This window comes from Salvelinus namaycush, chromosome 35, assembly GCF_016432855.1.
Source record: "Salvelinus namaycush isolate Seneca chromosome 35, SaNama_1.0, whole genome shotgun sequence".
Classification (NCBI taxonomy): Eukaryota; Metazoa; Chordata; class Actinopteri; order Salmoniformes; family Salmonidae; genus Salvelinus; species Salvelinus namaycush.
Genome location: NC_052341.1, coordinates 9,636,990 through 9,781,168, shown reverse-complemented (window position 1 = coordinate 9,781,168; position 144,179 = coordinate 9,636,990). Strand labels below are relative to the sequence as shown.

The window sequence follows — 144,179 nt, the reverse complement described above, 5'->3', positions numbered from 1 at the left end:
AGTAGTGGTGGTGTTAGTGGTAGTAGTGGTGGTGTTAGTGGTAGTAGTGGTGGTGGTGGTAGAGGTAGTAGTGGTGGTGATAGTGGTAGTAGTGGTGGTGATGGTGATGGTGAAGATAGTAGTGGTGGTGGTGGAGGTAGTAGTGGTGGTGATGGTGGACATAGCAGTGGTGGTGATAGAGGTAGTAGTGGTGGTGATGGTAATGGTGGAGATAGCACTGGTGGTGGTGGTGATGGTGATGGTGGAGATAGTAGTGGTGGTGATGGTAGAGGTAGTAGTGATGGTGATGGTAGAGGTAGTAGTGATGGTGATGGTAGAGGTAGTAGTGGTGGTGATGGTAGAGATAGCAGTGGTGGAGATAGTAGTGGTGGTGATGGTAGAGGTAGTAGTGGTGGTGAAAGTGGTAGTAGTGTTGGTGATAGTGGTAGTGGTGGTGGTGGTGGTGATGGTAATGGTAGTAGTCGTGGTGGTGGTGGTGATGGTAATGGTGGAGATAGTAGTGGTGGTGATGGCAGAGGTAGTAGTGTTGGAGATCGTAGTGGTGGTGATGGTGGAGATAATAGTGGTGGTGATAGTGGTAGTAGTGGTGGTGATGGTGATGGTGGAGATAGTAGTGGTGGTGGTGGTGATGGTGGAGATAGTAGTGGTGGTGATGGTGATGGTGGAGATAGTAGTGGTGGTGGTGATGGTGGAGATAGTAGTGGTGGTGGTGGTGATGGTGGAGATAGTAGTGGTGGTGGTGGTGATGGTGGAGATAGTAGTGGTGGTGGTGGTGATGGTGGAGATAGTGGTGGTGATGGTGATGGTGGAGATAGTAGTGGTGGTGGTGGTGATGGTGGAGATAGTAGTGGTGGTGATGGTGGAGATAGTAGTGGTGGTGGTGGTGATGGTGGAGATAGTAGTGGTGGTGGTGGTGATGGTGGTGGTAGTAGTGGTGGTGATGGTGATGGTGGAGATAGTAGTGGTGGTGGTGGTGATGGTGAAGATAGTAGTGGTGGTGGTGGTGATGGTGGAGATAGTAGTGGTGGTGATGGTGATGGTGGAGATAGTAGTGGTGGTGATGGTAGAGGTATTGGTGGTGGTGGAGGGTGTAGTGGTGGTGGTGGAGGTAGTAGTGATGGTGTTGGTGCTGGTGGTAGGTGTAGTGGTAGTGATGGTGGTGGTGGTGGGGGTGGTTGTTTAAGAGACCTTTAGTCATTTCGTCGACGCTGCTCTAAATATCCTTTTTAGAGGTTGTGACGTGTCTCTCCCTGTAATGTGAAGTGACAGCATGTCTGCAGGTGGAGTTTACAGAAAGAGTAGTGAGTTAGGGATAGGAGTTCATCAGATGTGCAATAGTTTCATGTGTCTGCCAGGTTAATGAAGTAAAACCACACAGAATAATGACAAGTTTACATACAGCCCCAGGAAGTCCACATCCAATTTTACACCCAGCAGGGTTTTCACACAGCCCAGGCTAATTCTGTCCCAGGAAGGAGGACTTTGATGCTAAATGCAACTGTTATTTCATTTTGAAGACGACAAAAACATACGTTACTCTCCCGTAGAGATTATGCACATCGCCTAGTAGTGAAATTTGACCCAGCAACATGTAAATTAATATATTTATTTTAGGTGACGTACGTGAGAACCAATACAAGGTTAAAATGCTGATGAGAGCATGCTGTACATGATGTTTTTGCAATCAATCCAATACACAATTGAGAGCAGTAATAGGCATGGTCACCCAATTTCCATTCCATTGAAAAATGTCAAAGTAATCATCCTCAATGCACTCATGGGGCCTACTCAGAACCACACCAACCCTGTCTTTATATCACTGTTGTTACACTAATTAACAGACATGCTAATGTAATGTTAGTAGAGTTTGGAATTTTTCAGATGATATGCAGTGCCATACAATATATTTTGAAACGGCTCAATGGTCCAATTGACTCAACGTCAAGCCCTGTCACAGAATTATGAGCATTTTATTGACTTGCTGATGAGCCAATCGCAGGGCTCCAGTGGATAGCAACTGTAGCTAACCAAGCTCGAGTAACTGGCTGAGCATGGAACATGATATTCACCTGATGACAGCCACCAATGAACAGTTCTACAATACTGTATGACAACACTGCATGAAAAATTGACTGTAGAGTGGAGTGTCTGTATTTCATTGTTGGTGTGTTGCTGTGACTAACAGTACATACCAGGGGCCTCATTTTATCAAGGTGCGTTCACACAGAAAGTTCTCTAAACCATGCGTTTGCCAGTTTTCCCGCAAAGGTTGGTATTTATCCATTTTGAACTTAATGGGAAAGTGTGTGTATATCCACACAAATCTCAAACCATGCGTACACACAGCTTCACTTGGTTGTACTTTTATTATATAAGCCTAAATCATAAATCACATTGCACGACATCTCTCCTTTTCTGACATAACTGGTTGATTCCCGCTTCACAACAAATATTTAGCTACCATTTATCAATTGCTCATTCAATAGCCAAGCATACTCTAAAGTAAATAGACCAGTAGCCTATTTAAAATATTTGACAGTATGGGTAGGCTACACTATTGCTGTGTGACAGGAGCGTGACATCATAGCCTATTTAATCACAGACCCTATACCAAGGCAGGAGAAAGAAAACACAAATACGTAGCCTATTGATATACAAATTATTGAACACCAATTCGTCTTTTGGATAGAAATGTAGCATTTTCTTTCAAATTGTTTGAAATGACAATCAATCAAATTTGCCATTGTGCTTTCTTTTAGAAACTGTCATGGCCCAATTCCACATCACACAGCAAATGAGAGCGTTGTTGTTACCATAAAAGGTGAATGGAAGCCATTTCCCAGGCAGGGTTGTAGCACTTGTTCACAACAGCACAATAATAGTATGGCTCTGATTTATCAATGAAAACATGCATATATCTTGCAGGTGACAGTTTGATAATTCCAAATAATTTGTTAAACACGCAAATCCTAATATCTGCACGTACAGCGCCTTGCAAAAGTATTCATCCCCCTTGGCATTTTTCCTATTTTGTTAATATAAATGGATTTATATTTGGATTTCATGTAATGGACATACACAAAATAGTCCAAATTGGTGAAGTGAAATGAAAAAAATTACTTGTTTCAAAAAATTCAAAAATATCTAAAACTGAAGAGTGGTGCTCGCATATGTATTCACCCCCTTTGCTACAAAGCCCCTAAATAAGATCTGGTGCAACCAATTACCTTCAGAAGTCACATAATTAGTTAAATAAAATCCACCTGTGTGGAATCTAAGTGTCACATAATCTCAGTATATATACACCTGTTCTGGAAGGCCCCAGAGTCTGCAACACCACGAAGCAAGGGACACCACCAAGCAAGCAACACCATGAAGACCAAGGAGCTCTCCAAACAGGTCAGGGACAAAGTTGTGGTGAAGTACAGATCAGTGTTGGGTTATAAAAAAATATCAGAAACTTTGAACATCCCACAGAGCACCATTAAATCCATTATTATAAAATGGAAGTAATATGGCACCACAACAAATTTGCCAAGAGAGGGCCGCGCACCAAAACTCACAGACCAGGCAAGGAGGGAATTAATCAGAGAGGAAACAAAGAGACCAAAGATAACGCTGATGGAGCTGCCAAGCTCCACAGCAGAGATTGTAGTATCTGTCCATAGGACCACTTCAAGCCGTATACTCCACACTGCTGGGCTAACAGAAGAGTGGCTAGAAAAAGCCATTGCTTACAGAAAAAAATAAGCAAACATGTTTGGTGTTTGCCAAAAGGCATGTGGGAGACTCCCCAAACATATGGAAGAAGGTACTCTGGTCAGATGAGACTAAAATTGAGCTTTTTGGCCATCAAGGAAAACCCTATGTCTGGCGCAAACCCAACACCTCTCATCACCCTGAGAACACCATCCCCACAGTGAAGCATGGTGGTGGCAGCATCATGCTGTGGGGATGTTTTTCATCGGCAAGGACTGGGAAAATGGTCAGAATTGAAGGAATTATGGATGGTGCTAAATACAGGGAAATTCTTGATGGAAACCTGTTTCAGTCCTCCAGAGATTTGAGACTGGGATGGAGGTTCACCTTCCAGCAGGACAATGACCCTAAGCATACTGCTAAAGCAACACTTGAGTGGTTTAAGGGGAAACATTTAAATGTCGTGAAATGGCCTAGTCAAAGCCCAGACTTCAATCCAACTGAGAATCTGTGCTATGACTTAAAGATTGCAGTATACCAGCGGAACCCATCCAACTTGAAGGAGCTGGAGCAGTTTTGACTTGAAGAGCTTTCAAAAATCCCAGTGGCTAGATGTGCCAAGCTTATGGAGACATATCCCAAGAACCTTGCAGCTGTAATTGCTGCAAAAGATGGCTCTACAAAGTATTGACTTTGGGGGGTGAATAGTTATACACGCTCAAGTTTTCAGTTTTTTTGTATTATTTCTTGTTTGTTTCACAATAAACATATTTTGCATATTCAAAGTGGTAGGCATGTTGTGTAAATCAAATGATACAAACCCCCCAAAAATATATTTTAATTCCAGGTTGTAAGGCAACAAAATAGGAAAAATGCCAAGGGGGGTGAATACTTTCGCAATCCGCTGTAAGCTAGAATTTAGTAAGAAATGTACCGACGATTGATAAATGAGACTCTTTAGTTTAGCCTGCAAAAAAACTGAGACCCTGAAACTCCGAAACACTCAGAAACACTACAAGTACAGTACAGGTATTTCTAGTGAATAACAAGTAATGTCTTTATTGTCCCCCTTGAAGCTCAATACAATATTGAATATACTTTCACCGGCTTGGTTTTAAGGTCATTGTAGATATATCCCTTGGATGTTTTTCAGTTGTGATATTCAGAAAAGAAAATGTAAGGTTTGGAAAATTAGTGACTTTACAACATGCACAGTCACTCCTGTCACTACAAAGAATTGTAAAAAAAAAAAAAAATACATGAACTGGAACAGTTTTAAAGTAAACACAAATTGATGTAGTTCATATACTCCACTTTGTCCTGTTGTAGGTACAATAACACAATAACGTGTTTCAAAGTTTCCAGCTCTGTCTCCTTCATTGTACCGCATACTTTCTTTGTCTCTATTCTGAGTTCATGGTGTCAAACTCACTCCGAGGTCATAGTTCATGGTGTCAGACTCACTCACATTTTCCTGAGAATTTAATTGTCAAATGGAGCATCACTTACACAGAATAGAGAGACACACCTTTTTTTGCACAACTTTTTGACAGGTGTGCACCCAGCATACCTTTTTTTGTGCCAGTTAGGGAATAGAATGTGTTGGAAAAGTTAGGTTGAGTGCATTTTGATTATATTCTCTACAGTTTCAGTTCAAGTGTAAATACACCCCAGGTTCAGTGCATGGTCTTGATCTTACTCTGTAACCATCCTGAACAAATTAACACAGCATGAGAAGTGGAGTAATAAACAAAACAAAGTTCTGCATTATTTCAAGATATTTTTTGAAGGTAAAACAACTTGGGAGACTGACAACACTGATGACACCATTGTTTCATATTGATTCTTACCTCTACTGATATACAGTCAAAATGTCCTAAAGGCACCCCTACTTAGGAGACAGTTCAGGTTGCCACGCTCTCATGAAAATTGTATTATTGATGTTAAACTGATCCAAACATAGCCTCCAAGTTCTGTGTTGAGGGACAAGGAGAGATGCGTATCAGAAGACAATCATTCACAAATCAAACTCCACAAAGGAGTACATTTTTAATCATCAAATTGAGTGAGCAGAAAATTAACCTTGCCGTGAAGGCAGTAAGACTAGGTCAGCAATGTGATGATTGTTGAGAGGAGATGATTTTGAATCATGCTGCGGATGATTCTTCCTGCAGGTTACATTCCTATTTTTAAATCAGATTCCCAGTGCCCATCCATTTACACCATAAAGTCATACATACAGAAAGCAGTATGTCATGTAATAATAACACCACAGACTCCAATCACCTCAAACCAGAGTCCTTGTTATTCACTCTCTGGTGTAGATTGGCTGCAATCCCAGAGGTTGTACTTTCAGAGCTTAAAACGACAGGTAACTGCCATCATCAACATAAAGTGTCTTAACAGGGCATTGGGCCACCACGAACAGCAATAACAGCTTCATGCGCCTTGGAATAGATTCTACAAGTGTCTGGAACTCTATTGGAGGGATGTGACACCATTCTTCCATGAGAAATTCCATAATTTGGTGTTTTGTTAATGGTGGTGGGAAACACTGGCTCAGGCGCCGCTGCAGAATCTCCCATAAGTGTTCAATTGAGTTGAGATCTGGTGACTGACACACACACAAACACACACCCACACTTTAAACACCCTATGCTCCTTTGAGACCCCTTTTTCAAAGTCACTGATATCTCTTCTTCTAGCCATGGTAGCCAAAATAATGGGCAACTGGGCTTTTTATACACGACCCTAAGCATGATATGATGTAAACATTTTGATTTTATTTATTTTTATTTAACCTTTATTTAACAGCACAAACTGACTCTGTTTCTCAAACTAGACAATCTAATGTACTTGTCCTCTTACCCCGTTGTGCACCGGGGCCTCCTACTCTTTCTATTCTGGTTAGTGCCAGTTTGTGCTGTTCTGTGAAGGGAGTAGTACACCGCCTTGTACAAGATCTTTAGTTTCTTGGCAATTTCTCACATGGAATAGCCTTGATTTATCAGAACAAGAGTAGACTGACGAGTTTCAGGAGAAAGGTCTTCGTTTCTGGCCATTTTGAGCCTGTAATCAAACCCACAAACTGATGCTCCAGATACTCAACTAGTCTAAAGGAGGCCAGTTGTATTTCTTCTTTAAACAGCACAACAGTTTTCAGCTGTACTAACATAATTGCAAAAGGGTTTTCTAATGATCAATTAACCTTTTAAAATTATAAACTTGGATTAGCTAACACAACACTCCATTGGAACACAGGGGGGGGGGGTTGCTGATAATGGGCCTCTGTACGCCTATGTAGATATTATAGTCAAATGTAATAATGCTTTCTTGAGAGACATTCAAGGGTCAACTCATTTCCCTATAGTCATTTCAACATTAACAATGTTTACACTGTATTTCTGATCAATTTGATGTTATTTTAATGGACAAAAATGTGCTTTTCTTTCAAAAACAAGGACAAGTGACCCCAAACTTTTGAACGGTGGTGTATATATAGGAAAAACACATCACGACAAGAGAGACAACACTACATAAAGAGAGATAACAACATAGCAAGGCAGCAGCACATGACAACACAGCATGGTAGCAACACAACATGACAACAACATGGTAGCAACACAACATGCCAGCAGTACAACATGGTAGCAGCACAAAACATGGTACAAACATTAGTGGGCACAGACAACAGCACAAAGGGCAAGAAGGTACAAACAACAATACATCACGCAAAGCAGCCACAACTGTCAGTAAGAGTGTCTATGATCGAATCTTTGAATGAAGAGATTGAGATGAACTGTCCAGATTGAGTGTTTGTTGCAGCTCGTTCCAGTCACTAGCTGCAGCGAACTGAGAAGACAAGCGACCCAGGGATGTGTGTGCTTTGGGGACCTTTAACAGAATGTGACTGGCAGAATGGGTGCTTAATTAACTCAGGAACCACACCTGGTGGTTTCAATATACTTTGTATCCCTCATTTACTCATGTGTTTGATTTATTTTGGCAGATACCTGTATGTCTTCCTACTGTTCATTTTACCCTCCAAATAACCCTCCAAATAAGTATTCATTTTTCTTAGATGTGAGAGGGGGTTTGTGGGAGGTGGGGTTTACACCATGAGAAGAGGAGAGCCAAACAGGATGGGGGTTTGTCAGACAGGAGGGGGGGCCAGGCCTCGTGGGAGAGTGGAACGCTAGCTTCCCCGCTGATGAATGAGCAGAAAGGGAGCAGCTCATTTGTTTTCCTGCTGTGTTGCCACAGAAGGGACCCACTGGAGACCGACTGCAGGCTGCAACCACCTCCCTCCCAGTCAATCCTGTTATCCTGCTATCGCTTTACCCACTGACACCTCCAACACACAACTACACTAACTTATCACGGCTTATTTGTTCCAAATAATATAGTCCCAGTCTAAACAATTAGGCTGTGTTCACACAGGCAACCCAATTCTGATCTTTTGCCCAATTATTGACAAATGATCTGATCTAATTGGCCAAAAGAACAATTAGTGGCAAATGGTCAGAATTGGGCTTCCTTTGTAAATGCAGCCTTAGAGTAGTTTATTCTGAGTCAAAGAGTAAAGGTGGGTCTGCTGAGGGTATGCAAGACAGTGAAGAAGTGGTCTATTGAAATATCATAGGATACTGTAGGTGGTCAGCACCTGATATACTGGTTTCTTCTCTGTGGAGGAATGCACTACGGACCAAATCCTAACATGAAAAAAAGAGTGTGTCAAACTTCAGAGAAAGTCAAGTATTCAATATTTATACTCTGTTTACTGTGAAGTCTTTCGAATTAATGTTTATTTTTAAAAATTGTATGAATGAATGAAAAAAAAACATCGGGCCAAATCGTCAATTGGCAACCCATCCCTTATGTGATTTATTGACACAAACAAACATTATAATAATTCACTTTGTAATTCAGTGGTAACTCTTCTTCCAGTGTTCTCTGCAGTGTGCATCGCATGAAGAGTAAAACATGTAATTAAATAAAAATCAATACAAAATAAATAGTAAATTATAATTATAATAACAATAATTATTAATACAGAAAAATGTAACAGAAGGCATTTGAACCCAGTCTGGCACAAATAGAAGATCCATGTGGGAGACAGGCCTACACTTTCTGTGCCACAAACATTTTGTGTCAGATCACATCAGTAACTTCTGGTTCCTGAATTGTTCTCTTTCAGATGAGAGGTAATTTAAATGGGGGAGGGAGAGGTGGGGTCATACTGTAGATTTGATTGGAATCCCCTGAAGACCTGAATAATCTCTTCTTTCCTCCCATTGTAAGACACATTACTCTGTCATTACTGTAGCTTGGAATTTTAATTGAATTTCAATTGCTCATTAAGCTTCCTGCATGCGCACAATCAGTTATTCCATGGTGAAAAATAACCACAGGATTTATGTCTCTCATTTTTCACAAGCAACATTCAAACAAAAAAAACTGAAATGTGTCATCTCTGCCAGCCAATGACTTTCATAAATCGGATCTGAAATGAGGAAGGAGACTATTATCTGGTAAACTGAGGCCATTTTATTACACAAAAGAGAGTGATGACATGTCCTGTGGGATACTATGTGATCTTTACACAGAGCAATTGCATACAGATTTATGGGCTAACCAACTGCAGTGATTGCGGTGGAACATTTCTATAATTCACAAATTCCTTGTCATTATTGGGGAGGTCGTTTTTCTCAAATTCAGAACATGACCCAGCGACTATTTCACATTACTAGAAGAACATAGAAGACGCTCCTAACCACAACATGTGTTTCGGATTGACTGTTACAAATATGGAAAAGGGGATGGGTGGACTGGGTGATTCATACTGGAAATTGAAAAGTATGAAAGAAAAGAACCACCCTTAGAATGTGTGAATGTTGTTCAGGGTAGCACACAGCTCTGCTCTATGCTTGCCCTCACTCATTCGTCATTGTACAAATGTGTATTGCCACATTTTCTAAAACCCCAGCTATTCATCATGTACTTTCCAACACCTTTTAAAATATTCTCTTCATGTGTCACTAGGTTGCTGGATTTGTTTAAAATGTAAAATTATTACGAGAGATTGTTGTTTATTAAAATAAATATTGGTCCAATGGGACTAAACGTCCTGGGTCTGTGCAAACAAACCGTAGGTTTAAAAGAACAGTGTAACTTGGACTTCAAATCAGCGCTATGTTGTCTTGGGCCATTCATTTTAAGTGTTGAAAGTTAATGGAAAGAAGATGTGGTTTCAAGTAGCTTGAGATGAAATTTGGTATCAAGTAGCTAGCGATGCTTCTGTCAATGTTGAGGACTTGTACACTAGGGAACAAATTAGTATTTGTAATTTAACCAGCTTCAATAGGCTCACTCACATTCAAAATTATAACAGCACTTGTCATCTGTCCCTGAGGCAAGCTAAGACAGTGATTTGATTTTTATTTATAGCAAATGCAATTAAACTGTCAATTGTTTATATGCAGCACTTGTATAATATTGTTTGCTCAGGAAGTAGAGCAGGAGAAATAGCAAGTGAGAACAGAGTACTAGAATGTTGAACAATCAGTGAACATTTTTAACTAGACCCAGAGGATAAAAATGTAATAATGCTTTCTTGAGAGACATTCAAGGGTCAACTCATTTCCCTATTAACCATTGTAAGGAGTCATTTGATAATTACTCTGCTTTCAAACTGTACTCTTGTGGTGTTGTTAACAGAGCCTTGCAACAAACTTGCCATTTACTTCATCAGAAGATTTAGCACAAGATAACTTAATGGCATTTTGCCATCTGGGTATTGTGTAATTTAGTACATATTGTTTTGATGATAAAAACAGACAAAAAGTAACAACAGTTTTACACTCACTCTTGTTGAAGGGAGTGCAAAACAGTAGGGTATATGGTAAAAAAGCTCTCTCAAAGTTGGTTATAGGGGAAAAAGGTCCTCTCACAGTTGGGTGGCAGAGGGAAAGATCAGCCCGTTAATCAATTCCTTTCAACCTCAGAGAGTAGGCTAATTTGCATTTCTGGGACAGGTTATAAACTTCAAGAGATGCCAGCGATCCAAAGTATTATTAAGGCTCTCAACTCCCTCTGGCCTCCTTTTGTCACACAAATATGCTAACTGCCCTGATGGCCCACTTCCTGTGCTCTGAGCCTGCCATGAAGTCTACTGCCTTGAACAGGTGTGGGGTCAAGGGCTGAAGAATTCGCTTGTTTTTTCTCAGACACTTAGGGAAATGGCTGATTTGCAGAGAAACAGACATACTTTCATTCCTTCCATTCTGCTGTGCTGGGCACAGAAAAGGTTTAACACATAAAGGGACTGACAAAGATAACATTATTTTATCATGCATGAATCAACTCAATGTAATAACTGCTTCTTTACTCTCTTTTTGGAAGACTAGAAAATGTGTATAACCCATCATTATTGCGATATGCGTAAATGGTTCTACAATAGTTTAAAGGAGGCTACTCTTTGCCTTTCCAAACAAGCTTTCACCGTTCTGTCAGGAGTTTCTCAGTCTCTCCAGTGTCAGACTGTATGAAAAAGTCAAAACCAAATGTGTATTATCTTAGACTGTATGTTTGTAGTAAGCACTTTGGCAGTTGGAATAGTCCAAACATTTGTGCAATTAATAAATTGGGGCAGTTGAGTATTTGGACTGTTTATCCTCCATGGAGTTTTACCAGCTGATCACGAGGGAATTCGCTACTAAAGGTACGAGCCTCATGATTTATTGCAGGCTTATATTTCAGACAAAGCTACTTTGTGAGAAAAATAAAAAGCACATGAAACACAATGCTCTAACATGTTGTTCTACTTAGGCCTATGTGAAACATTAAAAGGGATCTTATTGGTCGCCTTATTGCTAGCACCACTATTCATTATTTTGGCATCTTCTCCTCCATACACTTGACAAAGTCAGTCTCTGAGACCTTTTAAGGGTCATTAAGAGTCATGTGAAACGACAGCAGGCCCCTTGCCTTCGATGGCCACTTGGTTAATGTGTGGCTTATCTTCAAAACAGAGAGCCCAGCAAACCGGGAACATTCTAATAACATTAGCTAAGATTCCCATTAAGTTTTATTTAGGTTTTTATGTAACATTAGGATGATAACATCCAAAAAACTTTCAGAGAATATTTTTGATCAAATCTATATATTTATCAAAAAATGTTTTAGATTAAATATAATTGGAGTGTTCTAACATTCACTCAAATGTTGAACACAACATATGTAACAACCACCATAGAACATTCCCCAAAAGGTTGTATGTTTATATAAAATATTTGCCTGATGTTGCAAGAACATTCCTATAACACATTTAATCTGTTCTTTAAAGGTTCCCAGAATGTTTCATTAGGTTACTTGCAGTTTGGGGTTTTAGTCTGGGTTTCTGTACAGCACTTTGTGACACTAGCTGGTGTAAAAAGGGCTTTATAAATACATTTGATTGATTAATGTTTTTCATCAAATTGTATGATATTTGGATGAAATCAGTTCATAGTAGTTTGACCCAAGTATGAAAAATTATTTTAGCTGGTACATTGACAAATTTGATCATAAAGTTACAGGTCCCCTCCCCCCATGTAAAACACCTGGATTTAGGATAAATTTTTTCCAACAATTGTTTACAGACAGATTATTTCAGTTATAACTCACTGTATCACAATTCCATTGGGTCAGAAGTTTACATACACTAAGTTAACTGTGCCTTTAAACAGCTTGGAAAATTCCAGTAAATGATGCCATGGCTTTAGAAGCTTTTGATAGTCTAATTGACATCATTTGAGTCAATTGGAGGTGTATCTGTGGATGTATTTCAAGGCCTAGAATCAAAATTGTACACCTCTACAAGTCTGGTTCATCCTTGGGAGCAATTTCCAAATGCCTGAAGGTACCACGTTCATCTGTACAAACAATAGTACGCAAGTATAAACACCATGGGACCACGCAGCCGTCATACCGCTCAGGAAGGAGACACGATCATCTCTAGGAGACAGAACGCTTTTTTCGCACCGAAAAAATCCCAGAACAACAGCAAAGGACCTTGTGAAGATGCTGGAGGAAACAGGTACAAAAGTATCTATATCCACTGTAAAACGAGTTGTATATTGACATAACCTGAAAGGCCGCTCAGCAAGGAAGAATGGAAGAAGAATCCACTGCTCCAAAACCGCCATAAAAAGCCAGACTACGGTTTGCAACTGCACATGGGGACAAAGATTGTACTTTTTGAAGAAATGTCCTCTGGTCTGATGAAACAAAAATAGAACTGTTTGGCCATAATGACCATTGTTATGTTTGGAGGAAAAAGGGGGATGCTTGCAAGCCGAAGAACACCCTCCCAACTGTGAAGTACGGGGGTGGCAGCATCATGTTGTGGGGGTGCTTTGTTGCAGGAGGGACTGGTGCACTTCACAAAATAGATGGCATCATGAGATAGGAAAATTATGTGGATATATTGAAGCAACATCTCAAGACATCAGTCAGGAAGTTAGCTTGGTCGCAACTGGGTCTTCCAAATGAACAATGACCCCAAGCATACTTCCAAAGTTGTGGCAAAATAGCTTAAGGACAACAAAGTCAAGGTATTGGAGTGGCCATCACAAAGCCCTCACCTCAATCCTATAGAAAATGTGTGGGCAGAACTGAAAAAGCATGTGCGAGCAAGGAGGCCTACAAACCTGACTCAGTTACACCAGCTCAGGAGGAATGGGCCAAAATTCCCCCAACTTATTGTGGGAATCTTGTGGAAGGCTACCCGAAGCGTTTGACCCATGTTAAGCAATTGAAAGGCAATGCTACCAAATACTAATTGAGTGTATGTAAACTTCTGACCCACTGGGAATGTGATTAAAGAAATAAAAAATGAAATAATTCATTCTCTCTATTATTCTGACATAACACATTCTTAAAATAAAGTGGTGATCCTAACTGACCTAAGACAATACATTTTTACTCTGAATAAATGTTAGGAATTGTGAAAAAACTGAGTTTAAATCTATTTGGCTAAGGTGTATGTAAACTTCCGACTTCAACTGTACATAATGCCGGACATTTTTTACAACAATGGTTGCATCTTATAATTTTAACACATTTAAACTGCTTGTACTGCTTAAAACTGTCATTGCGTGTGCATCAAATGGCTTTGTTTAAAAAAAATGAAGATAGAGCCTCCTGAGTGGTGCAGAGGTCTAAGACACTGCATTGCAGTGCTTGAGGCGTCAGTACAGACCCATGTTCGATCCCAGGCTGTGTCACAACCGACAGTGACCGGGAGTCCTATAGGGCGGCGCACAATTTGCCCAGTGTCGTCCGGTTTAAGGTGAGGGTTTGGCCGGGGAGGGGGACTTTACTTGTCTCATCACGCTCTAGCGACTCCTTGTGGCAGGCCGAGCACCTGCAGGTTGATTTCGGTCGTTGTTGAACGGCTTTTCCTCCGACACATTGCTGGTTTCCGCGTTATGCGGGCTGCTGTATCGTCATTAACAGTGGATCAGTGTAAATATCAGAGTTTGGTGAGTCTGACATGGTGGCTGTTGTTGTTCTTCCATCCCTAAGTTCCCTAACATTGAGTCTGAGAACTGCCAGCACACAGCTGACACAAAGCAATGTTGTCCACTATAGTATTTATAATGTTGTCCACTATAGTATTAACTATTACAAGCCTGAAAGAACGGGCTCAGTGGGCTGGGAGCTTATATCCATTCATGAGCTTGCCTTGACTGACAGGCGTTGCCAGGTAACAAGGTAAACAATGGACCACATCATTGATGACCAGGTAAACAATGAGCCACATGTCATTCCGAGCCTAAATACTGTACTATACCTCAACCCATTTTCTCTGCAAAATGCTCTCATGGTCAACAGAGCTGATCATGGACTGTTGGATATCAGACAAACAGCAGCAATACACATTTATATTGTTTTGTAACTAATTACAGAATACAGTTCACTGATACACTTCACAGGAATTAGTAAAGCCTGAGTCACTTTAGAAGCGTAGACATAAGGGAATGTACATGAAAAGCCAGATAATTAACTCTCTGCGCAAATTTCAACACGTGATGAGAAAAGACAATCGTAAAATACAGTTTTACAAGTACACAGCATATGAAGAGGATGGGAGCATTTGAATAACTTCTGTATTCTGTGTGCTGATTGACCATATGAAATTAAAATGCTATTTGTCTCTGTCACCTACAATACAGTCCTCAAATGTGAATTGCCATTACATCTGGAGAGAAACTTAATGGGGATTTTCATGCTGAGAATGTTGTGGTAAAAACATTTCAAGAACATTTCGAAAATGTTATTCGGTAAAACTTAAATATAACATTTTCTAAATGTTCTTGAAATGTTCTAAGGAATTCAAAGACGAGGTAAAATGTATAGTGTGAACAATGGAATATTATGTTAAGCCTAAAACAAATACGATATGAACATCATAAAAACTGACATTTAATTCTTACAACATTAAGGGAATATAATGTGCAACCTAACTTAAACATTGTATAAATGTCAACACAACTGAGCATATTTTGTGAACCCATCTCCTGTAATTTTACATTTGAGTCATTTAGCAGACGCTCTTATCCAAAGCGACTTACAGTACTGAGTGCATATATGTTCATTCTGGTCACCCCATGGGAATTGAACCCACAACCCTGGTGTTGAAATTGCCATGCTCTACCACGTGAGCCACTTGGGACAACCCAAACTGTTCCAACAACCAAATTAAACATTCTGGGAACCATTAAAGAACTCAGAAAGGCTGTCCTGTCAACATTCTTGTGTCATCAAAGCAATGTGTTGTGCACCCTGATACAATGTCAGCACAACTGGACAGTTTTAGTGTTTTGGGAACATATCTCTTGTCATATCCCCGACCTTGAATCACTGGTGGGTAGAGGCTCTTTGATGTATAATGTTGGGTGAGTAGCAATACAGTAGCATCCCTCAAAACTCCTCTCCTTTTGTTCAGCAGGGTGATTAGACCTCTGTGATCTTTCTATGCCTGTAAACATTACAAGTCCTTTGTTATTCTCCCTTGGTTCGAGGGTGAAGAGATCAGACATTCTTGGCTTCAAGAAACAAATTCATTTCCATGGGTAAGTTGTTTATTTGCTTGATACATCAGGGGAATAGGTCGCTGTTTACACTCGGATACTGACCTGACATCTTATCTCCAGGCACAAGAAGAAACCATTCTGAATCATCCTTCAATCATCCTATTCTCCCAATCACAAAACTTTCCAGCAGCATGTTAGATTACTCGGAAACCACCGGTTCTTATAGGGAGACAAAAACATATGTATGGTTCTACTCCCAAGCATCAGCAAGCCTCTTAGGACCATGTCGATCGTATGATAATGGAACACCGTCATGTTGAAATTAGCAATTCCACTGGCACATCTTCTGTCTGTGTGTGTCTGTCAGTCTATCCATTTCCTCTCCTCATCAGCTATGAGCACCCTGCAAGTGCAGCTTTCACTTTTACCAGTTCTGTGCTGCACAGTCTAATCTATTCCGACTTCCTCCTCCTCAGCAACCTCTAACTTCCCCTCCTCACGTCAACACACAACAAACAAAACTCACTAACAGAGACCCACACATTAGTTAACAACAACATTGATGCATTCATTACTTCTCCTCTCATTCCTCTGCAGGAAATCCGAGGTTGGGTGGGAAGGCGGTGAGAAGAAGAAAAGGAGAGGGGCAAGAGAAAAAAGGAGGAGGAAGGCAGCAGGAGATTAATTGAATCCTCAGCAGGCCAGCGTGTGCAATGGTAGCCCCTGTTAATTAGTCAACGTCAGGACACATTAAGAGAGGGAGCGGGTGTTGGGCTCTGGCTGGATGGGGTTCAATCACTATGACTTTCAGTGTCAGGTAAAAGGAGCAATTTCACAGCAATGTACAACATCACGATACGCTTTGTACTTTGCAGATACAAACATTTGATGCACAGGAAGGAAGAAGTCCTAAAATGGACACAACACGTGTTTCAGTGAGGAATACAGCCCCCTGTTCAACACTAAAGTGTTTCAAAGTGCAAAATTATTCCCTGTGGAACCAAAACAACTGACACTTCCAGTGTACTCTCTGCACGATTAGAGGAGGAATTATACCAAGAGTCGATAAAAGCATCCACAATATAATATTTTAATCAAGATAACGGAGTCTGGTACTGACATGGCTAAAGAGCAGAAAGCTCTCCCACCCACCCAGGATCTTTGAGGATTGGAATAGTATAGAAAAACTGATCCAACATCAGATCCAACATCACCCTTATGTTCATGCTTTAAAAGCCAAACCACAGTGTGTAACTATAGAAACAGAGGCCACCATTGCATAGAAGATAGACTAACATGTCCAGCGGTGTAAAGTAAAAATACTTTAAAGTACTACTTAAGTAGTTTTTTGTGGTATCTGTAATTCACTATTTATATTTTTTGACAACTTTTACTTGACTACATTCCTAAAAACAAGAATGTACTTTTTACTCCATACATTTTCCTTGACACTCAAAAGTACTCATTACATTTTGAATGCCTAGCAGAACAGGAAAATGGTCTAATTCACACACTTATCAAGAGAACAACCGTGGTCATCTCTACTGCCCCTGATCTGGCAGACTCACTAAACACAAATGCTTCGTTTGCTATCGATAAATAAATAAAAACAAGAAAATTGTGATGTCTGGTTTGCTTAATATAATTAGAAATAATTAATACTTTTGATACTTAAGTATATCTTAGCAATTACATTGATGTTAAGATACTTAAGTATATTTAAAACCAAATACTTTTACACTTTTTCCTCATTGAGTCATTTTCTGTTACAGTATCTTTACTTTGACAATTGGGTACTTTCTCTACCACTGAACATGGCAAGCAGAATCTATAACATTACTTAAAAATCCCATAAGCGTAAAGAATAATAGAACCAAACGCATACCAATTAATCTTCCAAACTCGTCCAACTCCATACAGTATTAACCTCATGAAAGACTGACAAATGGAACTCATTACCAACCATAAGCTTGAGACTTCACAGCGGACACAGAAACAGGACCTGCTTTCACAGGACATCCTTCCATGTAGCCTACTTAATTTCCTCCCACAAATGTTAATCCTTTGAAGCAAGGAGGACGTAAAACAAACTAAGAAGCCATGTTTTACAAATAGGCTAGTAATAAATCGAGGTAAACTTATAGTAAATCGATAGTGCGGGCCTTTACTGATGAATCAGGATATTTCATGTACTGTAGCTATACTACGCCAACTTCTTGTATCATTAAGTGAGGTCCAAGGGTACGTTCAGCAGCTCTAGCCTGTTAGAAGAGCACCCTTATACAAGGGAATGTGTGTACCGGCATATACTGTACATTGCAAATGGGTTTTGAATGGTGTACAACGTCAGCACTGGGATTTGCTGGGGAACCAGACAATATTAAAGCCTCAAATGAAACCCATTTTGGAAAATGTAATTTTGTACACCAAGACACGCAGCCCAGTATATACATGTAAGACATGGGGCCCCATTCATCTCACTCTCCCCAAGATAAATGGAATGAAATTATCCCTGTGTAGCTGGGTAAGGTGCCTCGGATTTCAGGAAACAGGGCCTTACTTTTACGGAATATATGATATATTTCCCATCAGCCTTTTGTAGTGAATGCACCCATTCAACCATCCCCACTAGGCTTCTAGTTCATGTATTGACTAATGGAAGTGAACTAATCACTCTGTGAACCAGTGAAGTTTATAATATGGCTAATGATTGTAAATCCATTTGTAGAGGGGAACGCTGCCCTGGTGAACTGATCCAAGCCGCTAGAGAAGGGGACAGCTTTGTCAAAAGCAGCAGTCAAGCTCCACCAAATATGCAACATCAAGGTCTTTTGCTGACAGTAGTCTGGCTGTGCACTGTTCATATCTGCTTGCCTTATTATTTGTGCTTAAATCCTCTCTGTCAAGCGCCATGCTCGGATTCCAAAAACTAATTTAATTCCAGCTATGTGGCAGGGTGCAGGCAGGCTCCTAGCAAACCAAACGTTAATGCTTCAGCATTAAACGTGAGACAGCGATGCACAGTAGCCTGATGAGACACAGCTCCCTTCAAGTATAGGTTCATAAAACAACCAGGGCCTGGTTTCCCAACAGCAATGGAACTTAGGCTTATGAGTGTTTTAACGATGCATCTTTCCCACAACGGCCCAAGATGTATCATGCATTTTCCAAAACACCACACAGAGCAGCCTGGTCTCAGACTAGACGTAACACAGTAAACTCACATCTGGGACACTCAAATTAGTACAATATGTTACGTTTGGTATGGTTATTTAAGACAGATGATTAATTAAGGCAAAAAAAGGAAAGTAGGGTGGTTGGTCAGGATGGATGGATGTGCGTTTAATGTGAACGTCTAGCAACCCAAAGGTTTGCGAGTTCGAATCTCATCCCAAACAGCTTTAGCATTTAGCTAATTAGAATTACTAGTAGCAAAATGGGACTACATTTATTGAACATGATATGTATTTCAATATGATTGAAATAGGCCTATAGCCTACTGTATCTCTATATTAATGCAGTCTTCCTGATTTTTCATTTTAACAATTTATTTATACATCGGTTGTTTGTATCAATTGCAAAGACATTGGCAACTTTATAGTCAACTTATCGTACGTCACAGAGTGACGGATAAACCATATGTGTCACGTCCTGACCATAGTTCTTATGTGTTTTGCTTGTTTAGTGTTGGTCAGGACGTGAGCTGGGTGGAAATTCTATGTTGTGTGTCTAGTTTGTCTGTTTCTGTGTCCAGCCTAATATGGTTCTCAATCAGAGACAGCTGTCAATCGTTGTCCCTGATTGAGAATCATATATAGGTGGCTTGTTTTGTGTTGGGGATTGTGGGTGGTTGTTTCCTGTCTCTGTGTTTGTGTTCTGCACCAGATAGGACTGTTTCGGTTTGCCACACTTTGTTATTTTTGTTCGTTGTAAGTGTTCACTGTTTTTTGTTTAATTAAACATGTTGAGCACTGGCTACGCTGCGTGTTGGTCCGATCCCTGTTTCACCCCCTCTTTTAGTGAAGAGAGGGAAGGCTGCCGTGACAGAACCACCCACCAAACCCGGACCAAGCAGCGTAGCAACGGGCAGCAACGGCAGCAGCAGCAGCGGGACCAGGAGAAATGGACTTGGGAGGACGTATTGGACGGAAAGGGTTGCTACACATGGGAGGAGATCCTGGCTGGTAAGGATCGCCTTCCATGGGAACAGGTGGAGGCAGCTAGGAGAGCGAAAGCAGCTGAGAAGGGGAACCGGTGTTATGAGGGAACACGGCTGGCCAGGAAGCCCGAGAAGAAATCCCAAAAATTTCTTGGGGGGGGCTAAAGGGTAGTGTGGCGAAGTCAGGTAGGAGACCTGCGCCCACTTCCCATGCTTACCGTGGAGAGCGGGAGTACGGGCAGACACCGTGTTATGCGGAAGAGCGCACGGTGTCTCCTGTACGTGTGCATAGCCCGGTGCGGGTTATTCCACCTCCCCGCACTGGCCGGGCTAAATTGAGCATTGAGCCAAGTGCCATGAAGCCGGCTCAACATATCTGGCCTCCAGTACGTCTCCTCGGGCCGGTGTACATGGCACCAGCCTTACGCATGGCGTCCCCGGTTCGCCTACACAGCCCAGTGCGGGTTATTCCACCTCCCCGCATTGGTCGGGATACGGGGAGCATTCAACCAGGTAAGGTTGGGCAGGCTCAGTGCTCAAGGGAGCCAGTACGCCTGCACGGTCCGGTATATCCGGCGGAGCCGCCAGCCAATCAGCAGCCGCCAGAGCCGCCAGCCAATCAGGAGCCGCCAGAGCCGCCAGCCAATCAGGAGCCGCCAGAGCCGCCAGCCAATCAGGAGCCGCCAGAGCCGCCAGCCAATCAGGAGCTGCCAGAGCCGCCAGCCAGTCAGGAGCTGCCAGAGCCGCCCTCCAGTCATGAGCCGCCCTCCAGTCATGAGCCGCCCTCCAGTCATGAGCCGCCCTCCAGTCGTGAGCCGCCCGCCAGTCATGAGCCGCCCGCCAGTCATGAGCCGCCTTCCAGTCAGGAGCCGCCTTCCAGCCAGGAGCCGCCTTCCAGTCAGGAGCCGCCTTCCAGTCAGGAGCCGCCTTCCAGTCAGGAGCCGCTTTCCAGTCATGAGCTGCCTTCCAGTCATGAGCTGCCCTCCAGTCATGAGCTGCCTTCCAGTCATGAGCTGCCTTCCAGTCATGAGCTGCATCTAGTCCGGAGCAACCATTCAGTCCAGAGCTGCCCCTCTGTCCTGAGCTGCCCCTCTGTCCTGAGCTGCCCCTCTGTCCTGAGCTGCCCCTCTGTCCTGAGCTGCCCCTCTGTCCTGAGCTACCTCTCTGTCCTGAGCTACTTCTCTATCCTGAGCTACCTCTCTGTCCTGAGCTACCTCTCTGTCCTGAGCTACCTCTCTGTCCTGAGCTACCTCTCTGTCCTGAGCTACCTCTCTGTCCTGAGCTACCTCTCAGTCCTGAGTTGTCTATATTTAGGAGGGGCCTTGGTGAAGGTTCCTGGACCATGGTCGGGGGCGAGGGTCGCCACTCAAAGGACGCTAAGGAGGGGGACAAAGACAGTGGTGGAGTGGTGTCCTCGTCCACCGCCGGAGCCGCCACCGCGGACAGATGCCCACCCAGACCCTCCCCTTGAGTTTTAGGGGTGCGTTCGGAGTCCGCACCTCAGGGGGGGGGGGTACTGTCACGTCCTGACCATAGTTCTTATGTGTTTTGCTTGTTTAGTGTTGGTCAGGACGTGAGCTGGGTGGAAATTCTATGTTGTGTGTCTAGTTTGTCTGTTTCTGTGTCCAGCCTAATATGGTTCTCAATCAGAGACAGCTGTCAATCGTTGTCCCTGATTGAGAATCATATATAGGTGGCTTGTTTTGTGTTGGGGATTGTGGGTGGTTGTTTCCTGTCTCTGTGTTTGTGTTCTGCACCAGATAGGACTGTTTCGGTTTGCCACACTTTGTTATTTTTGTTCGTTGTAAGTGTTCACTGTTTTTTGTTTAATTAAACATGTTGAGCACTGGCTACGCTGCGTGTTGGTCCGATCCCTGTTTCACCCCCTCTTTTGGTGAAGAGAGGGAAGGCTGCCGTGACAATATGATTCTATGTTTAACGGAGATAGTCTATAAAGTGACGTGGGAGGATGTAAAAGCGTCTAACGATGCACTTCTACGTGGCAGGTTTTAGATTACGAGTGTTTTCAAGTGCAACACTAATATCAATGGTTTTGGGAAACAGCTCTGAGATTTAACGATGCTCCTACGAAGGTTCTAATGAGGAATTTAGCCTTAAGATGCTTTTGGGAAACCGGGCCCAGGTAGACAAACACTTTTAAGTCCAAATTTAAGTGACACTTTGGTCACACTTTATTTGGATAGTCCGGAGTATGACAGATGGTCATACTATCAACAAACAATATGTTGATAGGCAGCTGCTTGTGAAGGTTAGGTTTAGAATAAGGGTTGGGGTAAGGGTAAAGGTTCGAGTTAAGTTTAGGGTTAGGATAAGGGTTAAGGTTAGGGATAGAGCAAGGGTTAGGGTTAGGAGATAGTTGAAATGTTACTGATAGTCTATCTGTAGATGCTCTACAGACTATCCAAATAAAGTGTTACTGGCGCTTTTATACACCATTATAATAACAATTGAAAAACTAAAATACATTAAGATGTTTGTGCATAGAGATACCAAAGTGAAAAGCAACATGTACCACAAAACATTGCACCTAACTCCAAACTGTATACCCAGAGGCACAGCATCTGCTATCAAAAATAAAAATCAAGTAAGTATGATCTCTTATGCCTCCCGGGTGGCGCAGTGGTCTAGGGCACTGCATCGCAGTGCTAGCTGCGCCACCAGAGTCTCTGGGTTCGCGCCCAGGCTGGGCTGGTTTCGCGCCCAGGCTCTGTCGCAGCCGGCCGCAACCGGGAGGTCCGTGGGGCGACGCACAATTGGCATAGCGTCGTCCGGGTTAGGGAGGGTTTGGCCGGTAGGGATATCCTTGTCTCAGTATGTAAAAAAATGTAAAATGTAATAAAATGTATGCACTCTACTGTAAGTCGCTCTGGATAAGAGCGTCTGCTAAATGACTAAAATGTAAAATCTCATTGTACTATTTACCATTAGTCCTTGAATGTTCCATGACTTCAACTGAATTGCATGAGTTCTTTAGACACAGCACACTGCTGCAAAACATGTTCAAAGAAGTATACATTTACACAAAGGTGTAAGCATTTACTAGCTCAATTTCTCCCTTAATGGCCCCATTACTTTCCTGGCCTACCAGGGGAACCATTTACATTCACAATGCAGGTCCCTCTCCTCTGGGTCTCTAAATTTAGCCAGCAGAGCTTGTTACAGAGCACAGAGGGAGGGGTGAGGAGCTTGTACAGGCCAGGGCAGAGTGAATGAGTGAGAGAGGAGAGCTTGTATAGGGCACAGTGAGAAGGATGGAGGAGAGCACAATGCCATTACTGAAGCGTCTAGGTAGTGTGGACATGCCGTGGGTAGAAGTAAATCCTAAAAGGAAGGAATCACAAGGAACCTACTGTAATTATAATTAATATTGTGCTGCATTTATATTTTAATGCATTACCATAAGATATTATCCAATTTGATCAAGCATTAAAGATGCACTGTGTAGAAATTGCTCCGGCATTTCCTGGTTGCTAAAATTCATTGTACCATTAAAACTGCTGTGAAATATATTTTCCATAATCAAAAATAGATTACATTTCTATGGGAAGTTGGTCAGATCACCCAAAAAGTTATATTGCAGCTTTAAATACAGGCCATCTTGACTAGTTTGTACATTAATTACCGACCAATCTATCCATATATACTTTATCTTTTTCAAATTAAACCATCTTACTGAGAGAAAAATAGTTTGGCCATTCATCTTAAGATAAATAGGTGAGACAACCACATATCACAATCATAGTAAATAGATTTTTCTCAACCAAGTAGTTATCAGCAAGAAACGTCTGACACGTTTTAAGAGGCAAAAAAAGCTTGACATTGTATAGCTAGCAGTGTGGGCTGTGGAAAACTTCCAGGACAGACCAAAATAAACTGCATGAACACTGACCCTGAACACGTCGACCTTGCTTACCCAAGCCTTCTTCACACACGGGTTTAAATAAATTACTCCACCATGGAAAGCATGTCAGAAAGGGTTTTGCCTAACAGTGCAACCCATAACTGGTAACGATCTCTGGGCTATTTTGAGTAGATAGTCACACCAGGTTTGTCTTGACTGCTACAAGGAATAGCCATAGCGTGTAAACTCAACATTAACTAAAATGTATTTAAATCTCTCAACAATGAGCACATTTTATTCCCTATACCCGATAATGTAACTTAATTGATCAAGTTTTACTAGTTACACTTTGCAGAATTCATTAATATTGTATGATTTTCTGGGGGCTGATGTGAATTGAATAACCAACGGAGTAAGTCTGTGAGAAACATTTTAAAATATTACAAGTTCACAACACCACTTGAGTTATTGGCACCCAATATGTAATTCGGCCAAGAGACCTTACAAGAATGCTAATATTTCCTGACAGGGTGGATTTTGGTTAAATTGCATCAACAAGAGTATTCCAAGCTATTGTAATACAACAGTGGGAAATGTATTTACTTTTATCCATCCCTTGTGAACAAAAAACAATGATTATGCTTCTGGGGCAGCTGGGATATTTTCTGGTCATAGCCCAATGAGCAGGCAAATCCTCGCCAGAGTGTGGAGTCTGGCGATAAGCCATCGTTTTTTAAACCTGGCTAGGCCACGAAGAAGAGAACAAACTGAGGCAATTCCATTCCCAAACAGATTATTTAAAAAAAAATGAATTGTACCAAAGTCAAGTTTTAACAAGGAGAGAAAATGAAGATCCATCACAGCAACGTGTTTCAGATTTGACGATTGTAGTTCTACTGTCGGTAAATCCAACCGCTCCAATGTGTTTTAGGTTTGAGGATTGTAGTTCTACTGTCGGTAAATCCAACCGCTCCAATGTGTTTTAGGTTTGAGGATTGTAGTTCAACTGTCGGTAAATCCCAAGATTTTGGTTGAGGTCGAGATTCAGCTTTTGATAGGTATTGTATTGCATTTGTCAACCAACAAATAACCACAAAAGAGAAGATCTTCATATTATCAAATTGTATGACTACAGTGGGCTCCAAAATTACTGGCACCCCTGACTGGCAATGCACAAACAATACTTAAAAAAATATAAACAATATAATTATAGAGACAAACTCAAAAGACCAACATGTTCGAAATACTGTACTTTATTATTGTTTCAATGGAACCCACCAAAATAATTTATTGATTTAATTAAAAATCAATGTCCTCCAAATCAAGGTTTCACAATTAATGGCACCCTTAAATATTATTGTAAATAACATCAACCAAAATTAAACCAGGAATTATATTCCACTTATTTAAGTTTATCTAAGTGTTAAGGAACTATATTGAGCCATTACATCACTTCCTTTTTCTCTAGGGTATAAAAATGAGGTAACATGCATGCAATATCCCTTTGTCATCCAACACCATGAAGAAAAGAAAAGAACTGGCAGTTCAAAAGGGACAGATGGTCGTAGACCTTCATAAATCTGGTAATGGCTACAAGAAGATCCACAAACGATTGAATATATGACTGAGCACTGTCAGGGCAATTATAAAAAAATTCAAAAGATATGGAACAGTTGAAAACCTCACGGGTAGAGGATGCAAATGCATTTTGCCCCCCCGGGATAGGGAGGAGGATCGTGAGAGAAGCAACAAAACCCCCAGAATCACTGTGAAAGAATTGCAGGCCTTGGTGTCGTCTTGGGGTCACCAGGTTTAAAAAAGCACCATCAGACGCCACCTCCACAACCACAGTCTCTTTGGAAGGGTTGCCAGAAAAAAAGCCCTTAATGACCCCAAGACACAGACGCAAGCGCTTGGAGCTCGCCAAACATCATTTAAATTATGATTGGAAGAAGGTGCTCTGGTCAGATGAGACCAAAATTGAACGTTTTGGTCAGATACAGCATCGGCATGTTTGGCGTCGAAACAGAGATGCATACAAGGAGAGGCACCTCATACCCACAGTGAAATATGGTGGTGGGTCAGTGATGCTTTGGGGCTGTTTTAATTCCAGAGGTCCAGGGGCACTGGTTAAGATTGATGGCATAATGAATTCCACCAAGTATCAGGCAATTTTGGCTGACAATTTGGTTGCCTCTGCCAGAAGGCTGGGACTTGGCCGTATGTGGACTTTCCAACAAGACAATGACCCAAAACAGACCTCAAGATCCACACAGAAATGGTTGTGGGAGCCTCCCGGGTGGCGCAGTGGTCTAAGGCACTGCATCGCAGTGCTAGCTGTGCCACCTGAGATTCTGGGTTCGAGCCCAGGCTCTGTCGCAGCCGGCCCACTGTACATACATGTGGAGGTAAAACGGAAGCTAAACAAAATGTTTTAGAGAAGTATAGAAAAGTATTACTCTTTGTAAAAAAATATATATTGGATTTAAAATTCATTTAAAATAATAGTGGGGAAATGTGATCAGGGATGAGTAAGACAATATCAGGCATCTTGGAAGAAAGAATCCAGGTCCTTTGTCATTTCTGCTGCCACCTCCTGAGACAGGTTCCCTGGTCCTGGTGTGTCCTGGGCGTGTTGGGGGGTTGGTGGCGGGGTTGTCCTCCCGCTTCACCTCCACCTTCACCCCAGCCACAGGACCACCTAACAGCTTCTGGCTCTCCATGAAGTATTGGCTGGGGTGATTGAGTGAGAGCCCAGAGTCCTCAATCTGACAACACAAAACAGAAAAAAGTTTTGTAAGTTGTCAGACGGTAAAAAGAATACCGGTTCAAATGTTAATGAGCTAGAAAGAGTAGCGATGGTCAGCTTTGACAGACATGTTAGAAAGAAAAAAACTCAGCTTCAGTTATTTTATAATTTTCATTGTACTGGTGTAGTGAAATGCTGCAATTCCTCCCTCATCTTTCAAGCCTGGCTGTGTGATTGGGATGGAACACACCGGCTTTGAAGTCTCCCTGATTAGTCTCTCTCCTGCCATCATCTTGATCATTGTCCAATTCCTTTGTCTAGCTAGGAAAATGCTAGCTAACTACTAGACTGTATTGGAAAAAGCACGGGGGGGGGGGGGGTAGGTACACCTACATATCTCAGCAGCCCTTCGATGGAAATAGACTTCTTACAAAAACAAGAATCAAATAAACAAGTTCAGTACTGATCTAAGAAAAAAACATTATCTCTCCTGCTTACTATCCTGTCTCTGTTCACGATCTGTCCAGCAAACTTTTTAAAAACTTATTTTTTTTAGGAATGGGGGAAAAATCTCAGAGCCACAGGTTGCTGAGTAGAGAGATTTCCATTACACCCTGATCTGTCTGTTTCACCACATTACAGCAAATGGCACTTGGCCTTCTGGCTGTGAAAAATGACAAAATGCATAAACATGCAACAATCAGAAACAGAGATCAGAAACAAATCAATCTTTGAATGATTTCGCTGCAGCCCCCGCCCCTTCCGCCCCCTCCCCCCCCCTAATCCGAGGTGAAGCATATCGGAGTGCTCCACTGGACACTATTTCATCACTCTTTCTATTGTTTGATTTATCACCAGTGTAAATATTTAATAATTTAAGTATTCTATTTTGACCTTTAATAAACGCTGCCAAGGACGGAGGAACGACTGCGATCTATCTGTACAAACCCACAGATCTGGAACCAGGTAGGACATTTGGCAGAGTTTGAATTCTCCCAGTCCCAGGTAAGGGGGAAATGAGTTGGTCGTCTTTGTGTCCCATGATGACTTAGAGATGAGTGGCTGTAGATTTGGGGGATGGCCCAGACCCCCAACACAAAACAGCTATGCTTTGCATATTCATGTCACAAACGTGCAGTTCGGACGACAGCACCAAAAAATGAGTCATAAATTTCATAAATTCACGAGTCAGTCAGAATTCACTGAAAAACACTTTAGAGGCATTGAAATCATTCTCCGTGACAATTTGAGTAAATTAGAACACTAAATGAGAGGAGAAACAATCACCACAAATATGACTCATAACCCTTAAGCTTAGTAGCAAAGTGATGAATTGCAATGGTGGACTAGTTTAGGGACATTTATGATACTATCTATTCTAGTTATATTGGTATTGTAAGTAAGACAACTTTTGTTGTAAAGAAGTTACATAGAGTAGGAGGCCAATAACAATAATTTAGGCTGGTAACCAGGAACAATGTGACCCCCCCACAGTTGTAGCTAGGTCACAACAGACAGTGTCCTTTGCCTGTCCTCTCTTCACGAAGTGAAGTGGCTTTCATCGGGACCGACTTTCATAGTGACTTACTCTCAAGTAACAAAAAAAGGCTAGCTAGTCTAAAACCTTATTGAATCAGATTGATCAGAAATCTGTCCCATTAAAACATATTGGGGATTAAGGTATGAAGTCTTATACATGTACTCTCTCTGGGTTATCAGATTGAAATGTGATTGAGGATATTAACTGCATCTGAATAAACTTTGCACCGGAGCGATGGCAAATACATCACATCAAAGACCGCTCCCTTCTCTCCTTCTCAGACTCAAATTAAACTGTCACATAGCAGATAGTCAACATTTCTATCTTGGTGCTATGTTCCCACATTCTCACCAGGATTCTGGCACTAAAACTGCGTTGAATGCTGAGGGACAGGGGCACGTGATAAAGAAATAATCCTGACTGACATCTCTAGATTATTGCCTTCACACCGAAACACTTAAAACACCAACTCTCTCGATTCTGTCAGTTTGTAGAGTGTCCAATTTGAATAGAATAAACAGAGCAGCACGGAAAATCTGACGAATATTGTCAACATGTATTGGATAGACCAACTTCCCAAACTGCCGCTTTTATGGCTTCCCGAAAATAGCACATTACCAAACCCCGTGATTTAGCGGTATGTCAGAGAAATCGCTATGATCAACGTACATAACAGCACAGACATAAAGAACAATGAAAACATGTTGCTCCACTTTGTTTTCACATCCTCCGTCTTAAATAGGGATATTAATAACCTTGAACGTGACTGAAACTGCTGATCCAAAGGTCCTCCACTAAAATACATTAGATCAAATAAATACTCATTAAGGCCTAAATTAATCTAAAATCTCATAATAAACCCATACAATTTAAACGGCTATGACGACTAATGATGGATGTGAGTTTGGTGCTCCTCCAGAGACTTCATGCATGAGATGCAGGGTCCTCCCCAAGGCCCTCACAAAGGCGGGCAGGCCGCCCCAATTACATCCGTCCCCGAATGAAAGGCGTCCTTACACTGTGTGACAGCTCAGAGTACTTCTGGCAGGTCAGTGAATTCCCTCGATCAACTCCAGGATCAGAAAACAAGAAAGGAAAGTAGAGCGAAAACAGAGATGAGAGGTGTTGGGAGTTAAAGAGATCTTCAATTATTATTTGTATAGAACAGGAATGTTGAGGATTTGACGTTAACCAATAGCATTGGCTAGACGCTATAAGCAGTTGCAGGAATAATTATAATCAAAATCAAATCAAATGTTATTTGTCACATGCGCCAAATACAAAATACAATTCACCTTGCTGTGAAATGCTTACTTTCTACAAGCCCTTTAAACCAACAATTTATTTATTTATTTCACCTTTATTTAACCAGGTAGGCAAATTGAGAACACGTTCTCATTTACAATTGCGACCTGGCCAAGATAAAGCAAAGCAGTTCGATACATACAACAACACATAGTTACACATGGAGTAGAACAAACATACAGTCAATAATACAGTGAAAAAATAAGTCTATATACAATGTGAGCAAGTGAGGTGAGATAAGGGAGGTGAAGGCAAACAAAATATATATAAAAATAAATAAAAATATAAAAAGGCCATGGTGGCGAAGTAAATACAATATAGCAAGTAAAAAAAACACTGGAATGGTTGGTTTGCAGTGGAAGAAAGTGCAAAGTAGAGATAGAAATAATGGGGTGCAAAGGAGCAAAAAAATAAATAAATGAATACAGTAGGTAAAGAGGTAGTTGTTTGGGCTAAATTATAGATGGGCTATGTACAGGTGCAGTAATCTATGAGCTGCTCTGACAGCTGGTGCTTAAAGCTAGTGAGGGAGATAAGTGTTTCCAATTTCAGAGATTTTTGTAGTTCGTTCCAGTCATTGGCAGCAGAGAACTGGAAGGAGAGGCGGCCAAAGGAAGAATTGGTTTTGGGGGTGACCAGAGAGATATACCTGCTGGAGCGCGTGCTACAGGTAGGTGCTGCTATGGTGACCAGCGAGCTGAGATAAGGGGGGACTTTACCTAGCAGGGTCTTGTAGATGACCTGGAGCCAGTGGGTTTGGCGACGAGTATGAAGCGAGGGCCAGCCAACGAGAGTGTACAGGTCGCAGTGGTGGGTAGTGTAAGGGGCTTTGGTGACAAAACGGATGGCACTGTGATAGACTGCATCCAATTTATTGAGTAGGGTATTGGAGGCTATTTTGTAAATGACATCACCGAAGTCGAGGATTGGTAGGATGGTCAGTTTTACAAGGGTATGTTTGGCAGCATGAGTGAAGGATGCTTTGTTGCGGAATAGGAAGCCAATTCTAGAGTTAACTTTGGATTGGAGATGTTTGATGTGAGTCTGGAAGGAGAGTTTACAGTCTAACCAGACACCTAGGTATTTGTAGTTGTCCACATATTCTAAGTCAAAGCCGTCTAGAGTAGTGATGTTGGACAGGCGGGCAGGTGCAGGCAGCGATCGGTTGAAGAGCATGCATTTAGTTTTACTTGTATTTAAGAGCAATTGGAGGCCACGGAAGGAGAGTTGTATGGCATTGAAGCTCGCCTGGAGGGTTGTTAACACAGTGTCAAAAGAAGGGCCAGAAGTATACAGAATAGTGTCGTCTGCGTAGAGGTGGATCAGAGACTCACCAGCAGCAAGAGCGACATCATTGATGTATACAGAGAAGAGAGTCGGTCCAAGAATTGAACCCTGTGGCACCCCCATAGAGACTGCCAGAGGCCCGGACAACAGACCCTCTGATTTGACACACTGAACTCGATCAGAGAAGTAGTTGGTGAACCAGGCGAGGCAATCATTAGAGAAACCAAGGCTGTCGAGTCTGCCGATGAGGATGTGGTGATTGACAGAGTCAAAAGCCTTGGCCAGGTCAATGAATACGGCTGCACAGTATTGTTTCCTATCGATGGCGGTTAAGATATCGTTTATGACCTTGAGCGTGGCTGAGGTGCACCCATGACCAGCTCTGAAACCAGATTGCATAGCGGAGAAGGTATGGTGGGATTCGAAATGGTCGGTAATCTGTTTGTTAACTTGGCTTTCGAAGACCTTAGAAAGGCAGGGTAGGATAGATATGGGTCTGTAGCTGTTTGGGTCAAGAGTGTCCCCCCCTTTGAAGAGGGGGACAACCGCAGCTGCTTTCCAATCTTTGGGAATCTCAGACGACACGAAAGAGAGGTTGAAAAGGCTAGTAATAGGGGTGGCAACAATTTCAGCAGATAGTTTTAGAAAGAAAGGGTCCAGATTATCTAGCCCGGCTGATTTGTAAGGGTCCAGATTTTGCAGCTCTTTCAGAACATCAGCTGACTGTATTTGGGAGAAAGAGAAATGGGGAAGGCTTGGGCGAGTTGCTGTGGGGGGTGCAGTGCTGTTGACCGGGGTAGGGGTAGCCAGGTGGAAAGCATGACCAGCCGTAGAAAAATGCTTATTGAAATTCCCAATTATAGTGGATTTGTCGGTGGTGACAGTGTTTCCTATCTTCAGTGCAGTTGGAAGCTGGGAGGAGGTGTTCTTATTCTCCATGGACTTTACAGTGTCCCAGAACTTTTTTGAGTTTGTGTTGCAGGAAGCAAATTTCTGCTTGAAAAAGCTAGCCTTGGCTTTTCTAACTGCCTGTGTATATTGGTTCCTAGCTTCCCTGAAAAGTTGCATATCACGGGGGCTGTTCGATGCTAATGCAGAACGCCATAGGATGTTTTTCTGTTGGTTAAGGGCAGTCAGGTCAGGAGAGAACCAAGGGCTATATCTGTTCCTGGTTCTAAATTTCTTGAATGGGGCATGCTTATTCAAGATGGTGAGGAAGGCATTTAAAAAAAATATCCAGGCATCCTCTACTGACGGGATAAGATCAATATCCTTCCAGGATACCTCGGCCAGGTCGATTAGAAAGGCCTGCTCGCTGAAGTGTTTCAGGGAGCGTTTGACAGTGATGAGTGGAGGTCGTTTGACCGCTGACCCATTACGGATGCAGGCAATGAGGCAGTGATCGCTGAGATCTTGGTTGAAAACAGCAGAGGTGTATTTGGAGGGCAAGTTGGTTAGGATGATATCTATGAGGGTACCCGTGTTTACGGAATTGGGGTGGTACCTGGTAGGTTCATTGATAATTTGTGTGAGATTGAGGGCATCAAGCTTCGATTGTAGGATGGCTGGGGTGTTAAGCATGTTCCAATTTAGGTCGCCTAGCAGCACGAGCTCTGAAGATAGATGGGGGGCAATCAGTTCACATATGGTGTCCAGAGCACAGCTGGGGGCAGAGGGTGGTCTATAGCAGGCGGCAACGGTGAGAGACTTGTTTTTAGAGAGGTGGATTTTTAAAAGTAGAAGTTCAAATTGTTTGGGAACAGACCTGGATAGTAAAACAGAACTCTGCAGGCAATCTTTGCAGTAGATTGCAACACCGCCCCCTTTGGCCGTTCTATCTTGTCTGAAAATGTTGTAATTAGGGATGAAAATGTCAGAATTTTTGGTGGTCTTCCTAAGCCAGGATTCAGACACGGCTAAAACATCCGGGTTGGCAGAGTGTGCTAAAGCAGTGAACAAAACAAACTTAGGGAGGAGGCTTCTAATGTTAACATGCATGAAACCAAGGCTATTACGGTTACAGAAGTCATCAAAAGAGAGCGCCTGGGGAATAGGAGTGGAGCTAGGTACTGCAGGGCCTGGGTTCACCTCTACATCACCAGAGGAACAGAGGAGGAGTAGGATAAGGGTACGGCTAAAAGCTATGAGAATTGGTCGTCTAGAACGTCTAGAACAGAGAGTAAAAGGACGTTTCTGGGGGCGATAAAATAGCTTCAAGGAATAATGTACAGACAAAGGTATGGCAGGATGTGAATACAGTGGAGGTAAACCTAGGTATTGAGTGATGATGAGAGAGATATTGTCTCTAGAAACATCATTGAAACCAGGTGATGTCATCGCATATGTGGGTGGTGGAACTGAAAGGTTGGATATGGTATAGTGAACAGGGCTAGAGGCTCTACAGTGAAATAAGCCAATAAACACTAAACAGAACAGCAATGGACAAGGCATATTTACATTAAGGAGAGGCATGCTTAATCGAGTGATCATAAGGGTCCAGTGAGTAGAGGTTGGTTGGGGTCACGGCGATCCAGACAGCTGGCCGGGTAGATGGCTATCGGTAGCAAGATAGCATAGGATGGAAGTCTATTTTTTTTTAGACACCTCGTGCGTTTCCGTCGGTAGATTAGTGGGGTTCCGTGTAGTAGAGGGGATCAATCCAATTGGCAAAAAAGATATAGTGACCCAAGAAAAATTGTCCGATATACTTATTCAGATAGCAGCCGATAAGACAGCTAACGATTAGCGAGCCCCAGATGAGCGTTCAGGTAACGTTGCGACGGAGGTGCCAGTTGGATAACTCCCTCGGGCAGATAATGTCGGCAGTCAGTCGTGAAGGCCCGATGGGGCTCCGCATCTGCAGCAACAACAAAACAAAACAAAAAACGGGTCCGGATAGGTGACTGTAGCCCAGGAATGGCTGATGGAACTCCTCAGCTGGCTAGCTTCGGAATAATTTAAGTTTGCTCCGGGATCGACGTAAGCCAATAGTCACACGGTTTGCAGCTAGCTAGCTGCGAAATCAAGGTGCAAACGTCCAGAGCCTGCGGCTGAAATCCGGGGACACTGAGAAAAATAGGCCCGGTATGCTCCGGTCCGAGTCGCGTTGCACAAAAGTGCCGATAGATTATCGAGCTAAAGGAATAGCTGAAGACCACAAAACGTGGGCAGCTGAAACTCCAACGCTAGCCAGCAAACCGGCTAACTTCTGGGCAGCTTCAGATCAGCTACTGGCTAGCTTCTAGTTAGCTTCCGGCTAGCTTCTGGCTAGTTTCGGCCGGCTTCTGGTTAGCCTCTGGCTAGCTACCACTGTGGATTTTCAGATTTGAGGTAAATAATACTTTTTTTTGTAATTGGTGAGGCGGGTTGCAGGAAAGCTTTTGTAGTTGAGTTCTTGGATAATAAAATATATAAAGATATGCGAAGAAAGGTGTAAATATATATGTATACAGGACACGACAATACGAGGACAAAAAAAGACGTCTGAACTGCTATGCCATCTTGGAACGTAGATTGCAGTTCAATGCAGTTCAAGAAATAGAGTTAAGAAAATATTTACCAAATAAACTAAAGAAAATAATAATAAAAATAATAAAAATTGCTATTATAGATGGAGCATTTGTGTTAAGGCTCTTATGTTTTGCGTTTGCTAATTATGGAGAAACGTCACAGCATGGCATTAACGTGAGGCTCAAAGTATTACTGGAAATAATACTTTCCATGACACTTAAATACAGCACAGATAAAAAGAGGGAGATAACTTGAAATTATCAAGGTTTGTGTTACAATAATGTGAAGCACAAAATCCCAACAATCTTTTTTTATTTTATTCCTTAACTTCCTCCCAATCCCGGCTCCGGGAGAGCCCCCATCAGTAAAAAAGCTGACTAGCATAGCCTAGCATAGCGTCACAAGTAAATACTAGCATCTAAATATCATTAAATCACAAGTCCAAGACACCAGATGAAAGATACACATCTTGTGAATCCAGCCATCATTTCTGATTTTTAAAATGTTTTACAGGGAAGACACAATATGTAAATCTATTAGCTAACCACGTTAGCAAAAGACACAACTTTTTTTACTCCACCATTTTTTTCCTGCATAGGTAGCTATCACAAATTCGACCAAATAAAGATATAAATAGCCACTAACCAAGAAACAACTTCATCAGATGACAGTCTGATAACATATTTATTGTATAGCTTATGTTTTGTTAGAAAAATTTGCATATTTCAGGTATAAATCATAGTTTACCATTGCAGCCACCATCACAACGCTCACCAAAGCGACTAGAATAACTACAGAGAGCAACATGAATTACCTAAATACTCATCATAAAACATTTCTGAAAAATACACAGCGTACAGCAAATGAAAGACAAAGAACTTGTGAATCCAGCCAATATTTCAGATTTTTTAAGTGTTTTACAGCGAAAACACAATATAGCATTATATTAGCTTACTACAATAGCCAACCACACAACAGCATTGATTCAAGCCAAAAATAGCGATAACGTATAAACCAGCAAAAGATATTAATTTTTTCACTAACCTTCTCAAACTTCTTCAGATGACAGTCCTATAACATCATATTACACAATACATATAGAGTTTGTTCGAAAATTTGCATATTTAGCGGCACAAATCGTGTTTATACAATATGAATAGTAGCCAAAATGCAAACAAAATGTCGGGAGAAATCTTGGGAGAGGCACCTATTCTAATCGATAACTAATCATAAACTTGACTAAAAAATACAGGTTGGACAGCAAATGAAAGATACATTAGTTCTTAATGCAATCGCTGTGTTAGATTTTTTAAATTAACGTTACTACAACATACAGCGTGCGTTAAAGCGAGACCGCACCTAGATTAATGGCAGAATATGAGTTCTACATTTTTCAAAAGAACAACGAATTAACATCATATATAGTTCTTACTTTTTGATGAACTCCCATCAGAATCTTGGGCATGGTGTCCTTAGTCCAAAAGAATCGTTGCTTGGTTGTAGATTGTCCTCTTCAACGTTCGAATTAGCAGTAAACATTAGCCATGTGGCAAAGACGTGTCCGACTCACTAAAACGCAGTACAAATAAATATCCGAAAATCGCAATATACCGATATAAACTGATATAACTCGGTTTAATATAACAACCTTATGATGTCTTTAACACCTATATGAAATAAAAACAGAGCCGGATATATCTAAGAGCTATAAAGGGAGCTTTCTATAACGATAGCCAGAGGTCCTTCCTGCGTCAGAGCGAAGTGAACAAAGGCCGGACCCCACGTTCCCAGGCCATTTATAACCTCTCAGATCTGCCTAGAAACACCATTTCAATTCTCACTATTCGCTGACATCCAGGGGAAGGCGTATGCAGTGCATCTCAACCAATAGAAGACAGGCAAATTAATAAACTGACCTGAGAACAGCTTGCAGAATTCAGCATTCTCACATCCTCATAGGAAAAATGCTCCAACTCGAGTTCTGTTTTACTCACAGATATAATTCAAACGGTTTTAGAAACTAGAGAGTGTTTTCTATCCAATAGTAATAATAATATATATTGTATATTGTACGAGCAAGAATTGAGTACAAGGCAGTTTAATTTGGGAACGAAATTATTACAAAGTGCAAACAGCACCCCCTATTGAGAAGAAGTTTTAAGCTATCGACCAGGGCCTAGTTTCTCAGAAACATCTTAAAATCCCCTAGTCTATGGACGCACCGGCGCATCAATCTAAGTAACATAAAAAAAACTTGCCATCAAAATTCCTCAGTTTAGCTAGGGAGATTTTTTTTTGGTCTTAATTAATGGAATTATGGAGGTAGTTTTGCCTATCTAAACAAAGGGGTTAAATATGTGTAAAATAAATATGAATATATACACACATACAGTACCAGTCAAAAGTCTGGACACACCTGCTCATAACCAGGTTTTTTTTTTATTTCTACTATTTTCTACATTGTAGAATAACAGTGAAGCCATCAAAACTAGGAAGTAACACATATGGAATCAAGTAGTAACCAAAAAAGTGTTCAACAGATTCTTCAAATAGCCACCCTTTGCCTTGATGACAGCTTTGCACACACTTGGCATTCTCTCAACCAGCTTCATGAGGTAGTCACCTGGAATGCATTTCAATTAACAGGTGTACCTTGTTAAAAGTTAATTTATGGAATTTCATTCCTTCTTAATGCGTTTGAGCCAATCAGTTGTGATGTGACACGGTAGGGGTGGTATACAGAAGACAGCCCTATTTGGTAAAAGACCAAGTCCATATTATGGGAAGAACAGCTCAAATAAGCAAAGAGAAACAACAGTCCATCATTACTTGAAGACATGAAGGTCAGTCAATGCGAAACATTTTAAGAACTTTGAAAGTTTCTTCAATTGCAGTCGCAAAAACCATCAAGCCCTGTGATGAAACTGGCTCTCATGAGGACTGTCACAGGAAAGGAAGACCCAGTGTTACCTCTGCTGCAGAGGATAAGTTCATTAGAGTTAACAGCCTCAGATTGCTGCCCAAATAAATGCTTCACAGAGTTCAAGTAACAGACACATCTCAATATCAACTGTTCAGAGAAGACCGTGTGAATCAGCGAATCATGGTTGAATTGTTGCAAAGAAACCACTACTAAAGGACACCAATAATAAGAAGAGACTTGCTTGGGCCAAGAAACATGAGCAATGGACAATAGACCAGTGAAAATCTGTCCTTTGGTCTGATGAGTCCAAATTAGAGATTTTTGGTTCAAACCGCCATGTCTTTGTGCGACGCAGAGTAGGTGAACGGATGATCTCTGCATGTGTGTCCCACCATGAAGAATGGAGGAGGACGTGTGAATGGTGTGGGGGTGCTTTGCTTGTGACACTGTCTGTGATTTATTTAGAATTCAAGGCAAACTTAACCAGCATGGCTACCACAGCATTCTGCAGCGATACGCCATCCCATCTGGTTTGCACTTAGTGGGACTATAATTTGTTTTCAACAGGACAATGACGCAACACACCTCCAGGCTGTGTAAGGCATATTTGTCCAAGAAGGAGAGTGATGGAGTTATGCATCAGATGACCTGGCCTCCACAATCACCCAACCTCAACCCAATTGAGATGGTTTGGGATGAGTTGGACCGCAGAGTGAAGGAAAAGCAGTCAACAAGTGCTCAGTATATGTGGAAACTCCTTCAAGACTGTTGGAAAAGCATTCCAGGTGAAGCTGGTTGAGAGAATGCCAAGAGTGTGCAAAGCAGTCATCAAAGCAAAGGGTGTCTTCTTTGAAGAATCTAAAATATATTTGGATTTGTTTCACACTTTTTTTGGTCACTACATGATTCCGTATGTGTTATTTCATAGTTGTAGAAAATAGTTTAAAAAAAGAAAAACCCTTGAATGGGTAGGTGTGTCCAAACTTTTGACTGGTACTGTATATACCGTGCCTTCAGACATCATTCAGAAACCCTTGACTTATTACACATTCTGTTACGTTACAGCCTTATTCTAAAATGGATTAAATACAAATAATTCCTCAGCAATCTACACAAAATACCCCATAATGAGAAAGTAAAAACAGGTTTTTTATTTTTTTTGCAAATTTATAACAAATAGAAAACAGAAATACCTTATTGACGTAAGTATTCAGACCCTTTGCTATGAGACTCAAAATTGAGCTCAGGTGCATCCTGTTTCCATTGAGCATCGTTGAGATGTTTCTGCAACTTAAATGGAGTCCACCTGTGGTACATAATTTGGAAAGGCACAGACTTGTCTATTTAATGTCCCACAGTTGACAGTGCATGTCAAAGCAAAAACTAAGCCATGAGGTTGAAGGAATTGTCCGTAGAGCTCCGAGACAGGATTGTGTTGAGGAACAGATCTGGAGAAGGGTAAAAAAAAAAATCTCAGTCAATTTACACAGTAAAAAAAATTCAAACATTGAAGGTCCCCAAGAACACAGTGGCCACCATCATTCTTAAGTGGAAGAAGTTTGGAACCACCAAGACTCTTCCTAAAGCTGGCAGCCCGGCCAAACTGAGCAATCAGGGGAGAAGGGGCTTGGTCAGGGAGGTGACCAAGAACCCTATGGTCACTCTGACAGAGCTCTAGAGTTCCTTTGTGAAGATGGAAGGACAAGCATCTCTGCAGCACTCCACCAATCAGGCCTTTATGATAGAGTGACCAGACGGAAGCCACCCCTCAGTAAAAAGCACATGACAGTCCGCTTGGAGTTCGCCAAAAGGCACCTAAAGACTCTCAGACCATGAGAAACAAGATTCTCTAGTCTGATGAAACCAAGATTGAACTCTTTGGCCTGAATGCAAAGCGTCACGTCTGGAGGAAACCTGGCACCATCCCTATGGTGAAGCATGGTGGTGGCAGCATCATGATGTGGGGATGTTTTTCAGCGGCAGGGACTGGGAGACTAGTCGGGATCGAGTCAAAGATGAACGGAGCAAAGTACAGAGAGATCCTTGATGAAAACTTGCTCCAGACCTCTGACTCAAGCGAATGTTCACCTTCCAACAGGACAATGGCCCTAAGCATACAGCAAAGACAACACAGGAGTCAAGGACAGTCTCCAAATGTCCTTGAGTGGCCCAGCAAGAGCCCGGACTTGAACCCAATCGAACATCTCTGGAGAGACCTGAAAATAGCCGTGCAGCATCGATACCCATCCAACCTGACAGAGCTTGAGAGGATCTGCAGAGAAGAATGGGGGAAACTCCCCAAATACAGGTGTGCCAAGCTTGTGGCGTCATACCCAAGAAGACTTTGTCATTATGGGGTATTGTGTGTCGATTGATGAGGGGGAAAAAATATTGAATACATTTTAGAATAAGGCTGTAACCTAAAACAAATTGGAAAAAGTGAAGGGGTCTGAATACTTTCCGAAGGCACTGTTTTTGCTTTGTCATTTTGCTTTGTCATCTATATATACAGGACAGACAGTTTACTGTCTTTTTGGCCATTTCTGAATGTGTTATTCAATGCGTTTCCATGGGCTATAGTAGTAAAGGCCAAATTCAATATTTGATTGAATATTTGTTTTATAGTAAATGATCTATGGTATGACCATCTTAAAACAATTCCATATGTCAGCTTAGAACCCTCCCACTCCTTAGACTTTAAGAGGTTAAGGAGAGATTAAACGCCAATGTTCCACTTTACCAATGACTGCCATTCTGAAGGACAAACCGGTTAGCTTACATTCTTATTGCGGGCAATGTCACGTCAGTGTCTGGCGAGTCTGGCCTCTGAGGTCTGCAGTGTCTGTTTGGGCAGCGCCAGGGAGACCGGTTGACTGAGGGCCGACGTTATGCATATTAATCACTTCCCAATGATTTCTCTCACATTGGATTCAGTCTCTCACATTTAATAATGCTGCCTACATAGCCTGTCTCTCTGCTCAGGGGCCTCTATGGTGCATGCATTGGCCTCCTGGGCCGAACCACAAACAGTGTCAGTGAGTCCTCTGCTCACCGTAGAGTACTTACTCGTACCAGGGAGGGAGATTCTATAGGGGGTTGCTGAGGGGGACATGGGAGAATTGATTCATTTCATTTGAAGAGAGATGAGCTCTCCTTGGGTTGTCTGTTCACCTAAACTAGCACACTGTCCTCTAGTCCTTCCCTAGCCCTCAACAGATTGCTTGGTACGCAAATTATTATTTGTACATAGAAATAGATTATTTTTCTATGGATTTGTAGACATAGAAATATCTGGGTATGAAAAGGCTACTTTTACCAGTGCTAAGAATGGACTGTGTTGAATGCTTAAAAGTAGAGTACTCAAAACATTCACAGATGAAGAATTGACCTCCAACAGTCTAAAAAAGACATGCACTAAAGACATGTCTAGGAGCTGTATACAAACCCTCAATTTCAAGTCTAGACTGGTCTTTTGTTGTGAAATAATGTGTGGAATATATAAGTGAAATGGGTGTATAAATGATTGTTTTATATGGTCGCATTTTTCAGTAAAGAAATGTAACAAAGAAAAAATATAGCCTACAACTATTTTATCCTTTATTTTACTAGGCAAGTCAGCTAAGAACAAATTCTTATTTACAATGACGGCCTATTGTGCGCCGCCCTATGGGACTCCCAATCACTGCCAGATGTGATACAGCCTGGATTCAAACCAGGGACTATAGTGACGCCTCTTGCACTGAGATGCAGTGCCTTAGACCGCTGAGCAACTTGGGAGCCATATTAAAAGCACTATTAAAAGGAAAAATCCTGCACTTTTAATACATGAAGTAGTAGAGTTAGACTTACCATTACTGATCCTGTATTATACCATGCTATATTAGATCTCCACAGAGAATACACAATAACATGATTACTAGACTCTAATTAAAATATATTGCCAATTCAGGTTGCTCTCCCATACTGCATTGTGTTAGTCAAGGTAGAATAGGAAAACATTACCACAAAAAAACACTTTCTTCTTTTTGAAACCTTTGCTAGATGTCATTGCCCATCAGGACACTTCAAAATGACTTTGAAACATTATATTTCTCGAGTATACTGTGGGATGTTAGGCTGCGTGTATATGTTCTTCATACCAGACTTTAAACAGTGAACTTCATGGCCCAATTAAAAGGGGACCATGAATTAAATTAACATCCTAAAGGTCCATAACTCCATGAGAACGTAACAGCAAGGCCTTACAACTTTATTTCATTACATGCACCATTGAACCCAGTTTAATGTGTTGAGAGAACACATCGAAAGTGCTTAAAAAAGTGCAGTTGAAAATATGCCCCGATTCATTTTAAAAGACACGAATGCTGAGGCGGTCAAAGCTGTAATCTCACTAAGCTGAGCTGCTCATATATAAAAGCTGGGCTCTAAGCTGGAGCACTGTAGGTTTCAACTGCACACAGGATATCAATGCTAAAACTACCCAAACACAACTGACGAGGCTAACAATCCCTGAGGAAAATTGCATCTGAAGTCAACTGAAACTAATTTGATTTCAGAAAATTGGTTAAACCTGTATTAAATAAACACTTGATAAAATATGGTTAACAGATAACAGCTTCTGGTGCATAAAAATGAAAACTGTATTGTTTTACTAAGATCTGGGAAAAAGTAATTAATTCCTCACTTTCCCTACTGTAATACAAATCAGTCAACCTTGTAGAAAGTGTGATGACAATCTACATTTTGTGCTGTACAGAATACATATTCTAATCTATAGTACACCTAACTTTTAGAGAATTAAATGTTCTTCCTTTCCATTTTTCTGGTATTGTCATGTGGAGCAACTTGAGTCAGACTTTTGTAAGCCTCAGTTTTGGTGACACTATAGTGTTCACGTTATGTCCGTAATGTGTGTTTGTTTTTTGCCATCTAGGACTGGTCTATTATTATTGATCTCTCTCTCTATATATATATATATATACATATCAATATATATACAGTTGAAGTCAGAAGTTTACATAGTCTTAGGTTGGAGTCATTGAAACTCGTTTTTCAACCACTACACACATTTCTTGTTAACAAACTATAGTTTTGGCAAGTCGGTTAGGACATCTACTTTGTGCATGACAAGTAATTTTCCCAACAATTGTTTACAGACAGATTTCACCGTATCACAATTCCAGTGGGTCAGAAGTTTACATACACTAAGTTGACTGTGCCTATAAACAGCTTGGAAAATTCCAGAAAATTATGTCTTGGCTATAGAAGCCTCTGATAGGCTAATTGACATAATTTGAGTCAATTGGAGGTGTATCTGTGGATGTATTTCAAGGCCTACCTTCAAACGCAGTGCCTCTTTGCTTGACATCATGGGGAAATCAAAAGAAATCAGCCAAGACCTAAGAAAAAGACATCACCGGCAACAACGTCGCCTATGGGCACAAACCCACCGTCGCTGGACCAGACAGGACTAGCAAAAAGTGCTCTTCACTGACGAGTCGCGGTTTTGTCTCACCAGGGTTGATGGTCGGATTCGCGTTTATCGTCGAAGGAATGAGCGTTACACCGAGGCCTGTACTCTGGAGCGGGATCGATTTGGAGGTGGAGGGTCCGTCATGGTCTGGGGCAGTGTGTCACAGCATCATCGGACTGAGCTTGTTGTCATTGCAGGCAATCTCAACACTGTGCGTTACAGGGAAGACATCCTCCTCCCTCATGTGGTACCCTTCCTGCAGGCTCATCCTGACATGACCCTCCAGCATGACAATGCCACCAGCCATACTGCTCATTCTGTGCTTGATTTCCTGCAAGACATGAATGTCAGTGTTCTGCCATGGCCAGCGAAGAGCCCGGATCTCAATCCCATTGAGCACGCCTGGGACCTGTTGGATCGGAGGGTGAGGGCTAGGGCCATTCCTCCCAGAAATGTCCGGGAACTTGCAGGTGCCTTGGTGGAAGAGTGAGGTAACATCTCACAGCAAGAACTGGCAAATCTGGTGCAGTCCATGAGGATGAGATACTGACTGTTACTTTTGATTTTTACCCCCCTTTGTTCAGGGACACATTATTCCATTTCTGTTAGTCACATGTCTGTGGAACTTGTTTAGTTTATGTCTCAGTTGTTGAATCTTGTTATGTTCATACAAATATTTACACATGTTAAGTTAGCTGAAAATAAACACAGTTGACAGTGAGAGGACGTTTCTTTATTTGCTGAGTTTATATCTATATCTAAATGTCAATAAGACCACCAGGTTAAATTAGATTAATTAATACAAAGTAAATCATGTCGATGGGATTGTCTGAACATATTAGTGACAACTGCAGTGAGCTGATGTTGCATTGTGTCATGGGTTAACAACAGAGGTTTGAGAGGGTGTTGTGTTCTGGGCCAAACCTACCTGACTGATGTCGCTGGGTGAGACCTTATAAGACCGCAGCTTCTGCTTCAGCAGCTCTGGGTCACTGCGTCGGAATGGACACCCTGCAACCACCATGTCATAGAGTGAGACGGGATAGGGAGAGAGAGGGGGTGGGGGTTGGACAGGGGGAGAGAGAGAGAAATTACAACTGAGGGAATGGCAGATTCACAAGACCTGCTAAAATAATATTATCAATAACATGAACCATGGTTTATGTCAGATGAACATCGTAACAGAGGGACCAGTTCCTATGCCAGGACAATAGTATTTTTGCATGCATCAAATTATTAGACATTGAAATCAAAACACTGCCTTGCATTTGCTATGACTGGGTTCATAGGAAAACTCTATTGCATGCAAACATAACCCTTTTCAAGCAGCACGTCTCCAGGCCCATGCCTCACAGTGCTGGTCGCCTTGGCTGGGTGGGTTTGACAAAATCACCTTCATGCAACTGTAGGGGGTGTAGTCTGTGCGCTTGCCTTCCTTCCCAAACATGTGGCAGATGCTGTAGGCATATGCTTTGTCAAACTAGAACGCAAAAGATTGAGAGAGAGAGAGAGAGAGAGAGAGAGAGCGAGCGAGGTGTGAGAAAAGTGTGTGAGAGAGAGGTGTGAGAAAAGTGTGAGAGAGCAAGAAAGAGAGATGTGAGAGAGATGTGAGAGAAAGAGAGAGGTGTGAGAAAAGTGTGAGAGTTAGAGAGAGAGCGAGGAAGCGAGAGAGAGAGATGTGAGACATGGGGTTGTAGTGAAAAAGGGATCAGGAACAGCGCGACGGGAGGTTGGGGGTGAAAACAGAGACGTTGTCGTACATCATGTCGGTGGTGGCAGGGTGTTTTCCACCATGAAAAATCGAGCTATTAGAGGGAAACTGCGGTAGAGGTATCACCAAACTCAAGACAGCTGTGACTGGATTATGGATAATGTGGCCCATTTCCTCCCTCCGTCTCTTTCCCCCGTTCCGGGCTGCACACCTCTTCGCATACATGCTGTGATCTGTCACTCACCCCTAGGAATGAAGGCGGACAAGTGTCGACATTTGTCAGATGCGTTAACATGAAGGAGACCGATTGGAATTAGTAAAAACGCCAATCACACAGCCACATACTGTACACTACAGACAACCTATTGTTGGAAAGTCCCCACTGAATTGTGAACCCATTGTTGTGGCAGATTACACAATCAAAAGAATCAACCCTTGTAGAAAAAAGGCACATAGACCTATATTGCCACTATGCGGCTAGCTCATGAAATTCAGGGTTTCTATTGCAACTTCAATGGATTATGATGAGTATAATTAGAGAGCCCAGAGAAGCACTTTCAACAGTGAAGGCAGAGCCTCTAAACCATCCGATTCTCATCTTTGCATTCCATAGCCACAGCTCTCGTCTCTGCAGACAGACCTACTGTCCATGCCGCCGCCTCCGCCTCCGGTCCTGCTCCAAAATATATGGCGTGTGCTTAAGAAACCATTACACTGTTTGAGTTCGATGGGGGTCACTGCATTCAATCTCAGCGGTGAACTCAATTTACCAATCATATGTACTCCTGTAGCTGCTCAAAAGGGAAATACAGCCTCCCCCTGATGGTAAAATCAACAGTGGGCTGTGGAAGAGCGAGAAAACATTAATCACAATTGTACTCATCATAATCCATTAAAGTTGTAATAAAACCCCTGAACTTGACAAGGTGACTAGCTACATAGTGGCAATATAAGGAGTAATAAAACTACTCACCGATCATATATTAATTATATGGTGCTTTTAAGGATTTAGGAAGCCATTTCCAGTTTAAAGATCACAGCCTACTGTATTAAAATCGTTCTAGGAGCTCTGTCGGTGCATAGACATTTGTGTATAAGTTTCCTCCATTACGACTTAACTGCAATTCATGCATATTCATGAGTGACAGTGCACAATGAAGAGTTTTACACTGATCTTTGAACATCGAGAACAGATTAAGGATCTTTGACAGGTACATACTGTATACGAAACCACACAAACACACTGAGAAGTTGATAACTTTGATTGAAAGGTCACAAGCCACTAGTAAGTAGCCTAACATCTGTACTTTGTCAATTCCCATGGTGGCTTCCAGATATCTACAGGTAGGGCTGGGACCTCACGATATGATAACACCCCCCCTTTTTTGACACAGAACAGCCTCAATTCGTTGGGGGCATGGACTCTACAATGTGTTGAAAGTGTTCCACAGGGACGCTGGCTGATGTTGAATCCAGTGCTTCCCACGGTTGTGTCAAGTTGGCTGGATGTCCTTTGGGTGGTGGACAATACTTGATGCACATGGGAAATACAGTGCATTCTCAGACCCCTTCCCCGTTTCTACATTTTGTTACGTTACAGCCTTATTCTAAAATTGATTAAATTAAATGTTTTCCCTCAATCTACACGCAATACCCCATAATGACTTAGCAAAAAGTGGAATTTAGAAATGTTTGCAAATTTATTCAAAATAAAAAACAAAAATACCTTATTTACATAAGTATTCAGACCCTTTGCTATGAGACTCGAAATTTAGCTCAGGTGCATCCTGTTTCCGATGACCATACTTGAGATGTTTCTACAACTTGATTGGACTCCACCTGTGGTAAATTCAATTGATTGGACATCATTTACAAGATGGCGCCGACAGAGATGGTCGCTTTGCTTCGAGTCCTTAGGAAACTATGCAGCATTTCGTTTTTTTATGTATTATTACTCACATTACATACATTATTACAGCCGGGAAGAACTATTGGATATAAGAGCAACATCAACTTACCAACACTACCAACACTTTTCCGAAGCGGATCCTCTGTTTGGATCACCACCCAGGACAATGGGTCTAATCCCAGAAGCCGACACAAAACAAAGGCATATTCAATCACTCCCTATCCCAGTCTGCTGTCCCCACATGCTTCAAGATGGCCACCATTGTTCCTGTACCCAAGAAAGCAAAGATAACTGAACTAAATGACTACCGCCCTGTAGCACTCACTTCTGTCATCATGAAGTGCTTTGAGAGACTAGTCAAGGATCATATCACCTCCACCTTACCGGCCACCATAGACCCACTTCAATTGGCATACCGCCCCAACAGGTCCACAGACGATGCAATCGCCATCACACTGCACACTCCCATCAGGACAAGAGGAAAACCTATGTAAGAATGCTGTTCATTGACCACTGTTCAGCATTCAACACCATAGTACCCTCCAAGCTCATCACCAAGCTGGAGGCCCTGGGTCTCAACCCCACCCTGTGCAATTGGGTCCTGGACTTTGACGGGCCACCCCCAGGTGGTGAAGGTAGGAAACAACATCTCCACTTCGCTGACCCTCAACGCTGGGGCCCCACAAGGGTGCGTGCTCAGCCACCTCCTGTACTCCCTGTTCACCCACAACTGTGTGGCCATGCACGCCTCCAACTCAATCATCAAGTTTGCAGACGACACAACAGTAGTCGGCTTGATTAACAACAATAATGAGACAGCCTACAGGGAGGAGGTGAGGGCCCTCTGAGTGTGGTGTCAGGAAAACAACCTCTCACTCAACGTCAACAAAATAAGATGATCGTGGACTTCAGGAAACAGCAGAGGGAGCACCCCCCTATCCACATCGAAAGGACAGCAGTGGAGAAGGTGGAAAGTTAAGTTCCTCGGCGTACATAACAGTCAAACTGAAATGGTCCACCTACACAGACATTATGGTGAAGAATGCGCAACAGCGCCTCTTCAACATCAGGAGGCTTAAGAAATTTGGCTTGTCACCCAAAACCCTGAAACTTTTACAGATGAACAATCGAGACCATCATGTCAGGCTGTATCAGCCTGGTAGGCAACTGCACCGCCTGCAACCGACCAGGCTCTCCAGAGGGTGGTGCGGTCTGCACAACGCATCACCGGGGGCAAACTACCTGACCTCCATGACACATACAGCACCCGATGTCACAGGAAGGCCAAAGAGATCATCAAGGACAACAACCACCCGAGCCACTGCCTGTTCACACCGCTACCATCCAGAAGGCGAGGTCAGTGCAAGTGCATCAAAGCTGGGACCGAGAGACTGACAAACCAGCTTCTATCTCAAGGCCATCAATCTGCTAAACAGCAATCACTAACTCAGAGAGGCTGCTGCCTACATTAAGACCCAGTCACTGGCCACTTTAATAAATGGATCACTAGTCACTTTAAACAATGCCACTTTAAATAATGCCACGATAATAATGTTTACATATCTTACATTACTCATATCATATGTACAGTATATACTGTATTTTATACCATCTATTGCACCTTGCCTATGCAGCTCGGCCATCGCTCATCCATATATTTATTTGTACATATTCTCATTCACCCCTTTAGATTTATGTGTATTAGGTAGCTATTGGGAAATTGTTAGATTACTTTTTAGATATTACTGCACTGTCGGAACTAGAATCACAAGCATTTTGCTACACTCGCATCTGCTAACCATGTGTATGTGACCAATAAAATGTGATTTGATTTAGAAAAGCACACGCCGGTCTACATAATGTCCAAGGCAAAAACCAAGGCATGAAGTCGAAGGAATTGTCTGTAGAGCTCCGAGACAGGATTGTGTCGAGGCACAGATTTGGGGAAGGGTAACCAAAACATTTCTGGAGCATTGAAGGTCCCCAAGAACACAGTGGCCTCCATCATTCTTAAATGGAAGAAGTTTGGAACCACCAAGACTCTTCCTAGAGCTGGTTAGCCAGGCAAACTGAGCTATCGTGGGAGAAGGGCCTTGGTCAGAGAGGTGACCAAGAACCCGATGGTCAGTCTGACAGAGCTCCAAAGTTCCTCTGTGGAGATGGGAAAACCTTCCAGAAGGACAACCATCTCTGCATCACTCCACCAATCAGGCCTTTATGGTAGAGTGGCCAGACGGAAGCCACTCCTTAGTAAAAAGGCACATGACAGCCCACTTGGAGTTTGCCAAAAGGCACCTAAAGGACTCTCAGAATCAAGATTATCTGGTCTGATGAAACCAAGATTGAACTCTTTGGTCTGAATGCCAAGCGTCACATCTGGAGGAAACCTGCCACCATCCCTACGGTGAAACATGGTGGTATCATGCAATGGGGATGTTTTTCAGTGGCAGGGACTGGGAAACTAGTCAGGATCGAGGGAAAGATGAAGGGAGCAAAGTACAGCGCGCTCAGGACCTCAGACAGGGGCGAAGGATCACCTTCCAACCAGACAACGACCCTAAGCACACAGCCAAGACAACGCAGAGGGTGTTGTGTGAAGATTGAGGAGGAAAAACATTAATTTAATACATTTTAGACTAAAGCTGTAACGTAACAAAATGTGAAGAAAGGGAAGGGGTCTGAATACTCTCCGAATGCACTGTAGATGTCTTTTTCCCCTCATCAACTAAATCCATTTTAGATTAAGACTGTAACGTAATGTCACAATCCATGTTTCAATTGTCTCAAGGCTTAAAAACACTTCTTTAACCTGTCTCCTCCCCTTCATCTACACTGATTGAAGTAGATTTAGCAGGTGACATCAAGAAGGAACAACAGCTTTCACCTGTATTCACTTGGTCAGTCTCATGGATAGAGCAGGTGTTCTTAATGTTTTGTACACTCAGTGTATGTCTGCTGCAGAGAGACAAAAGAGAGCAGGAGAAAATATATTTGGATAATTCTTGGAAATAAGTGCTGATAACATGTTGGCTCTATAAAAAGAAGATGGAGAACAAGCTATAGGATGAAAATATTGTCCAAAATAATAATCGCGATATGTAACTATCGACCCCCCCCCCCCCGCCAACCTACTGGTCCATTCAGTCATAAGAGCTTCTCACAAGAAGCTTAGCTCCAAGGACAACAATGGCATTAGCTAAATGAAGCCAGTCTAATTATACAGAGGCGTAGCTATTGAGTGTCAGAAATGGCAGCCATTCATCCATTCAGTGTTCCACTGAAAGGCTGCCGCACACAAAGCCTGTCACTCTTCCACTGCATACCCCACTTACTTTTAGAACACTAACTAATTACTGTAATAATGTCAACTAGTTCCAATGTAATGTATGCAAATGCTCATTGGCGGAAGTGCATTGTTATTTCATGACTGAGCTCGAAAGATTCCAGCTGAAATAAATAGGCAGCAAGCTCTTATTTGTAATTTCAAGCTTTTCTTTTTGGAAGGTTATTTCAAGACATCAAATCCTGAGACCTGCTCTTCTTTCCTATGTTTGAATGCAACATGTAGGTTAGTTGTAGTGAGACTGATCAAAAGACACGTCTTGACTCTAAACTGTAATCATAACTGAAAAGCTAGCCAATCCAACGATGAATCACAATGTGAACATTTGTCCATTTCAAAATCATTCATCGACAAAACTAATTCATTCAATACCAAAAATGCCTCATAAGCATACCACCAAAAACAACAAAAAAACAAATGCAGTCAAACAATGAGGCTCTCATTTCAGAGCCTTATAAAACATCCCCAAGGGAAACTGTTCCTAAGAAGTTGGCTTCAATATGACAAAAGGGAGAAAATACATGCAAGTCATATTAGCGTGAAGCTGGTTTAACTTGATTTCAATTTAATCCCAAACAATCCTCTACCCATTTTACTGAGGAGATGTTGACATAGCTATTGGTAAATGCCGTGTCTACCCTGGGGGCTTACTGTACAGCCTGTTAGTTAATGCAGTGTCTACCCTGGAGGCTTACTGTACAGCCTGTTAGTTAATGCAGTGTCTGACCTGGAGGCTTACTGTACAGGCTGTTAGTTAATGCAGTGTCTGACCTGGGTGCTTACTGTACAGCCTGTTAGTTAATGCAGTGTCTACCATGGAGGCTTACTGTACAGCCTGTTAGTTAATGCAGTGTCTGACCTGGGGGCTTACTGTACAGCCTGTTAGTTAATGCAGTGTCTACCCTGGAGGCTTACTGTACAGCCTGTTAGTTAATGCAGTGTCTGACCTGGGTGCTTACTGTACAGCCTGTTAGTTAATGCAGTGTCTACCCTGGAGGCTTACTGTACAGCCTGTTAGTTAATGCAGTGTCTACCCTGGAGGCTTACTGTACAGCCTGTTAGTTAATGCAGTGTCTACCCTGGGGGCTTACTGTACAGCATGTTAGTTAATGCAGTGTCTGACCTGGGTGCTTACTGTACAGCCTGTTAGTTAATGCAGTGTCTACCCTGGAGGCTTACTGTACAGCCTGTTAGTTAATGCAGTGTCTACCCTGGAGGCTTACTGTACAGCCTGTTAGTTAATGCAGTGTCTACCCTGGAGGCTTACTGTACAGCCTGTTAGTTAATGCAGTGTCTACCATGGAGGCTTACTGTACAGCCTGTTAGTTAATGCAGTGTCTGACCTGGGGGCTTACTGTACAGCCTGTTAGTTAATGCAGTGTCTACCCTGGAGGCTTACTGTACAGCCTGTTAGTTAATGCAGTGTCTGACCTGGGTGCTTACTGTACAGCCTGTTAGTTAATGCAGTGTCTACCCTGGAGGCTTACTGTACAGCCTGTTAGTTAATGCAGTGTCTACCCTGGAGGCTTACTGTACAGCCTGTTAGTTAATGCAGTGTCTACCCTGGGGGCTTACTGTACAGCATGTTAGTTAATGCAGTGTCTGACCTGGAGGCTTACTGTACAGCCTGTTAGTTAATGCAGTGTCTACCCTGGAGGCTTACTGTACAGCATGTTAGTTAATGCAGTGTCTACCCTGGGGGCTTACTGTACAGCCTGTTAGTTAATTTAGTGTCTACCCTGGAGGCTTACTGTACAGCCTGTTATTTAATGCAGTGTCTACCCTGGAGGCTTACTGTACAGCCTGTTAGTTAATGCAGTGTCTGACCTGGGGGCTTACTGTACAGCCTGTTAGTTAATGCAGTGTCTACCCTGGAGGCTTACTGTACAGCCTGTTAGTTAATGCAGTGTCTACCATGGAGGCTTACTGTACAGCCTGTTAGTTAATGCAGTGTCTGACCTGGGGGCTTACTGTACAGCCTGTTAGTTAATGCAGTGTCTACCCTGGGTGCTTACTGTACAGCCTGTTAGTTAATGCAGTGTCTACCATGGAGGCTTACTGTACAGCCTGTTAGTTAATGCAGTGTCTACCCTGGAGGCTTACTGTACAGCCTGTTAGTTAATGCAGTGTCTACCCTGGAGGCTTACTGTACAGCCTGTTAGTTAATGCAGTGTCTACCCTGGGGGCTTACTGTACAGCATGTTAGTTAATGCAGTGTCTACCCTGGGGGCTTACTGTACAGCCTGTTAGTTAATGCAGTGTCTGACCTGGAGGCTTACTGTACAGCCTGTTAGTTAATGCAGTGTCTACCCTGGAGGCTTACTGTACAGCCTGTTAGTTAATTTAGTGTCTACCATGGAGGCTTACTGTACAGCCTGTTAGTTAATGCAGTGTCTACCCTGGGTGCTTACTGTACAGCCTGTTAGTTAATGCAGTGTCTACCCTGGAGGCTTACTGTACAGCCTGTTAGTTAATGCAGTGTCTACCCTGGAGGCTTACTGTACAACCTGTTAGTTAATGCAGTGTCTACCCTGGGGGCTTACTGTACAGCATGTTAGTTAATGCAGTGTCTACCCTGGGGGCTTACTGTACAGCCTGTTAGTTAATGCAGTGTCTACCCTGGGGGCTTATTGTACAGGCTGTTAGTTAATGCAGTGTCTGACCTGGAGGCTTACTGTACAGCCTGTTAGTTAATGCAGTGTCTACCCTGGGGGCTTACTGTACAGCCTGTTATTTAATGCAGTGTCTACCCTGGAGGCTTACTGTACAGCCTGTTATTTAATGCAGTGTCTACCCTGGAGGCTTACTGTACAGCCTGTTAGTTAATGCAGTGTCTACCCTGGGGGCTTACTGTACAGCCTGTTAGTTAATGCAGTGTCTGACCTGGAGGCTTACTGTACAGCCTGTTAGTTAATGCAGTGTCTACCCTGGGGGCTTACTGTACAGCCTGTTAGTTAATTTAATGTCTACCCTGGAGGCTTACTGTACAGCCTGTTATTTAATGCAGTGTCTACCCTGGAGGCTTACTGTACAGCCTGTTAGTTAATTTAGTGTCTACCATGGAGGCTTACTGTACAGCCTGTTAGTTAATGCAGTGTCTACCATGGAGGCTTACTGTACAGCCTGTTAGTTAATGCAGTGTCTACCCTGGGTGCTTACTGTACAGCATGTTAGTTAATGCAGTGTCTACCATGGAGGCTTACTGTACAGCATGTTAGTTAATGCAGTGTCTGACCTGGAGGCTTACTGTACAGCCTGTTAGTTAATGCAGTGTCTACCCTGGGTGCTTACTGTACAGCCTGTTAGTTAATGCAGTGTCTACCCTGGAGGCTTACTGTACAGCCTGTTAGTTAATGCAGTGTCTACCATGGAGGCTTACTGTACAGCCTGTTAGTTAATGCAGTGTCTACCCTGGGTGCTTACTGTACAGCCTGTTAGTTAATGCAGTGTCTACCCTGGAGGCTTACTGTACAACCTGTTAGTTAATGCAGTGTCTACCCTGGGGGCTTACTGTACAGCATGTTAGTTAATGCAGTGTCTACCATGGGGGCTTATTGTACAGGCTGTTAGTTAATGCAGTGTCTGACCTGGAGGCTTACTGTACAGCCTGTTAGTTAATGCAGTGTCTACCCTGGGGGCTTACTGTACAGCATGTTAGTTAATGCAGTGTCTACCCTGGAGGCTTACTGTACAGCCTGTTAGTTAATGCAGTGTCTACCCTGGGGGCTTACTGTACAGCATGTTAGTTAATGCAGTGTCTACCCTGGGTGCTTACTGTACAGCCTGTTAGTTAATGCAGTGTCTGACCTGGAGGCTTACTGTACAGCATGTTAGTTAATGCAGTGTCTACCATGGAGGCTTACTGTACAGCCTGTTATTTAATGCAGTGTCTACCCTGGAGGCTTACTGTACAGCCTGTTATTTAATGCAGTGTCTACCCTGGAGGCTTACTGTACAGCCTGTTAGTTAATGCAGTGTCTGACCTGGAGGCTTACTGTACAGCCTGTTAGTTAATGCAGTGTCTGACCTGGAGGCTTACTGTACAGCCTGTTAGTTAATGCAGTGTCTGACCTGGGGGCTTACTGTACAGCATGTTAGTTAATGCAGTGTCTGACCTGGAGGCTTACTGTACAGCATGTTAGTTAATGCAGTGTCTACCCTGGGGGCTTACTGTACAGCCTGTTAGTTAATGCAGTGTCTACCATGGAGGCTTACTGTACAGCCTGTTAGTTAATGCAGTGTCTACCATGGAGGCTTACTGTACAGCATGTTAGTTAATGCAGTGTCTGACCTGGGGGCTTACTGTACAGCATGTTAGTTAATGCAGTGTCTACCCTGGGTGCTTACTGTACAGCCTGTTAGTTAATGCAGTGTCTGACCTGGGGGCTTACTGTACAGCCTGTTAGTTAATGCAGTGTCTACCATGGAGGCTTACTGTACAGCCTGTTAGTTAATGCAGTGTCTACCCTGGAGGCTTACTGTACAGCCTGTTAGTTAATGCAGTGTCTACCATGGAGGCTTACTGTACAGCCTGTTAGTTAATGCAGTGTCTACCCTGGAGGCTTACTGTACAGCATGTTAGTTAATGCAGTGTCTACCCTGGGGGCTTATTGTACAGGCTGTTAGTTAATGCAGTGTCTACCATGGAGGCTTACTGTACAGCCTGTTAGTTAATGCAGTGTCTACCATGGAGGCTTACTGTACAGCCTGTTAGTTAATGCAGTGTCTGACCTGGGGGCTTACTGTACAGCCTGTTAGTTAATGCAGTGTCTGACCTGGGGGCTTACTGTACAGCATGTTAGTTAATGCAGTGTCTGACCTGGGGGCTTACTGTACAGCCTGTTAGTTAATGCAGTGTCTACCATGGAGGCTTACTGTACAGCATGTTAGTTAATGCCGTGTCTACCCTGGGTGCTTACTGTACAGCCTGTTAGTTAATGCAGTGTCTACCCTGGGGGCTTACTGTACAGCCTGTTAGTTAATGCAGTGTCTACCATGGAGGCTTACTGTACAGCATGTTAGTTAATGCAGTGTCTGACCTGGGGGCTTACTGTACAGCATGTTAGTTAATGCAGTGTCTGACCTGGGGGCTTACTGTACAGCCTGTTAGTTAATGCAGTGTCTACCCTGGAGGCTTACTGTACAGCCTGTTAGTTAATGCAGTGTCTGACCTGGGGGCTTACTGTACAGCATGTTAGTTAATGCAGTGTCTGACCTGGGGGCTTACTGTACAGCCTGTTAGTTAATGCAGTGTCTACCATGGAGGCTTACTGTACAGCCTGTTAGTTAATGCAGTGTCTACCCTGGGGGCTTATTGTACAGGCTGTTAGTTAATGCAGTGTCTACCATGGAGGCTTACTGTACAGCCTGTTAGTTAATGCAGTGTCTACCCTGGAGGCTTACTGTACAGCATGTTAGTTAATGCAGTGTCTACCCTGGGGGCTTATTGTACAGGCTGTTAGTTAATGCAGTGTCTACCATGGAGGCTTACTGTACAGCCTGTTAGTTAATGCAGTGTCTACCATGGAGGCTTACTGTACAGCCTGTTAGTTAATGCAGTGTCTGACCTGGGGGCTTACTGTACAGCCTGTTAGTTAATGCAGTGTCTGACCTGGGGGCTTACTGTACAGCCTGTTAGTTAATGCAGTGTCTACCCTGGAGGCTTACTGTACAGCCTGTTAGTTAATGCAGTGTCTGACCTGGGGGCTTACTGTACAGCATGTTAGTTAATGCAGTGTCTGACCTGGGGGCTTACTGTACAGCCTGTTAGTTAATGCAGTGTCTACCATGGAGGCTTACTGTACAGCATGTTAGTTAATGCCGTGTCTACCCTGGGTGCTTACTGTACAGCCTGTTAGTTAATGCAGTGTCTACCCTGGGGGCTTACTGTACAGCCTGTTAGTTAATGCAGTGTCTACCATGGAGGCTTACTGTACAGCATGTTAGTTAATGCAGTGTCTGACCTGGGGGCTTACTGTACAGCATGTTAGTTAATGCAGTGTCTGACCTGGGGGCTTACTGTACAGCCTGTTAGTTAATGCAGTGTCTACCCTGGAAGGGCTTACTGTACAGCCTGTTAGTTAATGCAGTGTCTGACCTGGGGGCTTACTGTACAGCATGTTAGTTAATGCAGTGTCTACCATGGAGGCTTACTGTACAGCCTGTTAGTTAATGCAGTGTCTGACCTGGGGGCTTACTGTACAGCATGTTAGTTAATGCAGTGTCTACCCTGGAGGCTTACTGTACAGCCTGTTAGTTAATTTAGTGTCTACCATGGAGGCTTACTGTACAGCATGTTAGTTAATGCAGTGTCTGACCTGGGGGCTTACTGTACAGCCTGTTAGTTAATGCAGTGTCTACCCTGGAGGCTTACTGTACAGCCTGTTAGTTAATGCAGTGTCTGACCTGGGGGCTTACTGTACAGCATGTTAGTTAATGCAGTGTCTACCCTGGGGGCTTACTGTACAGCATGTTAGTTAATGCAGTGTCTGACCTGGGTGCTTACTGTACAGCCTGTTAGTTAATGCAGTGTCTACCCTGGAGGCTTACTGTACAGCCTGTTAGTTAATGCAGTGTCTACCATGGAGGCTTACTGTACAGCCTGTTAGTTAATGCAGTGTCTACCCTGGGTGCTTACTGTACAGCCTGTTAGTTAATGCAGTGTCTGACCTGGGGGCTTACTGTACAGCATGTTAGTTAATGCAGTGTCTACCCTGGAGGCTTACTGTACAACCTGTTAGTTAATGCAGTGTCTGACCTGGGGGCTTACTGTACAGCATGTTAGTTAATGCAGTGTCTACCCTGGGGGCTTACTGTACAGCATGTTAGTTAATGCAGTGTCTACCCTGGAGGCTTACTGTACAGCCTGTTAGTTAATGCAGTGTCTGACCTGGGGGCTTACTGTACAGCCTGTTAGTTAATGCAGTGTCTGACCTGGGGGCTTACTGTACAGCCTGTTAGTTAATGCAGTGTCTACCCTGGAGGCTTACTGTACAGCCTGTTAGTTAATGCAGTGTCTGACCTGGGGGCTTACTGTACAGCATGTTAGTTAATGCAGTGTCTGACCTGGGGGCTTACTGTACAGCCTGTTAGTTAATGCAGTGTCTACCATGGAGGCTTACTGTACAGCATGTTAGTTAATGCCGTGTCTACCCTGGGTGCTTACTGTACAGCCTGTTAGTTAATGCAGTGTCTACCCTGGGGGCTTACTGTACAGCCTGTTAGTTAATGCAGTGTCTACCATGGAGGCTTACTGTACAGCATGTTAGTTAATGCAGTGTCTGACCTGGGGGCTTACTGTACAGCATGTTAGTTAATGCAGTGTCTGACCTGGGGGCTTACTGTACAGCCTGTTAGTTAATGCAGTGTCTACCCTGGAGGCTTACTGTACAGCCTGTTAGTTAATGCAGTGTCTGACCTGGGGGCTTACTGTACAGCATGTTAGTTAATGCAGTGTCTACCATGGAGGCTTACTGTACAGCCTGTTAGTTAATGCAGTGTCTGACCTGGGGGCTTACTGTACAGCATGTTAGTTAATGCAGTGTCTACCCTGGAGGCTTACTGTACAGCCTGTTAGTTAATTTAGTGTCTACCATGGAGGCTTACTGTACAGCATGTTAGTTAATGCAGTGTCTGACCTGGGGGCTTACTGTACAGCCTGTTAGTTAATGCAGTGTCTACCCTGGAGGCTTACTGTACAGCCTGTTAGTTAATGCAGTGTCTGACCTGGGGGCTTACTGTACAGCATGTTAGTTAATGCAGTGTCTACCCTGGGGGCTTACTGTACAGCATGTTAGTTAATGCAGTGTCTGACCTGGGTGCTTACTGTACAGCCTGTTAGTTAATGCAGTGTCTGACCTGGGGGCTTACTGTACAGCCTGTTAGTTAATGCAGTGTCTGACCTGGGTGCTTACTGTACAGCCTGTTAGTTAATGCAGTGTCTACCCTGGAGGCTTACTGTACAGCCTGTTAGTTAATGCAGTGTCTGACCTGGGGGCTTACTGTACAGCATGTTAGTTAATGCAGTGTCTACCCTGGAGGCTTACTGTACAGCCTGTTAGTTAATTTAGTGTCTACCATGGAGGCTTACTGTACAGCATGTTAGTTAATGCAGTGTCTGACCTGGGGGCTTACTGTACAGCCTGTTAGTTAATGCAGTGTCTACCCTGGAGGCTTACTGTACAGCCTGTTAGTTAATGCAGTGTCTGACCTGGGGGCTTACTGTACAGCATGTTAGTTAATGCAGTGTCTACCCTGGGGGCTTACTGTACAGCATGTTAGTTAATGCAGTGTCTGACCTGGGTGCTTACTGTACAGCCTGTTAGTTAATGCAGTGTCTGACCTGGGGGCTTACTGTACAGCCTGTTAGTTAATGCAGTGTCTGACCTGGGTGCTTACTGTACAGCCTGTTAGTTAATGCAGTGTCTACCCTGGAGGCTTACTGTACAGCCTGTTAGTTAATGCAGTGTCTACCATGGAGGCTTACTGTACAGCCTGTTAGTTAATGCAGTGTCTACCATGGAGGCTTACTGTACAGCATGTTAGTTAATGCAGTGTCTGACCTGGGGGCTTACTGTACAGCATGTTAGTTAATGCAGTGTCTACCCTGGGGGCTTACTGTACAGGCTGTTAACATCTCCAGTCCAACACACTTTGGCAATGGCGACAGAGAAACCTGAAATAGAAGGAATTAGAAGTGTGTGTGTAAGCCTTGCCGTGGCTCCTCAGAGACAGTCCATTGTGACTGATGTGTCACTAGCCCTAATCCATCTTGTGTAATGCCATTAAAACATGTTTCATTGTAATCACTGCTACAAGCCTCATAACAACGAACACCTTGTAAAATAAACAGTACAACATTGAAGGTGAGGGACTCCACAATACATCATGGCTCTTCCCAAAATGCACATCAATTTGTCTGCTTTAGTGGGTTGGGTAAATAGCTTGACGATACAAGCTACATACACTGAGTATACAAAACATTAAGTACATATACAGTGCCTTCGGGAAGTATTCAGACCCCTTTGATTTTTTTCCACATTTTGTTATGTTAGTCTTATTCTAAAATAGATTTTTTTTTATCCTCAAGAACCTACTCTACACTCAACACCCCATAATGACAAAGCGAAAACAGGTTTTTATATTTTTGCAAATGTATTAAAAATAAAAAACAGATATACCATATTTAAAAAAGTATTTGAACACTTTATTATGAGAATTTAGAAAATGAGCTCAGGTGCATCCAGTTTCCATTGATATATCATGACAAGGCGAGACCCAGATGCAGACACAGGAGGCAGATGGTTGGAGTCTTACAATATTTATTAATCCATTAGGATGGTCGTGGACAGGAAAAAGGGTCAAAACCAGTTCAAACTCCAAAAGGTACCGAAGGGCAGGCAGAATCAAGGTCAGGGCAGGCAGGCGGGAAAGTAGTCCAGAGTCAGGCACAGAGAGACAGGAAACACAGGGATAAATACACCAGGGAAAATAAGCAACACCTGGAGGGGGTGGAGACAATAACAGGAACAGGTGAAACAAATCAGGGCGTGACGTGATCATCCCTGAGATGTTTCTACAACTTGATTGGAGTCCACCTGTGGTAAATTCAATTGATTGGACATGATTTGGAAAGGCACACACCTGTCTATAAAAGGTCCAAAAGTTGATTGGTGCATGTCAGAGCAAAAACCAAGCCATCAGGTCGAAGGAATTGTCCGTAGAGCTCCAACAATCCAATGATCACTCTGACAGAGCTCCAGAGGTCCTCTGTTGAGATGGGAGAACCTTCCAGAAGGACAACCATCTCTACAGTACTCCACCAATCAGGCCTTTATGGTAGAGTGGCCAGACGGAAGCCACTTCTCAGTAAAAGGCACATGACAGCACGCTTGGAATTGGCCAAAAGGCACCTAAAGGACTCTCAGACCATGAGAAAGAAGATTCTCTTGTCTGATGAAACCAATATTAAACTATTTGGCCTGAATGCCAAGCATCACATTTGGAGGAAACCTGGCACCATCCATACGGTGAAGCATGGTGGTGGCAGCATCATGCTGTGGGGATGTTTTTCAGCGGCAGGGACTGGGAGACTAGTCAGGATCGAGGGAAAGATGAAAGGAGCAAAGTACAAAGAGATTGTTTAAAACCTGCTCCAGAGTGCTCAGTACCTGACTGGGGCAAAGGTTCACCTTCCAACAGGACAACGACCCTAAGCACACAGCCAAGACTATGCAGGAGTGGCTTCGGGACAAATCTCTGAATGTCCTTGAGTGGCCCAGCCAGAGCCCGGACTTGAACCCGATCTAACATCTCTGAAGAGACCTGAAATAGCTGTGCAGCGATGCTCCCCATCCAACCTGACAGAGCTTGAGAGGATCTGCAGAGAAGAAAGGGAGAAACTCCCCAAATCCGTTTTAGAATAAGGCTGTAGCGTAACAAAATGTGGAAAAGGTCACGGGGTCTGAATACTTACCGAAAGCACTGTAGGCTAGCAAATTTAATTTTGAAATATAATAGGGCCTTTTTGTCAAATTAGTAGGCCAACTCATATATACAGTACCATTCATAATGTTTCCCCTAATGTTATTAGCCTAACTCCTCTTTCTCTAAGATTACTTCATTCCTTCCTCGCTTTCAACAGTTAAATGAAATACATGTTGTTGTCCTTATCATCATCATTCTATTGATGTCCTTGAATAATATAGGTCTAGAATTAGATGGAGAAGCCTTTCACGTCTCTTCAAGAAGATTGAATGGTTATGGTTCTGAATGAATAACTGCTATAGCCTACCATAGCGCGTTCACTCTTTTTTCAAACTCCCCGAGAGTTCTATTGGCTGCTGAATTTAACGTTCAGCAAAAAAAGAGATTGCATCCCTCTTTGAATAGTCTATTGGTATAAGAAATGCTAAAATAAATCATGTCCAGCAAGTTATTCAAGTCTAGCTTTTCCTGCTTGGGACTCCAAAAGCTAAGGAGTGGTTTTTTAAGAGAGGCCAGCGGAGAACAGGTCCTTGTGTATTGAGCAAGAGACAGAGGGGGTATAAATTAGAAGCTTATTATGCATAACCCATCATTAATTAGCTAAGTTTAAGGCATAAGGCTAACACTGCACTGAATTTATTACCTGAAAGAGGTAGGCTCGGACATCTACACTGCATTCGGAAAGTATTCAGCCCCCTTCCCTTTCTCCACATTTTGTTACGTTACAGCTTTAGTCTAAAATGTATTAAATTGTTTTTCCTCCTAAATCTACACACAATACCCTGTAATGACAAAGCAAACACAGGTTTTTCGAAATTTAGCAAATGTATAAAAAATGTAAAAACTTGAATATTACATTTACATACGTTTTCAGACCCTTTACTCAGTACTTTGTTGAAGCACCTTTGGCAGTGATTACAGTCTTGAGTCTTCTTGGGTATGGCGCTACAAGCTTGGCATACCTGTATTTGGGGAGTTTCTCCCATTCTTCTATGCAGATCCTCTCAATCACTGTCAGGTAGGTTGTGTGTGCGAGCGAGTGCAAGAGTGTTCGCGCGTGCACTGATTTAAAGCAACGATATTCAAGTGATGGTTTAAAACTCTGCAGCTGCAATTAAAAAATACATCTTTACAAAAAACAAAAGGTGACCCTTGAAAGCCAGATGGAGATGGTAAATTAGATGCACATTCGTTCTATATATTACTGTATCATAGGCTATGCTGCAGCAAATGTAGGCCTACCTGTCAGAAGGGGGGAAAAAGTTAGCATGGTGAGATGATAAGTCTACATGCATTGTGAACTGCGCTCCATACTGAGATGGACTGTCTGTCCCCACCCTGAGGGTTGGTTCATCATGCAGAGGACAAAGAGAAGCCAGATTAAGGCATTGCATATAATTTAACAGTTCCATTTCACACTATGCTGTTCATATAAATCATTTATCATAATTTACCAGTATCTGGCAGTTATTTATCCCGGGAAAACGGAGTGGTTTTGGGCAGTAAATCTCGGTAACCGGGTACCCTCCATTCAACCCTAGTGTAGATGAAGGGGAGGAGACAAGTTTTAAAGGATTTTTAAGCCTCGATACAATTGAGACATGGATTGTGTTTGTGCCATTCAGAGGATGAATGTGCAAGACAAAAGATTTAAGTGCCTTTGAACAGGGCATGGTAGTAGATGCTAGGCGCACCAGTTTGTGTCAAGAACTGCTGGGGTTTTCATGCTTAACAGTTTCCGTGTGTATCAAGAATGGTCCACCACCCAAAGAACATCCAGCCAACTTGACAACTGTGGGAAGCATTGGCGTCAACATGGGCCAGCATCCCTGAGGAACGCTTTCGACACCTTGCCCCAACAAATTGAGGCTGTTCTGAGGGCGAAAGGTAGGGGCGGGGTGGTGCAACTCAATATTAGGAAGGTGTTCCTAATGTTTGGTAGACTCAATGTAGTTGTTAGGCACTTCCTGCCTTTATGGATAATAAATAAATGTGGGCTTACATTTTGGGAACTGTAGGATATAACCTGGCTGTGGATTAAGGTGAAAAGCACAGAGGATATTGGCTATATTAATATGTAAAGTCTTCTTCAAATCCATCCAGTTTTAATCCAACTTTGGAAAAGTTCCTTCAGAGAATCCAAGCCTATAGTTTAGGTTATTTTGAGGCACCAGACTCTTCGCAATCATCACCTATGTTCAGAAGCTTTGTTTTTCCAATCCAGGAAGTATTTTCTTTCAGGCTTCCAGGGTGCGAACAGAGTACACAGCTCCCCTGCCTTTCTCCTCTGGCTGTGTGAAATGTATCAAGAGCAGACAGCAAAAGCAAGAGAGCTCCAAAGACTAATGCCTCGGCAGAGACATTAAGCACAGAACTAGACGGAAACAGAGATTACATCCTGGGAGTGACTTGAATAATAAAAACCTGTAGCTCCTTCAAGGAGGAATTGAAGTTCGGAAGGATTTTGCACGCAGCCAGTCACGTACGGCGTCGCCAGACACACTCAAGGTTCCTGGGTCAATTACCTAATTACCCAGTTTCAATCAAGGGCAGTGAATGAGAAAGTATCAGATGACAGGAAAACAAAGTGGATTTATGGAGGACTGAGTCATGAATAGGAGTCCAGGGAGAAACAAACAGGGCTTTGTTATAAAGGGTGTCTTTAGTATCACTGTAGGATATAATAAAAATAAACAAATACCTACATAATAAATACCATAACATTGAGCATAATTATATTTTAGCGAACACTGGCGTTTATTCACTACAAGTATCCAGTTAAAGAACAGAATACACTGTTCTGCCTCTGTCATGCATGAGTTTATAGGCAGGCACATGATGTTGAAACACAGTAGAAAGACGACATCATTGAAATAAGCAAGCACACTGACATAATAAACCAAAAGCCCAAAACTATGTTGGTTCTACTGCTCATCACACAAATACAGAATTTAACTATTTTATAGGTGAAAAATAAATAATCTGAAACTGTTAACATATCCAATCAGTACGTTTTATAGGCTAATCCAGGCGGAAACATCAACACTCCAGGCAAGTACCCCCTTCCTGATGGTTCAAATTGGCTTCATGTGTTCATTTCTCACTCTCAACCCAAACTTTAATTCATGTGTTCATTTCTCACTCTCAACCCAGACTTTAATGAGTACAAATAAAAAAGATCAATGTGTTACCCAATGATCCCAAAGTTATGAGTCATGCAAAAAAACACAAAATGTCAATAATCCAAGTCTTAATTTTAGAAAGATCATCATAGTGCTAATTATGCAAGAATGTTATTAGAACCCAACATGCATTTTCAGAAGTTTTGAGGACAACACATGGCAGATGTAGCTTCCATGATGCCTGATAGGCCTTGGACATGCTGCTTTCACCTATCCTGTTTTCAGATTAGTGGAGAGATTAAGGAACGGAGACAATGAGAAGAGAATGCTACATAAGAGTTGAGATGCATCCTTGACAGCTATCAGTGAAATAATCTGATAACATGACTCTGATCAGATAAACCAACTTCAACAATCCCACTATCTTGATCTTGCTGCATAAATAGATTGAACCAAGCTTTGGACACAGAATTACTTCAATAGGTCAACTAGGGGGTGAGTATATTTGTCCTGTTTCACACATACACAAGTGTGTGGAGGGATGTTTTGTTTTTTGCATATCCCACTCCCCCAGAGACACCCTCGGAGAGTGGGGTCATGGCCAGGGATCACTTAGAATGAAATAATTAAGTTTCCACTGGAGCAACTCAAGGAAGGCATTTACTTCAGTCAAGGGCACATTTCGTCAGTGTCCTAACCTGCTTGAAAACTCCACAGATATAGCAGTGGTGAATCCCACCCACTTCACACCCTACCACCCTTGATTGTCTCCTCTCTCCGTCAATTAGTGGTGGGAAGTCATGGAGGTGCAGGTGGGTTTTGCTGAGTAAACAGCATCTAGGCCAGGCAGTTAGGGCTGCTTGATGGACGAGGCCACGTTGGTGCTGTGGGCTGATGCCTCAGGAGTAGGAGAGTTCACTAATTAAACAGGCAGCTGCTTTGCCAGTGTGTGTGTGGTGTGTATGTGCGTTTGTGTATCAAGGAATGCGGATGCTATACTACCCAACTGGGTCCATTATCTCTGGACCAATCCAGTGCTTGCTGAACACCACTTACCTTTGACATTGGAAAGGGGACAGTGTTTTTACCATAAATGATGCACCACTTCCTGCCTGAAGATAACACATCAAGATACACTGTTCAGTAAAGTAGACTTTGGTAGACAGTAGAGCAATAAAGAAGTTAAGATTGAGAGGACTGCCCTATTACTAAGCACAGCTATTCTGCACAGTAGTTGTAGAATATCTTGGCACTATAGGCACAGAACAAACACCTTTATTTAGAATACTGCTATATGCATACGTGAACAAAATATTAGAATTTGCATTACAAGTATTGGGCTGATGCAATTTTACGCTGCAATAGGCATGAATTATCATCCTCATACCAAGAGTGATGTCTAAATATTTGATATGCTTCTCAATTACAGATGCGGTCTGAACATTAACTCGTCTGACCCCCCCCCCCCCCCCCCCCCCCAGACACACACACTCGCAGAGAACGTTAGCGAGGGTATTTCTTTCACTGCGGGAGCTGATCAATTCAGCTAAACTGTTGGGAGTGCAATTCCTACACGTAGCCTAGCTCTCAAACATCCTGTCAGGCTTCGACTGAAATCTGGAGACCATCCCAGGATGCACTGCGGTAGGAAGCAGCAGCAGCCTAGGCAGAATCAGGCCGCGCTGGGTCGTTGCCGCTCACCAGTAGAGAACATTAAGAATCCTGATGCCCCTCTCCTGGTGGACTCCTTAGGCTGGTTGTTAAGGGAGCTGCTTCTCCTCCCTCAACCCTCTGAGTCTCAGTGGTCATCCTTCAACAGCCCCCACAGAACAAAGCCTATTGCGAGTGATGCATTTATTTTTGAAGGTTACATTGCTAGAGTAGAAAAGACACTGGCAATGTTGAAAAGCTTTGTGACGACAGCAGAACTGCAATTTCCACACCTCACCTGTGAAACCATCCACTGTTGTCTGCCTATCAAAACAGCTGTTCATGAGCAAACACCCGACCCTAAATTCACTACACAAATACAAAGAAAAGACAAGTGTAGAATGAAACAGTTTTACGGATTCATTAAAAAGTCAATATTTCTATTCCGAGCGAATAAAACAAGGCTATCTAAAGCTCAGAGCTAATAAAACTAGGAGAGAAGTTGACCAACTATGTAATTAGCCAGCATGCTCCCTAGGTCTCACCTTGTCTTAAAACAACACACCGCTAATTCATTCCACAGGCATTATCTCAGAGCCAGAGCACTAATGATAAAGACTACAGTAATAATGACTGGATTAGGAGCCTCTGAAACAAAGAGACTCTTTATATTCTTGAAACACCGTTTCTCCCTCAAAACCCCAAGACCAAATAAGGTGGCAAGCAAAAAGGTCTTTGGATCCCCCCTTTCAACTGACTTCGGTTTGAATATCCTTGGAATCCGTAAAATAATTGCATTCATCTTTAAAAAAAAGTGTTTGGCTTCGATGTTGGTTGTTGGAGTTCCTAATTAGTGTAACTGTCAAATTGCTAAAGCACTGACATTTGTAAACCTGATTAAGTAATTGTTATCCAGGCCTTGTGACAATGCACGCACCTTTTATTCTGCTTAATTGATGAGCTTCAAAACAGTAATAAACAGTCATTAGGGTCTAGCTTGGCGTTAGTGTGCCAGTTGATTATCTATGCTCATCTCATTTTAAACCAATTTCATTACACTTCCAGTGAAGGATCCCTTGAAACAAACAAACTAGAGAATTCCAAATCTAACAAAATAATATTTGATTTGAGAGGCAACAGCAAAGTAACTTGAGTCAAATTCAGGTGAGCAGGAAGTAAGGAAACTATGGTTTTATGATGTACAATTTTACTCTGACTATATCTAGCTGTTGCCATTTTTTATTGCCTTTAGGTAGACCTGGATATACATCAAACATAATATCGGTGTTGATCTCAGCTTCTTGAGGTCAACAGTACACCTACACAGGTCCGTATGCCTGTGCTTATAGGCTCATTTCACCCGCAGGGGCTATAAAAGATGCTCCAACATGCAGCTGCTACATAAGCTACTAACACCTGCTAGACTGTTCAAAAAAAAGAGAACGGCAGCACATAAAAATGCACTTTGGTTCAGACTTGCTGCTTTCATCTTTAGATGGAATACAATTCGGAAATGAAATGGGAATCACTCATGTAGATTGGGCATGGAGTGTCCCTCCCTGGCCAGTCAGGAGGATTAGCTCCTCTGCAGATTGGTCCGCCAGTGAGCCAGTCTAATGAGTTTCACCCTGATGCACCCCACATTGTCCACGCGCCATCAACATAAATGTTAACACTGTCCGCTTAGCAACAGTGGAGACCTGAGGGCCACGAGAGCCAGTCAGAGGATCCCAGGCCATTCGGCCCCTGGCCTCCAACCACAAAGAAGAAAAGGTTACCATGGTCCCGGCTATTGATATGAAGCGCATGCGGTTAGAGTGCAGAGGCGTGAGACAGTGCAATATTGATGAGGGTTCTCTGAGGATGTAGTCATGTTCCAGGAGCATGGAGAGGGCTGGGAAGGAGCTTTGAGAGGGCTAAGGGGCTTCTTGCCATGATTTATTTACACCGATCAGCTTCATGCTGAACTTAAATCAATAATGGAACTTACACACATTAGTTCATGTGCGCGGCCGTCCAGGTTACACCTGAGGGGGGCAGACCGAGGGGACCCAGCCACTCTGGAAATAAGGCACTTTGAAGAGTGGCGTTCCATGACTGGCAGAGAATGTGTACGCCTGACCGGGCTACGAGCCGCTTACACAATAAATGGCGGGAGACTGTCGGATGGGGGAAGTGGAGCAGGAGGAGTAGGAAAAAAATACATCCTCTTATTGCTTTTGAGAGTGAAAGTGGCTTAGCAGTAGTCAAAGCACAAGCAACTCTTTGAACTGTGGCGTGTCTCCATAGAAGCCAGCAACTCTTTGAACTGTGGCGTGTCTCCATAGAAGCCAGCAACTCTTTGAACTGTGGCGTGTCTCCATAGAAGCCAGCAACTCTTTGAACTGTGGCGTGTCTCCATAGAAGCCAGCAACTCTTTGAACTGTGGCGTGTCTCCATAGAAGCCAGCAACTCTTTGAACTGTGGCGTGTCTCCATAGAAGCCAGCAACTCTTTGAACTGTGGCGTGTCTCCATAGAAGCCAGCAACTCTTTGAACTGTGGCGTGTCTCCATAGAAGCCAGCAACTCTTTGAACTGTGGCGTGTCTCCATAGAAGCCAGTACAGCTTGGCAAAGGTTTGGTTCTTAAGAGGACTGCTGAAGTCTCAGTGGAAAAGGCCAGGCTTAATTGCTCTTACAATTAACTTAATCAACTGGATGCCTAAATGAGTTCCAAAGAAAGTTGAGAAGTGTTCACAGAGAAGTGTTCACAGAGAAGTGTTCACAGAGAAATGTGCACAGAAATTATTTTATTCCAGGTGTTTAAGCCGAGAGCTGCTATTTTTCTGACAAAATATACAGTATTTACATATTTCACCTGCCTTTTCCCTCCCAACTTTGTGCAAATGTGAAAATCAAAAGGGCAGCTCAGTAAGCATACACTGCAGTGTGAAAGTGCCAGTCAAATTGTGTCACTGGTTCATGCGGTTTGACTCCAGCCAGAAGGACAATGACCACAGTGTAAATCTAGCCATGTACATGGAAGACTAATGTTAATATCTATAATTATCTAGTCTAACTTGTATCTAGTCTTATTCTGATCAAAACCTATATGACAATTCCAGTTTCTAAAACCCTGTTTGATTCTAGCTACCCGTGCCTGTCAGATTATATTGTGAAACTGAAATCAGTGGTCATTTTTCTTTTTGTCAGGTGGTGTTTCAAAACAATTATTGTCCGAAAACTATTCTGCTATATCTTAATTTATTGCCCTTACAAAGCGACATATTATTTCCTTGAAAGTGGCACAGGCGCCTATTTTCTCTGCGCTGTTGTCACAGAAAAATGCACACCATTTTAAAAATAAATCAGCAAAAATGCAGTATCTGTAGAAAGAAAACCATTGTGTTTTACCTCATTTTACATTATCCGAGGTGCATATAGACACACCTTATCCATCCCCCACCAATACCATACCTCTGGAAGGCTATTTGTTTGTTTCTTCGTGACCTGTGTTATCTGGCAAATGAGAAGAATATACCACAAAATGAATTATTTATGCTATTAAAGTGCTTTGACTGCAGAGAATGTATTGAACAACGGAGGCCTAGAAATAAAGGTGTTACATTGTGACAATTCACCAAATCATGTTTTCTTAATCCATAAATTATTCATATTCCATATTCAAGCTCTACTGAATATTAAAGCACAAATATAAAATGAACAAAAGGTCCCCGTAAATGAATGATGCTTCTCTTGCAGCATAACGCCTGTGCTGTTGATACATTCAAGCCTATGCATACAGCCCGGGAATAACACTTGGCAGAATCCTCATATGCATGTTGTTAATGCAGATTTGAAAATCTATCCCTCACCCATGCTATGAATTCACTATCTTCCTGAAAATGAGGGTCTAAAAAGACAGCGCAAACTTCCTCAAAGACATGCTAATTACGTTTTTCATTCTAGAATTCCAAAGTTCTTAAAAACGGCTGCTTTTATTTTCTTCTTCTTACCCACCATAACTGATGACATAACAGGTTTACGCAACAGCCACAACACGCTTACCATAGTCCCGCAAATTGAAGTTACCTGAAATAGCCACTAACATTATGACCATAGATGCATGCAACTAGAAAATTGACACCACTACACTTGTCCTAGCAAAGGGAAACACTATCACGGTGAGTGGCCAAGACAAGAGTGGGGGGGGGGGGTGTCATTCTCCAGCTGAGCCTAACCGAGGTGAAATTCCACTTGAACGATAAAGGAATTTACAACTGAACAGCGTGAATGAGCACTTGAATCTGTTGACAGAGGCGATTATATTCAAATGTCTCAGCCTTCAGACACCTCTCCTCGGGTAGAGATGGGAACCTCATCAGGGTTCTGGTGATTGAGGATCAATTGGAAAGAACCGTTCAGATGCAGAATGAGAAGTGGAGACATGGAGAGACTAGTCCCGCTGAGGACAGTCATTTTCTTGTTGAACGTACCGTAGACATGAAAATAAGATGGAGTCATAACCGAGGTGCATTAAGATCCTGGAGGAATGAAAGGTCATCTCCACCATCAATACAAATATCTGGAGACCTCTAGGCCATACAATCAACCGCTGAGGAACTGAGCCTTTCTTTATGAATGCCTTGTGTCATGTAGGTCAGGAGTCATTGCCTTCCTACTTCAAAATATAGCTAGTATAGAAATTGAAATAGCAATATTGTTACCCAGCCGAGAGGACCACCTCAATAATGTCCTTGTATGTACTATACTGTTGTCTCTCCCTCGAGCTGCTTTCTATGTCTTTCAATTATTCACGTCCAAGAAGTTTATCTTGTCTGCGTCCACTTTGCCCTTGACGAACTCGTACCTCCAGAACTGCAGGGCCTGGTCCAGAGTGAGGCCTATGCCCTTGAGGAAAAGTTTGTACTGCATGCGCACACTGTGGCGGAGGTGGTGGCTTTCCCTCAGCAACCGGTGGAGTTGCCTCATGGACAGGGGGTAGGACTTCACCGATAGCTGAAGGAAGAGGGGACACATTTAGATATGCAGGCAAAAGTCAACTGCCTAACTTTACCATGACAGCAATGCAACCAAAAAGCTGCATGGAATGATCCGTTTCATCCACCAATGACTCCATATTTCCATCTTTGCTCTCTGAACGCACCGATATGCAGTCAGTTTGTTACGTGGCCCGCAATATCACAATCCAGACTATGCTAAAAATGTCCTCCTGATTTTCTCTAGGCCAGACATCCTTATCACTTAAAGCTGTGGTGGTACTGTTAATACAGCTCAATATCATGTAAAGCACACACACACACACACACACACACACACACACACACCATTATTAAATGGCTCATAAGAGGAAAGCTTATTTAGTAGAGCTGCAGGAGAGCGGCAGTGATCGTCTATCCCAGCAGTCTGGTGATCACAAGGTTCTGGTTTAGCCACTCAGAGCCCAAAGCCAACTCTACAGGTGCCGAATAGAGAGAGAGGAAAAAAACTAGACCCACAGCCAGCCTTTTCCATCTGTTGAGCACCACATCACAAACAGCTGAAATTAAAGCCCTCTCGGTCTCATTCGTTCTCCCATGACCAAGTAGTAGAGGAATGTCTCGCCAGTAGAGACGACAAAGCTGCTTCCCTGATCGACTCCTAGCTGTGGAATAGTATCCATTTCTGGTTCACATACATGGCTTGCTTGCGTCAACACACTTAGAAAGAATGCTGTGTGATTTTGACATTGAGAAATTGAGTACTAAATACTAAAAGTGAACATTTAAAGCATTGTGGGTGACATTTCCAGTTGGAGATCTAGTCATTTGATTGAACGGAAATGTTCTTGTTTATGCGCCAGATCTTGCTTCAAAAGGGCTACTATTTACAAGTGGATACATGACTTTGTTTGAGAGTGTGTAAATCTGAAGGACGAAATTAGCATTTGCTGAGGGCCACTTAATTGGAACAGCAGTGGTCTCTGAAATGGAGAAAGTGAAGAATGCACAGCGAGTCTGAGCTGAGCTGTGGCCTCGATCAGTTTAATTCCCCCTCATAGAGACCACAATGGTTCATTAAAACCCCTTCGGAATCCCTTCTGAATGTCAATGTAGAGAATGAACACTCTGTCTCGCTAACGCATTGGGCATGACATTGGGCATGAAATGCGAGGACTATTGCCTCAAAAGTTAAGTTTCAAGCAGTAATTCTTGTGAACACTGAAGACATTTGCCAAAACGTGTAAGCATGACATGATCCTGTGCAATCAATGAACAATTATTGAAAAAGGTCTTTAAGACAGTGAGAACTAGCTACTTGTTTTAGTGGTGATCTTAAGGATGTCTGATTACAGCAAGCAGTGATGAATTGGTGATAAAACCGTTGGGTAAACGCTGACCGCAGTTTTCTGTGAGTAAAGTAAAGCTCCCTATTACTATTAATGCTATTGTCTATTGTCCATAAAAAGGTGGGTAAACGTTTGAGCAAAAATAAACTCTAAAAAGTGTGCGTAAAAGGCTTCACCACTGATGGAAACATACAGTATGAACCAATACTGAGATAGGTGGACAGAAAACTGCTGCAATGACTGTACATTTCTGTTCTGATATAACCAGAGTCCTCTCCATCTTCCTTGTCCTCCCTAGTATAAATGTGTCCTTTGTGTTTCAATGCATACTCACCGGATCGATCTGCTCCAAAGACATGTTCCCAATACTTTTCTGTATGCTGTAGTCCTGATCCACGTAGCCATGGCTACAAGGACAGCAATGGACCAATAAGAGAGAGGCAGAAAAAGAGAAAATAAATTACAGCAGTCTATCACAACAGTTCCAGAGAAAGAACACATTGTCATCATTAGCCTACAAAGTGCTACAGCAGGACATGGTTCGGTCTCAGGGTCCATTTAGGACTTTGGGTCCACTGGCTCCATTACCTGGGGCTATGATAATAACAGCTTACTCTCAACAATCTTTGTATAAAACATGTAATTGTACTATACAGAAAGGTAATTGTACCTCATAGAAAGCTATTGTTGCACTATACAGAAATGCAGTCAGAGTTATTCATTGAATGGCAGCTTTTTGCGCATATTCTATAGAGAAGTACATTTGGTGCATACTGGGGAGCAAGACAAATATGGTTTAATGTGTTTTAAGTGGCTAAAGTGCCACTGAATCAAAACCAGTGACCAGGTTTCTGGAATAAATCAAATGTAACATTGATCCTGCAGGTTTTCCAGTTGTATCCATTTTTATTGTCCCTTCCAGCAAAATGTTACATTGGTCAAGATCAATCCCACTGATCGATGTCTGTGTGATTGATTTTCTCAGTGCCTAGCATTTGAGCAGGAGCCCTCCATAAATGAACTGACTTGTCTTTGTGCAACGTTAGTGTGCCTTGCCGAAGAACAAACTGATCAATGAAGACGCTCCGACAGTCCCCTAATAGTACACCACCTCAAATCTGACTCTGTTAACAAAACAAATGGGCTTACCTAACTGGCTAAAAACTGCTGGGAGATATTCTAATTTACACACACAATATTGCTGCAAAATGTTTTTACTGCAATGTCTCATGGCCTAATGTGGGCCTCTTGGTTTGATGCCATGGGTAAAGGTCAAAATCATAATTATCCTCCCAAAGCTTTATACATGTGAGGTTCACTTTCTCACCCTTTGATCACACAGCCCTTACCTTATGGCACTGAAGTAATCCAGGTGACCCAGAAATTTAGACTAAATGCCATTTGAAAGGCCATTTGATTAATGGAGCAAAAACAGCCAGGTTACAGGCTAATCAGGTTTCTAAAACCATAGCCTGTGTGACTTTGATTAGAGGCCTTGACCACCTAATTGCTCATGAGGCAACAATTACAAAATATATTGGGTCATATAGTGGCTCCCGAGTGGCGCTGCGGTCTAAGGCATTACATCTCAGTGATAGAGGTGTCCTACAGACACCCTGGTTTGAATCCAGGCTGTATCACAACTGGCTGTGATTGGAAGTCCCATAGGGTAGCGCACAATTGGTCCAGCATCGTCCGGGTTTGGCCGGTATAGGCCGTCATTGTAAATAAGAATTTGTTCTTAAATTACTTGCCTAGTTAAATAAAGTGTGATTAAACAAGGTCATTTAAGCATCACTAAAACAGTGCAAAGCTGAGTAGGGCTAAAAGCTCAGTGACATTGCCTCTCAAGCAAAAGCTTCCAAACCATATTGCCACACTACTTAGATGAGGACATTTAATCTCCTTGATTTATCATGTTGACTTAGGCCAATATCTATATATAGCTTTGTCATTTCATGGAAAATTAGTGAATTATAATACTGTATATTTAATAAAATATGATACAGAAATCATTCAGAACATATATATATGTACTATTCATGTCTTGAGTTTTCCTAGTGTGCCTTACAATTCTAAAAGAGAGGTGGTGCACATTACGATCAAAATATTGTAAAGGGGGATCAATGATACACTATAGAAGCTGCCTTTGAAATCTGTTAAGCCTTGGCCGCGGATGAAACCGGACCCTTCACTGGTAATCTAGCGTTTACCACAGAAAGTCTCAAAGTGAAAGGGAATCAGCTGTGGGACCTAGCGACCGACGGTCCACTGAATACTGAAGCACGGGCTTTGGGCTTATGCTGCCTGCTCAATTCTGATGGAGTGTTGCCCTGCCAGCTATCGCTTCTGCGTCCAAGTCCCCTTGTTTATTTGTTTCGATTCAACAGCTGGTTTGCTTGAGGACACAGGTTTGTTTCTAGTGCACAAGCTGGCCCCATGACACTACCTTATCTGACTGCCCCAGCATGCATAGCCTTTCATTGGAACATAGTGGGAACCTTTCTGCAGTCAAACAACCTCTATGTCGGCAATGACGCATCCAATTAAAAGAGGCCTCAATCGGGCTCCATTAAAAACCAATAGACACAGCTGGTTGGTAGAGTTGCCTTTGGGGAAAGCCTCCGTTGTTCAGCTCTCCTTTACAATCATTGGCAGGTGCAGGAAGGCAACAGGAGGGCTAGATGGCCAGTGAGAGGCAGGTGGAGGGGCTTTAATCTAAACCAGGACTCCCTGGTGGGTCCTTTCCTGAAGAAAGCCAGGACGGGCTTACACTTGTAGGGCCCAGGTTGGATCATTCCAACACAGAGCAGGGGACTACACCAGAGGCGATTTCAGAAAGCCATTGAAAGATAGCATGTGTAGAAGAGTTCGAAAGAGGAAGAAAGAGATCGCAGAAAGTAGAGAGAGGGAGGATGAAAGAGAGTGGAGTAAGACCGTGGCGGGGGGGTAAAAGAGTAAGACCGTGGCGGGGGGGTTAAAGAGTAAGACCGTGGCGGGGGGGTTAAAGAGTAAGACCGTGGCGGGGGGGTTAAAGAGTAAGACCGTGGCGGGGCGGTTAAAGAGTAAGACCGTGGCGGGGGGGTTAAAGAGTAAGACCGTGAGGGGGGGTTAAAGAGTAAGACCGTGGCGGGGGGGTTAAAGAGTAAGACCGTGAGGGGGTTAAAGTGTAAGACCATGGCGGGGCGGTTAAAGAGTAAGACCGTGGCGGGCGGTTAAAGAGTAAGACCGTGGCGGGGGGGTTAAAGAGTAAGACCGTGAGGGGGTTAAAGTGTAAGACCATGGCGGGGCGGTTAAAGAGTAAGACCGTGGCGGGGCGGTTAAAGAGTAAGACCGTGGCGGGCGGTTAAAGAGTAAGACCGTGGCGGGGGGTTAAAGAGTAAGACGGTGGCGGGGTGGTTAAAGAGTAAGACGGTGGCGAGGGGTTAAAGTGTAAGACCGTGGCGAGGGGGTTAAAGTGTAAGACCGTGGCGAGGGGGTAAAGAGTAAGACCGTGGCGAGGGGGTAAAAGAGTAAGACCGTGGCGAGGGGGTAAAAGAGTAAGACCGTGGCGAGGGGGTAAAAGAGTAAGACCGTGGCGAGGGGGTAAAAGAGTAAGACCGTGGCGAGGGGGTAAAAGAGTAAGACCGTGGCGAGGGGGTAAAAGAGTAAGACCGTGGCGAGGGGGTAAAAGAGTAAGACCGTGGCGAGGGGGTAAAAGAGTAAGACCGTGGCGAGGGGGTAAAAGAGTAAGACCGTGGCGGGGGGGGGTTAAAGAGTAAGACCGTGGTGGGGGGGGTAAAGAGTAAGACCGTGGCGGGGGGGTTAAAGAGTAGGACAGTGGCGTGGGGGTTAAAGAGTAAGACTGTGGGGGTTAACGTGTAAGACAGTGAGGGGGTTAAAGAGTAAGACAGTGAGTTTTTTTTTAAGGATTTTAGTTTTGTGTCAAAAAATACAAAAATCACCAGGAATTCAGCTAACAATGGCTTTCATTTAGGAAATCTGTTCAAGCATTCCCACTAAATAGTTTATATTTTAAAATATAATCCCTTTTCAGGCTTAGTTGTAGTCAATTTGCAGTGTACTAATTATTATTATTATTTTCCGTCCCCCCTACCATTTATTCCGTCAAAATTCGGCCTGCGGCTGAATCTAGTTGCCTACCCCAGGAGTAGAGTCAAGTAATCTTCAGAGAGGTCGTGGCGGTACGAAGGGCTTTCCTTGGCTTTATTTTGCTCAGGCAGTCTGTCGGTCATGGGTGGGTGGGCGCTCTCGGGGCCTGGCTATAAAAATAAAAGCTCTGGCTTCCAGTTGACACATTAGGTTTGGAGTTTGTGTTCCATTATCACAGTGTTTGGAGGCAGAGGAGACACTTTCTCAAAGGGAATCTGGTGTTTGGAACGTTAGGCCATTTCTGGGAAAAGTGGCACAAAGAGGATTTGGGAGCATTTGTGAAATGTGCCCTAGATATTTACTTTAAAATATGTTTTTTATTAAAATGAAGCTGTTTTCATCTCAACATCAAATCATTCCTGGGTAACATTTCTATTATAATTTAAAACAAAGTAACAAAAATAGCTCTTATCAAAGAGCAACTTTCTCAAGCAAGAACCTTGCTAGGACTGTCTGGCAGTGTTCTGAGTGGGGAAGGGAAAAAAGAAAACTAGCTGTTATTGGCAGAAAGGTTTGGAACTCTTTATTATGGTCTATTAACCAATTTACCGCCTGGTAAATGTCACCAGGCAGGCCACAACTCCATGCCACCAAAACAGGCTGAAATTTCAGGCAGTTTTTAAACAGCTTTTACTCTAAAAGGGTATTTATCATCATTTTCACAGTATTATTTCAACCTCAGTGTGGAAGCGTATATAAAAACACAGGACAATCACATTTTTGACTGCACTGGGACTTTAAGATGTATTCTCAGTTTTATATCATATTGTACAACAGCTGATGAAACCAACACTGTAAAAGTGTGACAACATTTGATCAGTGTTATTTCCTGATAGTTGCTGGTTGAAAATACAATCTACACAGGACCTTTTAAATCAGCAGGTTTGCATGGGAGGGCATTTCTGCTTTCCATGGTGACATCACCAGGCGGTAAATCCCCACTCAGACCACTCCCGGACAGTCCTAGCAAAATTCTTGCTTGTGAAATAGTTATTCGCAAAAAAATATATTTTTGCCAATTGTCATGGAAATCAATTACATAAAGGTACTTCATTGTTACGCAGAAATTATTTGATGTAAAAATGTTTGCATTGATGGTTTGAGGAGCGTTTCTCACTGCTATTTGTTTTAACCTCTAATTAAGGTGTGAATTCACCAGCTATTTTTTACCCCATTCTCGTGATATCCAATTGGTAGTTACGACCTTGTCTCATCTCTGCAACTTCCCAACGGGCTCGGGAGAGGCATCCTCCAAAACATAACCGGCCAAGCTTCGCTGTTTCTTAACACACTGCTCACTTAACCCAGAAGTCAGCTGTACCAATGTGTCTGAGGAAACATTGTACGACTGATGACCGAAGTCAGCTTACAGTTACCTAGCCCACCACAAGGAGTCCCCAGAGTGTGATAAGCAAAGGAAAGCCCCGCTGGCCAGACCCTCTCCTAACCCGAATGTTGCTGGGCCAATTGTGCACCACCAAGTAGGGATCCTAGTCACGGCCAGCTGTGACACAGCCTGGAATCGAACCCCAGACTGTAGACCACAGTTCTTTCAGTACCCTTACACTTGGGTTCCTACATGCCCCGTTGGTTTTGACAAGCATTATTTTTGGGGAGTGCATAATGACTATATTGTCATAATGAATGACCTAAAGCATCAGCAGAGGAATCAATATGCCAATTACCTGAGGTGGTTAAGCAAAAGTTGGAGTCATTCATCAGACTGCACTGCCGGTAGAGAGTCGGCTGTCAGCTGGGGAAAAAAGGACAGCACATTGGAAATGCAAAAGCTATCGGCCTCCACCACGAACTGACGGGACGGGTCAGGATGAACCAAGATGGGAGCTGTGGTGAAGCGATATTTGAGATACCGGAACGCCCGGTCGGTAGCTGGGGACCACGTGAACGGAACCTTGGGGGAGATGAGTGCAGACGAGGGGGAAGCCAGGGTGCTGTAGCCCCGGATAAAGAGGTGATAAAAGTTGGCGAATCCCAGGAAACGCTGCAGCTGTACTCTGGACGTAGGCTGGGGCCAATCCAGAGTACAGTCGGAAGTGGAGCATGTGTTCTTGGGTGGAGCGGGAGAAGACGAGGATGTCATCGAGGTAGATGAAGACGAACTGGTTCAACATGTCGCGGAGAGCATTATTAACCAGAGCCTGGAACACAGCAGGGGCGTTGGTAAGGCTGAAGGGCATGACCAGGTACTCGTAGTGCCGGCTGGCAGTGTTGAAGGCACTCTTCCACTTGTCCCCTTCCAGTATCCGCACCAGGTGGTAGGCATTCCGTATGTCCAGCTTGGAGAACATGGTGGCTCCCTGGAGTGGCTCGAAGGCCGAGGAGATGAGAGGTAGCGGGTAGCAGTTCTTCATTGTTATGTCGTTGAGACTCCGGTAGTCGATTCATGGGCGCAGGGTTTAGTCCTTCTCCACAAAGAAGAACGCTGCACCGTGCGGGGGAGGTAGAAGGATGGATGAACCCTAGGGAGTCCTCAAAGTAGGTCTCCATAGCCCTGGTCTCCGGACCCGACAGAGAGTACAGTCGTCCCTGGAGCGGAATGGTGCCTGGGAGAAGGTCAATCCCGCAGTCATAAGGTCGGTACGGCGGCAGCCAAGTGGCCCGAGCCTTACTGAACACCGTCCTAGTACTCTGCTGGAATGGCGGAGAGGTACGGGGCAACTTCCGAGCCCCAGGAAGACGTCTCGGGGCAGGCTGCGCTGACTTCAGACAATGGGTGTTGCAGAGCGGTCAATGAGGGGATTGTGTCGCTGGAGCCAGGAGAATCCCAATACCACGGGAACCTGAGGAGACTTCATGAGCAGGAACTAGATCGTATCGCTGTGGTTCCCTGACACACGTAGGATGATGGGGGTGGTATTGTGGATGACCTATAGAGCGCACGTCCATGCTCTAACGTCCATGGGAATGGAGAGGGGCTGAGTGAGGATATCCAGCTCGGTAGCCAGGGTAGCATCCATAAAGCTCTCATGTCTCAGAGTCAATGAGTACCCGGAGAGATTTTTACTGGTTCCCCCACAGCAACATGGCATGAAAAGGGATGTGAGTAAGGGGAGAGGAAAGGTTCTCCGTATGGCCCACCAGAGTACTAGCTCCTACCGGTGAGCCTGGTCTTTTAGTGGACAGGTGGAGATGAAATGACCAGTAGTCCCGCAATACAGGATGCTCTTAGTGTGAAGCCTGTATAGCCGCTCAGCTGGAGACAGCCAAGCTCTGCCTAGTTATAGGGGCTCGGGAAGAGGTAAATTGGCAGTCTTTCGGGGAACTCGGGGAACTCTCGTGGAACTCGGGTAGCCTCGGGTTCTCTCGGCAATGGAGCCATTGGGGACTTCCGGGATACCTCGGAGGTGAGGTGGAATCGAGTAGTTCCCGGGCTACAAACTCGTCCTTTACTTCCTCTGATACTCTGTGTAGGAACATGTCGAACAGCCCTTCTGGGTTCCAAGCACTCTCCGCTGCCAACGTGTGGAAATCCACTGCATAGCCTGCCACACTACGGGAGTTTTGACGTAGCTGGAGCAGCTTGCGAACAACAGAGAATCAAACACCTTCCGAACCTCCTCCACGAACTCCTCCAGACCGAGGCAGACGGCGGATTGTTGCTCCCACACCGCCGTGGCCCAGGCGAGTGCCCTCCTGGACATCAACGTTATGATGTACATTATCCTCGAGCGGCCCGAGGGGAACGAAGAAGCCTGCAGCTCGAAAATGAGGGAGCACTGGGAGAGAAAAGCCCGGCAGGTTCCGGAATCTCCAGCATAGCGCTCCGGAGGAGGTAAGCGGGGTTCTCGGGACACTGTGGTGGGCTAGGAGATCACCATTGTGGTAGACTGCCTAACAGACAACCCACGGAATTGCTCCAGAAATGTGTTAAACGCTCGGTCATGGCATTTGGCTAAGGTCTGGAACACTTCCATGAGACAATGGTGGCTCCTTGGGAGGAGAGGGTGTTGCGGAGCTAGTCCAAGTCTGCTGGGTCAGTCATGGCCAGTTCGTACTACCAGGTTTCAGGTATGACAAAGATGCAGACAGTGTCGAATAAACAAAAGTTGATTTCTAATACAGGGCCAGGCAAAGGACAGGTCAAAGGCAGGCAGGGGTCAATAATACAGAGAGGGTGCCAAGGGTCCAGAACGGCAGGCAGTCTCAGGGTCAGGGCAGGCAGGGGTCAATAATCCTGTGAGGTGGGCAAGGTATAGAACGGCATGCTCAGGGTCAGGGCAGGCAGAATGGTCAAAACCGGGAAGGACTAAAAAACAGGAGCAAGAAACAGGCAGGAGCAGGGGAACAAACGCTGGTAGGTTTCACGAACAAAACGATCTGGCAACAGACAGAGAACACAGGTATAAATACACAGGGGATAATGGGGAAATTGGACGACACCTGGAGGGGGGTGGAGACAAGCACAAAGACATGTGAACAGATCAGGGTGTGACAAAAGCAGTAAAGAGGCACAAGCTACAGCAGCACATCAACGTGTTTAGAAGGAATCAGTGAACTTTGCTGAAAGTTGCTGAAATAATTAAATGTTACTGTAATAATACTGCAACCTAAAGCATAGGATACAGGCTGGCTAAGGTCTTACAAAGTTGAACATCCTCATTGAAATGATGTCACTTGGTGGCTTATGGAGAGGAAGTGTTTTTCTTATTCATGCCAGTTGGAAGAAATGGTACGCCAACCCAGCGATGTGATTCATGTTTTACACAAGAGATGTTATTAAACTCAACCATGAAGAGCCTTATATTCCTGTCTGCACAAATTCCACAATTCACAGCCTCTAATATATTTTACGAATATCCAATAAGCATCTGACTTGGGAAAGCTTCCACTTGGATGTTTCCGCCCCCAAGCTCTAACACGATTCAGTCATTGTTAAATAGTGTTTGTAAAATTTAACACGAAAGAAATCCCAAGAAAGTCTGAAATTTCCTCAGGCCGTCAGAAAAGATGCAGAGATTCTAAACTTTTGAGATATATATGGATCTGACTTGAAGTCCAAAATGGCCACTGAAACAATTAAAGCACATGAGAAGCTTTTTAACCACCTGAGGAGCATTGCCAAGGTACAGCCATTTCTCTCTCAGGCTGATACAGAGAGACTCATCCATGCTTTTACGACAAGCAGGCTTGACTACTGTAACACTCTCCTGTCTGGTCTACCCAAGAAAGCCATTGGTCAACTGCAAAACATACAGAAAGCTGCAGCACGGGTACTGACCAAGACCAGACAGACAGCACATATTACATCGGTTTTAAAGTCTCTGCACTGGCTGCCTGTGAGTTTAGAATACATTTTAAGATTATTCTATTGGTTTTTAAATCAATCCATGATTGTGCACTCCAATACATGGTCAAACATGCTTTTAAGGTAATTTATGTACCCAGTAGGTCCCTCAGGACCTCTGGCACTAGCCTTTTAACTATCACAAAGCCTAGGACCAAGAGGCAGCCTTTAGTTACTATGACCCCAGCCTCTGGAATAGCCTGCCAGAGAACCTGAGGGGGGCCAAAACTGTGGACATATTCAAAAGAGATCTTAACACACCTTTTTAGCTTTGGTTTTACTTAGGGTGATTTTTAGAAGTTTAGTTTGTATTGTTATTCTTTTGTTTTTATCCTCTTATGTTTGTTGTGTAATAAATATTATTTTCATTATTTGTATTTGTTTTTTCCTGTTAAGCACATTGTGTTGCATTCCATGTCTGAAATATGCTGTATAAATAAAAGCTTGATTTGATGAGGACCTTTCAGGTGACATCAATCAACGCTAAAGCCAGCATGACAGGATATGGGTCATTCTATAAACTAGGACACCAGTGAGGATTTCCTACACTGGACAACTTGTTACAGCTGTTGATAAGTCATTGATAATAAATCAGCCAAAAATGGTCATGTCATTACATTAAGATATAACGGATCATAGCTATATTCAATCAAATTCACAGGTTGATTTAAAAACCCGTTTAACCCGTTATCATGGTTAACGTCTTGACAGATCTGTATTAACAAAAGTGTGTGAAATTAAACCGTGTAAGTTGTTATATGGTAGTGTAAGTTGCTATATCATGTATTAAGCATTAATCAGTTAAATTAGATACTGAACTTGAACCTTGTAAGTATCCTGGATCTGTCAGACCGTTGTTTGTATAGAGGTCTCAGAAATGCAGTGCAACATCATGTCTCCTTATGTTACAGGGTGGAAACAGTTTATGGACAGACAAATTCAAAATAACGTATGCATTGCGAAATCAAATGCTTGAACCGGAAGAGTCACCTCACCTTGACACTTAAAACCTAAATTGATACTGTCATTAATGTGGTGCTTCAATAATTATGCATAATACTTGATGTGCATTTGGTGTTCAGCTGATTAGTTACACCCTGATATTTTCACACATCATCATCAGATCCAGGAAGGAATTTCACCCGAATGACAGTCAAGTGACAAACAGTTGTTGTGATTGTAACGGTCGTCATAGTCGTTCTCCTCCTCAGACGAGGAGGAGCATGGATCGGACCAACACGCAGAGTGGAAAGTGGTCATTATTTAATGAACGTAAACTGAACACTTACACATACAAAAAACAACAAACGTGACCAAACCGAAAACAGTCCCGTGTGGCACGAACACAGACACGAGATACAAACACCCACAAAACACACGTGAAACCCCGGCTGCCTAAGTATGATTCTCAATCAGGGACAACGATTGACAGCTGCCTCTGATTGAGAATCATACCAGGCCGAACACAAAACCCCAACATAGAAAATAACACATAGACAACCCACCCCAACTCACGCCCTGACCAACTAAATAAATACAAGAAAAAGGAAAAACAGGTCAGGAACGTGACAGTGATAGCACATCTGATGCAACAAATGCTGGGAAAAAGGTGTTTGCGAGGAATGTCCAGAATATATTGGTGTCTTATACGTTACTCTGGTGAAGACAGTTGTACCTGGATCCAGGATGGATCTAATATCCCTAGCGAATTGATGCTGATCATCTGTTGTTGTCTGCTTGATTTACAGCAGGGTCTCGTTAGATTTAACAGAGAAAGCATCAAGGTAATGAGTTCATGTTTTCATATGTTTTTGTTCCTCAGATAGGACAGAGTCTATTGTGCACAATTGTGTAAAATAGACTATTGCACAACACCCAACCCAGTTCCTATTGATTCTTCTGGATAGAATGACAAATTACATAGCTTAGTGGTCTTATTCAAAACATGATCTGGTAATGATATAACATGGCAAATACATTTTGTTTTCCATGTCACACAATACAAGGGGCTTGAAGTAGCCTACTTGAATTTTGTCACGCCCTGGCCTTAGTTATCTTTGTTTTCTGTATTATTTTAGTTAGGTCAGGGTGTGACATGGGGGATGTTTGTGTGTGTTTGTCTCGTCTTGGGTGGTTGTATTGTCTAGGGGGTTTTTGTAGAGTTCATGGGATTGTGTTCAGTGTAGGTGTTTAGGAAAGTCTATGGTTGCCTAGATTGGTTCTCAATTAGAGACAGCTGTCTATCGTTGTCTCTGATTGGGAGCCATATTTAAGGCAGCCATAGTCATTAGGTAGGTTGTGGGATATTGTCTAGGTGTAGTGTTTAGTGTCAGCACATTTTGTTTGTATAGCTTCACGTTTGTCGGTTTATTGTTTTTGTTAGTTTGTAAAAGTGGTTGTTTCGTCTTCATTAAAAAAGAGAAGATGTATTGCTATCACGCTGCGCCTTGGTCCTCTCTTTCACCATACGACGATCGTGACAAATTTGAAGCTCAGAAATTCAAGTACTTGAATAGGCCTACCTTGAAAATCTGACATTTCCTCAATTTGGTGCTTGAAAAGTTATTATAAATTGGCTACAAAAATTACAAGTTCTCCTGCTCCCTTATAATTATTGTGATTTCATTTTTTATCTGTTTTTGTGACAGATGTGGCCACTTTCGTTTGTTTCTCTCTGATTCAATTGAAGGGTGTTGCGCTACTCTGGGTGTTGCGCTACTCTGGGTGTTGCGCTACTCTGGGTGTTGCGCTACTCTGGGTGTTGCGCTACTCTGGGTGTTGCGCTACTCTGTTGCAGTAAATTAACGTGTGGTTATAGGATGACAACATCTAATGCTGGCTTCAACTTGGCTTTCCATACAAATCCTTCCATTAAAAAAGGAACCTGGTGTTTGGTCACTTTCTCATTATAATAACAGTGATGGTGAGATTCCTGGCTTTATTATGTTTGCCTGCATCAGCCACATAGGGTACAGAAAAATCTCCATGCATCCAATCTATTTAGTCACCATGTCCACATTATTGTTACATATTTCATTTTATATCAATGCATTGGCAAGGCCTACAAAATGTATTATTCTTGAAGTGGTAATGGGCTACTTTTTTTGGACAGTTTTTGCATGCTTTTTTGGGGGGGGGGGTTCTATATTAGGCCCTACATATACACAAGTATATAAATTATACTTTGTATAACACTGAGGTCCTTGACAATTACAATTAAGTGCTTGAATGTGACTAGCCAATGTCTGTATGAACCCTGCTTAAAGGATGTTGTTGTATAGGTGGAATTATGGGCCAGTTTGCATGTATTCACTTTAATTCCTCTAAGTACACGTGGAACTTTTTATTTCAAACCATTTGAAATGTTGATCCCAATGTCACACATTGGCTCCATTATTTATAGAAAGACCCATATCTTTTAAAGAGACGTGGCTTTGGGAGCTTTTGAAGCGGCGACAAATTGGATACCGTGGCCAGACCACTGTGCACTTTTCATCGCCACCAGATCAGAACACCTTTCAGAAATTAAGAGCCAGACGTCCAAAAAACCCTGATGCTGAAAAACTGTAACGGATGTCTTGTCTCATGGAGCTAGAGCCAGATTTACTGACACAAGAGTCAGAGTTCCCCTCCCTCTGTTCTGTACATTTAGCTACAACAGCTGCTCGACCCATTGATTGCCTAATTTTTTATGTTTATTGATCACCTGCATGCTGGCATTAATTATAAGCATTTAAACTTAGGCCTTGTTGTGCAGGTACAGTTTAAGCATATATTACTAATTCAACCATCATATGGGGTTTCTGCAATCATCAAAGACTATCATAAAAAAGGGATAAAGTTTAGTTAGCCAGTTTTTTTATCAGATTATTTTTTTATCTGATTATTTTCTCGATCCCAAAAGGCTTATCAGAACAATTGGGCTTGTTTGAAACCTCAGCCATGTGTTGATGCCATACAGTGTTACTTCATCCTAACAACTGCAGATGCAAGAGTGGAAAAAGACAAACTGAAAACAGGAAGGTAAATATTTGTCTCTAGACATCAAAATTCCAGAGTGGGGAAATCTAGTCCGATGGGGAAGCAGCTTTGAATTTCACGCTCTTTAAATTACACTTCCTGTGATGTCTCCTCACTGACCTCGACGGAAGAGAATCGCCATTATAACAGCACACAACAGCCACAATGGCGCACTTATAGGGGTAGAATGAAAAGGGACAATTCTCTATTCCAGCGGTTGGTGATCCGGATAATTGCCATGAAATAGGTGGACGACGAACGCTTTTGGAAGTCTAGCAGAGTGGGGTCAGCCTGTCCCGTTGTGGAGGAGCCAGACATATTGAGAAATCTCATAGGCTGACCTGAGGCCAGTGAGTGTCCTCCCTCCCCAACTTCATTACCATGGCAATCACTTTCTGCTGTACTGGCTTCATATGGCTATTTGATCCTGATTGGATACTGGATTGGATTCTGATCTCTTTTTTGCAAAGCCTCCCTGACACTTCATATTTACAAAATAGACATCTTCATGAAGCCAAAGTGGAAGAGGACTTGGCTGTGTAACAACGACAATTTCTGTAAAGCGTGAATATCCCAAATCTACAAGTGGAGAACAACAACACTAGGTGAACAATTTGCATAAAGGAAAGAGGACAACCAGAGTATTTCAGTATTCTACCTGTTTAACGTAGTATTAAACTTGAAGAGAATCTTAACATTGAAGTTTCATACCAATATGAAAGGTTCCTGCGTCCTATTGGCAGAAAATTATGGGGGGGAAGGAAATCACATTAATAATAATAAAATAAACATACATTTGGTTTGCACATCACAAGAGCAGTTTATAGTGCATGTTTACATATTATTGGCAAATAACTGTGGTGAGCCTTTAAGTACATTTGGCAACTCACTTCTAACGCACACCAATTCAAATGCCTCCCTGTGTTGTTAATGACAATACAGAGTTCTTCAGGACTATAGCGTGTTGCACTGATGTTTCCCACAGTCTTCCCAGACAGCCATTTAGTCCCTGTACATAGGTCCGTCCTTCTGAGATTTGACACCCCCCCCTCCCCCCACAAGCCAAGTCATAGAATAACTTCCCAGGGGCGCCATATGGGGGTGGGAGTTACGGCGATTCCAAGGGCCTGTGACTGACGAGCCCTAAACAAATATTAGAACGTTAGGTTGATAATTTAATATTGAAAAAAATATACCTATCATCACTAATATAATATTTATAATGTACTAATAAAACGAACGGTTTATTTTTCTTATTGTTTTTGGCAAAAAGTAAACATCCAGAGAGCATCTGTATTGCCCAATCACCCCCACCCCCCTCTATTTACATGAAATGGTTCGGTCCTGACCCGAAAACAGGCGTGAACGGTACTTGCTAGCAGTGAATTGCGAGTGAGGAGTGCCGGTGGAGCATCATATCTCAGCTTTCTAAAGAAAAATCTGGCTTCCAAAAACAAAAAGAAAGAAAAGAAAGACAGGAGAGAGAGAAAAATCACCCAATATTTCACAAAGTGGTGGAGTGGTGGAAATTAACCTGTTAGCTTAGTCCATAGTGAAATAGGTTACTTTTGCTCCCATAACATTAGTTAACTTTAAATCTTCACAGAAAAGTCTGTGTTTACACTTCACACCTCATTTAGCCAACATTTAATCAATGCAGGCAAACTTTAGCAAGCTATTCATACTAAATCAGTTGTCCCTGCCCCTGCCTGGTGCCAGGCCCAACAGATGCAGCTTCAGGCTCAGCAGACCTGTCTCCCCATCCCCATAACCCTGAAACAGCCCTTCTCCCAACTGAAGAAGGAGGTGAGCAGCATTGCGTTGAATGACATGTCAGTTGGCATAATTGCAGGTACTGCAATGCATTAAGGACAGGAATGGGATTCTTCAGCCAGGAAAAATCTCACTAGACACAGAGGCAACCAATATCAGAGCCTTAAAGGAAGAGATGCAGACTCTTAGAGATGGATGGGAGTCTCTCCTGTCTGAGGCAGCACTGATTGCTACGCAAATGGGTGTTGCACCTCAATTTAGCAAGAAACACAGCCGCCAGAGGAAAGGGAAGAGATTGCATTATGAGACCTCTCAAGAGGAGACAGCTCAGGACAGTGCAGCAACGGTGTTTCAGAACACAGTGTTTTTGACTGCTGTGGACAACATCATACGTGACTTGGACACTAGGTTCCACACCACTGAAAAAATTAATTGAAGAATTTTCTGCGGTTCTGAAAGTTGGGCAGATTAGTGAGGATAATGTCCCTTCTGTGTGCCAATCACTGATCATGAAGTATTCCAGAGATCTGACACCTGAGTTTCAAAATGAAGTAAGACACCTGAACACTGTATATGCTGCCACTTTCCCCCCTAACTTGTCCCCTCTTGGTCTCCTGAATGCAATTTGTAAGATGCAGCTGCAAAGTATTTTTGTAGAAGTGTGCATTGATTTACGTATATTTTGCACAATGCCTGTGACTGTTGCTGGTGGCGAGAGAGCTTTCAGTAAGCTAAAACTGATTTAAAAAACAGTTTGAGGTCCACTATATCCCAGGACAGGCTTTGCAGTCTTGTCATGCTGTCCATTGAAAGTCAGTTAGCTAGAAAGCTGGACTTCAAAGACTTGATCAGTGACTTTGCTAGCAAGAAGGCTCGGCACTGGGCTCTTGGTGAGAAAGGCTGAGCAAGGGCCAGTGATAACTGTTAAATGGCAAGGCTATGGATATTGGATCACTACACACAATGCCCACAGGGTGAGAACAAGACTGAGAACAAGATATATCTCAAAGTAATGGCTGGATTGCCATAAAATTTGTTGTGCACAATCAAGACCCCAAGTGGAAGAAACCTATTGATTTGGTGACCACTTGACCTTTCCTCTAGCGCCACCATCAGGCCTTTTCATTTCCATTTTGTTTTCTATTTTCCATTTTCACTTTTACAGCTGCTGATTTGGTATGTATACTTAGTTAAAAAAATCTGCTGCTGATTTTATTATTTTGTTTGTTATATCATTTTATAGATGATAATGTTCATTTATTTTAATCGAAGAGTTTAATGTATATTTAAGGTATATTTATTTTTAAGTTATTCATTAATGTTAAGAGATTTTCCATTCAATAATTTTGCCATTAAAATTACATTTAGACTGTAAAAGATGGCCTTTAGCACATTTCTTAGAGGGTATCAGTCTTGCATCAAATAGTGAATTCCACTGTATGTAGAATGTTGCATGCATGTCTGCACAGTGTTATATTTTCACAGCTCACCGTCAGTAAATATCGTACAGTAAATATTGGACTACAAGAGAGTTGCAAGCCTGCAAAGGTAGAGTTATTTAAAGCTTTGAATGGGTCGATTGGGTTCTGGAGGTGTGAGGTTACAGCAATTGCGCAGGGTTGGTGTGGCCTGTGGTGGTGGGGCCCAAAGTGATATCTTTCATAGGGCCCAAAATCCCTGGCGGCCCCCTGCCTGTGGCTCACAATAGTTATTATATGACTCAGAGACTATTAAATGACAATGTCCTTTCAGTGCATCCGATGTACAAAACGTGGAAAATAAAAACTATTATCAGTGTTTCTTCCTGCTGCCTAGACTGTTAGTAACTGAACAGTAATTGTATTGACTGTTTCATGGAAAACATTTCAGTCTTTGTAAAAAGGTCAGGTCATAATAACCTCAGCAAAATGAAGAAAAACACATGGAACATCTTGTTTCTACATTTCATCATCTATAATCACTCACTTTAATTGGCGTAAATAGGTTGCTTTCTGAAGTTTATAAGTACTTGAGAGAGAACATGTGAAAAAATGCCTTTCACAAATGAACATGTTTCACTGGAAAGAAAATGGACTGCATAATGAAAAGACAGCTCCACCAACAGGCCAAACTGTAGAATGAAAATACAGGTCCACCAACAGGCCAAACTGTAGAATAAAAAGACAGCTCCACCAACAGGCCAAACTGTAGAATGAAAATACAGCACCACCAACAGGCCAAACTGTAGAATGAAAATACAGCGCCACCAACAGGTCAAACTGTAGAATAAAAACAGGTCCACCAACAGGCCAAACTGTAGAATAAAAAGACAGCGCCACCAACAGGCCAAACTGTAGAATAAAAAGACAGCACCACCAACAGGCCAAACTGTAGAATGAAAATACAGCTCCACCAACAGGTCAAACTGTAGAATAAAAACAGCTCCACCACCAGGCCAAACTGTATAAATAAAACAGCTCCACCACCAGGCCAAACTGTAGAATAAAACAGCTCCACCACCAGGCCAAACTGTACAAATAAAACAGCTCCACCACCAGGCCAAACTGTAGAATAAAAACAGGTCCACCACCAGGCCAAACTGTACAAATAAAACAGCTCCACCACCAGGCCAAACTGTAGAATAAAAACAGGTCCACCACCAGGCCAAACTGTACAAATAAAACAGGTCCACCACCAGGCCAAACTGTACAAATAAAACAGGTCCACCACCAGGCCAAACTGTACAAATAAAACAGGTCCACCACCAGGCCAAACTGTACAAATAAAACAGGTCCACCACCAGGCCAAACTGTACAAATAAAACAGGTCCACCACCAGGCCAAACTGTACAAATAAAACAGCTCCACCACCAGGCCAAACTGTAGAATAAAAACAGGTCCACCACCAGGCCAAAGCTAATTTCCTTCAATTCTACACATTTATCCATGTCTTCTGTGTGTTCATATGATACCAGGAGTATCATATCGGGACCCATATTGACTCCATTCTGGGTCCGGATCCAGACCGCGTTCCACCAGTTCAGTATGGGGGTCGTGGACTATTAGTATTAGAGACCACAATGCTTGAGCATAGTAACTGTTCCCCAGTGTGCCATTGGACTTCCTGACGGGTCACCCCCAGGTGGTGAAGGTAGGAAACAACACCTCCACTGCACTGATCCTCAACACAGGGGCCCCACAAGGGTGCGTGCTCAGTCCCCTCCTGTACTCCCTGTTCACCTATGACTGCGTGGCCAAGCACGCCTCCAACTCAATCATCAAGTTTGCAGACGACGCAACAGTAGTAGGCTTGATTACCAGCGATGATGAGACAGCCTACAGGGAGGAGGTGAAGGCCCCGGGAGTGTGGTGCCAGGAAAATAACCTCTCACTCAATGTCGACAAACAAAGGAGCTGATCGTGGACTTCAGGAAACAGCAGAGGGAATACGCCCCTATCCACATCGATGAGACCGCGGTGGAGCAGGTGGAAAGCTTCAAGTTCCTCGGCGTACACAACACTGACAATCTGAAATGGTCCACCCACACAGGAGGCTGAAGAAATTTGTTTTGGCACCAAAAACCCTCACAAACCTTTACGATGCACATTTGAGAGCATTCTGTCATGCTGTATCACCGCCTGGTAAGACAACTGCACCGCTCGCAGGGCTCTCCAGAGGGTGGTGCGGTTTGCCCAACGCATCACCGGGGGCAAACTACCTGCACTCCAGGAGACCTACAGCACCCAATGTCACAGTAAGGCCAAAAAGATCATCAAGGACAATAACAACCTAAGCCACTGCCTGTTCACCCTGCTATCATCCAAAAGGTGAGGTCAGCACAGGTGCATCAAAGCTGGGACCGAAACACTGAAAAACAGCTTCTATCTCAATGCCATCAGACTGTTAAATAGCCATCACTAGGCCGCTTCGACCCGGTTACGTAACCCTGCCCTTAGAGGCTGCTTCCCTATATACATAGACTTGAAATCACTGGCCACTTTAATAATGGACCACTAATCACTTCAATAATGTTTACATATTTTTTCTTTACTCATCTCATGTGTATATACTGTATTATATTCTACTGTATTTAGTCTATGCCACTCCCACATTGCTCATCCTGATATTTATATTTTCCTTAATTCCATTATTTTACTTTTAGGTTTGTGTGCATTGTTAGATTTTACTGCACTGTTGGAGCTAGAAACACAATTTCGCTACACCCGCAATAACATCTGCTAAACATCTGTATGTGACCAATAACATTTGATTTGATTTGATGGACATCCTGAGTACAAACTAGAATCCAACAGTTGTCCTTCTCAGACTTACTGGGATCATGTATCTGAAAGCAAATAAAATCAGTTGGAGATCTTAATGAGCTCACGCACAGACGGCCAGATGGTGATTAAAGCGTAATGCAACTATCCTCAGACCTATGGTGCTGACTGCTGAGATTCCTAAACCAGCCAAGAGCACTGTAGGAAAATGAAGAAGTACCACAGTGATGTCAAAGTTGACACTTCAGTGGCACAGTGAAAAACTTCATGCTGCATAGATGAGGAAGCCACCACTAGTCCTGACTCCATTTCTTCATCAGCCTGGGTCATCAATACCTTGGACTGGAGCTCCATGGAAATGCCTTGCCAAGCCTGAGCATGTAGAGAGAGGGGAAGGAGGCAGAGGACAGGGGTGAGGAGAAGGGGAGGAGGCAGAGGAGAGAAGGAGAGGGGGAAGAGAGGGGGAGTAGGCAGAGGAGAAGGGTGAGGAGGGGGAGTAGGCAGAGGAGAAGGGTGAGGAGGAGGAGATGGGGAGGAGGCAGAGGAGAGTAGAAGGAGAGCGGGAGGAGATGAAGGAGAGGGGTGAAGAGGAGGAGGAAAGGAAAAGGAGATAGGGAGGAGGCGGAGGAGATGGGTGAGGAGGAGGAGAGTGGGAGGAGGCGGAGAGGGGGAGAAGGCAGATGAGAGGAGAAGGAAAAGGGGAGAAGGTGGAGGCGGAGGACGTTGAGTAGAAGAAGAGAGGGAGAATGTGGAGGAGAGGGAGTTGGGGCAGTCAACGTTCTAGTTATCTCTATAACGTTGGTCAATAAAGAGCATCTGAGGGAACTTTGTGACATCCCAGCAGCCTACGTTGGCAAAGGTTGGAATCACATTAAATTCACATACGGCTCATTTGCATGCATCTAAAATGGTTCCCTAGTCAGCAGTTCTGCAAGTTTGAAAGATTTCTCAAATATTACGAGGGCAGAGAAATGGTTACCTGTGTCAAGACAAGAAACACCAGATCCCTTTGGAGAAGATCTGGGCTTAGAAGATCTGGGAAGAGAGGAGTAAAGATATATTTTTTCAGTCAAGAAACCTTCAGTAAGGACCTTTACTCGTTTGGCAAAATGACAGGCAAAGAACATGGGACAGTATTGGTCCCCAAAATACAGTATTAGGGTCAAAAGACAAGTCTTAATTATTAGGCAAATTAATTCAACATGAGCCAATTATCTGCTCTAGCAATTACATGTTGCAGAATTTGCAAATGGTGTGGCAAACTTAGAGGTCAGTCCATTAGAGAAAAAAAAGAAAAACTGACATTGATAACATGCAAGAAAAAACTAAATGTGCCACTTTAACTCCAGAGTGATTTTTAGACCTTGGGGATATCTATGAATAATTTAATTCTCGAGCAGGACAGAAATTCCCACAGTTTGATATCTCCCCATCAAATCATCTTAGGTATTTACACTTCATATCGTTTTGTGACATCAATCTAGACTTGGCGTTAACCTTATTGAATTTTAGGGGCTAGAAATGCTGTAAGCAGGACGATTGTCAATGCTGTTGCAAATCCCAAAAGGTCACTCTCTATTGGATATTGGATTAGAATGGTCTGGATATAAGATGGAAAGTCATCTTCCCCTTGTTGACAGAGACATCAGAATCTCGATAAGCAAACAGTAATACGTAAATTGAGTCAATTTAACAAGATTAACCATCTGGAACCGTCAAAGTGTATCTGTCCAACGAAGATATGGATGCTGTGGCAAAAGAGATTGAGTAGATGTGTTGTGAAATTGCTCCACTGCAAGAGATCAACAATATTGGCTATTTCTGTGCAAGTTCATTTCACCAGCTTTGATGGTTATCAGAGAGCTAGCAAATAAATATTTTGGACAATCAAGTTCATTTAGAATTGTTTTTATAGAATGGGGAAATGTTTTTCATGATCAGTGAATAGGGACTATCTCAAAGTGTGTTAGTGGTTAATCAAGCCCTGCGCTAGCATGATTACACCAAGCTCTTTAAAAACACACCCCAACATTGACGGCGTCACACATGTATTGTTTGTGTACGAATAACTGACATTGTTAATTTAACAAATCTCTGACAACGACACTGATCTCTATTCTAAATTCAATTCATTTAGAATAGATCTGGGGGTATAGGTCTCTGAGGGCACTAGTTTAAAGCCTGCAATGACAGGTACGCTGAGGAGTGGTTGCTAAGAAACGCTCACTTGAGCATCAACACTACCACCTTGGAGAAAAATGAATACAGGTGAGGAATTATTCTACTACAAAGACTCGGTCATGATGCCTAACACAATGCAAACTAATTAGTTTAGGGAGTCTCAACAATACTGCCAACAGTATTGTGAATAACTCAATTAATGTTGTTCGATATGTTGTGTTGCCAGCAGGTGATATTAAGAGTTAAATCAACCTACAGCGGGAGTAACGGTCTTCAGCTCCCTACTTTCACAAACTATTGAAAATAACTGTCATTATGAATCCCACGGTGGCCTTGGTGAGCAGTCACAAGCCTGCTGCATAAGAAATTATTTATTTTATTTCAACCACACAGCCCCATGATGGCACTCAGAACAAAGGAGACTTCAGGAGCTGATTGAATGAACACCAAGTGTCTTGTTAGCGTTACAGAAAAATGTAATTTTATGCAAATTCAGGGAGCCAGCAGTGAAAGTGCAGAGTTGGCATTAAAGCTTGTCAGACCATGCAGACAGCTGACATACGAATTGATGAGAGCTGCATGACCGTTTCCAAGTCTGAACACTGTGGATCATCACTTCACTTAAACAAATAGATCTACTGAGATTTTCATGCAACCATCTAACCAAAGGTATGAAAGTGGACATGGAATCAGAACATCTACAGTACCAGTCAAAAATGTGGACACCTACTCATTCCAGGGTTGTTCTTTATTTTTACTATTTTCTACATTGTAGAATAATAGTGAAGACATCAAAACTATGAAATAACACATATGGAATCATGTAGTAACCAAAGAAGTATATATTTTATATTTGAGATTCTTCAAAGTATCCACCCTTTGCCTTGACAGCTTTGCACGTGTGTTATTTCATAGTTTTGATGTCTTCACTATTATTCAACAATGTAGAAAACAGTCAAAATAAAGAAGAAACGCTCCCGGGTGGCGCAGTGGTCTAGGGCACTGCATCGCAGCGCTAGCTGTGCCACCAGAGTCTCTGGGTTCGCGCCCAGGCTCTGTCGCAGCCGGCCGCGACCGGGGGGTCCGTGGGGCGACGCACAATTGGCCTAGCGTCGTCCGGGTTAGGGAGGGTTTGGCCGGTAGGGATATCCTTGTCTCATCGCGCTCCAGCGACTCCTGTGGCGGGCCGGGCGCAGTGCGCGCTAACCAAGGGGGGCGGGTGCACGGTGTTTCCTCCGACACATTGGTGCGGCTGGCTTCCGGGTTGGAGGCGCGCTGTGTTAAGAAGCAGTGCGGCTTGGTTGGGTTGTGCTTCGGAGGACGCATGACTTTCGACCTTCGTCTCTCCCGAGCCCGTACGGGAGTTGTAGCGATGAGACAAGATAGTAATTACTAGCGATTGGATACCACGAAAATTGGGGAGAAAAGGGGGTAAAATTTAAATAAATTAATTAATTAATTAATAAATAAATAAATAAATAAAATAAAGAAAAACCATTTAAGTGAGTAGATGTGTCCAAACTTTTGACTGGTACTGTATGCATGTCTTTAACTCCAGGAAATAGAAAAGGGCAGCTAATGATTTTGTTTACAAACATCATTATGTACGAACTGTACAAAAGGTTAGCATTTGAAGTAATTCCAAAGTGTCAACTCCCATCTACATGCATTTACCATTGAGAACAATAAGGAATTCAATAATTCAATACTTATTTTAATTTCACTATTTTCTCACTGTAAAAATGCATTTCAGCAAAAAACAAGCCATTCAATATCATTTCAAGTCTATATAAACCCAAATTACATTATTGAATTATAGTCACCCTACAAAAAGTCTGTAGTGCATTTAACAGATTGTTAGAACTCAGCCGAGAAGGAAGTAATAGGGGATAATTATAAAACAATCCTTTATTTGTTCAGCCAGGAATATCACAGAACCAATTTCTTCCCTCGATCAACAGTGAGTTGAAGTACACCTATCTTAGAAGGAAAAAAACTGTCTGCCTCCAAACACACCTCTCCTGCTTCTAGGGACCAGCAAAAGGCCTTAATACACTGACAAAATGACATGTCAGGTTGCGACAGTACTCCCATCTACAACGTGCTGTACTAAAAGTGCTGAAAAATACATTTTAAAAGAAAAACCTTTTCATATCTTGAAGGACAAATGGCAAAGAAAAGTCATGCGTTTCCATATTTTCACTCCACGGATAAAGAGGGCCTAAAATGTGCACTAATATATACAGTGGGGAGAACAAGTATTTGATACACTGCCGATTTTGCTACTTACAAAGCATGTAGAGGTCTGTAATTTTTATCATAGGTACACTTCAACTGTGAGAGATGGAATCGAAAACAAAAATCCAGAAAATCACATTGTATGATTTTTAAGTAATTAATTTGCATTTTATTGCATGACATAAGTATTTGATCACCTACCAACCAGTAAGAATTCCGGCTCTCACAGACCTGTTAGTTTTTCTTTAAGAAGCCCTCCTGTTCTCCACTCATTACCTGTTTGAACTCGTTACCTGTATAAAAGACCTGTCCACACACTCAATGTCCAGGCCCGTCTGAAGTTTGCCAATGACCATCTGGATGATCCAGAGGAGGAATGGGAGAAGGTCATGTGGTCTGATGAGACAAAAATAGAGCTTTTTGGTCTAAACTCCACTCGCCGTGTTTGGAGGAAGAAGAAGGATGAGTACAACCCCAAGAACACCATCCCAACCGTGAAGCATGGAGGTGGAAACATCATTCTTTGGGGATGCTTTTCTGCAAAGGGGACAGGACGACTGCACCGTATTGAGGGGAGGATGGATGGGGCCATGTATCGCGAGATCTTGGCCAACAACCTCCTTCCCTCAGTAAGAGCATTGAAGATGGGTCGTGGCTGGGTCTTCCAGCATGACAACGACCCGAAACACACAGCCAGGGCAACTAAGGAGTGGCTCCGTAAGAAGCATCTCAAGGTCCTGGAGTGGCCTAGCCAGTCTCCAGACCTGAACCCAATAGAAAATCTTTGGAGGGAGCTGAAAGTCCGTATTGCCCAGCGACAGCCCCGAAAACTGAAGGATCTGGAGAAGGTCTGTATGGAGGAGTGGGCCAAAATCCCTGCTGCAGTGTGTGCAAACCTGGTTAAGAACTACAGGAAATGTATGATCTCTGTAATTGCAAACAAAGGTTTCTGTACCAAATATTAAGTTCTGCTTTTCTGATGTATCAAATACTTATGTCATGCAATAAAATGCTAATTAATTACTTAAAAATCATACAATGTGATTTTCTTGACTTTTGTTTTACAGTTGAAGTGTACCTATGATAAAAATTACAGACCTCTGCATGCTTTGTAAGTAGGAAAACCTGCAAAATCGGCAGTGTATCAAATACTTGTTCTCCCCACTCTATATATACACTCTATATATACACTGCTCAAAAAAATTAAGGGAACACTAAAATAACACATCCTAGATCTGAATGAATGAAATATTCTTATTAAATACTTTTTTCTTTACATAGTTGAATGTGCTGACAACAAAATCACACTAAAATTATCAATGGAAATGAAATGTATCAACCCATGGAGGTCTGGATTTGGAGTCACACTCAAAATTAAAGTGGAAAACCACACTACAGGCTGATCCAACTTTGATGTAATGTCCTTAAAACAAGTCAAAATGAGGCTCAGTAGTGTGTGTGGCCTCCACGTGCCTGTATGACCTCCCTACAATGCCTGGGCATGCTCCTGATGAGTTGGCGGATGGTCTCCTGAGGGATCTCCTCCCAGACCTGGACTAAAGCATTCGCCAACTCCTGGACAGTCTGTGGTGCAACGTGGCGTTGGTGGATGGAGCGAGACATGATGTCCCAGATGTGCTCAATTGGATTCAGGTCTGGGGAACGGGCGGGCCAGTCCATAGCATCAATGCCTTCCTCTTGCAGGAACTGCTGACACACTCCAGCCACATGAGGTCTAGCATTGTCTTGCATTAGGAGGAACCCAGGGCCAACCGCACCAGCATATGGTCTCACAAGGGGTCTGAGGATCTCATCTTGGTACCTAATGGCAGTCAGGCTACCTCTGGCGAGCACATGGAGGGCTGTGCGGCCCCCCAAAGAAATGCCACCCCACACCATGACTGACCCACCGCCAAACCGGTCATGCTGGAGGATGTTGCAGGCAACAGAACGTTCTCCATAGCGTCTCCAGACTCTGTCACGTCTGTCACATGTGCTCAGTGTGAACCTGCTTTCATCTGTGAAGAGCACAGGGTGCCAGTGGCGAATTTGCCAATCTTGGTGTTCTCTGGCAAATGCCAAACGTCCTGCACGGTGTTGGGCTGTAAGCACAACCCCCACCTGTGGACGTCGGGCCCTCATACCACCCTCATGGAGTCTGTTTCTGACCGTTTGAGCAGACACATGCACATTTGTGGCCTGCTGGAGGTCATTTTGCAGGGCTCTGGCAGTGCTCCTCCTGCTCCTCCTTGCACAAAGGCGGAGGTAGCGATCCTGCTGCTGGGTTGTTGCCCTGCTACGGCTTCCTCCACGTCTCCTGATGTACTGGCCTGTCTCCTGGTAGCGCCTCCATGCTCTGGACACTACGCTGACAGACACAGCAAACCTTCTTGCCACAGCTCGCATTGATGTGCCATCCTGGATGAGCTGCACTACCTGAGCCACTTGTGTGGGTTGTAGACTCCGTCTCATGCTACCACTAGAGTGAAAGCACCGCCAGCATTCAAAAGGGACCAAAACATCAGCCAGGAAGCATAGGAACTGAGAAGTGGTCTGTGATCACCACCTGCAGAACCACTCCTTTATTGGGGGTGTCTTGCTAATTGCCTATAATTTCCACCTGTTGTCTATTCCATTTGCACAACAGCATGTGAAATTTATTGTCAATCAGTGTTGCTTCCTAAGTGGACAGTTTGATTTCACAGAAGTGTGATTGACTTGGAGTTACATTGTGTTGTTTAAGTGTTCCCTTTATTTTTTTGAGCAGTGTATATTTATTAGTGTTACTGGTACTGTAGATGTTCTGATTCCATGTCCACTTTCATACCTTTGGCTAGATGGTTGCATGAAAATCTCAGTAGATCTATTTGTTTAAGTGAAGTGATGATCCACAGTGTTCACACTTCGAAACGGTCATGCAGCTCTCATCAATTCGTATGTCAGCATGGTCTGACAAGCTTATATATATATATGCACATTTTATATGTCATTTGCACTTCATGTCAGACACACAGGCAAGGTGTGGCCTGGGAGACAATATGCAGAACAACAATAAAAGCGAAGAGAAGGCCAAGGCACAGAGAATAGCGGTTTGACGCCAAATTAAGGTTATGTCCCTGAGGGCATAGGGACCTCTCAACACTTCATAATGGCGGTCTGCTGTTTCCACATGTTGGTGGGTCTGGGTACAGGCTAACGGGCTGGAGAGCTCTAGGGAAAGAGGTTGAGAGCAGGAGGATATTCAGTCACTGAACGTGCCTGAATTGCTTTGGAAGTTCTGCATCCTCAAGCTTCAAAGGACGCCCATCATTTGTTGTCATATCAATGTAAAGTATGGCCTAAACTCAGTTTCAGTTGTTTAGACAGTCACTAATGCACACAAATGGGTCTGTCACCAAATTAATTGTAACATTTTTGGGAAATTACAATGACTGTAATGACGCTATATCTTCAACAGAAACTTCAATAAAAAAACTATGCAATAAGTGCCTATTCAAATCAACCACAGTTAAAGATGCACTACGCAGAAATCGCTCCGCTATTTCCTGGTTGCTAAAATTCTAATAGTTCGCCTAATTTCAGTTTGTGACAAAGCAAGCAAGTACAGTGTAGAGCATTATTGTACCATCTAAACCACTGAAATATATTTTCCATAAATTGCGGCACAGATAGCCTAGTGGTTAGAGCATTGGACAAATAACTGAAAGGTCGCAAGATCAAATCCCTGAGCTGACAAGGTAAAAAATCGGTTGTTCTGCCCCTGAACAAGGCAGTTAACTCATTGTTTCTAGGCCGTCATTGAAAATAAGAATTTGTTCTTAACTGACTTGCCTAGTTTAATAAAAGGTCAAATAAAATACAAATATTGTATTTTCAGCTGTTTGAAGCAGGTGTACTAAAGTAAAAGATGCACAAACTAAACGTAAGAACGGGAAGCATAGAAATAGCGCACATAGAACTATTGCGTCTTAGACTTGCTTTCAATGAGAATGAAAGATCTATAAACACACACACTTTAATGTGGTCGGGTCACCCAAAAAGTTACATATTGCAGCTTTAATGACAGCCTTCCATTTTCTTTTCCGAAATTAATTAGGCGTAATATTTGGTTAAACTACACCAATAACATACAATTAATTGAATGTTTCTGTTTGGGTGTAAAACCCTCCAACACATCTGGTGTCACGCCCTGATCTGTTTCACCTGTCTTTGTGCTTGTCTCCACAACCCTCCAGGTGTTATCCATCTTCCTCATTATCCCCTGTGTATTTATACCTGTGTTCTCTGTCTGTTGCCAGGTCTTCTTGTTTGTTCAAGCCTACCAGCAGTTTGTCTCAGCTCCTGGTTTTCCCTAGTCGCTCTTTTTCTTGTCCTCCTGATTTTTGAACTTTGCCTGTCTCTGAGCCTGCCTGCCGTCCTGTACCTTTGCTCCACCCCTGGATTACCGACCTCTGGCTGACCTGAGCCAACATTTGAAAATTGCAAACCAATATGTTTACCCAAGTACATTGTGCACAAGCACACAAGCTACGCATTGGCAACATGGCGCTTCACACAAGTACACCGTGGTTAATTTACAGTAAAAAAAATGGGACACTTGAAAAGTTCAAGAAGCAATGTGTCTTAAAGAGGGAAGAAGAGTAATGGGATGCCAGAACAGTGACTCCAAGGCGTAACGGAACCTGCTTGTTCATGTGACACAGCCTCTCTTTGTGAAGATTTTCACCCTCACTGCACTAGGAAGGGAGAAGAAGCCTTTCATATTTAATCATCACCTCTTCACCACAAATCATTTGAATTTCGAAATATTCATCAGGGTAGCTTCTATCCACAAAAGCCCTTATCAAGGTGTAATAGCGCCGAGTGATTAGTGCTTTCTGAGGTCGGTTCGATGGATCATTTTTTTAAGCATGTAATTCAATATGAAATAATGACGTTACAGTGATTTTGGAGCTTTTTAATGGGAATTCCAAAGTCAAAAATAGCAAACATACAATTGCCAAAACATTGAAAATATTCCATTGGGTCTCTGATCAGGGCCGCATTGGGTAGGCATCAATAGAAAATAGGAAATGACTATGAAATAATAAAATATATACAGTGGGGAGAACAAGTATTTGATACACTGCCGATTTTGCAGGTTTTCCTACTTACAAAGCATGTAGAGGTCTGTAATTTTTATCATAGGTACACTTCAACTGTGAGAGACGGAATCTAAAACACAAATCCAGAAATTCACATTGTATGATTTTTAAGTAATTAATTTGCATTTTATTGCATGACATAAGTATTTGATCACCTACCAACCAGTAAGAAATCCGGCTCTCACAGACCTGTTAGTTTTTCTTTAAGAAGCCCTCCTGTTCTCCACTCATTATCTGTATTAACTGCAACTGTTTGAACTCGTTACCTGTATAAAAGACACCTGTCCACACACTCAAACAGACTCCAACCTCTCCACAATGGCCAATACCAGAGAGCTGTGTAAGGACATCAGGGATAAAATTGTAGACCTGCACAAGGCTGGGATGGGCTACAGGACAATTGGCAAGCAGCTTGGTGAGAAGGCAACAACTGTTGGCGCAATTATTAGAAAATGGAAGAAGTTCAAGATGATGGTCAATCACCCTCGGTCTGGGGCTCCATGCAAGATCTCACCTCGTGGGGCATCAATGATCATGAGGAAGGTGAGGGATCAGCCCAGAACTACACAGCAGGACCTGGTCAATGACCTGAAGAGAGCTGGGACCACAGTCTCAAAGAAAACCATTAGTAACACTACGCCGTCATGGATTAAAATCCTGCAGCGCACGCAAGGTCCCCCTGCTCAAGCCAGTGCATGTCCAGGCCCGTCTGAAGTTTGCCAATGACCATCTGGATGATCCAGAGGAGGAATGGAAGAAGGTCATGTGGTCTGATGAGACAAAAATAGAGCTTTTTGGTCTGAACTCCACTCGCCGTGTTTGGAGGAAGAAGAAGGCTGAGTACAACCCCAAGAACACCCTCCCAACCGGGAAGCATGGAGGTGGAAACATCATTCTTTGGGGATGCTTTTCTGCAAAGGGGACAGGACGACTGCACCGTATTGAGGGGAGGATGGATGGGGCCATGTATCGCGAGATCTTGGCCAACAACCTCCTTCCCTCAGTAAGAGCATTGAAGATGGGTCGTGGCTGGGTCTTCCAGCATGACAACGACCCGAAACACACAGCCAGGGCAACTAAGGAGTGGCTCCGTAAGACGCATCTCAAGGTCCTGGAGTGGCCTAGCCAGTCTCCAGACCTGAACCCAATAGAAAATCTTTGGAGGGAGCTGAAAGTCCGTATTGCCCAGCGACAGCCCCGAAACCTGAAGGATCTGGAGAAGGTCTGTATGGAGGAGTGGGCCAAAATCCCTGCTGCAGTGTGTGCAAACCTGGTCAAGAACTACAGGAAACGTATGATCTCTGTAATTGCAAAAAAAGGTTTCTGTACCAAATATTAAGTTCTGCTTTTTTGATGTATCAAATACTTATGTCATGCAATAAAATGCAAATTAATTACTTAAAAATCATACAATGTGATTTTCTGGATTTTTGTTAATTACAGACCTCTACATGCTTTGTAAGTAGGAAAACCTGCAAAATCCGCAGTGTATCAAATACTTGTTCTCCCCACTGTATGTAATCTCTGATCAGGCAGTAGCAGTCAGCCAGCTAGGCCATCTAACAGGATGTACTCTCCATACTGTACTGTCTTTAGTCATCCTATTTAGCTAGCCTTACTTAGTATGCTGCAGAGCCGTCTGACAAAATTATTTTACTACTTCTTCAAAGTACATGAGGCATACTTTCACGAACTGTCTTTGTCACTCTCATCGTTGTGCACATTCCTCTCTCATGTTGTCTATGCAGTCTATATGTGTCTAACCTAACAGGCGTAAAAGTGTATTTGTCCAGAGATCTGTATACTGTATAATGAGATGCTCACGTCTCCCCCTAACGATGGAAGTCATTGCCCCAAATGCGGGAAGGCAGGCGACAAACTTAGGCCAAAATAAGCCCATAGAAACGCATTGGGCTTAGTTTGGACAGACTTTGGCGAGAATGAAACCTCTCGCGTCGTCTCTTCCTCTCGGATCCGTCTAAACTGGGGGGAAATGGTGCAGTGGATTATGGTCATTGTAGTTAATTACCACATTTCTGTACTAAACTAGGTTGAATATTTGCTTAATGAAAACTACATCTCCCTTCAGCCCAGCGTCCCACATAGTTCTTCACTGGATTTCTTTCATGAATGATTTGATTTCTCTCTAGAGAAATGGCGATTTGGCCTCACAAAAAAATTAACCAAATGAAATTCAAGTAATTTAACTAACGTCAGTCAATTAGTCGTTTAATAACTGAAAAAAATATATATAAAATGTTGGTTAATCTCTCAGCACTAAGGTGTAAGGAAAGGAGTCTTCAGACTCAGCCCAAGCGGCATTTTTTTGCAGGAGGAATAGGATATCACAGACTGGCTAGTGCAGTCTTTCTGGTGACCTCACTTTGGAATAAGAACCCAGTAGGGGGTTACTTAGCGTTCCTTTTACACCACCTAGAAACAGTCCCATCATTAAAACACCAACAAAGTACATCATTATATATCAAATGTCAAAAAGCAGCTCACATTTGAGGCCTACGATAACCTTGCAGTTAATTGCGATGAGGCAGCAGTGCAGCAACCCTAGTCCCTGCCTGGACTTCCACAGCACAACAAATATCACGTAAACCATCAGTCTCCTCCTAATCAACACCATCTCACACTCTGTAGGGGTATATTACCCAAACTGATGACTACCTGTCCAGTGCAGACATCCAGACGATTCATTTAGACACCGGAAAAGACCATTCTCACCCCCATGTCCCCCAAGGCATGCCTCTTACAAGAGCATGGGCAAATTATTTTTGAACAAAGCGATCGTTGTTCTGCATTTCAATGAGTGAGCAGACACTGAGGAAGGAGAGGAGGCAGAGACGGCAGAGGAGGCTTGATAAATGTTTAGACGGGGGCCAGAGTGTTATATCCCTGGCGTGGCATGCCTGGCGAGTAGAGCCAAATGAATCAGCGCCTGTTGTTGCTAGTGGTCCTCAAGGAGGTCCTCTAGGCTACTTCACTCAACATACATCAGGAAACAGAAGCAGGCTGAAAGTGACAGCCCCGATGCTGCAAATCAATTGCTGGCTAACCTTAAATAACTACAAATCGGCCATCATCTCTAAAAGTAATTCTTCCAGGTTACACATCCTAGTGATGGCCATGTACGTTAGAGTCATACAATCCCAAATATTCTCAAAGTGAGTAGTTTAGCTTTGGCTGTGATAATGTTCACTCAAATTGAGCTTCTAGGGCTGTTTTCACATTGCCGATAGCAAAGGGACATTTGAGAGGTTTTCGAGGGGTATAGATTGGAGACAACACTGTTGAGTAAACTTGCAAAATGATCACGTCTTGAGCTCTAACTCTGGAGTTCGCGCCCCGACAGTCTCCCCCCCCCCAGTAGAGCGCTGGAAACAGAATTGTCTCATTGAACTCACTCCTACAGTATAAATCGTAATAGCAGACCAATGTTTTTTTTTGAAATAGCTGAAATGTACAGATATTTTCCTTATATTTGAGACAGGACTTATTGAGGTTACATGAAATTGCATTAACAGCTGGTTACATTGTGAAATTGTGGCAGTAGCTGCCGCCTGCCAGATGCACTGAGCCTAAAACTATTAAAGTCCTAAAACTATTAAAGTCCATTCCCGCCTCCATATATATATTTTTTATGTCGACACTAATTTCAAAAAGTTGACATACAGTTGAAGTCGGAAGTTTACATACACCTAGGTTGGAGTCATTAAAACTCATTTTTCAACCACTCCACACATTTCTTGTTAACAAACTATAGTTTTGGCAAGTCGGATAGGACATCTTTCTTATGCATGACACAAGTAATTTTTCCAACAATTGTTTACAGACAGATTATTTCACTTATAATTCACTGTATCACAATTCCAGTGGGTCAGAAGTTTACATACACTAAGTTGACTGTGCCTTTAAACAGCTTGGAAAATTCCAGAAATGATGGCATGGCTTTAGAAGCTTCTGATAGGCTAATTGATATAATTTGACATCATTTGACTCAATTGGAGGTGTACCTGTGGATGTATTTCAAGGCCTACCTTCAAATTCAGTGTCTCTTTGCTTGACATCATGGGAAAATCAAAAGAAAATCAGCCAAGACCTAAAAAAAATAAAATAATTGTTGACCTCCACAAGTCTGGTTCATCCAGGGGAGCATTTTCCAAATGCCTGAAGGTACCACGTTCATCTGTACAAACAATAGTACGCAAGTATAAACACCATGGGACCACGCAGCCGTCATACCGCTCAGGAAGGAGACGCATTCTGTCTCCTAGAGATTAATGTACTTTGGTGCGAAAAAGGCAAATCAATCCCAGAACAACAGCAAAGGACCTTGTGAAGATGCTGGAGGAAACAGGTACAAAAGTATCTATATCCACAGTAAAACGAGTCATATATCGACATAACCTGAAAGGCTGCTCAGCAAAGAAGAATTCACTGCTCCAAAACCGCCATAAAAAAGCCAGACTACGGTTTGCAACTGCACATGGGGACATAGATGGTACTTTTTGGAGAAATGTCATCCGGTCTGATGAAACAAAAATAGAACTGTTTGGCCATAATGACCATCGTTATGTTCAGAGGAAAAAGTGGGATGCTTGCAAGCCGAAGAACACCCTCCCAACCGTGAAACATGGGGGTGGCAGCATCATGTTGTGGGGGTGCTTTGCTGCAGGAGGGACTGGTGCACTTCACAAAATAGATGGCATCATGAGGTAGGAAAATTATGTGGATATATTGAAGCAACATCTCAAGACATCAGTCAGGAAGTTAAAGCTTGGTCGCAAATGGGTCTTCCAAATGGACAATGGCCCCAAGCATACTTCCAAATGGACAATGGCCCCAAGCATACTTCCAAAGTTGTGGCAAAATGGCTTAAGGACAACAAAGTTAAGGTATTGGAGTGGCCATCACAAAGTCCTGACCTCAATCCTATAGAACATTTGTGAGCAGAACTTAAAAAGCGTGTTTGAGCAAGGAGGCCTACAAACCGGACTCAGTTACACCAGCTCTGTCTGGAGGAATGGGCCAAAATTCACCCAACTTATTGTGGGAAGCTTGTGGAAGTCTACCCGAAACGTTTAACCAAAGTTAAACAATTAAAAGGCAATGCTACCAAATACTAATTGCGTGTATGTAAACTTCTGACCCACTGGGAATGCGATGGAAGAAATAAATCATTCTCTCTACTATTATTCTGACATTTCAGATTCCTAAAATAAAGTGGTGATCCTACCTGACCTAAGACAGGGAATTTTTACTTGGATTAAATGTCAGGAATTGAGAAACTGAGTTTAAATGTATTTGTGTATGTAAACTTCCGACTTCAACAGTATGTAAGTAAAAAATGTAGATATGAAAGTCAACAGTTTGTTTCCTGGGGGATACTACTACATGACTCCATATGTGAAATTTCCTATTTTTGATGTCTTCATTATTATTCTATGTAGAAAATAATAAAAAGAAAAGAAAAACCCTGGAATGAGTAGGTGTGTCCGAACTTTTGACTGGTACTGCATGTAAATTGAAATTTGGGCCCGATAACTATATTCAGTGAGAATAATCCCTAAGTAACCTGCATGGATGTTGCTGGTTACATCATCTAGCTATCTTTAGATGAATGCACAAAGTCGCTCTGGGAAAGAGCGTCTGCTACATGACTAACATTTGTAATATTGAATTGTCACTACATAAAGCGTTAATATAGGCTAGCTACTTCATGGGCAAGTGGACAGACAACGTTGAAATTCTATCTTCTAATCAGACCTTCAAATTTAAACTCCTAGTCACAACATAGGCCTAAAAACAAGAAGGGTTGTCATCATCGCCAGGCTTTATTGTATGGGGCAATAAAACAGTCATCCCCACCACAAGATACAGTGACTGACAGCACAATGAAATCAGAGGCTTACTAACTGAGTGACTCCCAATATTGACTGCCCCCTAATAAGGACTGTCATATTAATCTGTCGGTTGAGCTTGCAGACAGGACACCGTTGACTGCCCCTTTATAATAATGACTGCCATGTTAACCTGTCGGTTGAGTTTGTCCCAGGCTTTGTGACCGCTGCAATGCGAGAGCTGTCATTGGCTAAAATGACATTTGCCTTTTTACTGGCCTGTCACCAACGGGTACCCTCTTGACGCCTAGACACACAGCCACATCACAAATGCAAACCCATTAATCACACAAACAGCGAGTAAAATAAACCTTCAACTTCTCAGGATGGCTTTTCTCTCGCTGTCGAAGAGGGGCAACCCTGATGGAGAATATATCTTCCGTCTCCATCATGAAACATCCATCCTACAACCCCCTCCAGCTCCGTGCCCCAAGCAGAGGCGTCAACACAGGAGTCAGTGCATCTTAAATTGGAATCTGGACTGACAGGTCAAATTGGATTGTTGGCACTTTAAACGAAAAAGCTGGAAACATTTCCCCCCTCCCAATGGTGACATTCAATTAAATTGTTGTTGACTCCTAGGTGTGCTCTAATGAAACACTTTAAATGTACAAAACAAAAACATAACTGTTTTTGTATATATGGTTTGTAAAATGAGAGGAATTTGATTAGCTTCACTAAGAACATAAGAGTAAGTCTCGTATTGTGGCATGTCACTTATCGATGACAGAACAGTGAATAGGCCTAGGTATAGCAGCTTTACATAGGATTTGAGACTGATTAAAATACAAGTAGGGTGTCAACTCAAGCCTCCCTCTCGTCTAATATCTTCATTGCATATTTCTGGCCATAAACCCAGTACCAGGCCGACTGCTTCACACAAATACATTTGACTTTCAGCAGCTCCCAAAACCAAAGCTTGACTAAATATTCAAATGCACTGGAATAAGTGGTTAGGGCTGCCCGGACGGTGGGCAGCGATAATAGACTCAGTGATACTTTATATCCATGTCTCCACAGGATGCCCGTTAAACTAACTCCCCACTGTGGTGCAGCTCAAGGTCACCTTCGCCGGGAGCCAGGCAAGATAAATCAGAAAATTTAATCATTTTAAATAGGCCAGTTCAAAGAGGATGCTTGCAGGAGGTGGATGGGTGATGGAGAAAGAACAAAGACAGTGTGTAAATGACAGTGCTCTGAGAAAGGAGAACGTGAGTATGGTGTAGTAGTGAATCAGAATAACAAACTAACATGGCTTAACTAGGTTGTGTTACTAGACAATTAACAAGTCTAATTCAAGACATCACATGATGTGGCTTTTCTAATTTCCCCATCACCACACTGCCTATATTTAGTAGTCTAATCATTTATCTAGGGAAAATAGTTGTATTTAATTTGATCAGTTTCTCACAGCAGGAAGATAATCCTGCAGCAACAAGAAATGTGAGTTATTGTGTGGATTATTATTAAATATACATTTTTAAAGGAGTTGATACATTTTTTGTTAGGGCAACTCAAGTCTAACATTTTGTATTGTTAATGCAAACTTTGGAAGCCTTTTAAACATTTTAATTCCCTGCTGTGCAGGACATTTCCTGCAACATGGTGATTAAATTAAGATCCTACATCTGTACTGTTGTTGTTTTTACATTTTCTGTGTGAGCTCTAGGCTACAACTGTGACAAACAGAACACCACAAAGAATGGAGGGAAGGGATTCCTTAACCTGCAGATCAATGTTTGAGATTCGCAACAGCAGATATACTTTAGAGGAGATGGGAAACATTGCCCATGCTATGGCAATGGGCCACGCGGTGCATTCTGGGCGATTCTAGGACAAGGAGTGCTCTCCTTCAAGGAGTGAATGGGAGTCTATTGAGCACTAGCTCAAAAACTCAACATTAGCACGAATTTCGTCAACAAGAAGTACAACATTACAAATATTTTCCGAGATGTGAGATAATTAACTTGCTATCTGTAATATCGCATAGCTTTGGAATGGTGACATTATGTACTTGAGGAAAATAGGCACGTTTCTCAACATATACACACTTTGAGAAGGGACTGTGTGACGATTAGCGTCGCAATCGCGTGACGCAGCATGACAACGTGAACGTGTAACGGATGTGAAATGGCTAGCTAGTTAGCGGGTACGCGCTAGTAGTGTTTCAATCAGTTACGTCACTTGCTCTGAAGCAAGGGCCGCGGCTTTTGTGGAGCGATGGGTAACGACGCTTCGTGGGTGACTGTTGTTGATGTGTGCAGAAGGTCCCTGGTTCGCGCCCGTGTCGGGGCGAGGGGACGGTTGAAAGTTATACTGTTACAAACGCAATTGGTCTCCTTTCTATAATATATCTGGCAATGGCACCATGCAATGTATCCAGGACTAAAGAGGCAGACAAATAGGAAATATGTGATAGACCCACCGTTAAATTACACAAGGAATATTGCAAAAATATGATCAATGGCTCATTCGAGAGAAGACATCTGAGTTATGACATCGGCCAGTATTAGAATCTGACATGTATTATTGACGTTTTCACGATCTAAAAGTCGTATTTCTATTACCTTCCAATGTAGTGAAGAGCGATTTTATCACATTGCTGCATCATACCGGCCAAATGTCTGCCTGCTTGAACGCCAATAACTTAGATACAGGTGAAAACATGAAATGACCCAGGGAATCCATAGAACATCACTCAGAGATGCACAAAAACAATAACATTCAAAATGGGTGAACATTTTCCTTTAACTTGCATCACGTTTGTGACGAATGTATTAAAGTGATTGTTCTATGGGCAAAACACTGAACACAGAAGTCAAATTCAGCAAAGATATCTGTAGGTTTTTGTGTGAATGGGTTTTAACAAAGAATAAACACAAGTACTTGGATCAAACTCATCAATCTGCCTTGAACATGTCATGCATGTTCCAATTTCACATGACCCATTTCCAAGCTCTTTGACGAGGCTTCTACTTTTCCACATAATAAAACAACTGGGGCCATGTGGGGAACTTGTCCTCAAGATCATGCCATTCACTACAGAGGGTAACTGATATCCTATAACTATTCCAGGTAAGAGTACACATATTTAGAATTGATAATACTTGTATCATAAAGTCTAAGCAACACAAAACAGATGTTGGAATATTCAAGAGCACTAACAGTACAAGAAAACTGATGAAGCAAGTCAGAATAGATGTCCTAATAGTGTGAGCAGCGGTTATGTCAAATGTAGTGTAGTAGGTCCAGTGTGTATACAAAGACAGGATGGCACAAAGCTAGACAATCTGAGAACAAATGAGTTGCATTTGATAATCCAGTGGAACTATTAAATGGTGCTTGACATCAGTGGTAAGGCCCAATCAATAGCTTTAAGAGATGACAACATTACATTAAGCCCTTGAGAGGTGTTGGCTGAAGTAGCATATTTGGCCTCTCGCGACGGTGACTGCACATCATTTGTGAGGCATTAACACGTCACCATGCGAGTGGAGAGTGACATGATTTGGTAATGTTCTCTCCAGCTACCTCCTGTGGAAGAGGATTTCAGTCTGAAATGGCACAAATCAAGGCGTTGAAAGACTGCCCCCATCATTGATGCCACAGAAGTTCAAGGCCGACCACGGTACTGCAGGCATTGTTAGCAGAAAACAGGATCCCCCCATTATAGTGAATGGAAAAATGGCAATCTTTGTGGTCAATCTTCATGTAAATAAAAAAAAATTAGAAGACAATCATGGTACCAATAATTGGTTCTAATACACCAGATGCATGTCCTTGAACCGATTTTGCTTGTCAGCAATCAAGTATTCAAGATATGTAACTTTCAAAATGCAGAAATTCTCCCCATATGATGCATAATGCATCAGATGCTGTGTTTTGCATCCATTCATACGGGGATGATTTCTATATTTTGAAAGATGCATATCTTGAATACTTGATTGCTGATAACTTTGGGACTATGTCAACAATGGACTGATGAAACAAATCCCAAAAGTTTTTGGGTGGAGTTTTCCTTTAAGGATAATTTATTTGCTGTAGGTAGACTGTAGTACCCTGGTCAGCCCTCGACTTGGGACAGCACTGGGGTAGCCTTGAATGTCACTTCCTGGAGTAGCTCAAACTGTACGTTATGTCGCCATGAGATGCCATCTTATGCGACTTCATTTGGCTTCAATGCATTGTTGAGTCTTCAAATAGGAATGAATGGTGTCACGTGATCAATAGTTTTGTCCATTCATATATACAGCCATTAGCTCAAACTGACACATTAAATAATTATATTTCCTAGTAGTGTAACCGATGTGAAATGGCTAGCTAGTTAGCGGTGGTGTGCGCTAATAGCGTTTCAATCGGTGACGTCACTCGCTTTGAGACCTTGAAGTAGTGGTTCCCCTTGCTCTGCAAGAGCCGCGGCTTTTGTGGAGTGATGGGTAACGATGCTTTGTGGGTGACTGTTGTTGATGTGTGCAGAGGGTCCCTGGTTCGCGCCCGGGTCGAGGGGACAGACGTAAAGTTAAACTGTTACAGTAGCACAAAAAAAACTATACTGTACAAGAAAAGGGTGCACACTAATAAGGTCAGGGTGATTTGTGCACATCACAATTTGTCTCTTGATGTGCTTTGCATTGCGGCAGATAAAAAGTATGATTATCCAGATCACCACCATTGTTATGAGCCAACGTGAGCTGGGGTTCATCAAAATTAATGCTGGGACTATGAATACCAACTTGTATTGATGGATCTCAATCCAGTATCAACCAACCACACACACAGCCATACTCACTGCTGGCACTACTGGCACAGGCCTTGTGGAATGTTTCATTTCCTCTATACCAAATCAATGGTAATTTTCAGACATTTTTTAAATGTCTTCTTAGTGAATAGTCTAATCAGCTGGGCCTAATAGAGCCGAGAATTACACAACTTAATGGAAATAACAGCATCTCAACAGAAAACGGACGTCCGTTGTCATAGGCTATTTGTTCATCAAGGGCACAAGTTCAACAGGACAAAATCCAAAGATCCTCAAAATTCCACCCTCTGATAAATGTGCACAATAGAATGACCTGGAATCCAATGATGAAACAGTGCTTTCACACAGTAATTGGCACCCTACAGTGGGCAAGTATGTGAATCACTTGAACCCAAAGTCTGACTTGCCAGGGGGCAGGAAAAACAAGCAAGACAAGCCACAGGGTTCCTCCAGCCATCCCTGAAAAGGAAACAGGACTTAAGTTTGATTGGGTAAAGTGTCGGTTCCAAAGATGTATTGCTTCCATTCTTTTCTCTTCACGTGGAACAAGCCGGCTTCATTGAAATTCCTCACATTGCACCACAGAGCACAGGGTCACAGGCTACATAAGAAAGCACTTCAGCTTGCGCCCTAACCAAACGGCTGCACAAAACAATGAGTTTGGGGAAAAAAGGTCCAGATCAGTGCCGTGCAGAACCTTCTGACAGACATCCAAAGATAAATAGTTTATGGCTTCAGTGACTCAAGAGAGTAAAAACATTCAATGTGAAGCTGAAGACCTGGGAACAGTGCGCACATGGCGCAAACAAAAACATTGACAGTGCAGGAAATGTTTGCAGTTAATTAGTTAAAATTCCTTTTAAGATCAAGACCACTTTATTAGTCAACTGTACACAAGGTCCAACCGAAATGTTACTTCCACTTTGTCCCAACCCCTCCGAAAGACACTCATACATCAAATCAAATGTTATTGGTCACATGGTCACATGGTTAGCAGATGTTAATGCGAGTGTAGTGAAATGTTGTGCTTCTAGTTCCGCCAGTGCAATAATAACTAACAATTCCACAACAACTAGCTAATACACACAAATCTAAGTATATGTAAATATATGGATGAGCAATGACATATACAGGTTGGAGAGGTTGGAGCAGGGGGCTGTTAGATACATATACAGATTGGAGAAGTTGGAGCAGGGGGCTGTTAGATACATATACAGGTTGGAGAGGTTGGAGCAGGGGGCTGTTAGATACATATACAGATTGGAGAAGTTGGAGCAGGGGGCTGTTAGATACATATACAGATTGGAGAAGTTGGAGCAGGGGGCTGTTAGATACATATACAGGTTGGAGAAGTTGGAGCAGGGGGCTGTTAGATACATATACAGGTTGGAGAGGTTGGAGCAGGGGGCTGTTAGATACATATAGAGGTTGGAGCAGGGGGCTGTTAGATACATATACAGGTTGGAGAGGTTGGAGCAGGGGGCTGTTAGATACATATAGAGGTTGGAGCAGGGGGCTGTTAGATACATATACAGGTTGGAGAGGTTGGAGCAGGGGGCTGTTAGATACATATACAGGTTGGAGTAGGGGGCTGTTAGATACATATACAGGTTGGAGAAGTTGGAGCAGGGGGCTGTTAGATACATATAGAGGTTGGAGAGGTTGGAGCAGGGGGCTGTTAGATACATATACAGGTTGGAGAAGTTGGAGCAGGGGGCTGTTAGATACATATACAGGTTGGAGAAGTTGGAGCAGGGGGCTGTTAGATACATATACAGGTTGGAGAGGTTGGAGCAGGGGGCTGTTAGATACATATACAGGTTGGAGTAGGGGGCTGTTAGATACATATACAGGTTGGAGAAGTTGGAGCAGGGGGCTGTTAGATACATATACAGGTTGGAGAGGTTGGAGCAGGGGGCTGTTAGATACATATACAGGTTGGAGTAGGGGGCTGTTAGATACATATACAGGTTGGAGAAGTTGGAGCAAGGGGCTGCTAGATACATATACAGGTTGGAGAAGTTGGAGCAGGGGGCTGTTAGATACATATACAGGTTGGAGAAGTTGGAGCAGGGGGCTGTTAGATACATATACAGGTTGGAGAGGTTGGAGCAGGGGGCTGTTAGATACATATAGAGGTTGGAGCAGGGGGCTGTTAGATACATATACAGGTTGGAGAGGTTGGAGCAGGGGGCTGTTAGATACATATACAGGTTGGAGAAGTTGGAGCAGGGGGCTGTTAGATACATATACAGGTTGGAGAAGTTGGAGCAGGGGGCTGCTAGATACATATACAGGTTGGAGAAGTTGGAGCAGGGGGCTGTTAGATACATATACAGGTTGGAGAGGTTGGAGCAGGGGGCTGTTAGATACATATACAGGTTGGAGAGGTTGGAGCAGGGGGCTGTTAGATACATATACAGGTTGGAGAGGTTGGAGCAGGGGGCTGTTAGATACATATAGAGGTTGGAGCAGGGGGCTGTTAGATACATATACAGGTTGGAGAGGTTGGAGCAGGGGGCTGTTAGATACATATACAGGTTGGAGAAGTTGGAGCAGGGGGCTGTTAGATACATATACAGGTTGGAGAGGTTGAAGCAGGGGGCTGTTAGATACATATACAGGTTGGAGAAGTTGGAGCAGGGGGCTGTTAGATACATATACAGGTTGGAGAGGTTGGAGCAGGGGGCTGTTAGATACATATACAGGTTGGAGAAGTTGGAGCAGGGGGCTGTTAGATACATATAGAGGTTGGAGCAGGGGGCTGTTAGATACATATACAGGTTGGAGAGGTTGGAGCAGGGGGCTGTTAGATACATATACAGGTTGGAGAAGTTGGAGCAGGGGGCTGTTAGATACATATACAGGTTGGAGAAGTTGGAGCAGGGGGCTGCTAGATACATATACAGGTTGGAGAAGTTGGAGCAGGGGGCTGTTAGATACATATACAGGTTGGAGAGGTTGGAGCAGGGGGCTGTTAGATACATATACAGGTTGGAGAGGTTGGAGCAGGGGGCTGTTAGATACATATACAGGTTGGAGAGGTTGGAGCAGGGGGCTGTTAGATACATATAGAGGTTGGAGCAGGGGGCTGTTAGATACATATACAGGTTGGAGAGGTTGGAGCAGGGGGCTGTTAGATACATATACAGGTTGGAGAAGTTGGAGCAGGGGGCTGTTAGATACATATACAGGTTGGAGAGGTTGAAGCAGGGGGCTGTTAGATACATATACAGGTTGGAGAAGTTGGAGCAGGGGGCTGTTAGATACATATACAGGTTGGAGAGGTTGGAGCAGGGGGCTGTTAGATACATATACAGGTTGGAGAAGTTGGAGCAGGGGGCTGTTAGATACATATACAGGTTGGAGAGGTTGGAGCAGGGGGCTGTTAGATACATATACAGGTTGGAGAGGTTGGAGCAGGGGGCTGCTAGATACATATACAGGTTGGAGAAGTTGGAGCAGGGGGCTGTTAGATACATATACAGGTTGGAGAGGTTGGAGCAGGGGGCTGTTAGATACATATACAGGTTGGAGAGGTTGGAGCAGGGGGCTGTTAGATACATATACAGGTTGGAGAGGTTGGAGCAGGGGGCTGTTAGATACATATACAGGTTGGAGAGGTTGGAGCAGGGGGCTGTTAGATACATATACAGGTTGGAGAGGTTGGAGCAGGGGGCTGTTAGATACATATAGAGGTTGGAGCAGGGGGCTGTTAGATACATATACAGGTTGGAGAGGTTGGAGCAGGGGGCTGTTAGATACATATACAGGTTGGAGAAGTTGGAGCAGGGGGCTGTTAGATACATATACAGGTTGGAGAGGTTGAAGCAGGGGGCTGTTAGATACATATACAGGTTGGAGAAGTTGGAGCAGGGGGCTGTTAGATACATATACAGGTTGGAGAGGTTGGAGCAGGGGGCTGTTAGATACATATACAGGTTGGAGAAGTTGGAGCAGGGGGCTGTTAGATACATATACAGGTTGGAGAGGTTGGAGCAGGGGGCTGTTAGATACATATAGAGGTTGGAGAGGTTAGAGCAGGGGGCTGTCACACTGGGCGCCCGTGGAGCAATTATTGTGGGGGATTAAGTACTTGCTCAAGGGCGCAACAGCATGTAGGATTTGATACCAGCAACCCTCCAGCTGCCAGCTCACTTCTTGACAGCTTTTTCCCCATCAGCCTGGGGATTGGAATGGGCAACCCTTCAGTGTCTGCCTTGCCTCTCACCACTAGGCTTCCTACCACCTCAAAATACTCTAAGAAGAGTATGGTGAAGAAAGACTGACAATACCAAAGATTTTCTATATTTTTGGGAAATATATACAAAATATATATATACACACACACCCTGAACAAAAATATGAATGCAACAATTTTACTGAGTTATAATTTATATAAGGAAATCAGCCAATTGAAGTAAATGAACTAGGCCATAATCTATGGATTTTATATGACTGGGCAGGAGTGCAGCCATGGGTGGGCCTGGGGAGCCAGACCCACCCACTGGGGAGCTACAGTAGGCCCAGATCAGAATACATTTTTCCCCACAAAAGGGCATTATTATAGATAGAAATACTCCTCAGTTTCATCAGCTGTCCGGATGGCTGGTCTCAGACGATCCCGCAGGTGAAGAAGCCAGATATAGAGGTCCTGGGCTGGCATGGTTACACGTGGTCTGCGATTGTGAGGCCGGTTGGACCTACTGCCAAATTCTCTAAAACTACATTGGAAGTAGTTTATGGTAGAGAAATGAACATTCAATTCTCTGGCAACAGCTCTGATGGACATTCCTACAGTCAGAATGCCAATTGCACGCTGCCTCAAAACTTGAGACATCTGTGGCATTGTGTTGTGTGACAAAACTGGACATTGTAGAGTGGCCTTTTATTTTCCCCAGTACAAGGTGTGCCTGTGTAATGATCATGCTGTTTAATCTTCTTCTTGATGCCACACGTGTCAAGGTGGATGGATTATCTTGAGAAATGCTCACTAACAGGGATGCAAACACAGTTTTGCACAAAATTTGAGAGAAATAAGCTTTTTGTACGTATGGAACATTTCTGGGATATTTCATTTCAGCTCATGAAACATGGGACCAACACTTTACATGTTGCATTTATATTTTTGTTCTATATTTTTTTTAATTAAGGAAACTCTTTTTCTGAGAACGGTTTCAAGGTGTTATTTTTCACACTTGCATTGGGCCAGGGCTGTTCCAGATATCTACAAAGTACAAGTTCACTGTCTGACACTTTTTCCAATATGATTTTCATCCATCAAACAGTGAGACGATAACGGGAGGAAAAACTCACCCCAAGTGTCTAGTGCGATTTAACCTGCCAATTGATTTCAACATTACTCTATGGAAATTATTGAGTCTCATAAAAAGTCTCATTCTGGGTTTGATTTATGGCCGGGTCTCTGCCGTATGAAGATTGACACATTTCATTTTTCTTCCAGTGGCCGATATTCTGAATGGCATCGTATAGAAAACGTACAGGCAGCATATGTTTTCATTTGGAGAGATGGATTACAGTGATCTCTCATACAGCCAGCACACAGCTTCTTGATGCACTGCATGAGTGGCAATTCCTGATTGGCAATGTCTGTATCCGTCCGCCGCAGACACTAGTTTACAAAAATAATAATTTAGATGACTTCTTTGATTGACAGAAGAGCAGGAATACTGTCCAGAAATGAAATTCATTCCTTAGCTGTCACAATGCGTCTGGCAGGAATGCAAACGAGGCTTGCCTAACATGGAGGCTGGTAGAGGCAAATACTGGTTTGCCATCTACCAAAAGGCACCTTTAAATATGACATAGGCCTCCTTCATTAACAGACTAGGCAGATTCATAAAGTCTTTTTTTTAGAAAGAGGTTTACACTACAGCAGGGATGTTCAACTATTACCCTACGAGGTCCAGAGCCTGCTGGTATTCTGTTCTACCTGATAATGAATTGCACCCACCTGGTGTCCCAGGTCTAAATCAGTCCCTAAAACAATTGGAAAGAAGAAAAAAAAATAGTGGAACTAGCTTTGAGGTCCAAAGTTGAGTTTGAGGGCACTACAGTTTGGGGAGAGAGAGACCTAGGCCTATCAGGGCTGTTCAATTCAGGTCCTGGAGGACCAAAACACTCGTTTTTGTTCCTACCTGGTAGTTAATTGCACTCAGCTGGTGTCCCAGGTCTGAATTAGTCACCTAAGTGTTTTGTGTACATGCTGGAATTAGAACACACAGGAGTGAACTAGCGAAAAACAGATGGGCCGCAAGCGTCAACAGTTTAGAAAGCAAGTCTACGCGGTGCAATGCTGGTAAAATAAGCAGATTGCGTGGGTCATTTGTAGAAAAGGAATTAGAGGAATTTTTATGATCTTCCCTATGCTAAGTAGAGTAAAGATGTAGTTTAAAATGTATTGGGCTATAAGCTAAGGTTTATCAGTCAAATAGGCTACATATTTGAAAACAATCGCAGCCTACCATTAGGCAGCAGCTACTCTTCCTGGTGTCCAAACACACCAAGATACTTACATTACACTCAAAAGAAAAGATAAAACAGTACATCATACAACACTACATATCCACAACAATACCATACAACCATGTACGTATGTGTAGAGTGCGTATGTTAGCGCCCGTATATATGTGTGTTTGTACCTGGTTGTGTGTCTCTTCACAGTCCACGCTGTTCCATAAGGTGTATTTTTTATCTTCATTTGTTTTCAATCTGATTCTACTGTTTGCATCAGTTACTTGATGTGGAATAGAGTTCCATGTAGCCATGGCTCTATGTAGTACTGTGTGCCTCCCATAGTCTGTTCTGGACTTGGAGACTGTGAAGAGACCTCTAGTGGCATGTCTTGTGGGGTATGCATGGGTGTCCGAGCTGTGAAAACAGACACTTCGGTGCATTCAGCTTGTCAACACTTCTTACTAAAACAAGTAGTGATGAAGCCAATCTCTCCTCCACTTTGAGCCATGAGAGATTGACATGCATATCATTGTTAGCGCTCCGTATACATTTAAGGGCCAGCCGTGCTGCCAAGTTCGGAGGAAAATGTTAATTTGTTAAGTCCCTCTTTGTGGCACCTGACTACACGACTGAACAGTAGTCCAGGTGATGATTTCGATCATAGGCATATAGCCTAACATGCTACGCAGCCTAACATGCTACACATGTTATTCAATCATTGCACCCACACTTCTTGCGCGCGTCTGCATAGCCAGGCGCTAAAATAGAACTTGGTACTATTTGTGACGCTTGACGCACTGCAAGTCCCGCCTCTCCCATCTCCTCATTGGTTTTTACGAGCATAAATCCACATGGGTGATTGAAAGATGAACTGAGGTCCACACTCCAGTCCAGTCGGTAGTGGTAATGCAACTTAAAGTTGGTTGCTGCCAACCACCATATAAAGTCCAAAGAAGAAGGAGAAGCCTGAAGGAGGAGAGATCACTAGAAAACAAACTTTTACCCTTTTATCTGCGGACTAATTGTCGGAGTAGAGGACCTTGTACATTTCAGGTAAAATAACAACTCAATATTTATATCCCAGGACAAATTAGATAGCAACAGTAAGCTAGCTAGCTAAATTAGCATAAATGTTTAATGCTTTTCGACCTGTCCCCAAATTAATATAGTTGGCTCAGAGTTTCTTTTGATATTTCAACCTGTGTGTCCTGATCACGTCTGGTGTGGGGGGACAAAATCAACCTGTGTGTCCTGATCACGTCTGGTGTGGGGGGACAAAATCAACATGCATGCGGTCTGGTCAGCATGTAAGTAGGCTACGGCTGAGACTCAAAGAACTCTGATATCAAGATACCTGTTATGTAGACGAACGAGACTAGCTAAATTCTTTATTTACAGCTTGGGTGTACTAGCTACAACCCTCCTCACATTCGTAAACTAACATAACTGTTTAGCGCAGGCAGGTATGGTGGCTCCCGTAGGACATATAAAGTGAGTCAAAAGGAACACACAACAATAATTCCAAAGGGCTACGCAGCGAACATAACAAATACAACTGTTTATTATGTATTCTCATGACAATTAAGTTGGTATACGCTACGCAGTGTAATGTGGATTGACACTCTCGCATGCAAATGTTGACTGCGTCTCTGTGCGATTTTGGCTTTATTGAAGGAGGAGGATGAACTAGAAGCATTTCTTTCCCTCCAGGACCGACATTGAACAGCCCTGCATCTAGCTAAAAACTTTGAGTAATGAACACAGAGCGACTTCCTTTGAATCTCTCAGCAAATCCTAATTGAGCGAAACCTCAGCCACTACTTTGTCTGATGATTGACTTTGGATGCAAACTTTAAGTACTGTTTCCAGACTTTGAGCTTTTTAATTAATCAGGCTTTGGATGGGCAATTTCAGGACATAAAGTACTTTCTGTTCCCAAAGCCGTGAGATTTATTATTATTTTGCATATCATGCGCGCATTTTAATATCCCTGGTTATAGCAGCAGTTAAATCCTCTGCCACATTGTCTACTATGACAGAGTTTCTAGTTAGAATTTTAGAGGTCATAAAACTGTACCTTGAATTACCACAGAACCCACCATGTCATATACTTAGTCACACATCGTATCTAAACGTTTGCATAATAATGAGGTAGCTACATGTCCAACTAAGTGAACACTTGCTGCAGCTGCAATGTACAGTTAAATGTCAAACTTAACACAATTTACAGTAATCATTTACATAGTTAATTGACCGTTTCCTTATTAATTGGTAAATTTACATTTTTAGAACATTTGTTGCTTGTATTCAACAGCAGATGCCATACTCCATAGCCTACACTTTAAATTGGATGATGTGATCTGATAGTGTGTAAAGGACCATGTGTTGAGTACTGTAGAAGATCTATCTTAAAAATACAGTTGGGAACATGTAACGTAATTTCCCCACAAACTAAAGGTTCCTCTCCCAGATGAAACCTCAGGTCCTCTGTTTGACAGCTTTTGTTACTTCACACAATGGCAGCAGCCTCAAGCTCCTCTGTTCTCCTCCACTAGAGACGAAGGAGACAGTAATGGCTGTGTCGTGTCTCTGCATGAATAATCCCCTAGATCAAATGACACCAGGACACTCCTTACAATAGGCTTTTTATGGTCACTCCCAGTGGAAACGGCCCCTTGGGCTCTAATAACACCAGAGATGGTGTGAGATCTCATTGAGGATGTGCCACAGGGAAAAAATGTCATGCTGCACATTTTTATATAACCTTTATTTAACTAGGCAAGTCAGTTAAGAACAAAATCTTATGTGCAATGACAGCACATCTGAAGAGAAATGTGAAGGGTATACTGAAGCATGTACATACATGAGCCAGATGGCATACAAGTACTGGGGTTACAAGTACTTTTTATTTAACTCTTATTTTAAGTTGACTGAAAACACATTCTCATTTACAGCAACAACCTGAGGAATAGTTACAGGGGAGAGGAGGGGGGGATGAATGAGCCAATTGTAAGCTGGGGATGATTAGGTGGCCATGATGATACAGTATGAAGACCAGATTGAGAATTAAGCCTGGACACCGGGGTTAGCACCCCTACTCTTACGATAAGTGCCATGGGATCTTTAGTGACCACAGAGAGTCAGGACACCCGTTTAACGTCCCATCCGAAAGACAGCACCCTACACAGGGCAATGTCCCCAATCACTGCCCTGGGGCATTGGGATATTTGTTTAGACCAAAGGGTGCCTCTTACTGGCCCTCCAACACCACTTCAAGCAGCATTTGGTTTCCCATCCAGGGACTGACCAGGACCAACCCTGCTTAGCTTCAGAAGCAAGCCAGCAGTGGTATGCAGGGTGGTATGCTGCTGGCAATAAGTTGAAGTGCTCCCGAGTGGTGCATCGGTATAAGTCACTGCATCTATGTGCAAGAGGTGTCACTACAGTCCCTGGTTAGAATCCGGCCGTGATTGGGAGTCCCATAAGGCAGCGCACAATTGGCCCAGCATCGTCTGGGTTTGGCCGTCATTGTAAATAAGAATTTGTTCTTAAGTGACTTGCCTGCCTGGGGCGGCAGGTAGCCTAGTGGTCAGAGCGTTGTGCCAGTAACCAAAAGGTTGCTAGATCGAATCCCCGAGCTGACAAGGTAAAAGTATGTTCTGCCCCTGAACAAGGCAGTTAACCCACTGTTCCTAGGCCGTCATTGTAATTAAGAATGTGTTCTTAACTGACTTGCCAAATAATTTGACTTAAAAAAAATATATATAAAATTATTATTATACAATCTGTATAATTATACAGATTAAATAAATAAATAAAATGTTCAATAAAATAAAATAATAATTATACAGATTCCAACAATCTTGCCAAGACCTTCTGTGCAGTGGTTCGTGATTTAGGCCTAGTACTGCAGTGGCAATAGCCCAATTTAGTTAGATAGTAGGGCTGACCACATTTAGTCGACTGGTCAATTGTTTGGTCGGCTGTTGGTCAACCGAAATGCATTTAGTCGAACCGTAGCAAGCTAAATAATAATAATAAATATAAAATATTCATGGTGTACTGTACAAGATTCCCGCCTGTCTGAGTGGACTGATCCATTGTGGATGCCGTTGGGATGGCACAGTCCATCACTCGAAGACTTGTGCTACTGAAATTGTATATGGTTACATTATGTAAAAACAATGGTGCAACACTAATACAAATTATATATTAAAAAACGCGCTTTCTCCCACGCTGTTGAATTGGTGCCTTTTCCTAGACCATGTAGCTATGCGCATAATAGCAAAGTTAAGCAGCATATTGGTGTTGAGAACAATGCAGCGGAGGCAGCAGCAGAGTTAGAAGACGAGACAACAGCACTTGCCTTAATTGTCTAAGAAAAGTGAGAGAAGAAACCAACTTAATTGGGTCAATAATCAATAGCCTAACTTACTTGTGCCTGGCTTTATAAATCATATATATATATATATATATATAAAAACACTACAGAAATAAGTGTTAGTTTAACAGCCTACTGATTCCGTGAGCACCAAGCCTCACACAACAATTTCACGAAATCTAATCTTTGCTATGCTATAATAGGCTTTAGACTTCTTTTGTGTTATACCAGTCTCTCTGGCATTATGTACAATTTATATAGTGTCGTTCACACTGTTCCAAATTGTCAGAAATTATATTTATAATAACCGTCCTTTTTCCTTGATTTTCTTATTGTTGTTGTTATTATTATTATTATGATGATCATCATTATAATAAGTCATGTCATTAGTAGGCGTAATATAGAAACCTTGTGTAACCACCATCGAGCTGTAGGACTAAGAGTACATCTTGTTTAGTCTTAATACCCTAACTTAGGCCTATATTTCTGTATTGATATACATTTCTATATTGACACATACAAACTATATATATATATATATATACACTGCTCAAAAAAATAAAGGAAACACTTAAACAACAATGTAACTCCAAGTCAATCACACTTCTGTGAAATCAAACTGTTCACTTAGGAAGCAACACTGATTGACAATAAATTTCACATGCTGTTGTGCAAATGGAATAGACAAAAGGTGGAAATTATAGGCAATTAGCAAGACACCCCCAATAAAGGAGTGGTTCTGCAGGTGGTGACCACAGTCCACTTCTCAGTTCCTATGCTTCCTGGCTGATGTTTTGGTCACTTTTGAATGCTGGCGGTGCTTTCACTCTAGTGGTAGCATGAGACGGAGTCTACAACCCACACAAGTGGCTCAGGTAGTGCAGCTCATCCAGGATGGCACATCAATGCGAGCTGTGGCAAGAAGGTTTGCTGTGTCTGTCAGCGTAGTGTCCAGAGCATGGAGGAGCTACCGGGAGACAGGCCAGTACATCAGGAGACGTGGAGGAGGCCGTAGGAGGGCAACAACCCAGCAGCAGGACCGCTACCTCCGCCTTTGTGCAAGGAGGAGCAGGTGGAGCACTGCCAGAGCCCTGCAAAATGACCTCCAGCAGGCCACAAATGTGCATGTGTCTGCTCAAACAGTCAGAAACAGACTCCATGAGGGTGGTATGAGGGCCCGACGTCCACAGGTGGGGGTTGTGCTTACAGCCCAACACCGTGCAGGACGTTTGGCATTTGCCAGAGAACACCAAGATTGGCAAATTCGCCACTGGCGCCCTGTGCTCTTCACAGATGAAAGCAGGTTCACACTAAGCACATGAGCACATGTGACAGACGTGACAGAGTCTGGAGACGCCGTGGAGAACGTTCTGCTGCCTGCAACATCCTCCAGCATGACCGGTTTGGTGGTGGGTCAGTCATGGTGTGGGGTGGCATTTCTTTGGGGGGCCGCACAGCCCTCCATGTGCTCGCCAGAGGTAGCCTGACTGCCATTAGGTACCGAGATGAGATCCTCAGACCCCTTGTGAGACCATATGCTGACACATGCACATTTGTGGCCTGCTGGAGGTCATTTTGCAGGGCTCTGGCAGTGCTCCTCCTTGCACAAAGGCGGAGGTAGCGGTCCTGCTGCTGGGTTGTTGCCCTCCTACGGCCTCCTCCAGCATGACAATGCCACCAGCCATACTGCTCATTCTGTGCGTGATTTCCTGCAATACAGGAATGTCAGTGTTCTGCCATGGCCAGCGAAAAGCCCGGATCTCAATCCCATTGAGCACATCTGGGACCTGTTGGATCAGAGGGTGAGGGCTAGGGCCATTCCCCCTAGAAATGTCCGGGATCTTTCAGGTGCCTTGGTGGAAGAGTGGGGTAACATCTCACAGCAAGAACTGGCAAATCTGATGCAGTCCATGAGGAGGAGATGCACTGCAGTACTTAATGCAGCTAGTGGCCACACCAGATACTGACTGTTACTTTTGATTTTGACCCACCCCCCCTTTGTTCAGGGACACATTATTCCATTTCTGTTCGTCACATGTCTGTGGAACTTGTTCAGTTTATGTCTCAGTTGTTGAATCTTATGTTCATACAAATATTTACACATGTTCATTTTGCTGAAAATAAACGCAGTTGACAGTGAGAGGACGTTTCTTTTTTTGCTAAGTTTATATATAAAAAGACAGCAAGGGACTGTGTGACTAGCACCCGTTGTCTCTCTCAGCCATTTCTGACTGAAAAGTGATGTGAGTGTTTATACACACTCACACACACACACAGCAAGTCTAAGCCAGGCCCGGCACAATTAAATCAGTAGCGGTTTGAAATCCCTCTAGTCGTTTGTCTTAATTACTTCAGCAGTTTGCTTTAAAAAAATCTGACAAGCTCAGTGTATATACGTAGTTGATTAACACATAGATTGTGTCTATATATGGAAGAATACAAGTTGTCAAATTTTGACCAACTGTTTGGTCGAAATCACAGACTACTTGGTCGACCAAGATACATTTTTTTGTCGGGGACCGCCCTATTACATAGAGAGGTATGGTACAGAGTACATAAATAGAAAACATAAATAATGCAAGCCAAGAATAGGAAAGTAGTAATAGCGAGACAAACTTGTCTAACTTGGAAAGGAAATTGGTCATGTAGCCGAAATCTAACCAACCTGTAAAACCAAGATGCAATCTACTTCTATGCTGAATAGAAATAAATAACTCCAGATAAACATGTGAGCCATGTTTCACAGAGACACGTAACATGTGAGCCATGTTTCACAGAGACACGTAACATGTGAGCCATGTTTCACAGAGAGACGTAACATGTGTGCCATGTTTCACAGAGACACGTAACATGTGAGCCATGTTTCAAAAGTAACATGTGTGCAACCCCAGTGTACTTTCCCACTCCATTCTCTAAAGTAGAACCGCCTCTTGTCAGACCTACAGCAGGCCCGCCATCAGACCATACAGTACTGCCTGCACACTTCACAGACCACTTCACTTGGGTACACCCACATACTCCATGCAACCATACAGCACAAACCATACTACACAAAGTAAGAGGACCGATTCACTAAACCCAATTACCAAAGGTCATGAGTTAAGGATTGTAGAACCACTCATCTTTCTTTTATTTATTGTCAATACTGACGCTCATCGTTATCATGGAGCTGAGGAGAATATTCACAACCTTTCAACAGAATTATCAAATCTCAGACAGAACCAGAACAGTAGGAGAACTACTTATTGGGATAACTAATGGAAAATGTCTCTACGGCGTGACATGATAGCTGCTCGGTGTTCTGGCATTAAGTCCCTCCATGATGTTGGTCCCATGCCAATAAACCAGGGGAGGTTTCATAAGGGGCTGTGGATTCCAAAATAAAAGCATAGTCTCATAAACAAAATCATCAGTCCTATATTATTCACCTGCTACATAATCATGCCATGCATTGCACAAAAAACAGCACTATTTGTATTATTTCTGTTCTCCCCGATATAGACTCATGGAAAGTTAAACAGTAACAGACTATTATATTTTATTATTTGTTAAACAAAAGCTATTTCTCTGAGCAATTGTATTATAACAATCTTTTTTTGAGCATACAATATAGCTCAGTATTTATTCTCTATATACATACATACATACATACATACATACATACATACATACATACACACACACAGTGCATTCTGAAAGTATTCAGACACCTTGACTTTTTCCACATTTTGTTACGTTACAGCCTTACTCTAAAATGGATCAAATAAATAGTTTCTCATCTTTCTACACACAATACCCCAGAATGACAAAGCAAAAACAGGTTTTTAGAAATGTTTGCAAATGTATTTAAAGTAAAATACAAAAATTCCTTATTTACATAACTATTCAGACCCTTTCTTATGAAGCCGCTTGTGGTAAATTCAATTGATTGGACATGATTTGGAAAGGCACACACCTGTTTATATAAGGTCCCACAGTTGACAGTACATGTCAGAGCAAAAACCAAGCCATGAGGTCGAAGGAATTGTCCGTAGAGCTCTGAGACAGGATTATGTTGAGGCATAGATCTGGGGATGGGTACCAAAACATGTCTGCAACATTGAAGGTCCCCAAGAACAAAATGGCCTCCATCATTCTTAAATGGAAGAAGTTTGAAACCACCAAGACTCTTCCTAGAGCTGGCTGCCCGGCCAAACTGAGCAATAGGGGGAGAAGGGCCTTGGTCAGGGAGGTGAACAAGAGCCTGATGGTCACTGACAGAGCTCCAGAGTTTGTCTTTGGAGATGGGAGAACCCTCCAGAAAGAATACCATCTCTGCAGCACTCCACCAATCAGGCCTTTATGGTAGAGTGGCCAGACGGAAGCCACTCCTCAGAAAAAAGGCACATGACAGCCCGCTATGAGTTTGCCAAAAGGTACCTAAAGGACTCTCAGACCATGAAAAACAAGGTTCTCTGGGGATGTTTTTCAGTGGCAGGGACTGGGAGACTAGTCAGGATCGAGGAAAAGAGGAACTGCGCAAAGTACAGAGAGATCCTTGATGAAAACCTGCTCCAGAGAGCTCAGGACCTCACACAGGGGCAAAGGTTCACCTTCCAATAAGACAACAACCCTAAGCACACAGCCAAGGCAACGCAGGTGTGGCTTCGGGACAAGTCTCTGAATGTCCTTGAGTGGCCCAGCCAGAGCCCGGACTTGAAGCCAATCTAACATCTCTGAAGAGACCTAAAAATAACTGTGCAGCGACGTTCCCCATCCAACCTGACAGAGCTTGAAAGGATCTGCAGAGAAAATGGGAGAAACTCCCCAAATACAGGTGTGCCAAGCTTGTAGCGTCATACCCAAGAAGAATCAAGGCTGTAATCGCTGCCAAAGATGCTTCAACAAAGTTCTGATTAAATGGTCTGACCACTTACGTAAATGTGATATTTCAGTTTGTTTTTAATACGTTTGCAAAAATGCTTTGTCATGATTGGGTATTTTTTGTGTAGATTGATGTGGATTCTTTTTTTTTAAATCCATTTCAGAGTAAGACTAACATATTAAAATGTAGAAAAAGTCAAGGGGTCTGAATACTTTTCGAATGCACTGTACATACATACTGAGTATAACAAACATTAAGAACCCCTTCCTATAATATTATTCTATATACAGTACTAGTCAAAAGTTTGGACACACCTACTCATTCCAGGGTTTCTTCTTTATTTTTACTATTTTTCTACATTGTAGAATAAAAGACATCAAAACTATGAAATAACATATGGAAACATGTAGTAACCAAAAAAGTGTTAAACAAATCAATATATACTTAGCCACCCTTTGCCTTGATGACAGCGTTGCACACTCTTGGCACACTCAACAAGCTTCACCTGGAATGCTTTTCCAACAGTCTTGAAGGAGTTCCCACATATGCTGAGTACTTGTTGGATGCTTTTCCTTCACTCTGCGGTCCAACTCATCCCAAACCATCTCAATTGGGTTGAGGTCGGGTGATTGTGGAGGCCAGGTCATCTGATTCAGCACTCCACTCTCCTTCTTGGTCAAATATGCCTTACACAGCTTGGAGGTGTGTTGAGTCGTTGATAGACCCACTAAGCACAAACCAGATGGGATGGTGTATCACTGCAGAATGCTGTGGTAGCCATGCTGGTTAAGTGTGCCTTGAATTCTAAATGAATCACTGACAGTGTCACCTGCAAAGCACCATCACACCTCCATGCTTAATGGTTGGAACCACAAATGCGGATATCATCTGTTCACCTGCTCTGCGTCTCACAAAGACATGGCGGTTGTATCCAAAAATCCAAACAATTAGGACCCTGACCAAAGGACAGATTTCCACCGGTCTAATGTCCATTGCTCATGTTTCTTGGCCCAAGCAAGTCTCTTCTCCTTATTGGTGTCCTTTAGTAGTGGTTTCTTTGCAGCAATTCGACCATGAAGGCCTGATTCACGCAGTCTCCTCTGAACAGTTGATGTTGAGACGTGTCTGTTACTTGAACTCTGTGAAGCTTTTATTTGGCCTGCAATTTCTGAGGCTGGTAATTAATGAACTTATCCTCTGCAGCAGAGGTAACACTGGGTCTTCCTTTCCTGTGGTGGTCCTCATGAGAGCCAGTTTCATCATGGCGCTTGATGGTTTTTGCAACTGTACTTGAAGAAACTTTCAAAGTTCTTGAAATTTTCCAGATTGACTGACCTTCATGTCTAAAAGTAACGATGGACTGTCATTTCTCTTTGCTTATTTGAGCTGTTCTTGCCATAATATGCACTTGGTCTTTTACCAAATAGGGCTATCTCCTGTACACCACCCCTACCTTGTCACAACACAACTGATTGGCTCAAACGCATTAAGAACAGAAAGAAATTCCACAAATTAACATTTAACATGGCACAGCTGTTAATTGAAATGCACTCCATGTGATTACCTCATGAAGCTGGTTTAGAGAATGTCAAAAGTGTGCAAAACTGTAACCAAGGCAAAGGGTGGCTACTTTGAAGAATCTCATATATAAAATCTATTTTGATTTCGTAACACTTTTTTGGTTACTACATGATTCCATATGTGTTATTTCATAGTTGTGATGTAGAATAATATTGAAGACAATATAGAAAATAGTAAAAATAAAGAAACCATGGAACGAGTAGGTGTGTCCAAACTTTTGACTGGTACTGTATATATACACACTACTGTTCAAGCATTTGGGTTCACTTAGACATTTCCTTGTTTTTTGAAAGAAAAACACATTTTTTGTCCATTAAAATAACATAAAATTGATCAGAAATACAGTGTAGACATTATCAATGTTGTAAAGGACTACAGTGCCTTGCAAAAGTATTCATTCCCTTGGCGTTTTTCCTATTTTGTTGTACTACAACCTGTAATTTAAATTGATTTTTATTTGGATTTCATGTAATGGACATACACAAAATAGTACAAATTGGTGAAGTGAAATTTAAAAAAAGAACTTGTTAAAAAAATTATATATATAATTAAAACGGAAAAGTGGTGCGTGCATATGTATTCACCCCATTTGCTATAAGATCTGGGGCAACCAATTACCTTCAGAAGTCACATAATTAGTTAAATAAAGTCCACCTGTGTGCAATCTAAGTGTCACATGATCTCAGTAATATATATATATATATATATATATATATATATATATATATATATATATATATATATATATATATATATATATATACATATACATATACATATACATATATACACACACACACCTGTTCTGAAAGTCCCTAGTCTTCAACACTACTAAGCACGGAACACCACCAAGCAAGCGGCACCATGAAGACCAAGGAGCTCTCCATACAGGTCAGGGACAAAGTTGTGGAGAAGTACAGATCAGTGTTGGGTTATAAAAAAATATCTGAAACTTTTAACATCCCACAGAGCACCATTAAATCCATTACTAAAAAATGGAAAGAATATGGCACCACAACAAACCTGCCAAGAGAGGGCCGCCCACCAAAACCAGACAAGGAGGGCTTTAATCAGAGAGGCAACAAAGAAAACAAAGATAACCCTGAAGGAGCTGCAAAGCTCCACAGCGGAGATTGGAGTATCTGTCCATATGACGACTTTAAGTCGTATACTCCACAGAGCTGGGCTAACAGAAGAGTGGCTAGAAAAAGCCATTGCTTAAAGAAAAAAATAAGCAAACACATTTGGTGTTCACCAAAAGGCATGTGGGAGACTCCCCAAACATATGGAAGACGGTACTCTGGTGAGATGAGACTAAAATTGAGCTTTTTGGTCATCAAGGAAAACACTATGTCTGGCAAAAACCCAACACCTCTCATCACCAAGAGAACACCATCCCCACAGTGAAGCATGGTGGTGACAACATCATGCTGTGGGGATGTTTTTCCATCGGCAGGGACTGGGAAACATTTCAAAATTGAAGGAATGATGGATGGCGCTAAATACAGGGAAATTCTTGAGGGAAACCTGTTTCAGTCTTCCAGAGATTTGAGACTGGGACGGAGGTTCGCCATCAGCAGGGCAATAACCCTAAGCATACTGCTGAAGCAACACTCGAGTGGTTTAAGGGGAAACATTTAAATGTCTTGGAAGGGCCTAGTCAAAGCCCAGACCTCAATCCAATTGAGAATCTGTTGTATTAATTAAAGATTGCAGTACACCAGCGGAACCCATCCAACTTGAAGGAGCTGGAGCAGTTTTGCCTTGAATGGGCAACAATCCCAGGGGCTAGATGTGCCAAGCTTATAGAGACATACCCCAAGAGACTTGCAGCTGTAATTGCTGCAAAAGATGGCTCTAAAAAGTATTGACTTTGTGGGGGTGAATAGTTAAGTACACTCAAGTTCTGTTTTTTTTGTCTTCTTGTTTGTTTCACAAAATATATTTTGCATCTTCAAAGTGGTAGGCATGTTGTGTAAATCAAATGATACAAACCCCGAAAAAATCTATTTTAATTCGAAGTTGTAAGGCGACAAGATAGGAAAAATGCCAAGGGGGGTGCAAGCCACTGTATTGTAGCTGGAAATTGAATATCTACATAGGTGTACAGAGGCCCATTATCAGTAACCATCACACCAGTCACAATGTAAACAGTGTAGAGGCGACTACGGGATGCTGGCCTTCTAGGCAGAGTTGCAAAGAAAAAGCCATATCTCAGACTGGCCAATAAAAATAAAAGATTAAGATGGGCAAAAGAACACAGACACTGGACAGAGGAACTCTGCCTAGAAGGCCAGCATCCCGGAGTCGCCTCTTCACTGTCGCCGTTGAGATGTGTTTTGTGGGTACTATTTAATGAAGCTGCCAGTTGAAGACTTGAGGCGTCTGTTTCTCAAACTAGACCATCTAATGTACTTGTCCTCTGGCCCAGTTGTGCACTGGGGCCTCCCACTCTTTCTATTCTGGTTAGGGCCAGTTTGCGCTGTTCTGTGAAGGGAGTAGTACACAGCGTTGTACGGGATCTTCAGTTTCTTGGCAATTTCTCACATGGAATAGCCTTCATTTCTCAAAACAAGAATAGACTGACGAGTTTCAGAATCAAGTTCTTTGTTTCTGGCCATGTTGAGCCTGTAATCGAACCCACAAACGCTGATGCTCCAGAAACTCAACTAGTCTAAAGAAGTCCACTTTTATTGCTTCTTTACTCAGTACAAGAGTTTTCAGCTGTGCTAACAATTGCAGAAGGGTTTTCTAATGATCAATAAGCCTTTTAAAATTATAACTTGGATTAGCTAACACAACGTGCCATTGGAACACAGGAGTGACGGTTGCTGATAATGGGCCTCTTTACGCCTATGTAGATATTCCATTAAAAATGAATCTGTTTCCAGCTACAATAGTCATTTACAACATTAACAATGTCCACACTGTATTTCTGATCAATTTGATGTTATTTTAAATGGACAAAAAAAAGTTTTTCTTTCAAAAACAAGGAAATGTCTAAGTGACCCCAAACTTTTGAACGGTAGTGTATATATTTTTTGACAGTATCTAAAGACCCCACTACCTGCTCTAAGCACAGACTGTCTTTAATTACTACAGCCCAACCTACACAAGTACTGCATGATGTATCGTAAAGCAAAGAAGCTTACTGGTAACACATTTGACAGGTGTTTATATTTCTCATTGTTTATATTCCTGAGAGCCTATATAAAGTGTTGTATATCACCAGAGCTCAGATCGACACGATCAACACTAAACACATGTTGGTGTAAGTAATCATGTCACTTTCCCATTTAATAAACCATCTCTCACAGAAGTCCCTGGTGCATTTTCATTACCGCAACAGCAAATATTTTTTCCAAGGGAAACTTCCAAATAGGTCCTACTATACCTGTAGCCTACACAAGGAGCACAATAAACAATTATGTAATGATATAGGCCAAGGATAATGGGGCTCCAACAAAGAGGCCTAGGCCAATCTTTGGGAGAAAAGCCTTGCGATCTAGCTTATAACACAGTGCTTCTGCTTTCTCAAAATGCCAACCTTAGAACATCTGTCTAATCCCAGCCTGGTTTTAATCTCAGCCTGGTCCGTGGAGGGGGAGGACGGAGGCTTGCAGGAATGATCTAGAACTCCTACACAAGTGTACGTTGTCATCCGTTCTCATCCGTTCTCCCACTGCCTTCCAATCTCTCACACAACCACCTCATCCCAACACACACACACCATCATCTCATCAGACATCCCACTCATTGCTCACTGACATCCATGCAGGTAATTACTCCATTGTAGGCAAATGACAATGAGCTGCAGACATCTTAGATTGCCTTGTTTAAGTATGTATGACTGATCGGACTGTCTGACCAATGGACCTTGACAATGGAATTCATAGTTCTTGTCAGGGCTGGGGGCTTTAATGCTGGTGCTTTCCAAAGACGTGCTAGTTTGATATGGCCTGTCTTACAACATAACAGCTAAACGCATGAATGGTCATTTAACCAAAGCACGCCGACCATTATCTTCTAATATACTATGTTAAATATGCATTTCATTCATAAACTGCTTATATTTACTGAACCAAAGCTTTTATTCAGACTCATGTTCTACTATTCAGAGAAGGCATTGGCATTTCAATGTGCTCCATAACACAGGGCTTTGGTAGATATCCACGCAGAGACATTTGAGATGCCTTTTTCCCTGTGAGCTAGTGTGATAATGGCATTGTGAGACCTACACATGCACAGTTTAATTTACTGCGTTATTCCTATTGATTTTGGTATCATTGTTAGAGCCCTCCTTCACCTGCAGAGAAGGAATAGCCACCAGTAAATATGGCCTGCAGAGAAGGAATAGCCCCCAGTAAATATGACCTGCAGAGAAGAATTAGTCCCCAGTAAATGTGAACTGCAGAGAAGGAATAGCCACCAGTAAATATGGCCTGCAGAAAAGGAATAGCCCCCAGTAAATATGGCCTGCAAAGAAGAAATAGCCCCCGGTAAATATGGCCTGCAGAAAAGGAATAGCCCCCAGTAAATATGGCCTGCAGAAAAGGAATAGCCCCCAGTAAATATGACCTGCAGAGAAGGAATAGCCCCCAGTAAATATGGCCTGCAGAGAAGGAATAGCCCCCAGTAAATATGGCCTGCAGAGAAGGAATAGCCACCAGTAAATATGGCCTGCAGAAAAGGAATAGCCCCCGGTAAATATGACCTGCAGAGAAGGAATAGCCACCAGTAAATATGGCCTGCAGAAAAGGAATAGCCCCCAGTAAATATGACCTGCAGAGAAGAAATAGCCCCCAGTAAATATGACCTGCAGAGAAGAAATATCCCCCAGTAAATATGGTCTGCAGAGAAGGAATTGCCCCCAGTAATCAATTGATTGAGAATACTAAACATATCCCTCCCTCTCTTCTCCATGGATGAAATACTTCTAATGAGGGGCAGAATAATCCCTACTAATTACAAGTATGAAGGATAATATGAAGTTACCTCCATGAAGTCCTATAGGAACAATTTGTGTCAGGCTGGGAAAGTTGTAATGTGAACACGTTTAAACCCATGCCATAGTCCTCAAATTACATACAGGTTACATGCCATGTAGTAGTTCTTTCACACGGTTTCCCATTATTTGGCATTAAAAAAGAAAACTGAGGTCTACAAAAATCTCCCTACCGCGAGTGCTTTGGACAGTCTTATTCGGAAGTCGTTGAGACCGATGGTGACAATGTCCTTGTGAGGGATGTAGACATAACCCTCCTTCAGGTACACCTTCCTGGTTCTCACCAGATCCAATGCATCTTGGAAAGGGACCTTGAGAAAAAACAGGAAAGGGGGTGTGAGGTTATACATTCAACACAACTTGCTCATTCAAATATTTTGCCTCCCAATAGAATATTTGTTCTTTTTAAACTGGGATGCACTTAAATGTCCTCTAATAGAATGTTGTCATGTTTGTAGAAAATAATACAAAAAAAATGTATAACTCATTTTGTAGAAGTCTTGGTCTTCAAGCGTGATCGTGCTGACAGCAAAGCTTGAGTTAATGGATTTGTCCATCAGGTTCTTCTTCTCAACACTCATCAGACATTAGAAAAAAGGTGGTAGAAAGTGACAGAAAGACACATATTGACACTTGACTGTATAGCTAACAATGTAATGTTGTTGCATTCTCAGGAGTGAGATGAAGACTGTACAGTACACTTGGCCATCAATCGTGTCCTCTTAGGCCTAAACAAATGAAAGACAGTGTGTCCCCAGTCTGTCGATGATCTACAATGTCTGACTGGTATGTGTCCCCGGTCTGTCGATGACCTATCTGACTGGTATGTGTCTAAATCAATAAAGTAAGGTGTAAACACATGGTAAGGTGAGTGAATGTGGAGCGCTGGGTCATATTCATTAGTCCCTCCCAGTTTCAGTCAGTTTTGACCATTGTGGGATATCTTACACTGAAGACCCAGAATGCATCAGAGCCTTTATATAGTCACAGAGCATCAGGTGTTAACACTAATTAGAGGTAAACACAGTTAACCTTGAAAGGGTAGACAGTTAGAACCCTGCCGCCCATCTCCAAGTCAAAACCGTTAACAAAGAACGGCTGCCAGCTATGTAGAACCTGCGGCCATAACAAACTCTTCACCACCTGCCACTCAAATAATTCTATCCAGGGACTGTTTGGGAAAATGTTTTACCTATCTCCTTCTGGGCATGCAGGTGATCAACACCTTTTCCTGGCCTTTCACAGTGCAAAAATCTATTTTAGTTGACAACTAACCGCCAAGAGTAATTGGGGTGGGTGGAGGTCACCTCCCTCGTTGCCATATTGCATTACTAAAAACAGTGTTCACTCAATGGTCCTGTCATAAAACGAAAAGGAAAATGTTCTATACACTACTGTAAATTCATCCCATTCAAGTTCAATTGATTTATCTTTTACAAGTATTCATTTATCGCAATTAGCTGCAACAAATCTTATGAAATGTACCTTTGAAGTAAAATAATAAGATTACACTTCAAAACAGACTCATTGCAAAAACAACCCCCCTCACAGCAGACATTTTCAGACAGGTATACTATTGCGAGCTGACAGCACCATCTGCTGGCAGGTCTGTAACAATACCATAAATATAGAATGTCCAAACAGCGTCATGACCAGGGGTGTATTCATTATTCGGATTCTGTTGCAAAACGTTTTGCTTCAGAAACTGTTTACTCCAAACGAAATCCAGAGTTTATATTGGACAAATGAATATATACCCCCGATTTACTGAGAATTTACACTTAGCAAAGTTTACACCTGTTACTTTTTTAATGTTTTTGAACAAATTAATTTTGCACCAGCGCAAACACTTGTTGCATTCACCAATCGACGACATAGATGAACCAATTACTTGGTTTTGCCAATTCCCGTCATTAAATTGGTGTCAGAGGTGTTTTGCTCACATTTGCGAGTACAATGTGTATTTCCCTCCCAACAACAATATAAAGACTCACCGTATCATAGTGAAGATTATTGCGATGTAGAAAATCGCATTTGCATTTGGAAAGCAGGTCATTGAAACGATAACTGAAAAGGTAAATCTCTTGCTGGATAAACCACCGTCTGCGATGTTCTCTATAAGATTTTTTTTTTTTTAAATGAACATTGTTTGTTCAATTTACAAAATAAGGCCCCGATTCTGACATAGGAATGTATGGCTTTCGTACGCACTTCTCAGTATTTGGTATTCAGACTTACCTTATTCAGTCGCGTAACGCGCTCTGCAGGTGTGGCTAAATGCACGCTCTTAACACATTTCATTCAACCCGCTGAAAAACCTCCTACTTGCTGGACAACATATTTTCTCGTGGAGTTTTCATTCAATGGGGTTTTCAGAACATTTAACTTAAGCCATTCCTTTAAATACGGTGTACCTTTTGACGACAATAGCATTTAGTAAGAGAAGGGTACCGAGTTTAGGGATCAATGAAAGACCTGACGAAGATCCGCACGTAGAAAGAAAATGGTGGTTTGATTCATTCTGAAAATTGCCACATTCAGTTCTTCAACCCATGGTAATGTTGGAAGATTAGTGTACATATAATTACAATAGGGAGAACAGTGTACAATAGTAGGCTGGCTATATCCTCCGTCTATTGCCTGCACTAACCAGGGAGCTGTGTGATGACACGGTCAAGTATTGCGCTAAGAGTTGGGTTCAAATTGTTACAGCTTGGCCTACGCTCCGCTCCACAAGGATTTAATTAGCCTACATGTCTTCTTTTTTTAAATATATTATCAAGTGTTAGTAATAATCCTCAGCAACAACCACACTGCCATGACTGAATTTATAGAGGAAGCAAATTAAGTAGTAATATTGAATAGTATTGTAGGCTATACCAACTGAAGGGAACCAACAGTAAATTGGCAGCTGAGTATATGTAGTTACTCTGCCTACTGACGGTCGATACTGATAGTGGCTAATAACAAGATAGAAATAGCATACAGAAAGTCTGGGTAGCCTATAATTAAGATGTTAACGAGTTCCCATCACTGGAAGTTAAAAGCCTGTACAATTTCAATTCTACATAATGGCGCAACATTTCATAAACATTCATGTGGGAAAGATATGCTTCAGTTTGCTGCCATATGACTGGTTACACATTTGTCTCAACCATAAGGTAAAACAAGTGTCATTTATATTTACAATTCCCTTATCCAAACAGATGACTCATTTACCTAGCTCTTATCAAGTTGTAAATTACAGTTGAAAGAGAATGGTGTTATTTCTATTGGAACAAAAATAAGTAGATGCTTTTTCCACTTGGAACCTGTAGGTTCGCTAGACCTTATTCCTGGTTTGCTCGTAGGCCTTATTCCAGGTTTGCTCACGCGTAAAGGTGGTGGAATTATCAGGGAATTAAGTAAAGGTCAGAATACAGCTCCGCCACACCTTCATTTATTAGATCTCCACCCCAAACAAATAGTGGATGAATATCATGCCATTCTCATGCTTAAATTCGAGGTCAGAATTGGCCCCTAAGAGAATTACTTGTTATTCTGTCACTAATAATTTGGTACAAGCCTATTTGGAGAAAGGGACATGACATGTTTATTGAAAAGGCTGTCAGTTACATTTGGCGGTATGCAAGCCGGAGAACGAAGTGGGAGATGTGGTCCTTTCATCGCTTCTCATATTCACTGGGCCCAATTTGAAGCTTCCGGTCATCTTTAGCGGGCTTTAAAATAAAGAATCTCAACATCCCAAAAGAAACCATTACAATATGAAGCTCTTACTTACCACCAGCAATTCAACCGTGTTTTCAATTTACCTTTGATGAAAGATTTAAAGTCAATACACAATATGAATATCTTCTTTAGGTACTTATTATGGAATTCTGAATGTTTCGATTTGAATTATATTGATCGCCATTTTGTACTCACAGCCTCTATTTTGTAAGGAAAGTTCCAATTGGAGAACTCTGCATCCAGTTTCTTGGTATATTGTTCAGATGTTTTCACATAGCTCACTCAAAGGTTTTCAACCGTCTTCAACACTGGAATGACAAAACCAGATCAAAACCCCATGGTATGTTACCAAGGTAAATACAGATTCAGGTTGGATATTAAACGGATATTCGCCTGTAGTTTTCCTTTCCTTAGAGACCGTCAACATAGTGACAAATCTCATTTTTCAAAGTTCAATAGCTCTTTAACCATAACTTCTAAAACTTTTAAAACGGGTTCTAGCTAACCCAGTGGCATAGACACACATTGCACACACTTTGTTTTTGTCGAATTACATCTTGCACTATTTAAATTCAATGTTTCTAATTTCAATATCTCCTTGATTATGTGACCTACTGACCTCAAACAAGGTGCAGAATGTCCACTGACTACCCTTCTATATTTCACACCCTTTAGTTTGTCCGTTTTCATCTCACACGATTTTACATTAATTTTGTAAACTTTTGAATTCCAATAGCTCCTTGGTCATGTGACCTACTGGACTCAAACAAGGTTCAGAATGTACACTCAGTGGGCCTACACATTGCACAAACTTAAGTTTGTCCATTTTCATCTCACACGATTTTACATTAACTTTGTAAACTTTAGAATTTCAATAGCTCCTTGATCATGTGACCTACTGACTTCAAACAAGGTTCATAATGTCCACTAACTATCTTTTTATATTTCACACCCTTTAGTTTGTCCATTTTCATCTCACACGATTTTACATTAACTTTGTAAACTTTACAATGTCAACAGCTCCTTGGTCATGTGACCTACTGACTTCAACCAAGGTTCAGAATGTACACTCAGTGGGCCTCCACATTGCACACCCTTTAGTTTGTCCATTTTCATCTCACACGATTTTACATTAATTTTGTAACATTCTAATTTCAATAGCTCTTTTGGTTATGTGACCTACTGGATTCAAAGAAGGTTCAGAGTGTCCACTGACTACTCTTCTATATTTCACATCCTTTAGTTTGTCCATTGTCATCTAACACGTTTTTTACATGATTTATTAAAGCTTGACTCTAGTCTGGCACTGTGAAGAGACATGAGAGGTGTAGAATAAGTGGGAGGCCTCGGCCACCGGTGAAATACCACTACTCTTCTCGTTTTTCGCGCCAGGTGTGACCCGCTCCGGGGACAGTGGCAGGTGGGGATTTTGACTGTGGTGTTACACCTGTCAAACGGTAACGCAGGTGTCCTAAGGCGAGCTTATGGAGGACAGAAACTTCCAGTGGAGCAGAAGGGCAAAAGCTCGCTTGAACTTGATTTTCTATATGAATACAGACCGTGAAAGCAGGGCCTCACGATCCTACTGAATTTTTGGCTTTTAAGCAGGAGGTGTCAGAAAAGTTACCACAACGATAACTGGCTTGTGGCGGCCAAGCGTTCATAGCGACATCGCTTTTTGATCCTTTGATGTCGGCTCATCCTATCATTGTGAAGCAGAAATCACCAAGCGTTGGATTGTTCACCCACTAATAGGGAACGTGATCTGGGTTTAGACCATCGTGAGACAGGTTAATTTTACCCTACTGATGATGTGTTGTTGCAATAGTAATCCTGCTCAGTACGAGAGGAACCGCAGGTTCAGACATTTTGTGTATTTGCTTGGCTGAGGAGCCAATGGTGTGAAGCCACCATCTGTGGGATTATGACTGAACGCCTCTAAGTCAGAATCCCCCCTAAACGTAAAGATACCGTAGTGCTGTGGATCTTCGGTTGGCCCGGGATAGTCTGCCTCTTTTGGCAGGTGAGTAGAACCGTTTGTGGTGGGGTTGGGGTGTGGCCGGATGAGTTGTCGCCTCTCTCCTGATGTGAACCGCATGTTTGTGGGGAAGCTGGTGCTAAATCACTCATAGACAACCTGATTCTGGGTCAGGGTTTCGTACGTAACAGAGTAGCTCACTCGCTGCGATCTATTGAAAGTCAGCCCTCGATCCAAGCTTTTGTCGAGGACAGAAGGCATCTTCCTCCACCATCCTCCATCTTTACTTACGGGTTACCAGGTGCACGGACAATGGCGAGGGGCCAGAGGCCAGACACAGAGTGTGAGAGAGCCCAGGCAGGCGGGTAGAAGGCATAAGACATTGACATTGGGCTCTGGATGGGTAGGGGGCTAGGTGGTGGTCGCCCATCCGCCCAGTCCCATCCTCTGGTGGGACTGTGAGTCAGGTTGGGACTCGCTGTGGAAGTCAAAAGGTCACCAGGTGCACGAGGAGACTTCCCCCAAAGTGGGGGGGGACTGAGAGTCTGAACAGGGGCGGCCGGACTCAGAGGTTGGGGGCAGCACTCAGAAGGTGGAGGTTGGGGACTTAGTCTCTGAGCGGATAAAAGTGGGCGGGTCACCAGGTGCACAGAGCTTATTTCAGGTTACCAGGTGCACAAGGAGGCCTCCATCAAAGCGGGGGGCACTCCAAGTCCAAGCAGGGGTGGCCGAACTCGGGGGTTGGGGCAGCACTCAGGCCATGGAGGTTGGAGTGCGGATTTAGTCTGTGAGCAGAAAAAAGTGGGCGGGTCACCAGGAGCACAGAGCCTGTTTCGGGTTACCAGGTGCACAGAGCCTGTTTTGAATTATCAGGTGCACAGTGCCTGTTTCGAATTGTGTGAGATGAAAATGGACAATGTGCAATGTGTAGGCCCACTGAGTGTACATTCTAAACCTTGTTTGAAGTCAGTAGGTCACATGACCAAGGAGCTATTGAAATCTTAAATTTTGAAACATGTATGTAAAATCTTGTGAGATGAAAAGGGATAAACTAAAGGGTGTGCAATATAGAAGGGTAGTCAGTGGACATTCTGCACCTTGTTTGAGGCCAGTAGGTCACATGACCAAGAAGCTGTTGATATGTGAAAGTTTGAAAAATTCGTTTAAAAACGTGTGAGATAAAAATTGACAAACTAAAGGGTGTGCAATGTGTAGGCCCACTGAGTGTACATTCTGAACCTTGTTTGAGGTCAGTAGGTCACATGACCAAGGAGCTATTGAAATTTGAATGTAAAAAAAGTTTGTTCTGTGTTTACGCTCTAACTAATTGAACGAGGAAAACAAAATGCTGCTCACATTTCCACATGTTTATTAGCTTTGCAAAGCAAACTAATGTCCAAATCGTGAAAATAAGACCTGTGCTATGTTGTGCTCAATTTTTCCAACATCGTGACACTTATTTTGGAGTCTGTGGCTCAAGTGGTTTGAAAGATATGGAGGTTTGAAAGCGCGAATATCCATTGAATATCCATTGAATATCCAACATGAAACTGTCTTTACCTCGGTTGTAATGTTATGTATATAAAGGTGACACTATCAGACAAATGTTATGTATACAGTCAGTAACAATACATGTTTAAACCATCAGTAAGTAACTGAAGCTAGCTAGACAACTTACATTTCAGCCTTTCCACAGAGAAGGTCTGAAACTCGGAGATAGGAATGTTTTTGATGGGAGGCTGACCATAGAACTGAAGACAATGTCCATACAGCTGCTCTGTCTGAGAGTTGCCAATCAGTTCATTTCTTCTGCTGCCGAACTGCATGGTTCCTGAAGATGAGGCAATGCATCTCAAATATCATTAATATGATCTAGCTAACAAAATGATCTTCTTGGCTATTAAGTAAGAGAGCCTCTATGACAGTTGATCAAAATAAAAACAAACACTGCCTTCATAACATTGACTGGCTAGCGTTAGCAAGCTACTGGTAACTACATGTGCAATATGAATAGGTTTTAGGTTTATATTTCAGATTTCACAAGTTAAACAATTCCAACAACTTACCGGTATCTCGCTATACCAGTGGTGATTTTAGCATGTAAATCTTGGTGGGGCAAAAAACTAAAAGTGGGATGCATGCCAGCAAAGCCCCTACACAACACAACACTAAACAAAACATTAATTGCACTATAACTGTGACAAACGGTGCCCACAAACTGTTAGGGCCTACATAAAGCTATCCCAAGACCTTACCACTGTTACACCTGGCTATCAGCGTGGTGATTTACTCATTTACTACCTTTAAAAAAAAACAAAGCTGCTTAAACTAATGTGGTTTCTACTGACAATTGAGATGTACAAACTATGGCATAAGGGGGACGACAAGCGGATAAGAGGCAATCTGTCATTTCAATTAAGACATTAATTAGCGAGCTAGGACAGACGTAGTCAATATAGCTACTGGAAGGTGGCACGGCGGTCCTTCGTGGGCAAATTTTTGTAATCAAACTTTGTCATCAAAGTCTGGCATTCTCTGTATTTATAGTGCTTTCAAGACAACTGGGAACTCAACAACAAAAAAAGTTGAATCATGATGACGTCAGTGATTTTCAGGACATAGCTCCAGAAAGAAGCCAGAGTTCCCGATATACAATTCAGTGTTGGATGAAAGTTAACAGTTGTTTTGAGCGCAGCAGAAATCATGCTTCATTGACAGCATGGCCAATGTTGAATGTTTATCATTTTAAACTAGGAAAAGAGACCCTTAATCTTAGACTTGGGATCACACAGCCACTCCACTGAATAGCAGGCTAATGATTGCTTTGCAAATGCTTGCAATTAGCCACTGATTCTTTCCAAAACACTCATTGTTGAATTTTCCATTTCCAACTTGTTGTGTAATGTTTATGTCCAATGGCCGATGAGCACCAATACGTTGTATCTATATTTCTCTTCATTATTTCTCTTCATATGATAAGGATTTAAAAGGATTTGCCAGTAGATTGTCGACTTGATTCATGATGACTGCTAGCTAAGATTTTGAAAGTATGATGTTGACATAATCAGTCCAATCAAAGCTACTGTAGATATAACGTGATTTGATGTTATTTTATCTGTGGCCAATGATTTTGAGCCTTCTTGGATGGGCACCTCTAATGTAACTCTATGGCAGCACCCAAAGGGCTTGAATTTTCGAGCTCTACACTTAGAGTTGGCAGTGACGTAGTGTCCCAAAGAGTGACAGAACACTGAGCCAATCATGGCTCAACGCTCTGTATTTTCTGCTGGCTTGCCCCACCACCACAGAAAGCACTGAGCTAGGCTGAAACACCTGCATTTTGGAGCTGCCTTACTAAATCCAACTCCCACACAAAAAACATGAAATATCCCGGTGAGTGGCCAAAATATAGGAATGGATCTTTATGGGATATGTTAGTGCAGGCTGGGCCACATCAGGATAAAGAGGGGGATTTCCCAAGAGATTAGGGCAACTAAAGTTTTCGGTGGCCCACTACAATAGGAGGATGGCAAACGGGGAGAGAGTGGAGAGACCAAGGCTTGTCTATTCCATGCAAAATGATGTAGCCTTCTGTTTTTGCGGCAAACTTTTTTCACACGGGTGCAGATCTGTGCTGGTCAGGGATGTAAACCAGGGACTGGAAGAATCAGTGCCACCTCCTCAGCTCGCATGAGAAGTCACATGACCACCTAGACAGTTTCCAGAGGTGGAAGGAGCTGGAGATCAGGCTGGTGTCCAAGCAGACAGATGATTTGATTTTCGGGCCATGGATAGCTCCCGAGAGAAAACATTGCTGACTGCAATGCAGCAGCACAGCAGAGGAAAGAGGCAACTCTAGGTGGAGACGAAATAAATAAATAGTTGAAACTGATGATGGACCAATGGACAATCAAATTCGATATGTAAATAAACGATATCCGTTAAGGCTGGGTCATTGACATAAAGCTTATTTTACACTGCTCCAGCGAAACGAGACCCGCCATGCATTTATGAAAGCATAATATGCCTAATAATATGCATATCTTATCTCCTGGCGATGAGTAACTGGCAGTTGAATTTGGGTATGTTTTTCATCCAAACGTGAAAATGCTGCCCCCTACCCTAGAGAAGTTAAAGAAGAGGGCAAAAAGGATATCTATTGTTTGCTTTATATTTTAAAATAAATACATAAAACGTGTCCAGATTATATCAAGGGTTCTATAACAATGCTTAACACTGTGATGCCTTATGGTAGAAACAAGCTCTAAAATGCCCACGAAAGACGTGAATCAGATGCATATGGGGATATATTGATTCCTCTCTATGACAATCTGAAGCTAAACTGCAGCCTATAATATTCGAGGAGGTTAAACAAATTGTATTTGCTTTGCTAATTGAGCTTTTCTCTTTCTGAAAAGAGAAGATGTTTGTTTAAACCCAGGCAGCTTTTAGGGAAGCACCTCTATTTGTGGGTTATACAATGGACGAGTAGCCAGCAGTTGAAGCGTACAGTTTTCTGCATCAGTAGAGCCTCTGTCTGGGTGGAAAGGTAACTTTTGAAAGTGCCATGCTTAGATTCATAAGGATGTCTAAGATATAATTATTTTTGTCTCCCCTAGAGCGGCAGAACTTCCAGGGCATTGGTGACTTCATCAATGTAATTAGATTGGAAATATTAGGCTATGTTATTGACATTGAACTGATTATTTAGCCTACTAACCAGATGTGTTAAAAATTGTGTTTAATTTGTAGCATAGGCCTATTAATTGGGCTACAATAATCAGCAAAAAAAGAAACATTCTCTCACTGTCAACTGCGTTTATTTTCAGCTAACTTAACATGTGTAAATATTTGTATGAACATAACAAGATTCAACAACTGAGACATAAACTGAACAAGTTCTACAGACATGTGACTAACAGAAATGGAATAATGTGTCCCTGAACAAAGTTGGGGGGGTCAAAATCAAAAGTAACAGTCAGTATCTGGTGTGGCCACCAGCTGCATTAAGTACTGCAGTGCATCTCCTCATGGACTGCACCAGATTTGCCAGTTCTTGCTGTGAGATGTTACCCCACTCTTCCACCAAGGCACCTGCAAGTTCCCGAACATTTCTGTGGGAATGGCTCTAGCCCTCACCCTCTGGTCCCAGACGTGCTCAATGAGAATTGAGATCCGCGGTCTTCACTGGCCATAGCAGAACACTGACATTCCCGTATTGCAGGAAATCACGCACAGAATGAGCAGTATGGCTGGTGGCATTGTCATGCTGGAGGGTCATGTCAGGATGAGC

General features: G+C 42.7%; 1 pseudogene; it reads right to left on the bottom strand.

The window, feature by feature from the left end:
- Window positions 1–26,339: 26,339 nt before the first annotated feature.
- Window positions 26,340–140,712, bottom strand: LOC120029394 (annotated as a pseudogene).
- Between the last annotated feature and the right edge of the window lie 3,467 nt (window positions 140,713–144,179).